Source organism: Chenopodium album, chromosome 20 (assembly GCF_948465745.1).
Source record: "Chenopodium album chromosome 20, dcCheAlbu1.1, whole genome shotgun sequence".
Lineage (NCBI taxonomy): Eukaryota > Viridiplantae > Streptophyta > Magnoliopsida > Caryophyllales > Amaranthaceae > Chenopodium > Chenopodium album.
Window position 1 is genome coordinate 9,199,214 of NC_137853.1, and position 144,179 is coordinate 9,343,392.

The 144,179-nt window shown below is 36.4% G+C and overlaps 8 protein-coding genes, 2 non-coding genes and 3 pseudogenes across 14 annotated transcripts in view; 7 read left to right on the top strand and 6 right to left on the bottom strand.

Annotated features, from left to right (window-relative positions):
- LOC145598310 (putative uncharacterized protein YOL114C) overlaps positions 1 to 1,462 on the top strand; it is a 4,588-nt gene extending 3,126 nt beyond the window's left edge. The window contains exons 4-7 of the mRNA XM_081654648.1: positions 141 to 205; positions 284 to 317; positions 700 to 770; positions 915 to 1,462. Coding sequence (XP_081510774.1) covers positions 141 to 205; positions 284 to 317; positions 700 to 770; positions 915 to 1,005 — 261 coding nt within the window. The 3' untranslated portion in view covers positions 1,006 to 1,462. The remainder of the gene's footprint in view (positions 1 to 140; positions 206 to 283; positions 318 to 699; positions 771 to 914) is intronic.
- A 7,337-nt stretch (positions 1,463 to 8,799) lies between these two features.
- LOC145598415 (uncharacterized) lies at positions 8,800 to 10,540 on the bottom strand. The gene is made up of 2 exons (XM_081654761.1): positions 10,276 to 10,540; positions 8,800 to 9,711 (listed from the first exon to the last, which is right to left on the bottom strand). Exons 1-2 carry the CDS (start codon positions 10,333 to 10,335, stop codon positions 9,106 to 9,108), a joined length of 666 nt encoding a protein of 221 aa, XP_081510887.1. The 5' UTR covers positions 10,336 to 10,540; the 3' UTR covers positions 8,800 to 9,105.
- A 17,082-nt stretch (positions 10,541 to 27,622) lies between these two features.
- Positions 27,623 to 31,151, top strand: LOC145598653 (putative transferase At4g12130, mitochondrial). The gene is made up of 5 exons (XM_081655036.1): positions 27,623 to 28,225; positions 29,644 to 29,897; positions 30,033 to 30,131; positions 30,418 to 30,576; positions 30,663 to 31,151. The coding sequence occupies exons 1-5, from the start codon at positions 27,795 to 27,797 to the stop codon at positions 30,905 to 30,907; spliced, it is 1,188 nt and encodes a 395-aa protein (XP_081511162.1). The 5' UTR covers positions 27,623 to 27,794; the 3' UTR covers positions 30,908 to 31,151.
- A 221-nt stretch (positions 31,152 to 31,372) lies between these two features.
- On the bottom strand, positions 31,373 to 35,407 carry LOC145598332 (proline-rich receptor-like protein kinase PERK8). Its single transcript, XM_081654675.1, has 4 exons — positions 34,765 to 35,407; positions 33,311 to 33,571; positions 32,334 to 33,218; positions 31,373 to 32,142 (listed from the first exon to the last, which is right to left on the bottom strand). The coding sequence occupies exons 1-4, from the start codon at positions 35,210 to 35,212 to the stop codon at positions 31,661 to 31,663; spliced, it is 2,076 nt and encodes a 691-aa protein (XP_081510801.1). The 5' UTR covers positions 35,213 to 35,407; the 3' UTR covers positions 31,373 to 31,660.
- A 23,087-nt stretch (positions 35,408 to 58,494) lies between these two features.
- Positions 58,495 to 58,944, top strand: LOC145596757 (putative calcium-binding protein CML13). The gene has a single exon (XM_081652960.1). The coding sequence runs from the start codon at positions 58,495 to 58,497 to the stop codon at positions 58,942 to 58,944; it is 450 nt and encodes a 149-aa protein (XP_081509086.1).
- Positions 58,945 to 59,587: 643 nt separating this feature from the next.
- Positions 59,588 to 66,353, bottom strand: LOC145598316 (uncharacterized). The gene is made up of 8 exons (XM_081654652.1): positions 65,966 to 66,353; positions 64,982 to 65,107; positions 63,042 to 63,140; positions 62,102 to 62,244; positions 61,396 to 61,504; positions 61,055 to 61,162; positions 60,552 to 60,692; positions 59,588 to 60,442 (listed from the first exon to the last, which is right to left on the bottom strand). Exons 1-8 carry the CDS (start codon positions 66,050 to 66,052, stop codon positions 59,786 to 59,788), a joined length of 1,470 nt encoding a protein of 489 aa, XP_081510778.1. The 5' UTR covers positions 66,053 to 66,353; the 3' UTR covers positions 59,588 to 59,785.
- A 4,748-nt stretch (positions 66,354 to 71,101) lies between these two features.
- Positions 71,102 to 73,640, top strand: LOC145596758 (methanol O-anthraniloyltransferase-like; annotated as a pseudogene).
- Positions 73,641 to 80,563: 6,923 nt separating this feature from the next.
- LOC145598812 (uncharacterized) lies at positions 80,564 to 85,472 on the top strand. Of its 2 annotated transcripts, XR_014103624.1 has the most exons (3): positions 80,564 to 80,706; positions 80,834 to 82,109; positions 84,923 to 85,472. XR_014103624.1 is itself a non-coding variant. In XM_081655200.1 (2 exons), the coding sequence occupies exon 2, from the start codon at positions 80,840 to 80,842 to the stop codon at positions 81,998 to 82,000; it is 1,161 nt and encodes a 386-aa protein (XP_081511326.1). In that variant the 5' UTR covers positions 80,564 to 80,706; positions 80,834 to 80,839; the 3' UTR covers positions 82,001 to 82,193. The 2 variants fall into 2 exon arrangements, 1 of the variants encoding a protein (XP_081511326.1); XM_081655200.1 differs by lacking the exon at positions 84,923 to 85,472 and having other exon boundaries at positions 80,834 to 82,193.
- A 1,007-nt stretch (positions 85,473 to 86,479) lies between these two features.
- On the bottom strand, positions 86,480 to 89,812 carry LOC145597829 (UDP-glucuronate 4-epimerase 3 pseudogene; annotated as a pseudogene). Of its 2 annotated transcripts, XR_014103431.1 has the most exons (2): positions 88,095 to 89,812; positions 86,480 to 86,804 (listed from the first exon to the last, which is right to left on the bottom strand). The product of XR_014103431.1 is annotated as a UDP-glucuronate 4-epimerase 3 pseudogene, transcript variant X2 (transcript). The 2 variants fall into 2 exon arrangements; XR_014103430.1 differs by lacking the exon at positions 86,480 to 86,804 and having other exon boundaries at positions 87,837 to 89,812.
- A 4,139-nt stretch (positions 89,813 to 93,951) lies between these two features.
- LOC145599150 (7-deoxyloganetic acid glucosyltransferase-like) lies at positions 93,952 to 96,282 on the bottom strand (annotated as a pseudogene). The gene is made up of 2 exons (XR_014103702.1): positions 95,737 to 96,282; positions 93,952 to 94,974 (listed from the first exon to the last, which is right to left on the bottom strand). The product of XR_014103702.1 is annotated as a 7-deoxyloganetic acid glucosyltransferase-like (transcript).
- Positions 96,283 to 97,803: 1,521 nt separating this feature from the next.
- Positions 97,804 to 106,566, bottom strand: LOC145598063 (uncharacterized). Its single transcript, XM_081654356.1, has 6 exons — positions 105,888 to 106,566; positions 102,860 to 103,849; positions 102,373 to 102,564; positions 102,090 to 102,244; positions 101,336 to 101,446; positions 97,804 to 98,349 (listed from the first exon to the last, which is right to left on the bottom strand). Exons 1-6 carry the CDS (start codon positions 106,092 to 106,094, stop codon positions 98,298 to 98,300), a joined length of 1,707 nt encoding a protein of 568 aa, XP_081510482.1. The 5' UTR covers positions 106,095 to 106,566; the 3' UTR covers positions 97,804 to 98,297.
- Positions 106,567 to 122,067: 15,501 nt separating this feature from the next.
- On the top strand, positions 122,068 to 122,174 carry LOC145599952 (small nucleolar RNA R71). The gene has a single exon (XR_014104193.1). It is a non-coding gene; the product is annotated as a small nucleolar RNA R71 (small nucleolar RNA).
- A 15,393-nt stretch (positions 122,175 to 137,567) lies between these two features.
- On the top strand, positions 137,568 to 137,674 carry LOC145599911 (small nucleolar RNA R71). Its single transcript, XR_014104158.1, has one exon. It is a non-coding gene; the product is annotated as a small nucleolar RNA R71 (small nucleolar RNA).
- The last annotated feature ends 6,505 nt before the right edge of the window (positions 137,675 to 144,179 follow it).

Here is a 144,179-nt window from a genome sequence, read left to right on the forward strand (position 1 = left end):
GAAATAAGAGAAAAAAGCCCCTGGGTTCCAACTTTTTGGTTTTAATTAGAGAATGGAGTTTCTTCTAATATAAGTATCTGGCAACACTTGACAACAATTGTTATTATTTTGTGTCTCATATTATGCTTCTGGATGAGCAGGAGAAGAACCGGATCAACAAAGACGGAGAGATTGTGATTTCTTCCACCAAGACTCGGACACAACAGTAAATTCCTTGCTGCGTATTTTAAAATTCAGCTTTTCCATTGCGTACATTTCTAAATATTGTTTATCTGTATGTCAGGGGTAACATTGAAGACGCCCTATCAAAACTACAGGTACTTAAATCTGCATTTCTCCTTTATTCTTGTTAAGTATATTAATTATTTTTTTTGTTTTTCCTCTTCTGTTCTTCTTTTATGTTCTTGTTTAAGGATTCATTGTGAAGTACTCGTATGTCCTAGTTGGGTTGAGAAAGCTACAATTAATTCAGCTGAAGTAAATTTCTTCCTTCATACACACAATTGTCATTTATTGGTGGCCACCAATTGGATTTTAATGGTGAAGTGTTGCCCATCGTGCTTTAACTTCATTTTCACAAAGATATTTCATCTGTCAAATTCTGCCTAGTAGCTCTTCACTCACTTTTTGATTTGCTCAGAAGATATCTATGTGTACTTAATCTTATCTTATATGCTTGTTTTAACTTACTGAACCCAGGCAATTATTGATGCTGCTGCGTATGTCCCTCCAGCACCTACAGAAGCACAAAAGAAGAAAATAGCTCAATTGTATGATTCCTTTCATACCCTCATTTTGAACTCTCAACCATCTATATATTCTCCAACTTGCGATTCTTTGTTCGCTTTTTGTAACTTCTATGATGTCTCTTTGTCATATGCATTGACATCAAGTTTGCTTGTCTATGGCTGAAGGTCTGCCAAGTCAGAGCAGAAACGATTGCAGAACAAAAAAGTCTTGTCACAGAAGAAGTCCCTCCGTCAAAGTAAAGGTAGCTGGGACTAAAACAGGTGAGCTGGGATCCCACTTTCTCTTTGTGAATTAAAGATGCCTTAGCTAGATCATTAAGATTACTTCCACATCTGTCGGTATCTGGTCGGAAAAAAAGGAGTTGCCTCTTAGGGTATGATTGGAGGAGCTCGGTAAACTTTCTCTTCGTTGTGAATAACTGAATATGTTAGGTAAGAGGTTGATATTTGGTTAACGGTTTTACGTAACATCCAACTGTCTATTTTCTTAATTAGATGCTGTGAAACATACATAAATACAACAGAATTCGACGATCTTTTGACTAATTTACCAGTTCCTTCTCATCTCATCTTTGATAACGGAATCTGTCGGTTCGTTATATATTGCTTTTGGTGAGTTGGTGATGTTGACAATTTGTATATCTGAAAGAATTTTTCAATGAATTTATAATTGTACTTTCATATATAGGTGCCGGCTTTCTTATGCACTCTAATTTTATAGCTGTGATTGTGCACCTACCACTCTTTTCAGTCGTTTGTACGAGTAGTATTCCAAAAGAACAAAAATTACTCAACCATTTTTTATCTATTTTGATTGATTTGATAAAAGGGTGATGTAAGATGTTACATAACATCAAAAGTCCCTTTCAATTTCGAAAAAGTAGTATTCTGTCATTTGATGCAACCCGCAAAGTTGCATTAATCCGTTAATTATGTAGAATGAGAACAATTTATATTATGAAAAGATAAAGAATAAGAACATTATATGTTGTGAAAGAAAAAGGATTAAGAACATTATCTATTTCGAATAAAAGAATAAGATCATCGGTTTGGATTATTTGTCTTACTCCGTTTTGATGAGGTGTTTTTCACTTTATTTTTCGGGTTGATCTTGATTTTTTTTTTTTTTTTTTTTGGGGATGGCTCGATTAAAGAAGGAAATTTTACAGAATCTAATCTAATCTAATATATATATATATATATATATATATATATATAAAGGGGAGTTTTTTCCCGCGTTTTTAGAGAGCCACGTAGGATTTTGTTATTTTAAAAAAATTATAGAGCGCCACATAAATGTGCAAGGTAGGATTGGAATTTAATGTGTGCCACATAGGTTAAAAAAATATTAAAATATTAAAATTATAAAAGTCAGGATGAAAAATAACAATCCAATTCATCAAATTGATCCTACGTGCATGTTAATGTTTATCATAAAAAAAATATTAAAATATTAAAATTATAAAAGTCAGGATGAAAAATAACAATCCAATTCATCAAATTGATCCTACGTGCATGTTAATGTTTATCATAAAAAAAATATTAAAATATTAAAATTATAAAAGTCAGGATGAAAAATAACAATCCAATTCATCAAATTGATCCTACGTGCATATTAATGTTTATCATAATTAAAAAAAAAAATAAACTTAAATTATCAAACATAACACACACATTGACACATACTATACCACTTTTTGCGTCGACACTTGGAAACTTCCTTATTGTGGAAAGTTGCTATTTACATAAATTACTCACTTCGTTGCATGTATTAGATTGCTTGAGCGCATGTAAGTGTAGTTGACTATGGTTCATTCATTATTATTTTCTTGTCAAAAAAAAAATTCATTATTATTTCGTATTTTTATAATTATCTCTTAAATAATTGCCATCTAATGCTGATTCCATGCGTTTAACAAGCAAATTACTCCATATTATTCTTTATGTAAATAAATAGTGTATTTTCTTAAATAAATAAAGAAATAAAAGTATTGATAATTATCATCTATCTTTATGTACTCAAAAAAAAAAAAAAAAAAAAACCTTTAAAAATTAATCCTTTTCACCTACATGCATATGATTATTATTTCTAAGAAAAAAAAATATAATAATGATTACAATTTTAATAAAGATAAAATTTAAGTTAGGAAAAAGATATGAGTTGTTTTAATTAGCATATGATTTGTTATTATTATGAATGGGCATTAATTTAATCCACGCACCACCAAAGAATCACACAATACTTCATACAAAGCAATTTACGACTTTATATTGTGCTTTAAGAAAATGTACGTCTAATTCCTTAAACTCTTTTTTTTTTTTTTTTTTTTTTTTTTTTTTTTTTTTTATGAATTAACAATGAATATGATGAGGTTGCATGGGGAAGTAAGGTCGTGGGATGAAAAAAGCATCACTACACTTTTTTAAGTCTTCTGTTTTTATCACCATTGTTATTGTCATCCAAGATTTACTATTTTTTTGTATGTTGTAATAGTTGCTATTTATCAATGTTTTTCAGCTTGCCTATATGCTAATTGATGGTTGATTAATGTTGTACCGCTGCCCGGCCCTTTTCAATTACTTCTAGATCAAAATAGAGATGCATTGTAAAGTGAAGTTTAAAAAGAGAAGCGTGCTTTCCTTATTCCTATCATCCTATGTATTTTTCTTTTGGGGTCAACTATGTTATTTGATTGAGAAATAAGAAGTTAAAATAATTGTAAAAATGTGTTTTCAAACCATTCTTATTACCAGTACAGTGCAAGATGGGTGTATTCACAAATAATATTATTTTTAACTACTCCGTATTTTTTTTCATTGCATTGTTTTCTTAGGTCTACTTCGTTGATTCGAGAACTTAATTCTTCCAAAAATGATTGGAAAATTAAAGTACGCGTATCAAGGCTTTTTGATATATAGAACTTTCGGAAACATAATAGTTTGATTAGTTTGGACATAGTTTTAATTGACGAAAAGGTATGCCTTTAATTTTATTTTTAATAATAATATATTATTCTTTTCTGAAAATTTATTGTGTAACTTACCATATCATTTTAACTTACAATATTTTTTGCATATGTAGGGTGATTATGTCCATGCTTCAATCAAAGGAAAATTTGTCCAACAATTTCGTTCTAAACTGGTTGAAGCATAAGTTTACACAATTCGATTTTTTTCTGTTGTACCTAACAAGAATGAATATCGTGTTGTGAGCGATAACAAGATAATGATACAATTTTTTCAAAATACAACTGTCAAGGGCGTTGCAGATAATAATAAAATTCCGTTGCATAGATTTGAATTTGTTCAATTGCAACATTTAGATAAGTTCCGTAGTAATGCTACACTCCTCGGTATATATTTTTACAGATTTTCTATTTTTATTTTAAAAAAAATTCTATAGTGTTATCTTTTGCTTAACTATTTTTTTTTAATTATTTTTTTTTGTTTCGTACATCACTTTGTCCTACAAGATGTGGTTGGCATGGTTGTTAACGAAATTGGAGATTCAATTGAAATTGAAGATAAATGGTAATTATTATTTTAATATATTTGTATATATTATTATTATTATCAATTACGATTTACTAAGATTTATATTTGATTAATTTTATATTTATTAGCAAATTATTTGTATTTTGATATCATGGTTAGTGGACAACGAATCCAATTAAAGATTTGGGATAATTTATTTCCTGATTATTCAAGACAAAAAGACCTACTTGCTGATTCTACTAAGCCTTTTGGTATAGTTGTTACTTCAACAATGGTATTTAATAGGAATAACCTAATTTGCCATTGTCATTTTGTTTACAGGAAAAATTAATCTAAATACTTCTGCATCAACCAAAATTTATATTGAGCTTCAAATTTTCGAGGTTGATGAATTGAAATCTTTATGGAGGTATGTTATTTCAATAATTTTATTTTTTATAATATTCTTTCTATATAAATATACCTCTTATATATGATCACTATAATGCAATAAGAAGTTAGATAATGCCACCATTGGTAAACTTGAAATTCAGAGTATTAAGATTGGACCCGAAGAAATCAACTCTAAAAAAGTTGATATTTTAACGCTTGTAAAACACATGTAAATTAAAGCATTCTTTTCTTTTTTAACAAATTTCATCTTTTGCAATCCAAATCCAAAATGAACACAAAACACAACTCTTACCAACTATTCTATTGTCTTCTAATCCTTTTTTTATTATTAGTATTTAATAAGACACAAATCTTAAATAATAAATAAACCCGTGCGTCGCACGGGCTTCACACCTAGTATTCATATATACTTGTATATATCTACAATATGTGAAGGATATATAAATATTTTAGAATTAGTTTATCATATTTCTTCGAAGACTGTTAAAATTATTTTATTATCAACACGCAGAAATAGGGCATAATGTGTTGATCAAAAAACTTTTTACCTCGTTAGCATTATCAGACAAATTAAAAACTTTTCTTTACACTTTTGAAGGCAATTGTTAAATGTTAACTACTACTGTATATCATAATTCAGGGTTTATTAAAAAGTAAAAAAGTCAATGAAATCTTAGCTTAGTGGTAAATATTAAGGGCATGTTCTCTTCAGTTCAGTTCCAATAAGTTTAGACCAGTTTCAATAAGTTCAGTTTAGTTCAGTTCAGTTTAGTTCTTAATTTCCTTCTCTCATAAAATATTCAGTTCAACTCCAATAAGTTTATTTCAGTTCAGCTCAACTCAGCTTAGTTCAGTCAATCAGAATACGTCCTAAGAGTTTGTGTAAAATTAGATTAGAAATTTGAATATTTCTCTTATTGAATTATAATTTTACTTGTATTTGTTATAGTGGTATACATTATGACAATATGACTTTTTCGGACAAAAAAGAAAAAAAAAAAAAACCATAGTTTAAAATGACGTATGAAGTAAAAAAAAAAAAAAACACTTTCCAAGGTAGAATATACGTGAGTAAAAGCAACATTTCTACTACTTTGACGCGTATTGAACCTTCCTTAACCGTGTTTAATGAGAATACTTCAAGTCTAAAGACATTTGTAACTTTATGAACTCATGACGTACTGGAAAAGGTAAGCCAAAATCCATTAACTAAATTCAGAATTTTTAATGATATAAGAATTCAGAAGGCTGAAAATTACTCTAATTTTCATTTTCCACAATCTTTTGACCCTGTGAAAAGGAGGTCAATATATTCCATTTAATTTGTGTGTCCAGTCTGTCCAAAATGTTGCAATATGTTTCCACAAGAACATTCAACTGTAATGTTTTTTCTTTGGAATGAGTTTTCTATAATTTTGTTGTAAGCTTGTACTCGTAATAAGTTAGTACTTAGTAGTATGCATTAACTAACACAAACACGACTTTTATAATCTAACCCACAATATGCTTTTACATGTTTTCGTAGTAATGACTCTAATGAGGCAACACATCATGATGGTCGTCTTTTGGCATATACATATGGATGGGGTCATTAGACTCATTTCTCGCTAGTATCAGTGGTATGCAGACACGGAGTAATATTCTCTCTATTACATATACGATCAATATATTTTTTTTTTTTTTGAGGAAATATATATACGATCAATATAATTTCACAAGAAGTAATACTTTTTTTCATATATTATTGATGTGAATTGAATTGAGTGATTTGTACAAATTCTACATAAATGGTGTAAAATTAATACGTAAACTTGAAATTTGGAACATAATTCATATATTATTGATATGAATTGAAATGAGTGATTTGTAATGGTGTAAAATTAATACGTGAACTTGAAATTTGGAACATAATTGTAAAGAGTCATGAACTTGTAATACACTCGGGATGACATCATTTTTTTTAGGAAGTATGACTCGGGATGACATCATGAGATAAGAAATGTTTACTCTTTGAAAATTAATTGGAATATATATATTGTGTATTGGATAAGACAAGTCATCAAGCAAATATCAATCAATAAAAAAAGATAAACCAGTGAGTCGAATTTACTCTTTGAAAAAAAAAAAAAACTCATAGTGAATTATAATTGAGAAAAACTTGCAATTGTTAAGATCATGGAATTGGAGATAAGTATCTATTTATGGCACTAATATGATATTATGATCTGAGTTATATTACTTATACATATGACCTTTTTTTTATAACTTGATTGTAAGAAATATTTTTATGTAATTAACCTGAAATCATGAAAACAATAATTTATATCATTAGTAACGCCGCGAGATCCTGGATCTCCGCAACCACCCTTGCGCAACATCACACCATCTAGGCCGACAATAATACCTAGCCATTTCCTCAGCCAACCTAAGCTACTCACTCATCACTCACTCCATTCTTTGCTCTCTAGCTTAGCTCGACAACAACTCAACAACATTTAGCCACTCATTTGCTCCATTGTTTTGCCCTATTCCTACCATTACCATTCTTATTAGGAAAAATACACTTTAATAATCTCAGCTATTATTTCTACGTATTCAGCCTTATTAAAATGAAAAGTTATAATACTACGTAAATTCTTTTTTGATCATTTAAAAGTATATTCGTTTGGAGCAATTTATATTCTACGGCATTGGTTTAGTGTTAAGAGTTTGGTCTTTCCACTAGGGTTTTTTAGGGGTGAGGATTCTCTTATCCTTTCTTTTCACTTTGATTATAAAATTTGATCAATAAAGTTAGACTGGATTGGAACTCGTCATAAATCCTAACACTACCACACTGCTCAATTTACTAGTTTGGGTGTTATAATCAATATATCAATTGGTTTTGACTAATTAAACTTTCTGTATGTTATTTGTCTAAATTCATCTAAATTTATTATTATATAATTAATTTTCTTACTACGAGTTAAAGATAGAAAAAAAAACAAATTTAAATTGAAATAATTTGTTCGTATCTAGCCAAAATTTTCCACAATCCTATTTTCCACTCCCTCTTGTCAATGCTTTAATCTTTATTTTTGAATTTTAAACCCAATTCTTTTTACTTTATTTTATCAAAACAAGCCATGATATAAAGAACTGGCATGCACCCAGTAATTTCAGTATTGTTGCATTTATACTGCGCACGTTTAATACATAATATCGTATATTCTCAGTAATATTCCTTCATTTTAATTTGGCCAAACCATATAGCATTACGTGCAACTGCTGCTCTCAGCTCTAATTGTGTCCTAATTGCAATTACCCAATCGGATTATAAAGTAAATTCTACAATTAAATTCACTTTTGAGAGCAAATAATTAAAGACAAAAAAATTCCAAAATTTGGTGTAAGACCATTAAGAAAACAGTTAGGCTGTTAGGCATAACTCGAATTCTGAGTGACCATAATGCCTCACTTGAAATAATATACTCCATCAAGGATGTAAGCCCTTTTTTTTTTTTTTAAAACGATAAAAAAAAAACCAACACGATATAACTAAATAATGAAGCTCATAATAATAGTTCTCACATTGATCAAAAGCCTAAAAAGTACTTCGTTACTTAGGGTGACATAACTCTTCGGAACATACAAAAGTACACTTCGTACATAAGTAGTAGTACCTTCATGACTACATCCTAAAACCGTGGAACAAATTGTAACATGCATGTCGAATAATAAGTAATACTCCCTCCGTCCCTAAATTACATTCCTCCTTTCTATTTTAGGTATTCCAAAATTACATTCCTCCTTTCTATTTTTGGTAAGTTTTTTTTAGTAAATCAACTCTCTTTTTCTGTTTTATATTTAATGCTATCTCACTCATCCTTACCTAATCTCACTCATAATCTTTGTGCCAAATCACAATGAATATGATTGGTTAAAATTTTTTAATTAGGAGCATGTGATTGGTCCTTGTTTTTTGCAAAGGATTGATGACTTGTCATGAGTAATAAATAATCTCTTTTTGTACTTCCATTGCATAATCTAATTATTGTTATTTCTCTTATTCTTCCCTCCTTAATTCCCGTGTAAATTTCCAAAGAGGAATGTAATTTAGGGACGGAGGGAGTAACATGTTTGAAACATAACCAATTGTCATCAACAAGTCTATGAACAAAACTTCATAATCACTCATTTTAAATTAGTCTGTACAAAGATATGGCCTAATCTCAATTTGACCATACATTATCATAAACTACATACTTCTGAAACATTTGCATGGATGTCTCAGAAGCAACAAAGTCATTTATATTTACATTTATTACTTAGTCAACAATATCCCCTTTTCCACTCCCAAAATTAAATAAATTTAAATAAAATAAAGACACATTCCTTTTTTTCCCCTAAATTACGAATACTAGTTTTTTCTTTTCTTTTTTTTTTTTTTTGTTTTGTCAGATATTTCAAAATAAAAAACATAAATATCTCAGGTAGTTCTGATGACGTGTTCCTCACCAGAAATCTGATCCACATGTCTAATCCAACGCTTCTTCTTCGTCGATGGAGCAGAGCCACCGTTAGATTCTGCCACGTGTGCGATATCTAACCCCGGTCCTACGGGTAAAAAAGCAGTGCGTACCACACGATATTTCCCTCCATCAAGAACTCCTCTCCACTTAAACCCAGACGACGCCGTTTTAACCTCAGCATTTTTACATACCAAAACTGCCCCTCGATTACTTAACCTTGCTAACCTTAAGAACCTCGAAAAGTCTCTTCTTCGACTATCCACCACAAAAAAGTCAACGCCTTCGAGTTCCGACATCACTTCTTCTGGTTCTCCGACAAGAATCTCCGGTGTTGGTACGCCATGTATGGCAGATGACATCGCTTGCATGTAATCGGAACGAGAGCGGTCGTCGGGTACTATGCATACGTGACGACCGCTCGTGTGACGGGCTGCGATTGCGAGCCCGATGCTTCGAGGGGTAAAATTGCCATTTGACCATGTTTCTACTATTAGCTTTGAATTCCATCCTGCTGCCATCGCTGATATTAGTTCTGCTACTCCTGATTCTTGGTACAATTCACACTGCCATTTCAAAACAATATTAACACGTTAAGACTTTTAAACAGGAACAATATTTAAAGACGGAGAGAATAACAGCCGATTCACAAGTGTTTTTTTTTTTTTTTTTTGTTTAATAAAGATATTTAAGAAGGTAAATGAATAATAATGTTGATATTTGTTTTGTTTAAAACTTTAATTATAAAAAGTTACTCGTAGTTTTCAATTGGAAGTAACAAAAAGTTAGTTAGCTGTTCACAGAAATTCATTTTTTCGGAAAATTATTCACAAAAATTCATAAGAAAATGAAATTTAAAGCAAAAGAAAAAAAAAAAAAAAAAACTTCTACACGTTTCTTGATAAAAGCAAAAAAAACCTTGAATTTCGAATCAGGTGCAGAAATACAATTAGATATTTAATTACTCGTAATTTTTTTGTTTTTATTCAATGAATTAACCCAAAACCTAATTTTATTCAATTTTTTTTTAAAGTAAAAAAAGTGAAGTAGAAAGAATTATCAAGGGGTTAAAGGATCAAATAATAAAACCAAAAATCAGACCAAAAGAATAAAAGAAAAGAGAAACTTACAGATTTAACGGTATCAATATAAGCTTTAGAAGCATTATCAGGAGACCAAACCACCTTCATTTTAACCAACTTTTATTTTAATTAATCTTCAAAAAAAAAACGAGATAAATGAATTCTCTTGAAAAAATTGAGTTGTTAATTATCTCCTTATAGGCTTATAATCAGAAGATGATAGCTGGTAAAAGATGATAAGAGCTTGAGAAGAGAGAGAAAACAGAAAAGAGGAGAGAGAAAGTGAAAATATTTTCTTGGAGAATAAGCAAAATGTAAATGAAAGGAAAGAAGCGACTTTTAAGGGAGTCACCTATTTCTCCTTTTAAAGGGAGAGGAGAGAGAAAATTAAGAGTTGACAAATTGTATTGGTGTGTTGTGGTGTGTGGGTGAGTGTGTGCCGCAAATCCTACGTGTTTTCAAGGATAAGCTCTTTTTACTATGGGCGGAGAGGAGACTAGACCAACGATGGATTCTTCTTCTATTCGCTGTTTTTTCTTTATAAATTAACAAATTACGTGAAATTACTATTATTTATATTAGTTTTAATAATAATCAATTTTAGGCTGACATTTATCACATTTGTTCAATGTTATTATATTGTTTTGGATCAATAATTTTTTTCTTCTTTACATTTTTTTTTCCACATTGATTAGTAATCTTCTCAAGGACCAAGTTACCTTATTAGATACTACTATTATAGCTAAGGGATGACGATTTCAACTTGCCTTTTGTGATTACTCCATGGATGGATTTTCGTCCTAGTTCAATATTGGTTATTTTGTGGTTGTTGCATATTAAAAAATAATTTTTGCAAAGTTTGTGCTTTAACACTCCTCTACACATATGTGAGCTCTTTTTAATTTAGTCACACACATTACCGTGTCACCCATATGTGATGTCTCGTATAGAGCCAAAGTGTAATTTCAACACTCACCCCACACATATATACAACACAACATGGTCCAATGCATATTAAAGATTGTGCATTGCGATGATATTTTAATAAATAACTTGTATGTTTAGATATATTTTATTATTGTATCAAGACAAGTCTAATAAGATCTTGTATGGTTGTATTTTTTTTTTCATATATATCAATTACTCCATTGAAGATATTAAGATAGTATTTGCAAGCGGGTAAGACATCCCTACCAATTTGTTGCACAACACGAGCAAGAACGAGCTAATTTATCAATGACCTTAAAGCCACATTTGTTAATTAAACATGATTATTAAAACACGAGACGAAAACCGAACATATCTTGTGTTTTTGTGTATCAACTTTGATTAATTAGTAAGAATAAGCTCTAATAATATATAGAAAGAAGTTATTTGAATCAATAATAAATTAGTTAACTCCCTCCGTCCCAAAATAACTGGGACATTGAACGTTTTTTACTATTCATGTATAAGCTTTGACTATAATTTTTTGTTAACATAATAAAACATGTTTTATCATAAAATATGTTATTAGATAGGTATTTATATAAAGTTTCATAATATAATTTTAAAAATAATATTCATTAATATTAAATTATATAAAAATAAAGTTAAACAAGTGTGCATTGACATGTGTTCAAAGTTGACTATGTTAATTATTTTGGGACATAAAGAGTATATCAATAAGAATCATCAGAATAAGTAAAATTTTTGTTAGATGTGTAGATTTCAATCGAAGAGATAAAACCAGCAGAAGAGTGGCGAAGTTTATTAATTTAATAATAACGATAAGACAATTCTTATATCATCTCACTTTAACGTTCATTGATAATTTGATATCCTTACAGCTCAAAAACGTGAATTTTGTGATTCACTGTCGACATAAAAAATGGTGTAAGATTTTCTGATGCATGATTATTATTATTATCTTACACTTGTATAGTTTTATTGTTGAAGATGATGAGGATTTTTTTACACTAGAAGAATGAACGATCCACGTTTATAGTAGGAGTAATGTCTTATATTGTCTTTCTCCAATTATTAATAGCACATGGTTTTTTCGCACTCAATTCAAAGTCTTATTGATATGCTAGTTCCTCAGGGTTTATTATCATAACATCATTCTACTTGGATTTAATTGGCACATGTCTTCCTTTTCATATACTCCGTCTATCTTCTTTCATACTTATTTCGAGTTAATACTATGAATTTCTTTTTGGCATTTTTTGTGCTATATAAAGTTAGGTTGTTCTAAATCTCTTTCTTCCTAAAAATGAACATGTTTAATAAGCAACGCATCGAAATGGAAAAAAGCATATAGAAAAGTTAGATTGATTGCACCTATTAATTTTGTAATTATATACACTTATACTAGGGTGGAATTTCATTTTGTCCAATTCGATATGTATTTGTTAGATTTTAATTTGACTCGCCTTGTATATATCGTAAAACTTAGATCATTCTGGTTTCAAATTGATTAATATTATACATACACCCTTCACTATATTCTAAGCTAGCTAGTATTTTTTTTTTTTTTGGTTATATTATTATTACTATTGTGGGCACATTCCTACATATACAAAGCTAGTGTACAAGGTATTGAGTTATTAGCACTAATATATGTTGAATGCTGCAGATTCATTATTGTTTCCCATAACCTTAACATGGTACATATGCATCTTTTCTAAGCATGAGGGAATATACTTCTACAGAAAAGCTGGAATTTGTAATCTCATTCATTCTGGTAAACTTAGTTCTCTTCAATTGCCTCTTAAATATAGAATGATATCTTAGTTGTTACATCACTTTGGTAATTGTTCTCTCTTTCACGCAAAGAAAGGTCTTAAATTGGGAAAGTGAACATGATATGCATGGTAAATGCATATAGGTGACCACCCTCCACCCCTTGGCCTGCCCGAAAAAAAGCACAAGAAAGCGCAAAACCTAATTTAATGTATCAATGTGTCCGCAATTATATGTCCACAAACTAATAAGAACATCTCTAATAAACAAGTTGTAATTCACGTAATTTTTCATTCTACAAATGCTTTCAACTCACAAAATTCCCCAATAGATAGTTACAACACCTCGTCGCTTGCATACAATATATGATGTTGAGTATCGTCAATAACAAGTTACATACAATCCATGTCAGTTTTCATGCAATGATTCTTTCAAATCATGTCACAAATTCTCCGATATAGTTACTGATAAACGCGGGCCCGGGCCACACCCACAAACTAAGAGAGAGAGTCCACTTCACAAGATCAAAAGAGGTTCCATCCCAAAACCATATGGCAATAGGAGGAGTAGCCCCTTAGCCTTATAAAGTAATTAACTCTCTCTTCTTCAACCAATGTGAGACACTTACATGTGGTGATACTTAGGAGGTCTATTTTTCAACACTCCCCCTCACATGTAAGGTCCCTTTTTAACTTTGTCTCATGTGATTTTTCGGGCTAGAATGCTTCTTCACTCCCCCTCACATGGACCAACTCTTGACCCAGTAAACTCTAGCCATTTAAGGTCCCATATCATGAGCCTGGCTCTGATACCATGTTAGAGGACCAACTCAACAAAAAGCTTAAGCTGATGGTTGAGGCCCAGGAATATGTTTTATACTCTATCACACCCCTTCACAAGAGAGCCCGTTGGGCTAGAAGTGTGGATGCAGGATGGGCCCTCCTCATACCCTGCGTTTAATATTCCACTTAAAAGTGGGGGGTGGATGAGATTCGAACCCGTGACCTTTGTGTCACGCTGGCTCCGATACCATGTTAGAGGACCAACTCAACCAAAAGGTTAAGCTGATGGTTGAGGCCCAGGAATATGTTTTATACTCTATTAGTTACAACACCTTATGGCCATGGCCTGGCTTGGACATCATCAATATAACAAGCTAAGTTACAATCTATGTCAATTTTCATGATATAATTCTTTCAAGTCACACAATTCTCCAATAGTTACTGTACGGGATGATACCGATAGTAACAGTTAAATAGCCGGTAATATCTTCTTCTGCCGCTAAACAACTGTTGATTAGCACGAAAGCTCAAATATCCATAACGGCCTTCCTACCGGCCACGTGGAGAGCTGCTTGAGGCCACGTAGGCACCTGCTGCCTACGAGGTCAGTTTGCCACCTATCGTTATAGGTGGCACCAGCTTGGTTTTTCCCTATATATATCCAAGCAAATGTTCACCTAAAGGTACAATCTTCTCTCTCTCTCTCTCTCTCTCTCTCTCTCTACATATCTAAACACTTTCTCTCTCTTCACTCTTTCTTCTTGTCGGATTGCTAACTTTAGCATCGGAGAGGTTATTCCCGAATAACCCCCGGGTTAGCTTATCTGTGTTGACTGTGCAGGTGCGTAATTGGATGGTAAACCTTTACCAACCCACGAAGATTATCTGTACCGGAATCCACCCGGACCAGTTGGCGCTAGAAGGAGGGGATAGTAATAACTTCTATCGTCCAAATAACCTTCGACAGTCATGGAAGGAAACAACGAAATCGTAAAGCCGATACCAGAAGCTGAAAACCGCCAATATGATAGTAGCATCCTTAATGTCAATGCAAACAAAACCGTCAATGTAATACCTAAGATTGAGGTGGAGGATGAAACTCATCTTCTCCAAAAGAATACCGTGAATACGCCGGTAACACCCGAACGAAGTCCGGCACCGATACCGGACCTCCTAGAAGAGTTTACCCCTGAGGAGCTGGAGGTGACAGCTAGGGTAATGAAAGCAATATCTCGGAAAAGGAAGTTAGCTGAAGCTGCAGCTAATGGGGGGCAAGTAAACATACCGGCTATTCCTCTAGTCGTGAATCTGGACAGTCAGTTTAATCAGGCGGATCAGCAACCACCGCCCCAGCCCCATAATCGGAGAATAACTGTCCCAAATGAACGCCAGCCCACCCACGAAACGCAAATAGAGGACTCAGAGTCCCGACAACCTGAAATTAGCAGCGGGCCAGTGAAACGTATAGCTAGAGCTATAGTCAGGCCGAGAGTATCGCCTTTCACCCAGGAGGTGTTGGATCAGCAAATGGAAAGAATAAAAATGCCGGCATGCACCTTTGATGGCAAAGGGGATCCCAAGCGATGCGTAACGGCGTTTGAAAGTCATATGCTGCTTTACACCGACACCGATGCGGTGTGGTGCAAAGTGTTCCCAACAACATTAACGGGACCAGCCTCAGATTGGTTTTCCAATTTGGAGAATGGTTCAATTGATTGCTTTGATACCATGGTCGAGCTTTTTACCGGCCAATATATCAGCAACAGTGCCCGGCAGAGAACTTTCGGAGAGCTTATGTCAGTCAGGCAAAGAAGAGATGAGTCCCTTAGGGATTTCATAAGAAGATTCAATAGTGAGGCTAATACAATACCGAAATTACAACAAGAAATAGCTGTAATGGCTTTGATGAATGGTTTGGGAGATAATGACTTCAAAAAATACATGGCGAGGAAGTCCTTCCCGAATTTGGGCGTGGCCTTTGGCAAGGCATATTAATATATAAAAAGCGAGGAGTTATTGAAAACCAGTAATCAGATAGCGGCATCCGAGCCCTCGCGAAGGCAGAATGACCATGTTGCGCCTGGTACTTATGCTGGCGGAGTGAACAAGCAACCACAACAACAAAACCAACAGAGATCCGGCAGGCCACCCAGAGGTCTTGGCCGATATAGCAGCTACACACAACTGAACACGCCTAGGGCCGCAATATACACGATAAATCAACACAGAGAGGACTGGACTCGACCGACACCAATGATAACCAAGGGGCGTTACCCAAGATATAATTACAGTTGGGTAGCCACACCCCCGGTACAGCTTTGTTCTTACTACCAGCCTTTACATATGTGCAATCAAAAAATTTACAAGCATACTTCTCTAATTGACCTAATCTCCTACTCCTAATGGTATCAAACATACTATGGGGGGGGGGATAGAAACATCTGCGAACTTTATAGTCGTCAGGAACACTTAGAAAATAGAAATTCTCCATCCAGCCTTTACAACTGGTCAATTTCGGCCAGACTGTACATTTACCACAGGCCATGAACAATGACCAAAACCCTGGTGATTGACTGTCTCTTTTTAGCCAGTTAAGGGTGCGGAACAGGTTCAGTGTGAGAGGGAAATCCATGAATATCATAACCCACACCAGTGAGATAAGGTTAAAAATGGCAATGGGCGTTAACTGTGCTACGCACACGTTCCAAGCCCTAAAAATTTTCTCGATAAAAGGATGTAAGGGAAACCGTAAACCATACTCAAGGTGCTTCGCATAGACGACTATATGACCGTCAGGACAATCGAGAGCAGTCTGATCCTCTTCAGGCAGTTTTAGATCATAGCCGTCAGGAAGGTTGAAGAAGTGGGCAACGATACGACAATACTCTTTCTCGGTAGCCTTCTGGAGCCATTCTGGGTCAACTTTCGTCGACACAACCTTGTACTCAGGCTTTAATGCAAGGGGTTCTCGGTATTTCGGGTTGTCATTCTCAGAGTCATACCCTTCGTCCAAACTCTCTTCTTTCAAAACGGCGTCGCTTCTTTCAGCGGCTTCACCCTCTCTCACCCTTACAACCAATTCACTAGTCTTTGTATCCTGACTACCATCTCCACTACCGGCATCCTAAGACTCCTCACCACCACTCCCACCTGCACCCTCATCTTGACTGTTACCTACACTAGGATCCTCATCCATCTCTTCCAAAGACCTCTCAACTGACTGAATGTGCTCTTCACCGACATCATAGGTTTCCTCAATCATGGGTTCTTTACTTGCACGACGCTCAGAGGTCTCACCTTCTTGAGGTTGATAACTAATTCTTTTGGTTCTTGGCATTGCCGTTGTTTTACGACCTATCTTGCCTAAATTTGATCCGTATTGAATAATCTCGAAAGTAGACTCTAACTGTGGACAAATGCTTATCGGGGAGACTGAGATGATCTCAACATTCTTCTAAAATACTAGACCAAGTAGGCTGACAAGACTTTTCAACTTCTTTCTCTGGAGCTGAGGACAAGGGTGCAAACGGGTCAGCCTCGCCGACCTTACCCGAAGTCGAGTTTTGAACAAATTCAGGCATAAACTTAACAGACACACAACCACAGACACAACGCTAAGGCGAAATAGGCAATTGACACTCTAAATACCAAAATAAACGGAAAAGTTAGGGTTTTTTAACTCGTTGAACCGATCGAATTTCGCAGAACAGCCCTGACAGAAACACAGAGGTAAGAAAAGTCGAGAAATTCTATCTTCAAACAGACGCTTGAAACCACTCTCTTTTTTTTTATCTTCAAATTGATCGACGAAACCCTAAGTATGTTCGCAGAAGTATTTTGCAGAAATTTTTTGGAAAGAAGAACAAATGAGGAAATTTGCTCATTTTCGAGGCTTAAATACCCCAATGAACAGTGGCAGTTGAAGTGACAGTTTGTGCATGCAATCCAACGGCTGGGGAAAAACGCCTTTTCGTAAACTAAGACACGGGATGAATGACGCGTGTCCCACTCATTTTTTAATTTTTCCCGCCCAAGCTAGTTTTGGATTTTTAAAAAAAAAATTTCTTCAAAAATAACACATACGTGCACTATCGGTCCTTTGCTCACTTGGGGGGCAAATCGGAGATTTTTAAATCTCAGCTCTATTTTTAATTGACCAAAGCACTATCGGTCCTTTGCTCACTTGGGGGGCAAATCGGAGATTTTTAAATCTCAACTCTATTTTTAATTGACCAAAGCACTATCGGTCCTTTGCTCACTTGGGGGGCAAATCGGAGATTTTTAAATCTCAGCTCTATTTTTAATTGACCAAAGCACTATCGGTCTTTTGCTCACTTGGGGGGATTTTCAGCCTCAATTTATGTTTTCCTTAACTAACTCCCTCTCAAGATAACAAGTGAGAACGCCGGTTTCACCACCGTCCTCACTTGGGGGGCTAGTTGTACGGGATGATACTGATAGTAACAGTTAAATAGCCGGTAATATCTTCTTCTGCTGCTAAACAACCGTTGATTAGCACGAAAGCTCAAATATCCATAACGGCCTTCCTACCGGCCACGTAGAGAGCTGCTTGAGGCCACGTAGGCACCTGCTGCCTACGAGGTCGGTTTGCCACCTATCGTTATAGGTGGCACCAGCTTGGTTGTTTCCCTATATATATCCAAGCAAATGTTCACCTAAAGGTACAATCTTCTCTCACTCTCTTTCTACATATCTAAACACTTTCTCTCTCTTCACTCTTTCTTCTTGTCGGATTGCTAACTTTAGCATCGGAGAGGTTATTCCCGGATAACCCCCAGGTTAGCTTATCTGTGTTGACTGTGCAGGTGCGTAATTGGACGGTAAACCATTACCAACCCACGAAGATTATCTGTACCGGAATCCACCCGGAACAGTTACATCACCTTGTGTCTTGCATGCAATGTATGATGTTGGTTTTATTAGTTCATTTAATTAATCAAGCAATTACTACAATGCAGCTTGTTAAATTTGAGAACAAGTAATTTAATTTACTCACGCTAGTGGTAGGCTACTTGGTTAGAATTTAAAATTTTTCGCGACAATTCCTTTATAAATTATACATACAGGAGCGTCTTCATGAATGACAAGTTACATGGTATTGTAGCTTGGCTTGCCATAATGCCATTTAAGATTTTCAAGGTACAATGTCTCAAGCCATAAACTCTACAATAGTTGGCTACCGCAAATTATTGTAGCTTTGTATGCATACAATATATTTGACAACCAAGTGATATCTGTTTATTTAATTATTTATCACTATAGAATTCAGCTACCATTGTAACTTGTTTTATTTGAGCAAATCACTGTATGATCAATTTTCCAACTTCAATGTTATACTACATGCTTCAAAATTTAAATAATCTATGAGAAAATCCTTTATTTTATGTTTATACTTCATTTTTTGTTTTTTTTGTTTTTTTGTTTTTTGTTTTTTTTTTTTTTTTTTTTTTTGATATATTTAATAGTCTATATTTATTAAACATTCATTAAAAATCAATTCATTGTATGTATATATATTAAGAAACGGATCGAAAAAGCATACCTATGGAGATGCTCTAGTAGCTATATATTAACATTCGTAGTATTTCGAAAAATTGCTATCGTATATGTACTTATGTAGTATAGTAATGGCTTGAAGTAAATATATAATAGTAAACCATTAATCAACATGAAATCATTGACGATGTGTAATCCATTTATTCATAAATTGAGAATTTGTCACTGATTATGTCACACTTAGCGTTCCAAAACAGTAATCTGCACCAAAGTTTAGGCATAGATTACGTAAAAAGTTAGGCATTATGTAAGATGAACAATAACGTCGGTAAAAGTTAGAGATCGAAAAGTAAACATAGCAATTACTAGTAAGAACATTCCAAACCAAGTGTAAGAACTAAGAACTATAGTCAAATTGAGGAAATATAAAAGGGGCCCACTAATGCATTAAAATGTGAGAAAATTAAATGAAATGAAAGTATAAAGTCAAGGGTCACATAGTCACATGATTGTGGCCAACTTGGGATTGTGGCTTGTGTGAATGTCTGAATGAAGATTGAAAATGTACGGTGTCTTCAACACAACGTACATTCTTTGTTGTTTGGCCGTTTGGGTGATAGATGCTTCTTTCATCATTATTATATCATGATCATCAATTCATCATCATTGTTTTTTCGTAGTATCGTGGTTGTTTAATCAACCGTACTCTTTTTATTTTGGGTGTAAAGACAGTGACGCAGATACATAAATCAAGCAAGTGGATTCAATTGAGTTTAACATTACTCGTATTGTTTAACACTTAGCACTATCACTCTGTAGATAGAGCCGCAAAGATTGTGTAGATGGATTTTTAATTTTACATTTTAAGAAAGTTGTTTTTTGGTAAATTGAAGTTATATTGTGGTTATACAAGATGCGCACAATTACATAAAATTGTGAGAAATTATCCAAATAACAGTATTTAATTGTCTGTTTGGTGTACACATCTTATTAGTTATTAATCTTATTATCATCATCGCTTTCAATTCGCTTGGTGATTGGTTACTTTAATTCTATATATGGCACTAATGGTAGAGCTAAATATATATATAGCTCATTGCTTGCGTAAGATGTTCACACTACTTCAAACTAATTTATCAAAGTCTCCAACAAATTATTGAGCATGTAGACCCCAGTCACCCCACTATTCAATTAGGGACAAATTAATTAGTTTGGCCTAATATAAACGGTTCAAAAACCGTTTTTGTATTAATTGGAGAAGCCAAATTTCATACTATTACTAGAAGCTAAAAGGTAAGCAATTCGTTTTCAAAAAAGGTAAGCAATTCAATTTATTATAACTTTAATTGTAAAAAGATGATTAGATAAGTTCATATTTCAATATGTATAACAAGTTTAATATCAAGTTAGTTCATAATTGGGCTGAATAAGTCACACCCAAAGTTCAAAACATATAAAATAAATAGACACCTGAATTGTATAAATTAGGTACCATATATATTATGCACTTGAGCGCACTCATTCTTTTTAATTTCAATACCTTTTATGTTATTTTAGTATATTCTTTTGTTTGCATGAGAACTTGAGTCGAGTGCTTGATCGAAGTGTTGCCTCAAACACTTGAAAAATTAAGCTTTAAACTCGTCGATGAGCGAAAAAGGAGAAAATTTAAAGTTTTAAAACCACCCATTCATAGGAAATACATGTATGATTTAACATTTTAAGTTTTTAACACAATCATGTTCTTTTGTTTCTTTTAAAGACTTGAACATTTGAACGGTGAAAAAAAAAAAAACCCTTTCATGATAAACTTTAGTTTGTCTCATGTGTTTTCTAAATTTCTTGTTTATAAAACAAAAGATGTCTTTAATAAATTAGTTTAGGAAATGGAAACTTTAATTCCCTTCCTTCTCTTCTAACACCAGCACCCTTTGAATACTTGGTTGAGTGACAAGTGCTAACCGAGATACCATGGATGGATCTAGTAAACTCAAGTAGGTCAGCTTGTTGTCTTGTTGCATAGCTTCATAACAGGTGTATTGTGTGTTCGACATGTACTGAAAATAAACACGCCTGAGACAGTACATGTAATCATGTATATATATACGTGTTCCACACTTCCACACTCGAGATCAAGTCTCCGGTTACTTTTGAGTGTATGTAGCACATACATGATTACAGATCAATTTAGATAATGTCATGAACATACTTGACACATAGAAATACTTAGGGCATGTTCACATTTATTGAACTAAGCTGAACTGAACTGAACTGAACTGATTGGAGCTGAACTAAATTGATTGGAGCTGAACAGAACTGAACTGAGCTGAAATGAATATTTTAAGAGAGAGGGAAATTAAGAGCTGAACTGAATTGAACTGATTGGAACTGAACTGAACTGAACTGATTAGAGCTGAACTGAACTGAAATTAAGTAAATGTGAACAGGCCCTTAGTCGTCAATTATATTTTTAAGCTCATTTTAGGGCCTGTTCTCATACGTTGAAATTCAGTTCAGTCCGTTCAGTTCAATTCAGTTCAGTTCAGTTCAGCTCCTAATTTCCTTCTCTTATAAAATATTCATTTCATTTCAGTTCAGTTCAGCTCCTAATTTCCTTCTCTTATAAAATATTCATTTCAATTCAGTTCAGTTCAGTCAATGAGAACAGACCCTTAGTTTTGGTCTTCTCATCAATACGTACTTCTCGGTCATCAATATATTTGACATCACTTTTGTAGTTTCAATAATTAATTATCTATTTTTATGTTATTTTACAAGGCTTGCAAATTTATTTCTTTTATACTTGTATAAAAGATACTCGTACTTCTAACCCTATAATAGTTTATTACGTAGTATTATATTGTGTGCGCTTAATTGCAACTTTGCAAGAACTACTTCAGCTCTATTTAGGCGTGTAATTTTTGTTCAATTAAGCTTTTTAATATTGTTATTGATATTATGCTCTTCATTTGTGTATATCATGTTGTAGATTTAGCAATATAATAATGCAGTAAATGACAAAGGTATAGCTTAAAACTCACGCATGGAGCATTCATACTATTTGATTGTAAACGTGAGCTTATGCACCTAATTAGATTAAAGGTGTATATCATTGACTCTTAAGTCAAGTAGGTTCCAGTATTATTAGTAAATTGTCAGTTAACTTTAGAGGAAAAGGGGAAGAACAAGCCTCTAAGTAAAATTTTAAAATTCATAACAAGGTAGTCTGTGCAATTCAACAACAATTCAGCAGCCAATAGTCAAAAGGAATAAAAATAAAAACATATAATATAATTAATAAAATAATGGAATTAAAAACTTGAATACTATCTATAAATAAGAAATACAAGGAATAAACATAATTAATCCGCAGACAAAATAGCACCTAATGAAATACAACAAGCCCTGTGTGTGGCCAGCCGCCACACGGTGTGACCATGTTGATTTAGAAGAATATTTTCATTCGTATGAGACTATGAGTAACTTCGTTTTCCATATGAATAACTTTTTTTGTAGAGACATACAAATAATCAAACTCATTATACGATTAATGTTAATTAATTAATATAATAATTAACCCGTACATAAATATTCTTTGTTTATTTACTAAGGGCCTGTTCATATTTACTTAAGTTCAGCTTCAATCAGTTCAGTTCAGCTCCAATCAGTTCAGCTCTTAATTTCCCTCTCACATAAAATATTCATTTCAGCTCAATTCAGTTCAGTTCAGTTCAGTTCAGCTCCAATCAGTTCAGTTCAGCTCAGTTCAGCTTAGTTCAGTAAATGTGAACAGACCCTAAATTACAAATTTTAAAGTATTTTTTAAAGTGAGCATAATTGGTTACCAGAAGTTGAGACAATGTGATATTTATTTTTCTCATTTCTCAAATTGAGAGTGGATCTCTAACAAGTAACAAGACTAACAACTGCCCAATCTCCCACCTCCTTACACACGCAAACACACAAAATATGTATGTCTCTAATATTTTGCAATTTAATCCTGTCGAATAGGATTTAAGGAGTATGACTGCAGCATTCTAAACATGCGTAAAACACTTGGGGCCTGTTCTCTTACATTGAAATTCAGTTCAGTTTAGTTTAGTTCAGCCCAATTCAGTTCAGTTCAGTTCAGCTCAATTCAGTTTAGTTCAGTTCAGTTCAGCTCCTAATTTCCTTCTCTTATAAAATATTCAGTTCAGTTCAATTCAGTTCAGCTGAGTTCAGTTCAGTTCAGTTCACTTCAGTTGAGTTCAGTCAATGAGAACAGGCCCTTAATTGACCTACTACTCGTATAATATAACTACCTTAACTAGTAAAAAATACTCTACGCCTCCATTTTTATAAATTGATATTTTTTCATAATGAAATTAATTTTTTTAGAATCATTGTTCAAGCAACCTTTTTATCTTGTGCTAAGAAAAAAAAAAAGAGAATATTTTTCAATATATCATTAATGCTTCATTTATATTAACATTCTTTAAAAGTAAGGTAATTATTTAATGGATCTAAACTTTATATAGGTTAACTAAGCGAAGTTACATATTTAAGTTAGGGTCTGTTCACATCTACTGAACTAAGCTGAACTGAACTGATTGGAGTTGAACTGAACTGAACTGAACTGATTGGAGCTGAACTGATTGGAGCTGAACTGGATATTTTATGTGAAAAAGAAATTAAGAGCTGAAATGAAGTGAATTGAACTGATTGGAGCTGAGCTAAACTGAAGTGAACTGAATTGATTGGAGCTGAACTGAAATTAGGCTGAAGTGAACAGGCCCTTAGTAGATTAGACGCTTTAAAGAGAAAAGAAAAAGACCAGAAACTGTCACCCTTAAATGTCTCTTATGGAGATTGAACCACTAACTTTAAAGTTAGAAGATATAGTCTTTATCTCTAGATCAGTCAAATTTGGTATACATACAATATCATTAGTTGTTAACTTGCTATGTACTTAATGAGTTAATGTGTATAATTAACTAGACTAATAACAATGATGCCGGCCAAATAATAAATTATTTCCCTAGTTATGTACTGAAAACTAACTTTAAAAATTATACATGAGCAGCTAGCGAGCGGATGTCGTAGCACGTTGCAATCTTAGAAAAATTTGACATAATCTAAGATTAAAAATCTAGATAACTCTATAATTAATTTAATCAAAAGAAATTTTTAATTATCAAGTGGTTAGATAGCTTATCATCATGTAGCCATATAAGCTATCATTGTGGAGAGCATCAAATTTTAACTTTTAAAATAGAAATATAAAAATTTGGACTTATTGTCCTTAGTGGTACGTCCTTTTTGCGTTGACTTATTAAGGCTAAAAATACTATTTCGTACACATCTAATATTGGACAAATTATAATATAAAATTATTATGTGATGTCAAAAGCGATAGACTCAATTTTTTGATGGATGTTATTTTTACGCATGACCTAAACGACAAGAAAATGTTGACATTAAATAGAATTTTAATTTATGATAAGAGTTATAAAAGAAATTTTTGTTTTATAATTAGTTAGAGTTAGGTAAATATGATCTAATGAAATGATAATATAAGATTGTTTTGGAAACATAGTTGCTATGGGAATCTTCCATGACATGAGAGCCTTTGCTTTAGTTGGAATGACTTGAGCTATTAATTTAAATCATTGTTGAGTAATGATTTTCAACATATATATGCCTGGAATTTATTTTTGATGAAAAGTCAAGAATTGAATGCATGTATGATTAAAATTATAATATTATATGAAAATATTGCTTAACATTAATTATAATAAACTTCGTATTTTAAAATAAATGTATAATATTGAAGATGTTTTGTTCAACATTGAGATACAACGAAGTTAGACGTGATAAAAATCTCACACATCACATTTGCGATTCTTATCCAATAATCCAATATATATACTACCATGTCAATGTGAATGAACAATTATAGGCAACTTTACCATATCAAGAATATCAATTTGAAATTGTCAAATATATATCTTTTTTGTCATACTATTTAGGACAAATTTTAGACTAAATCTTCATTTATTAGATTTTGGGGTTTGTTAAGGCCTGTTCTCTTTAGTTTAATTTCAGTTCAGTTTCTAGTTTCATTATCTCATAAACAATTTAGTTTAGTTTAGTTCTGTTTATCAACTCAGTTCAGTAAATCATGATAACAGATAGACCCTTGTTCATATAATCACAATTGTTAAAGAGTATAATTAACCAAGCTTAGGTATGTCAAATTTTAATAAAATATACTAGGAGTCCGCAATCACAAAAGTGATACATTTTTAAAAAATGGAGAAAATGCAACAAATAAATGATAAGATCAGATAAATGGATGTAGGAAGAGAATAGAGGTAAAGACTAAATCTGAAACTAGATTGAGTTGAGACGTTGGACCGCGTACGAAAATATGCATCCATATTATTTAAGGAAATTTTATTTATCCAGTTGGGAGAACTAAAAAGGCAAGAGTCTTATTGTTACAATGAATGATGATGACTTGTATTGTATCCAATGGGAGAATAATAGTTGAATTATCTTCATTGATTTAGTAAGCTGATAATATCTTCATTGTTTAAATATATTGACTAGCTCTAATTCACGATCATTCTCCTTGTTCTCTCCTACAAACATTTGTTAGGATTGTGTTTAATTATGTCATCGCATCATTGATGATGGAGCTCAAACTTTGTTGGACACAGTTACATTTGGCAAACTCAAAATGGTACTAAAATCATAGTGTTGTTGCTAAAATCAAAATAGCAATGTTAAATTTAGTATGGCGACCGAAAACTATGTTTTGCCTAAGTTTTTGAACTAAGGTTGTTAATGCCAATACTCAATTTGTAAATTGATTTAAACTTACTAAATGATTCTTTATTTCTTTCAAATTTTAAGATCTTCACATTATTGTATGATTTTACATAATGATAGTCAGTGTCCCTAGCGATGTTGATTGCATGATTTTACACAATGATAGACATGAAATAAAGAACAATACAATGGTTGTTGTAAATACGAAATAATCAAAAAGAATTAAGTAAACATGAATAAATCTTCTAATGAAATTTAGAATTTTCCTTCATAGTTAACTACTAAAAACTACCAATTGGATGTTGGTGTAGTGGTGATTGGGATTACACTTGGTAGGGAGGATCTGTGTTCAATCCCCCGCAACAACAATTGGGAGGGGACTGAAACCTAACCGCTCAAAACTGATCCCCGAATCAGGATTAGCCCAAAGGCTAAACCGGGTGAAAAAAAAAAAAAAAAAAAAAAAAAAAAAACCTACTAAAAACTACTAAAAACTACGAAATATGAAACTAGCAAATTTCTTTGTGCGAAATGAAATGGGTTTAGACCAAAAACAAGATAGGCCGAATCTTAAATCTGTCTAACGATCCAAACGGCAAGCCCGGCCCTTAATTTCGGTTGTGGCTGGTCCATCGTTGTTTATAGGCTAGCGAACCTAAAATACCCTTCCATTCTTAGATGATTCAAGTAAATTATGCATATATGAATAGCAAACTCTAGATAACATAAAAGGGCCCTTGGTTTTAAAATACTAACTAGTTTTTATGTTCAGGTGATGTCCCATTACATAATTAAAATCCTTAATTATAAATAATTTTGGTAGAATGACATGGTGATATCTTAATGGATGAGATAATATGAGTTACAAACTACTACAAGCTGGGTAAACTATAACATATCTTAAGGTTATGTCGAATTATAACCAATTTTAGATCCCAATTAGGTAAATAAAATTAGATGTAGGTTTAGCTTGAGGTCACCATAAAGTACCAGGACCAATCGATTGTCAACCGGTATCACGTTGGATTTGATTCAAGCTACAGTTCTCAAGCATATCATCCATTGCCTTGTTACAAGTCAAGTTTAAGTCATTCCTAATTAATATCAATTTTTTAAATGAGACTGCCCCTATTAGTCAGTTTAGGGACAAAATGGGTATAATTTGGATAAAAGAAGTTAGTTGTTTTACCTTTTTACTCCAAATTGTACCCCATTTATTCTCTGATTTACTCCATAAGTCCATATGACCGTATCAATTTATAATTTCTCTTTTCAGGTCAACTCGTCATGTTTAATTGAGAAACACTCAGTCAATTAGCTAAGTTTTAAAAATTGTAAACCCTTCTCAATTAGGTGTACAGCTGACAGCTACAACTACAGCTAACGGCTACCCATACAACTACTTTTGCCGAACACGCCCTTTAATCTATGTATTTGTACGGTTTTTATTTTATTTTTTTAGGTGATTTTTTTTACAAGTTATTTTAGGTAATGTAGTTAACACATTTCCCTCCAATTTCAATGTCCATGAGCAATTTATCAAACATCTAACTCATCTTCTTCTTCTCTCCTCATCAAACGTGTCCATCTCCATACCCCTAAACTCTCCCAAACCCCCACGTGTCATCACTTCCTCCCACCTCACCTCCTTCTTCCTCCTCCATCGCCACCTCCACCTCCATTTTCTCTCTCCTCCATCAAAAAACCAGAACAACCAAAATCCCCAAAATGCCCCGCCACAAACTCCCCCATTTCACCCATCAAACCCTCAGATTCTTCTCCACCCAACTCCAAGACGTGGGTCCCCTCTCTTCCCGGCTCAAATCCAGGTCCGTCATCCGGTTCACCGGTCCAGACTCCGTCAAATTCCTGCAAGGTTTGCTCACCAACGATGTTCGCCAATTCGATGATTCTGTTCATGACAAAGTGGCCAACTTGGCGTCCACCAATATGCCCACTGTCGGAACTCGACCGGTTTACGCTGCGTTGTTGAACCCACAAGGTCGGTTTTTGTATGATTTTTTCTTGTACAGACCGCCCCGGCTAGATGAGAAACTTGACCCGACGGGCTCTGGGCCCGGCCCGACGGGTGATAAGATGGGGTTGTTTGCGGATGTTGATGGGTCGATGGTGGATGAGTTAGTTCAGACTCTCAAGAGGTGAAGATTTTGGTTTTTGTTTTTATTCTGTTTATTGCATATATGGTGTTTGATTAAATGCTTTTGAGAACTGAGAAGTATTGTGTGTTTATTTTGTTGAGATGGTTTATCACGTAGATGTTTAAATCTGGCTAATTGTGCTATAATGCATAATGCTAAAGAGGTGAAGGTTTTGTTTTCTTTAAATTCTGTTTGTTGCATGTATGGTGTTTGATAAAATGCTTGTGAGAAGTTTTGTGTTTTATTTTGTTGAAATGTTTTATCACGTGGAAGTTTCAAGTTTAAATCTGACTGATGCTAAAAACTGTGTTTTGAAAACCGAAAGAAAGTTTGCATAAATAATACTACGTATGAGACGGAGAGAGTAACAACGGATGGAGTTTTGTTACTTTTGTTAATACTTGCACGTAGAATTGGTATTGAAAGATTAAATTTTTTGGTTAATTAAGGGTATGCTCTATTAGAAGGGCAGATTTTTTTTTAGTATTTAAATTAGATTTTTGGTTTATTTAGGGCTTGATCATTTATATGGACGTGTTAGGCTCTGTTTGTTTTGATGAAAACCATACATAAAATATCATTTTGTTTTAGTGTTAGGCTTTGTTTGCTTGATGATAAGGAAACTTGTGGAAGAAAAAAAAAAAATGGAGGTAAATGGGAGGGGAAGGATATGGAGAGGAAATAGAGAAGTGAGGAGTAAAGAGGAAACTGTAACATACCATCCTTACCAAAGGAAAATGATTTTTCTCATAAAAAAAAAAACTTTCCACCTATAGAAAAATTGTTCTCCACCCTCTAACATAACAAAGGAAAAGGGTGATTTCCCACTAAATCAAGCGGAGCCTTTGTTAGTTAGTTGTGCATTGCTTCAAGCATTTACTTAATTACGTAGCACAACGAGGTCAGAAGAGTAATGCTACCTGGATACTGGTTTTCTTAAGGATTGTTGTATTTCTTTGTGACTGAAAGTTTCTGTTATTCCCGGTGCTCTGGTGGTTTGGCAATTGCAATAGAATGAAGAGTAGCACATTTGAATGACTCCTGGCAAGTATGTTACAGCTATTGAACTTTAGTAATAAATGTGTAATAATTAGACTCAAAGTAGTTGCCTAATCATTGGCTGCTTAACCATCTTTTGGTTACGCTACCTGGAGCTTGTATCAGGGAGAGATATGACTAAGGCATTGATCAGTGAATGAGTATGGTCTAATAACTAGGTTTTGTGTCTTACACAAAGTAGTGCTTATAATCATCAGAAGCCAGCCATTGATTGTTGTCAAAATGCAGAATTTTGTAGTGTAAATTGAGTTGGGCTGGTGGGTAAGCTACTTTAGATTTTATAGCCTTTTGTTCAGAACAACTTTATGTCTAGCTCCAGTTTGCACCCTCTGAAATTTTGTGTTGCCATTATCTTGTAGATATCGGTTGAGGTCTAAGGTTGACATTGAGCACATGGGAGATGAATTCTGTTGTTGGCAAAGGTTTGGTGGAAATTTGTCTGATAAATCTTCATCTGCCGAAGAACCAGAGGTTGCTGGTGTAGGTTATGGTGGGAGTATTGATAGCTCTTCTATGTCATCTTCACAAGGGAGTGAAGGCGGGTGGCAGTGGTTCAAGGATCCTAGGTTGGATTGTCTTGGCTTTAGAGGGATATTTCCCTCCGGGACTCCACGTGAGTTTTTTTTTTTTTTTTTGGATTGTAGAAGCTGCTAATCTCTTATATGCTTTACCATCAGTATCTAACAATTTAGATTAAGATGTAAGGTAGGGAAGAAATGAGTTAATAGATGTTCATTGACTGTTGCAGCTCCGTTGGTTGAGGCTGACAAAGAAGTCGCTGAGGAAAATTATCTGCTATGGAGATTAGAGAAAGGGGTTGCTGAAGGTCCAAACGAGATCCCAAAAGGTCTGTTCTTCACCATAATATCTTCATCCTTCTTTGTCTTTCCCACTTTAATTTGGCTTTGTAGCATGTGTTTGTAAAATTTGTATCCCTTCACGTCAAGGATGCATTGACGACATTTAGATTTGAATCGAAATTGTTAAATTTTGGTACCCGCCACCCCCCCCCCCCCCCCCCTCTTCCACACACACAATCAATTGGTAGACTTGGAACCTTTACTTTCCCTTACGAAAGTGTGCTACAATTTTATTGGTTACCTTTACATGATTATTCTCTTTGTATATCGCAGATGAAGCCATTCCTCTAGAATACAATCTTGCAGGCCTTAATGCAATAAGTTTTGATAAGGGGTGCTATGTGGGACAAGAATTGGTTGCTCGGACTCATCATCGGGGTGTCATCCGAAAACGTGTTCTTCCTTTGAAGTTCCTTGATAATAACGGCAAAGGTAAGCTTTAGTTTCTATTTACAAAATTTTCTATTTGTTTTCCTTTTTGTTTGTTTTGAATATCCACATTATCTTTCTTCTAACAGAGGTAGAGCAGAAAGTCGCTCCCAAGTCGGTAGTGGTAAATGCATCATCAGGCAAGAAGGTCGGGGCTGTGACTACTGCCCTTGGGTCTCGTGGATTAGGTCTACTACGTTTGGAGGAAGCCTTCAAAGGATCTAGTGCACTTTCTATACAAGGAAATGAAGATGTGAAGGTTGTTGCTGTTAAACCCAAATGGTGGCCAGCTGAGTGGCTTCTTGATGATCAGGAGCGTGCTGATACTGGTTGAGTTTTCTGGTGCTCATTGACCTCTTTTTCTAAGGGTCGTGGATTGCTTCTGAGTAAGTTTTGCAGCTTCAATCTATAGGACTTATACCAGCTGTTGTAGTGGAAATAAAGAGGCTGTTTTTTTTTTTTTTTTTTACACATTACTACGTGCCTACGTCTTTGAAGATTACTGATACGATTAACGAGAATAGATAGCTCTTTAAATAACAAAATGTAGTCCTTTGAAGATATGTTGAACCCAGCAGGATGAATAAAAAAGCTATTTTTGACAAGTAGTCCTTGATCCTCTTTTTCTATATTGCCCTTTTCAACTCATTTGTTAGTGCTGCCAGTTTTTAGACATTCTGTCTGCATTGTAGTTGATGAACTACTTTCCTTTTCCCTTTGAAACTGTGGCATAAAATTTGCACCTTTGATGTCATTTCTTCTGCGTGATTAAGGCATGGTCCGTTGTTTGCTGCTATGTTATTTGTTAAGCTCTAGGATTGTCCTTTTTCTGGTTAGAGCAGACTCAGATTATCACTGTATAAATTACGGGGAAAGAAAATATATCATTTTGATGCTCTATATTTTAATAGCCTAATTTACAAATCTTTACACTCTCAACATTAGGTTATGACCTCCTGGAAAAAAGTGTTAAAAACTTAACTGAAATCACTCATTAGATTCTCATTGCATGGTTCAAAAAGGAGCCTCCAAGGCCAAAGGGAACCATCGATGCCTATCTTCAGCTGTTACCTGCACTTAAGCGCCTTTAAGAACCACTATTGCGTTTGTTTAGTTCTTGGACCACAGCCTCCATGTATGGTCTTTCATCTGGAAGCTCATGTGTGCAATTCAATGCGAGTCTTACTAACTTTGAGGCTTCTGTCACGGAGAATTTCCCGTTGAGGTTTTTGTCGACAAAATCCTCCAATTTGGAAGACTCAGCAGCTGATCTCATTGCATTTGTTAGCTGTTGCTTCCCGGATAGAATATGTAGGACTAACACTCCAAATGCATACACATCACTCTTCTCGGTGAATCGACCAGTGGTTATGTACTCCGGGGCTAGGTATCCCATGGCTGCACTTACTTTGAGTGCTGAGAAGATTGTGTCATCAGCTAGTATCTTACGTAACCCGGAATCCAAGATCAAAGGATTATATTGGTTGTCTATCACTATTTTTTCTGCTGACATATTTTGGTGAACCACTGAAGGTTTATTATCGTTCTTTTCATGCAAATAACATAGACCTGGACATGAAAAACAAGGAAATTAGTACTAATTCAAGATATACTAGCAAAGAATGAAATAATTGAAAGAAGTTTGTACTAGTATTTACTAATTTTAAGATGAAAATGTCCCATTTGGCAATTTGTTAGCTGTATGAACTAGATTATGAAGTGACTGTTATTTCAAGAACTTGGAAGAAAGTGATATATACCTTTGGCGATGCCATTGATGATGTTAACCCTAATTGACCATTCAAGAACAAGATCACTTCCCTCGCTCACATCAAGATACTTTAGAAGGTTTCCCTTGGGCGCGAAATCATAGATGAAAAAACACTCCCCCCGACCTCTAGAACAACAGAACCCTCTCAAGCTCACAAGATTTTCATGCCTGAGTGAAACTAGCAAGTTCAGCCCCTTCACAAACTCCGCCTCTTCGGACTGGCAGCTATTCACACTAATACTTTTAACAGCTACGACAGACCCATCTCTCAAAACTCCTTTGTAAACAGTTGAGAAGTTCCCTCTTCCCAACATATTTGCTTCTGAAAAGTACTGTGTTGCAGATTCCACCTCCTCCAAGTTGAACCTGAAGCTCTGAAGAGCCTCTTGGGAGAGGTCTCCGCTATTTAAACCATCCGCCAGTGGATCCCACCCTGTGGAGTATGCTAGACTGACCAGCGGTGAGGCGCTCTTGCTCTGTAGATCAATAGCATGGTCAGTGCTGATCCTACTCTCAGAGGCTTCTGCCATGGTGCCAACCTTCTGTTTCTGCCGCCTATATCTAAAATATGTCAAAAATCCTGCTGCTGCAATTGTCACTGAGGCTGTAATAACCCCAACAACAATGACTGTCTGAGGGAATTTTGTTGATTTTGTGCAATTAGTAGAGCTACATTTGGTTTGGAGACTCGCATTCTTGGGTTCATCATGCTTTGGTGTCGTGTGGTTTTTGAAAATTAAATCAAATGGCCGAGGTGAGTTGAAATCTACATTTGAATTGTCCATGGCAGTGCAAGCTCTCAAGGAAAGAAACCCCGCTCCACATAACTTCGTGTTGTTTCCATATAGAAACCCTGTATCCAATCTCTTCAATGCTGCATTTTTCATCCAAAAGAAGAGAAATTAAATCAACTCCACCTCGCAAAAAATCTAGTAGGCACTTTAAGATGATAGATTGGAGACTTACAGGCCGGAATAGATCCTGACAGAGAATTGTTCCGGACATCCAGAATTTGAAGCGGTTGGATGTTGGCTATGGTTACAGGAATTGGTCCAGAAAGGAAATTATAGCTTAAGTCGAGCCTTTTTAACATATGCAAGCTGCCCAAGCTTGGAGGAATTGAACCATCTAATTGGTTATACTGTAAAGACAGTGAACCAAGCTTGCTTAAGGAGTCTAGTTGTGCCGGAATGTTGCCTGTCAAGCGATTACAGCATAGGTCTAGCACTGCAGAACAGTAAGTGTTCAGTTAAGCTATTGCTCGAAAAATGAAAACAGAGATAGTTTTATTCGACTTGAACATCAAATCTCCTGAAGATATGTACTCAAAACCAACTTCATTTGACTAAAACTTGAACCTCTTGCAAAATACGAAGTATACAAGAAACCAGCCACATTTGAGGCAAATGTTTCAGAATATTATTCAGCCAAAAAGATCAGGAAGATCATACCGTTTTAGTGTGCCAATTGAGAAAAATCATATGTACCAAGTATATGCTACATGTTTGGATGAAACTTGATCAAATTTACATCACGGGGCAGTTTTGTTTTTTCAGGCACGTTTAGGACAGTCATAAATTGATATAATAATGATGAATTTGTGTACAATGTTATACAAAATCTCTCGCGTAACTGATAATTAATACAGCCCCCAACAAAATAACATGTACGCAACATTAATCTTACATCAATGTTACGTATGTACATGCAAAAAATATCAAGGAGCACAAAGAAGTACAGTTACATAGTGATGTAGCTAGCAACAACCAAGAGATGGACCTCATTTTACTCTTGACCACATGAGCAACACCCTCGGTGTCATAAGGGGGTGAAAGGGAACCTTCAATAAATCAAACCCTCCAACAACTAAAAATTAAACTTTCTAAATAAATCCAATTTTTAAAAACAATAGGAAAGACAAAGCACTCATTATCATGCAAATTTGCTAACAACACTCAAGATATTCATCAACTGTATTTTGCCATAAATTCACAAACAAAAAATCGAAAAATTCAAAAAAATTTAATTGAAAAGCCCCTCTCTAATTTAGAATATCCAAAAAAACAAAATTCAAATAATTAACATAATTGATTTATCCATCTTTTTCAGAAAAAAAGGGAATAAAACAAGAAATTCCACAATAAAGAAATACACATACACCTTAACATGAGTACATAAGCAACAAAAAAATTAATACGAGTACAGCATATCTCAGTATTCGGATAGGAAAATGATATATGCAGCTCTTAACAGTCTTACTTAAAATAGAAAATAATTAGTATTAAACTTAAGTAAACAATGATTAATACAAATAACTCAATGCATAATTTGTTCCACGCATTTCTAAATTAATACTTTTAAATTAGCAACTATAAAAAAACAATTAAAAAAATTAATTAACAATTATAAAAATCACTAACCTTGAAGATTAGTCATGTGACTGATCTCAGGAGGAATAAACCCAGTAAAATTATTAACATTTAGGTAAAGATCAGTGAGCTGAGTTAGTTCACCAACTTCCGGCGGAATCTCGCCGGAAATAGAGTTATAATGCAAATAAAGCCCAGACAAACTCTTCAAATCTCCGATCGCCGGCGACAATTTTCCGGTGAGTCCTCTTCCTTGTAATGAAATATTAGCAATTTTCCGATGATCATTACAAGCAACTCCGATGAAAGAACCACTACAAGGGTCACCATCATTTAACCATGTTTTTAAGATTTTATTATCTGGGTCTAATGATGATTTTATATCCATTAATGCTCTTAACTCTGTTTCTGCTAAAATTGATTGAAAAAATGATGAGTATAATAGTAAGATGAAGAAAGTTGGGAGGAAGAAAATGTTTGGTTTGAATGGTTTAACCATTTCTGGGTTTTCGAGAACAGTGGCGGATCTAGTATGGGTTCAGTGGGTTTAAGCTGTGTTTGTTTATTTTGGTTGAAAGGGTGGAATTTGGAGGAAGAAGATGTAGTGAGAACATAAGAAATGAATGGGAGAAAATTTGATGATGTGGGGGGTAGGGGTGTAACCGATTAAGTAACGTATTATCAAACGAGGGTCTAAAGGTGATAGCTGCTTTTTTTGAGAATTTTTTATTTGTAATCAATAAGTGATTTATGATTATACGAACTATAATCTACTTTGTTTGGTTTTAAAATATTGTTCCATTATTTATTTATGACGTGTGGATGATTAGTTATGGATGGTTAAGAGTCTAATCTCATACGATTCTTTTCAGTTTAGTTTAGTTCAGTTCAGCTTTAATAAGTTCAGTTCAGTTTAACTTCTAATTTATTTCTCTTATAAAATATTCAGTTCAGTTTAGTTCAGCTCTAATATGTTCAGTTCAGTTCAGCTCAGTTCAGTCAATGAGAACAGGCCCTAAGTTGGTTAATATCCATAAAAATGTAAAATCGACTACCATGCTTCGTTAATATTAGTATATTACTTGTCTTTGTAACTCATTTTATATCCCAAAAAAAAAAAAAAAAAAAAAAAAAAATCTTGTTTACCTATTACATATTTTGATAGTTGTGTTGAGTTTTTACGTAGATAATTTCTTTTAGAAGAAAATTGTGAAGATGGCTTTAGTCGAAAAAGAAGTAAAATATCCTTTCCTTCTCATCTTTATATATATATATATATATATATATTTTACTCCATTTGACTTTTTATGTATCAAATACGCGTCTTACAACTATATAACTATTTCCATATGCGTAACTTTATAAAAATTTGATATATCCATTTGACTTTTTAATATTAAAGACGCGTCTTACAACTATATAACTATTTTCATGTGCGTAATTTTATAAAAATTTGATATATTAATAAAATATATACTGAGATGAATTCAAAAAATCCACAAAATTATATAATCTTTCATAGATTATTAACGGGAATCAGTGGTTATAGTTAAATTTGACCCAAATTGGCAATGGGGTAAAAAAAAAAAGAGGTGGCGGAGTAGGTAACATTTTAGGGACAAATTAAATTAGAATGTAAAATGGGGGCATTATTTAATAAATGGAAAGATTACTAAAACTCTTAAATGATAGGCAAATAGCAAATTAGCTTTGAATCGCATCATACTTCGTATATCACACTATAGACTTGATATAAGTGAGATTTTGATGAAAATGATTTATGCTATTTAATTTGTGGGACGACTTGTAGTGGGCCATTAGTTAATATGATAATAGCCAAAAAAAAAGTGCAATTTAATGGAAGACTAAGCTTGATTAGTGGCAATTACCTCCAACTTTTCTTTAGTGAATGTCTTTTTACGTATACTGTATATATTTATTTTAATTAACCTTTTCTAGCAATCATTATTCACTACTGCTGCTTGACAAGATGAAAAATATAAGCATAAGATAGTGAATTGGATTTGAATTTTCAAATTAATAAACATACTAAGCTCTTTCTTTTGACCTTACAATCTACTTTAATTTAATCATGCATTATTATAGTCCAAGTCCTATATGATAATTGATTTAATTTCTTTAGTAGATCAAAATAAGAAACTCCATCATTCACTTATTCTATTGTACATCTATATAATTTTCAAAATTGATTGGCTACATCCGATGAAAGTTCTACATGGGAGTAACTGGTTGGATTTTGTTTCTACAATGAGTAACTTCAACTTCGAATATTTCTTTTGAATTGATTAATTAGGTCAAATAGAAAGAACAACATTTAGTATTTACAATTAATGAACCATGACAAAATCACATCTTAATAAAATGTACGATCAATATATACTCAAATGATTTACTTCGTATTACAATATTACAATATGGACAATTCGACCATTCACCTCAAATAAAACAAAACAACAAAAATTATACTCCCTCCGTCCCCGAAAAAACTACATATTTGGGTTGATTACGCGGGTATTAAGAAAGTTAAATAAAAAGAAATAAAAGTATATTGAAAATATAAATTTGCATGGGGTTTGTAAAAAAATAGAGAGAAAAAGTAATAAAATTACATGGAAAATCAAATTTTTATATGGGGAAGCTAATTTTGCACAAATATTGTTGCAAATTGGTGGGTGTTTTAATGCAAATGGATCATTCTTTTTGGGACTAAAATTACGCCAAATAGGTCGTTCTTTCGGGGATGAGGTAGTATTATTAATAATAAAAAAAATAAAATAAAAATTAAATTAAATTAAATTTTTTTTTTAAAAAAAAACAGATATTTCATGTAATAGTAAGATTAATACTTCCTATGTGGTATATTGGCCATAAGTTTGAGAAGTATGAAAAGTCATTTTCTGGAGCAAGTGTAGGGGTATAGCCGTATAGTCAAGTTTGGTAGGTAGTGATTGTAATAGCATATACTAGTAAAATGTAAAATAGTGTTAACCCAATTAAGATTAATGGTGGATCGTCCAATTTCTCTATCATGGTTTTATTGGGGGTTTGATTTTACGCTAAGAGAAGTCATTTTTCATTGTTTTTGGATCTTTTTATTTATTTTATGTTAGTGATGTTATAGTTAGATATATATTATAAGGTTGTTTTTTCTATTTATCCTCTTTGAACAATCGCACTACTCTATTACATGTGATTTCATGTTTGTCTTAAGTTAGCTATGTTTCCTTTTGTTTTTACCTCATAGATTGACAACTTTAACTGTCACATGAAAATACATCAACCTAGGATGGAGCATATACAAGTATATATATACTTGTATTATATTCCACAACCTAATACCATAAGATTCCTCGTATCATATAATTTAACTTATGTTTATCGATTGAAGTAACAAGTGCATTATTATACATCGGTGGAAGCTCTATTATTTCATTCAATTTTGTTCGTTATTATATCGAAAGTACATATTCATTAGACCACCACAAGTCCACAATATGAAGTTATGAAGTGAATAATACGACTCATTCAATATGGGAGCAATGATATGATACTCTATTTATATTTAAAATAAGGATTTACATAAGGTAGGGTTAGTTATTAGTGTTTGATCGAGAGAAAATTAGGTGACTCTAAAAACAACATGCATGAAGTAAATGATATAGCTCATTTAATATGAAATTCATGATGACACTTATTTATATCATAAATTAGGATTTACATCAAAATACAAGAATACCTTTGAATCTTTGATGCTAATTTGGAGGAAATATATCATAGACAATTTTCATTTCGAACCACTAATTACAAAATGTTTGGGAGTTGGGGGATTCCCTTACCTCCCCCCTTTACTCTCAAGCGCTGACCTGTAGAGGTGGACTGGATAAACATGATAGAGGTGTCGATTCAGTAGAGTTTTTCTTCTTTGAAAAAAAAAAAAATCAATTTCGAATGTACTATATAACCATGCGTCAATATTGTATAACGAAATACTCTGTAATATGTTTTTTTTTTTTTTTTTAAATAAAGCCGTAATAACATGTTGTTCATTTTTTTTGCCTACAATTTAATCATGAAATCGTTTTTTAGACTAGCATGTATAGAACATTAGTATTTTTCAACTTATGTACTTATTCTAGTAATATTGCAAATTTCAAATTATGTCCTTTATATCATTATATATGACGACCCCCGCAAGAAAAAAGAAAAAAAAAATCAATAATTTGCTTATTTTTGGACCCTTCCTTATCTATCGTTATCTACTATAGTTTGAAAATACTCCACACTAATTATTAGCATTAAAAGTGAAAGTGTTTAGAGAATTGTCCCATTCCTATTTGTAATTCAAATTATTTTAATTCCAGCAAAAAGAACGGTAATGTGCTAGATAGTGAATGTTGTTTCAAATTTAAACTTTTTCAAGAGACTTTTAGATGGAAATGCATACACTGTTATTGTTCGTTTAAATCTCTTTGGAAGATAATAGCAAACAATGGAATCTAAAAACTCCAGTACCCCCCTACTTATGCTCATGCTTTGGAAGACGTGTCTTTTCATTCTTTCTGTTTTGGAATTTTATAAGTATTACGGAGTAAGTTGGATCATGACAAAATCACCGATTGCCATGATGACTGGTTATAAATAACAATAACAACAAGAATAAAATAACAATAACAAAATCACCGATCGTTTGATGACTGGTTATAAATTTATTTTTATCACAACAATTTAGTATCGGTAATCAAACTGGCCTTAAGTGATTGTTTAATTGACCATAATAAGTAAAATTTCTAGGAAAATCTTTTTCCATATATGTATGGTTTTGCTCATAAGTGAAATATCTTGTTAGTTTGAGCAGAGGAAGTAGAATTTGCCACACGAAGTTCCATTTATCTAAGAGGCCTAGGTATTGATCTTCCATATTTTGTTAACTAAACAATATCAACTTTGTAGTTTGTATTCTTATTATTATCATCACCAATGGATTTAAGGATAGAACCTCATGTGAGCTTGAACTTGGAACCAAACTCTTCCTCTCCAAGGATTGCCCAAACCCACTATTTTCTATGGAGTAAAAAACTTAATTCAAAGACATGTGTCCATGAGTGTTGCAATAATAAAAATTTCGAGATTATTTAATACTAGTGATAAATACTCCCTTCGTATCTAATTAAGTCGATTATCAGTTTGACTTTTAATTTGCACTGTTCACTATGGACATACCAACTTTGAGCTGATTTTAGACTGTTATATAAAGGGCAAATATCATCATGTAAAAATTTAATAAATTAGTCACAATGTATGTTTACATAATATCAACTTTTTATTAATTTTGTTAGTAAACGATTAAAGATATTAATAATCAAAATTATGCATTGACACGTATACCAATCAAACTAATAATGTACTCATTCATAGTTAACTTTTTTCACTCAACGTATGCATGTATGAATTATAACTTTAATTATTAATATATTACATGATGATTAGACGAATCGACAATATCTCATATGATAACATTTACATAACACATAAATCACAAAAGAGGATCAATGTAAAATGTGTCATCGAATATCATAACATGTCGATTAATAAAAAAAATTATAATTCCAATATCGGAAGCTTGTTTTTATGCTTTTTTGTTTGCAAGTTGTAACGATAGTGCGTGCATTGCAGAGGTAATAACAAATAAAATAGTGGACCAAGTAGCTTAGTTTATAAAAAAAGGTGGATTTTTGTTGTCTTTGAAAACTTTGACATTGGTGTTACACCACTTTAATTAATGGAAATAATAACAAGTGGAGTACTTGAAGTTGGAACTTGGAAGTAGGAAGTCGTAGGTAATTTTGGAGACCTAACAAATTGTGAAAGTGGGAACATTTTAACATGGATTTATGCAATTTAGCATGTGCTTTGGGTTGACTACGATACTACGACTCATTTTTCTATGGAATTCAACAACCTACTAGCGTGTATCATTCTTATTAACAATCTATCTGGATTTGTATTTTTCATTCTTTGGTGTTACATTTGGATTGAATTAGTGGGACAAAATAGATATGTTTAAGAGTTGAACTTATAAGCACAACAATAACATTCAATTATTAAACTCATATTGGCCACAATGTTCATTTGTTCAATTCAACACCGACACATATAGGGCACACCTAATTACATATTTTAAAAAAGTAAAAATTATGTCCGTTTTTTTTTTTTTTTTTTTATATGGTGATCACTTGGACATAAATCATCACTTATCCTACTTTCTTTCTTCACTAGAGCTTCTCTCCCTCGCTCCCTTAACCACTGTCTCATTCTCCTCCCTTGCATTGCCGACTCTCTCTCTCTCTCTTTTTTTTTTTTTTTTTTTTGACGAAACTCTTTTTCTCATATCAACAATAATGTTGATTAAACAAATTATGTTCTTTTTCTCGGATCATATAATTTTCAACAAATGATCTTTTTATGTTGAGTATATCTTATGATTTGATTTGCTGATTAAATATGTATATGTCTCCTAATTTTGGATTGGTGTTTAATGGGTCTGTGTTGTGTTCGTCACCAAACTCGTGCAACAAACCTAGTGTATACCATGCTGAAAGTCATTTATAATCAAGAATCAACCTAGTGTGGGCTATTTTAATAAAAAGTGGGTATGAGACCCTCTGCAATAGTGAGACTCAAGTGAGTATTTTTAGGAGAGAGAGAGTATTTTTTGCAATGTATACCAATAAGTTGGTATCTAAACTTAACAACTCCAAAAGAAAGTTGCTAAGTTTAGATACTCAAGTACTCAACTTTGAGTCTCATTTGACAAAAAGTGTGGGCCCTTGTTAATATTCTAATATATTTTGTAATTTATTTAAGTTTTACCTTTTTTTTTTATTATTTTTTAATCTTATAATAATTGATGGGTCATAAATTGAAAGTGACATTTGTATATTTTAGAGAGTTTCAACATTGAGAATTTAGACTTCATATGAGTTGCTAAATTGAGAAGTGAGTATAGTATCACCATTGGAGGTAAAAAAACAACTCATTTTATATTTCAATACTCGAACTTGAGTCTCACCATTGAAGATGGTCTGATTTAGCAATTCACAATCCAAACGAATGTTGTAAATTCCAAACATTGGGGAGGGAGGAGGACAACGCTACTTTGCACTTGAAAATTAAAGGTCAAAATTGTAGAAATATACAATACATAACCTGAATTTGTCAAGGCAAAGATGAAGGGTAGTATTTTCTTATCAAGTGACCTGTGACCAGTAACAATGAAAAGTGACTAGGAAAAATCTTTAGTACTAATTACTATTTTGGTGATCAATTCAAATTTGTTGTCAAATGTCAATGTTACATACATGAGTGCTCTCTTCCTTTGCGGTGAACATGAAAGTATCCAATGTTAAACTTTATCAAGTTGGGGAGTTATATAATAATGTTTGCCAGCTATTGAGTTTGTAAGGTAGATTGTGTGCATGATCTAGCATGTAATAATCACTTTAAACCTAGATTGCATGATGACGAGTATGTAAATGGGTACGTATTACAAAATAATGTATGATAATATGACAATTTTCTTAGTCTGTACTATTTACTTAAAAGGGAATATTTAGTAATGAAAAATTTCACAAATTTTTATATGTGAATATCCACACCACACCGTGTGACCAACCATCATTATAAGGGTTACTTTGTTAGTGTGGTAGGGGTTACTTGGTCAGTGTTAAAGCTTTAAAGGAGTTACTTCAGTGTTATAAGTAGGGGTGTTCAAATCCGGGTACCCAGGTTTCCGGGTACCCAGGTTTTCGGGTACTTGTTTATTTGTCCCATGTCCCGACCCGAATAACCTGGGTACCCGAGATATTCGGGTCGGGACATAGGGTACCCGGATTTTTGAACGATTGTAATTAATTTGCTCCCAAAAGGTAAAAAATTGAAAAACAATTTAGATCTACTACCCAAACTCCACACAATCGAACAACCAAGATACAAAATACCCAATTACACAAAGCTTTGTTTCAATAAAATTTGAAATATACAAAGAATTAGAAGAAAAGAAATATATAATTAGAAATTGCATTAGCATCAAGCCATCAAGAAACTAGATCTTACATATGCGAATAAATAAATAAATAAATTTATAAACAAAAAAAAACATATTTGGTACAGTTGGGCGAAGTAGCAGCGACCACCAACATTGTTATTAAGAGAGAGAGGAACGGCGGAGAGAGAGAGGAAGAGAGAGAGAGAATGATAACCCTAATTTTGAAAATGGGCTGGGCTTAGTTTATTAAGTTAGTAGCGATTTTTGTAAAAAAAAATTTTAATTTGGTATTTCGGGTATTCGGGTACCCATTTCTGAAAAAATGCGCCCCATGTCCCGACCCGGATAGAAGGTTTTAGCCTCGTGCCTAATCCACGTGCTTTGCAGTTTTTTTTTTTTTGTTCCAAATGAGGATACAACGTTCCAAAGAAAAGAAAAAACAACGAAAATAAAACACACTCACACAAAGCAAAAAAAATAAAATAAAAGAAACTACCTACGGAGGGATAAGACGGGGCATGGCTACACCCCTTATATCCTCCTCTAAAATACGACTAAGTTCTACCGGCACTTCGTTACTAAATACTTCCAATTGAGAGTCTTGAATTACTCCGCGGTTGGCCAACCAATCCGCCGCTCTATTCCCTTCTCTAAAAACATGGGCTACTATCACTTGCCATCAATCTTCATTGATTAGCTTAGCTTCAAGCACTGCTGCACATCATGGATACATTCACCTCTTCTAGATTTTTTTTCTGTAAATCTTGTACTACTGCCAAGTTGTCTAGTTGTATCTCAAGCTTCTCAATCTGCAAATTCTGAGCCAATTCTATACCCCTTACCACGTGTGTTTAGGGTAATTTTACCCCGCCATGTGGACCAACCAGAGGGTGACACGTGTCAGCCCCAGGGTGGTCCAAAGTGGACCTATCCCTGCTTGACACGTGTCATCCCAGATATTTGGAGGATGACGGCCTTCAGGCCCAAATCCCGAGAAAGCCGTAAAACGGCGCAGCCCACCACTGATTAGGGTTCTGTGACCTAATCAGGGGCACAATTCCCAAGGACCCTATAAATAGGGAGATTCCCCTCTTTTGGAGGGCACGTTCTACCATTTATTACAAACTGTCCCTTTGATAGAGACAACTGAGCTTGGAACCCGAGCAGATCCCCACCTAAATTTCCGCACCTTTTTCTCTCCTTTCAAGTTACTAACTTGATCGTCGGAGGCGGAGCACCTACCAACTGGTGTCTCCGTTTGTCTTGCAGGTACAGGCCGCACCGGACCAGTCTTCGAGCTGTACCTCTCCCGAGGGACAAAAACACCCAAAACATTTGGCGCCGTCTGTGGGGAGAGTACCTCAAAGATGGTTGGAGAGTCTGTACCCATTCCTGATCTTACAAACTTACAACCGGTTATACAACCGGAGAACCAAGAAAACCCTCAACCGGCATCTCAGCCGGGACGTTATGGAATTCCTCAGTCGTTCCCTCGGCCTCCGCCTGAGGTCGTCACTGAGGATGAAGCTGATGATGAAGATGATGATGACGTGGAGACCTATACCACAAAGGATGGGTCCTTCGTGTCTAAGTACAAGCGTTCCAAAGATAAATTGGAGCGCAATCTTGATCAGGCGGGCCCAAGCAGGCGCCCCTCTGGAAGGCCAGAAGGGGAAACCCAGAAGGCTAAAGGTCAAGCCCCAGTCACCCGGGATGAGCTCATGAAATTCATGACCTCTTTCAAAGGTGAAATCAAGGCCATGATCAACAAAAACAAGGCAGGCTCTAGCAAGAGTCCGCCGGCTAAGAAGTCTCCCACTCCTGGGAAGAAAAAGCCCGTCAAGGACAGGCGTCCAACTCCCCATCCCAAAGACAAAGAAAGGGAGAAGGAGAGGATGGCCTCCAGACTTGACTGGTCGAAAATTCTACTGCCTACTGGTCCTCAGAGGCAGCCTCGGCATGAACAGCCGAGGACCAGCAAGAAAACAGCCTTCGACGCTCGACACATCATCGAGCGGAGGAGAAACCAGCAGCTGTCTGAGTCAGCCTCTATTTCGAGCTTTCCAGACAGCTTCAAAGAAACTTCTGTAAGGAACTCACAGTCCTTACTTGAGAGTCGGACAGGCGGAAAAACCGTCAATACCGAACCTCAGCTGATGATTGGGTCTGTCCCATATGCGCCTCAGGCGCAGTATGGGCAATATGGCCTATAGTTCATGCAACCTCCTCCTTTTGGAGGAAAGGCGGCATACACCCCCGTCCAGCCTTTGGACTGGCAGCTCCGGCTGCTCAAGCTTGGTGAACAACCCTCTGCGTTTGCCAAGAATATAACCGAGGCGGCTCAGCCGTCCAAGGTTAAGAATGTGTTGGTGGGCACCTATGATGGTACCACCAACCCAGAAGACCACCTGATGGCATACACCAACCTCATGTGCTTACAGGGTTGGGACGATGCCACCTGGTGTCGATGTTTCCCGGCTACACTGAAGGGCATTGCCCAACAGTGGTTTGGCAACTTGCCAGCCGGCTCAATTGATTGCTTCAAGAAGCTAGCCTTCTAGTTTGCCACCAACTTCTCAATGAACATCCCTGCTAAGAAAACGAGCCTTGATTTGAGCACCGTTAAGCAGGGTGAGAAGGAAGGGCTACGCTCATATGTCAGGCGGTTCAACCTGGTCAGAATTCAGATCCAGGGACTGTTTAACGAAGTAGCTTTTACAGACTTTTTCAAGGGTCTGAGAGACGGGTCGGCTTTTAAGTTCGACCTTGTCAGAAAGGGGGCATTTACGCTACAGGCGGCCCTGAGGGAGGCGGAGAGCTATATTCAAGCTACCGACCTCTGCACGCCTAGTAGTCAGCCAGACTCAAAGAAGTCTGACAAACAAAAAGAAAGCCGGTCTGCTCAGCCGGCCAACAAAAAAGAAGAGAGCAAAAAGAGAAAAGAAGTCTGGGCGGTTAGTGATTCTGACCAGCCATCCCAGAAAAAAAAAAAAGAGAGAGTTTAAACCGTACGTCCCCAAGTACGAGTTTAACAAAGACTGCAACTCCATCCTCATGGAGGTAAAGGACCGGCTGTCCATTGAGAAGCTGAATCCAACGAAGAGTTCCGTCCAGTCGCGGAACAAAAATAAATTTTGCCAGTTCCATGAGGAGGTTGGCCATGACACCAACGACTGCTTCAGTCTACAACGAACGTTGGACCGTCTGGCTGACAAAGGACTTCTAAAGTCCTACATTTCTAAGTCCCCAGCTGGGGCAAAGAAGAAAAACAAGGGTCAGTCCCCCAAGACTACCCATCAGCCTACTAGTAGCTCGGATACCGACAAGGATCCAGTGTACACTATAGCAGGCAGATTTTCATGTGGTGGCCCTACCATCCGGGGCACCAAGAGCCATCTTCGAAAGATGGACAAGGATGATGATGATGAGCAGGCGTCTGCCAGTTCCACCTTCCCAAACGTCCTCATGACTGAGAAGGACAGGGGCAGCGTCCGCATGATGACCCGGTCGTCATTGAATGTAAGGTTGCCAACCAGCTGGTTGGACGGATCCTTATTGACACCGGCAGCTCGTCGAACATTATCAGCCTCCGGTGCCTGCAGAAGCTGAAATACAATGTCAGCTGCATGCATCCGGTCACCCACCCCTTGGTTGGTTTTGGGGGTAGGATGGTCTACCTAGCTGGAAGAATTGACTTGCCCATCCGGCTGGGAGAGAAAGGCCAGGGACGACATATTTTCGTCAGATTCTTGGTCGTTGAGAAGTTGACTGCCTACAACATTATCCTTAGGAGGCCAACCCTCAACGAAGCCAAGGCGGTAATCATCCCGTCTCTCATGCTCATTAAGTATGAGCGGGATGATGGCTCTGTTGGTTCCCTGAACGGGGATTAGAAGACGGCCCGGGAGTGCTACCTCTCAGCCGTAAAAGACACTGTGGCCTCAGACGGCCAAGATCAGGAACCAATAGATCTTGACAATGTCAAGGATGCCAATCCCGCCCCACCAGCCGTTGGAAAGAAAAGAAAAGCACCTCTACTGGTGGAGGTGAAGAAAGAGAAAAAATAGCAATCACTGACCGGGGAACGGTCAGACGAGCTCCGTCCCCAACCGGCTGGTGAAAACATTGATCTCGCTTTGGATGACAGCCGTCCAGAGCTTACTGTAAAGGTTGGGACGGTCGCTTATGCTACTCTGGGTGCAAGCTTGCACCTTCTGCTGAAAGAATTCAAAGACATTTTTGCCTTTGAAGTGGAAGAGATGCCAGGCGTCAGCCCGGATCTCGATGTCCACAAACTCGCTGTGGATCCCAAAAAGAAGCCCATCCGGCAAAAGAAAAGAAACCATGGCGAGGAAAGAAGTCAGGCGGCAGCTGCCGAAGTCAAAAAGCTGCTAGACGCCAGGTTCATTCGGCCTTGTAATTTCCCCGACTGGGTGGCCAATGTGGTCCTTGTTAAGAAATCGAATGGGACCTGGCGCATGTGTGTTGATTACACAGACCTCAACAAGGCGTGTCCAAAGGACAGTTACCCGCTTCCAAAGATCGACAGTCTGGTCGATTCTACAGCCGGTCACGCCTTGATGAGCTTTATGGATGCTTACTCCGGCTTCCATCAGATACCCCTCTGGAAAAAAGATCAAGAGAAGATGGCCTTCGTCACTGATTTGGGGTTATTCTGCTATACTGTGATGCCGTTTGGCTTGAAGAATGCGCCTGCCACCTTCCAACGGATGATCAATACGGTCTTCATTAATCAAATTGGGAGGAATGTGGAGGCGTACATCGATGACATGATTGTCAAATCCAAGCAACAGACGGATCATCTTGCTGATCTCCGAGAAACATTCACCACCCTCAGGCGGCATAAGGTCATGTTAAACCCCAAGAAATGCGTCTTTGGTGTTGAGTCTGGGTAGTTTCTCGGATTCCTGATTGAACAAAGGGGGATAGAGGCTAACCCCGAAAAGATACAGGCGGTAATTGACATGAAGTCACCCCGTTCTGTCAAGGAAGTTCAGAGACTAACTGGTTGCCTAGCCGCCTTGGGAAGGTTCCTCAGCCGGTCAGGCGACAAATGCCTTTACTTCTTCCAAGAAATCAGGAAGAAGACCAGGTTTGAATGGGGAGACGATGCTGAGACGGCATTTCAGAAGCTAAAATAGCACTTGCATTCTCTGCCTAGGCTGGTCAGTCCTCTGCCTAGGGAGACGTTGTACATGTATTTGGCCGTCTCAGATCATTCTCTCAATGCCGTTCTCCTTGCAGAGCGAGACGGCGTTCAGCTCCCGGTTTACTTCATTAGCCATGTTCTAAAAAATGCTGAACTCCGGTACCCCATGGTTGAAAAATTTGGCCTTGCTTTGTACATGGCATTCAAAAAATTGAAGCCTTACTTTCTGGCTCATCCGGTGGTGATTTACACCGACCAGCCACTCAAGCGGCCAATGTCTACTTTGGAGTCAGCCGGCAGAATGTTGAAATGGGCTATTGAAATGCAAAGTTTTGAAATCACTTACGAACCAAGGAAGGCAGTGAAAGGTCAGACGTTTGCTGACTTCATTGTTGAAATGACCCGTCCGGTGGCTCCGGATAATCTTGATCAGGTTTGGAAAGTGTATGTAGACGGGAGCTCTACAAAGAACGGCTGTGGTGCAGGCGTAATCTACGAGTCCCCTGAGGAGGACAGATATGAATATGCACTACGGTTCAAGTTTCAGGCCTCAAACAATGAGGCGGAATATGAAGCCCTGCTAGCCGGAATCCGCATGTGTAAGGCGGCAGGGGCAACAAAAATTGACGCCTACTCTAATTCACAGTTGGTCGTTAGCCAGTATAAGGGAAAATTTGAGGCAACTCACCCGGCTATGATAAAATATCTTCAGGCGGTCAAAGAGGAGGCTGGGTCTCTTGAGGAGTTTCATTTGAATCAAGTACCCAGGTCTGATAACAACTAGGCGGATGCACTGTCAAAACTTGCATCTTCCGCCTGCCATGATACGCCTCGGTCAGTCTTTTGGGAAGTTCTTGAAAAAAGAAGCATCTATGAAGATCCCATTGGAGTCCTGGACCGAAGCTCTACCTGGATGGATGGCATCCGGGCATACCTCTCAGACGGTACACTTCCTGATTCGCCACAGGAGGCAGCCGTTCTGAAAAAGCGAGCCGCAAGCTTCGAGTTGAGAAATGGAGAACTCTTCAAGGCGGGGTTTCTTAAGCCTTTTTGAAGTGTGTAACCCCAGAAAAGGGGAAATAAGTTCTTGAAGACTTGCACTCGGGGTTCTGCGCCTCCCACATAGGCGGCAGATCCCTAGCCGTCAGAGCCAGACGACATTACTTTTGGCCCACTCTGGAGGCAGACGCCAAGGAGTTGGTGAAGAAATGTGACAAGTGCCAGAAATTTGGCAAACTTATTCACCGTCCGGCTACTGATCTGACAGCCATCCATAGCCCAATCCCGTTTGCAAAATGGGGCATGGACATCTTAGGTCCTTACACGCCTGCCCCAGGCGGAAAGCGTTACATCTTGGTGGCTGTGGATTACTTTACCAAGTGGGTAGAGGCTGAGGCGGTAAAGAATATCAAGACATCAGACGTCATCTCTTTCATCTGGAAGAATGTCATCACCCGGTACGGGGTTCCTATGACCATGGTGTTTGATAATGGTCCTCAGTTTGAGACGCCTTAACTAAAAACTTGGTTGGGAGATCAAGGGATCTCAAGTTGTTTTGCATCAGTCGGCCGTCCCCAAGCAAACGGCCAAGTTGAAGCCTTCAACAAACTGATCTCAGACGGCATTAAGAAGAAAATTGAAAGAGCCGGTGGCTTATGGGCTGAGGAATTAATCCATGTCCTATGGGCCATCCGGACAACAGCAAAGGGGGCAACCGGTGAAACCCCATTTCTCATGGTTTACGGTGCTGAAGCCGTCTTGCCCATTGAACACTATGAGCCGACTCTCAGAGTCATGCTTTATGATGAAGAGGCAAACTGGGAGGCAATGCGCCTGGCATTGGACTCACTCCCAGAACGCAGGGGCAATGCCGCCTTGCGTCATGAGATTTACCGTCTGAGAATGACAAGAGCCTACAACAAGAAAGTACACAGGCGTCCTTTGAAAGTGGATGACCTAGTGTTACGGAAAATGGAGGCAACCGGTAGGGCCAATGAGCTTGGAAAGCTAACTCCAAATTGGGAAGGCCCCTACCGGATTTATGAAGAAGTAAGAGACGACACCTACCGCCTGGAAACTCCAGACGGCAGGCGCCTGCCTAGAACTTGGAATGTAGACAATTTGAAAAAGTACTACTTCTGAGATTTGTAATGTTTGTGAACAAGAAGTAAATTAATGAGAAATTGCTTTTGGTTTTCACCTGTTCATTTCTCTGAGTTTGTCACTTGAAAATTGAATTAACGTCTAATTGACGAGAGGCCAATGACCAGATAATTAAGCTAAGCACAAAACCGCTTAGTGGCTATACAGCCGGTCTCAAACAAGACCAGAAGGCCAATGGCCGGATGGCTGCTTTTCCCATAAATTCGCCTATCCCAACATGGACAAAGGCGTCCGGCGACACCCCTCCGGGTGCAATCGTCGCAGAGAGAAGCCAACCTGCTTACTCTACGTACCAATGCAGGCGGCCACGATTGGACGGCTGAATCAGCCATCCATAGTCGTCTGACCTGAACAGTCTAAGAAACGACCAAGTTTCGGAACCCGGATGTCCAATGACATCAGTCGGCGACCGACTGAAGTTCTTACTTAGCATTTTTTCGTTTTAAACTGCATACATCCTCGTTTGGGGCAAAAGAGTTGTGCAATGGCTATACAATCTCTACCTAGACGGTCAACACCGTCTAGATAGTGAGTGGAACGCTTGTTAATGTACGACTGTGCACTTGGTTTGGGGCAATCACTACTGTGATTGATTGACTTACAAACGTATCATGCTCTATGCAGCATCAGACGTTCCCAAGTCAATAAACCAACTCCACTTGAAACCAACCACACAGCCGTCCAGGGGCAAGGACAGCCGTATACTTTTGATAAGTTAGGCAGAGATCGCCGCATGCTTTTGATAAGTTAGGCAAATATTGAAAATGAAAAAAACTGAAATGAAATTGAAGTGCAAACACAAGCGCAAAGTAATAAAAACCGACTCAGTCGGTGCATTCATTGAATTTCCACCCAGCCAAACGGCTGTGATGGATTAAATGTTAACCGGACCCCGTCCGGGTAAAGGAAATTGTTTGACAACACGGCCCTACAGCCGGTAAAGATACAAATATACTCGGCACGCAGGCCGGAAAAGCAAGTTTGGTGGCATACTGCCGCAGATAAAAAAAAAAGAAAGAAATTGGCACACAGCCGCTGAATTCATTGCCCCGCAGACGGTCCCTCCTGGCCCTTCTCCCCTTCTTCTTCAGTCTCGGGGGCTTCAGGCTCGGGGTGCTCAGTGTTGGCCCAGGCGAGGAAAGACTCAGGCTCTGGCTCACCCTTCTCTCTCAGGTATATCACCTCTTCAGCATATTTGTAAGCCAGAGCCCAGACGCCATAATCCTTGTTTAGATACAAGGCAGCCCAGGCGATCTTCATCATGGCCTCGCTGTCGGCGACCATCTCAGCTACCAGGCGGTTTTGATCCGCCTGCAGAGTCGCTCGGAAGTTATCCTGAGCTTTGGCCACCTCCTTCTTCAGCTTGGCAACCTTGCCCTTCAGATCAGTGTTCTCTTTCGAGACACCCTGAAGCTTCTCAAGGTCCTCCTGAGCCTTCTGGAGGTCCTCCCTGAGCTTGGGGAGGTCCTCCTCCGCCTGTTTCTGGGCTATCTCTACATCCGCTGCCTTCTGCTTGGCCGCTCGCAAGTCCGCCTCCAGATCTTGGATCTTGGCCGCCTGTGTCATTTGGGTTGCTTTAGTTTCAAGATCGTCAATGATACACGAGTATAAAGCAACATTATTGGCGTCTGAGGCGGACTGCTTGGCCCGTCTTACCTCATCCCGCTTGCGGGTGTAAGGACGCTTGAGCCCGTCTACCCACAGAAGAGCCTGCAAAAGCAAACAGGGTTAGCACTACAGGCGGAGAAAAACTTGGAGAAAAAATGATTCAAAATTATTCAAGTGTCTTACCTCAGCCAGGAGGGACAAGATACGTTCAAGATTGAACGTCTCAATCCCCGGGATAGCATCCTTATCCCGCTTGCTCACAGCCTCCAGCATGGCCTTGGCGTGCTTCTGGACGTCTGGCCAGCGAGGTGATTGATCTGCACCACAATCAGCGTCAGAGTGTGAAACTAAAGCAGCACCAATCTAGTTGCGACCGTCTGAGGATGACGTCTGCTGGGAGTGTGATTTCACTCGCAACGGTCACCCCAGCTTAGGCGGGGATTCAAAAGGGTTCTTACCTGCAGATAGGGGGTTGGCCAGGTCGAGGCCTAGGGAGCCACTCACCTTCTCCGTTCTTCCCCCTATCCGCATCTGAGTCTTCCCGCCTGGGGCGTTGGGAGTTGCAGTGGAGGCTGCCTTTTTCGAGGACTTGCTGGGGTTAGAGGCGGTGGTCTCCTCCCTTGCCCGTTTGAGTTTTTTCTCAAACGTCTTATCCACCTCTCCCCCCTAAGAAAATAAACAAGTTAATGTTAGCAGTCGAAGAAAGCAAACTTTGAAAGCAAACTCAAGAAAAGAGTCAGACGTTTACCTTGGCCCTGAGTTCCCTCGCCTGAGCCTCGGCCAGGTCTCTGCGGATTTGAGCAGAGGACCACCTGGGAGTCTTCTCGTCTGGCAACATGTTCAACGCTTCTTCTGCAAAAAAACAAAAAGGAATTGGTTAGTACATCATTAAAAACGATTCCGATACAAAAGTACTACAAACGGATATTGATTCAGGCGCATACGTCTGGTGAACATGTGCCCTAACCCGCAGGCGGCTAGGAAGCATTCGTCCCTGAGCCAGGCGCTCTTAGGGATCCAGTTTCTGGGGACTTTTATTGTCTCCCCGGTTGACAGTGTGGCGTCTGTGAGGCCGAAGAAGTCAGCCTCAATTATTTTATCGAAGTCCTCATCCGGGATCCGGGGCAGACAGCATTTCCGACCCAGAAGGTCGGGCTTTTTATTGTATTGGCGGAGCTCGCAATTCTCCCGCCTGGTTGGGGCCGTCAGCAGGTAGAACCTGTGCTTCCAGCCATCAAATTTGGAGACCTTATCCAAGGTCATCATATATTGAGGAAACGTGGTCAAAGTATACCACGCTCTGTACCCGCCTGGGCTGCGGCTAAGATAGTGCATCTTAGCAAAAGCTTCCCAACCGGGGTGAATTCCTTGGAACTCACAGGCGGCAACATATCCCAGAATGTTTGCCCAAGAATTGGGGTTAAGTTGCCAGACTCCGAGGCCGTAGCCTCTCAAGATTGCCTTCACCGCCTGGTGAAGGGGGAAGCGCAGACCAGCCTTGAACGCCGCCTCATAACAACCGAAGTAGCCATTGGCGTTTCGTTCAGTGTCTTCCCAAGAAATGGTGCCGTCTGCAAGAGGCACCCTTATTTTGTACCCGTCTCCTAGCGGGTGCACTTTCAAAAAAAATTCAAGGCCTCTTTCCATGAGGTCCCTGTCTTTGTTGGAGACGTGGATCTTGTAGGGATCGTCCTTCTCATTCCACTTCTTCCTCTCTTCTTCCTCGCTATCCTCAAGCGGGGGAAGATCATCACTGCTCTCAGAAGAGGAGACGGTAAATCCGCTCCCCGTCTCCTCCCCAGATTGGGAGACAGAAGCTGAGGCGGCCTCCTCACCGCCTTGGTCGCACTCGTCCAAAAACGAGTCTGGAGGAGTTGGGGGGCCACGCGGAGGGGATCTCTCCGGAGCCGTCTGGTGTTCTGAGCCAGACGTCTCTCCCTTAGGTGTTTGGCCGCCTGAGCCTTTGCTCTTATAATTCGGATCATGTGCCGTCTGCATAGTCCGAGCCATTGTGTCCTACACAGACGCGCAAATGGTCGGAATCCAAGCATGAGGGTGGTCCCAACACCCTGAGACGGCACTACCAGTCCTAGACTCAGCCGTTCCTAGTGAACCGCTGGATTCTAACCTAGGTTGTGCCGTGTGTGTTGGTGATGAATCCATTTATTGCAAGAAATATGTACAAGCGGTAAAATGAAAAAGAGCTGAGAGTGTCAGAGATGGTACCTTTAGATTTGAGATCTGAAGGTAGACGGGTCCGCCTGTGTTGAGAAGAATGAGTTTTCTTAAAACTTGCGCTTGACTCAGACGGATGACTTCTGCTCTCTATTTCAAGATTCTCTCAAAGTTCTCTCTGAAAATTTTTGTGAAACGTACAAAAATAATGAGGGTAAACGGCTATATAAGGAGGCTAAATTAAGGGGTATTCCTGTAATTTACTCAGATGGTGAACAGTAAAATTTTGGCGGTAAAATTGCCACCAATCAGAGAGTGACGCGTGTCACAGATGCCACGTGGCGTGCCACGTCACATCTGTGAGGGGCAAATGTTTAGGGTAATTTTACCCCGCCATGTGGACCAACCAGAGGGTGACACGTGTCAGCCCCAGGGTGGTCCAAAGTGGACCTATCCTTGCTTGACACGTGTCATCCCAGATATTTGGAGGATAACGGCCTTCAGGCCCAAATCCCGAGAAAGCCGTAAAACGGCGCAGCCCACCACTGATTAGGGTTCTGTGACCTAATCAGGGGCACAATTCCCAAGGACCCTATAAATAGGGAGATTCCCCTCTTTTGGAGGGCACGTTCTACCATTTATTACAAACTGTCCCTTTGATAGAGACAACTGAGCTTGGAACCCGAGCAGATCCCCACCTAAATTTCCGCACCTTTTTCTCTCCTTTCAAGTTACTAACTTGATCGTCGGAGGCGAAGCACCTACCAACTGGTGTCTCCGTTTGTCTTGCAGGTACAGGCCGCACCGGACCAGTCTTCGAGCTGTACCTCTCCCGAGGGACAAAAACACCCAAAACAACGTGCTTTGCAGTTAGTTAGGCCTCCTAACAGTCCTAAGTCTTAACCCACATCCCATCCCACAAGCTACAATAACCTACCAAAATATTCATACTGTTGATCCATGTATGACACAAGCCCACGTCTCATTATATTGTACCCAAAAAGAGTCTTAAAGCTAGCAAGTACAACATAAATTGGCTCGAATCAATCAATCATCAATCAATTACATACTACTAAAAGCGAATCTAAAGACACACTTGTCAATGTATTATTAAAAAAATTTCCCGCCAAAAGTACCTTCTAAAAAAATTATTGTTACTTAAAGGAAAATAAAAATTATATCTAAATTATGACATAATTTGTTTTATATAAAATATAAATCTTTTCCTAAAAGATTAAACTATCCATTATAAGTTTATAACTATTACATGTTTTTTAAATATTTTCTCTTGCATGCTTTTATATTTAATATACTCTATATTTTTTAATACTCAAGTCATTATATTAAAAAATTTATAATAAAATTGTCAAAAATATTTAACAAACGTGCATTGCACGGGATTTAACCTAATAATATTCTAATTGGGTAAACCGATAATTATGATATATGACATTAATAACCTGAAATCTTACTCACAAAGTTGCATATAAATTCATTACCATCATTCATCATAAACAATCAAACGGATAGTTAGTTTATTATGAGAATAATTCTGATTTTTTTTATTTACATTTGGGTGCATCGTACAACCAACTAATCTAAAGTTAGTATTTTCTTTTCATCTGATGATTAAATGAAAAAAAATGATTAAAACAAAAATGCTCATAGATATACTTGTACACACTACACCCGCATGTATACAGTTTTCTCTCAAATAAGGTATTGTTCAGTTCACCTTAAAAGAATAATATTCAATAAAAATAATTTCAGTTCTATAAAAATAAGTTCAGCTCAGTAAATATAATTTCAGTTCAGTAAAAGTCAGTAATTCTACAAGAAATATAATAGAGAATCAGTAAAAATAATTTCAGTTTAGCAAAAATAATTTCAGATCGGTAAATATAATTTCTGTTCAGCAAAAATAAGGTGAAGTGACGGAACCTAACTCTTTCCGCAAAAAAAAAAAAAAAAAAAAAAAAAAAAAAAAAAAAAAAAAAAAAAAAAATCCTTCTTTATGGAGTCATTTGAAAGTGGCAAGCGGCAAGATGGAACTTTAATAATCTTAAAAAGGCCAACCTTTTGGGCCGTACTCTAAGTAAACGTGTGGGGTGCAAACTCTGAAACTGCATTAAAAGTGCCCTTATTTTGTGGGTAACGGATTTGCATTTGTATTTATTTTGACCTTGCTTGCTCTTTTTTGTTTCTTAACTGGCCGTTTAAAATATGGCAGACCCAAACTGCATGCAGTGGGCTCACCCATTTATCAACCATCTCATCTTATTTGCTTAGTTATGTAATATGGAATTGAACCTGCCTTCTTACTTGACTCTTATTCATACTTAAACTGTTCGACTTTACTTGACCTGTTTCATTAATTATAATTATCAAAGTAGTTAATAGTTTTAATATCTCCGTAAGTAAATATTATGAAAATCTAATATTATGATGGTAATTTATTTTAATATTGAAACGATTCAAACTGATTTACATACGATTTAGTTTTTCCTTCGATCAAGGTTAAAATAGAGTGTATACATACTGCAAAAGTCATATCTAAGTAAAAAAAAAAAAAAAAATGAAGTATCTAATTGTGGGCAAATTTTTGCAACATTTGTTATATACTTTATGTGTGATTTTTTAGTTGTATTTTGTAAACTTTTTCCCTACTTACTCTGACTATATAGTATTAGACTATAAGGTTATTACTATACGGAAGAGGAGCTGAGGATGGCTACATTCAATAATCAATCCAAGTTTTAGTTACTTAGAATGATAAATGATTGATTAGTTGTGATTTTATAATTGGTGATTTATTTGTAAGACAAGGTTGTTAGAGAACTAAGACAGTAAATTAAGTTAATTGATATACACATAGCTGGCTATAATCATACTAAAACAAAAATCTAACATCAGCTATAACAAAAACTCACATGATCTGACATCATCACCTTACAAAGTATCAAGAACACAACTTTTGATCTTTATTACTTACTCCGTTAATTATTGTATGTAATGCTGAATATTATTTGTGAGATATTAAAAATCCCAGAGTTGCACATAGTAATTAAGGGGTTAGTAAATGATTTAACTTTATATATATATATATATATATATTAAAAGGGTCGGGAACTAAAATCATGTGCTTTTTAAGGTTTTGAAAATTGAACTTATAAACTTTCGGTTTAAGGAAAGTTTAATCAGATGCGTCAAAAACCATAATCTTGACCTTAATTAGATACATCCATTGTTCACTTGTCAATCACATTGCTAATTAGTCAAAAAGTATGTTAAAAAGTTGAAAAACATACTAATAATGAGAATTAATTCCCATAGATCCATTTGTTTCTATCTAGTACGTACTCGTAGTGAGTGATGAGCAAATGAGATTGGATCAGCTAAATATTAAATTAGGGATTTGTTTTGAATTTAATAGAAGATTATCTGTCTTATTAATGTAATATGGAGGACAAGATCTCATTATCTTTGATTTGGTCTAAAGATCCAAGATCTCGTCACCATCAAACCATCATTTCATTTCGTATAAGTAGAGTAGACAGTTTGCCAAAGTAGTCAATTTTAAATAGAAATAATATAGAATTTTATAAAAGTAGCATACAATCTACCCTAAGAATCTCCCTATATGGGATAATTGATCAAATTATTTTAGTTTAGACGATCACAAATTCTCAAATCACATACATGGAGATAAATTTCTTTCAATTCCAAGCATTTTGACTGCATGTCTTTATGTCAACTAGCTAAGGTGATTAAAATTTTAAGGGGTAATACTTAAGAGTTAAGGCTTGGTATCGATTCTCGTCTATATTATTGTTTTTGCAACTCTATGTTCACTCAAAATGATATTAAGTCACTTCAATAATCTTAAATCTCTCAATGCTTTGTCAGTCTAGAGTTTTGTCCTTAGTTGAACTAACCTCTTTACAAGTTTCAAAGTCTTTTTTCCATTGAGCTTCTCTCTAGATTTGTTGTATAATCTATCACTTGTAATATTCATCGTTGGACATTCTTTAATCTTTATGCATAATTAACTAGTTGAGATCTAATTAAGCACGAGGCTACTAGATCTTAAGTGATTTTAATCTAACTTTCTAGTCTTCTAATTAACATTCATCGTTGAACATTATTTATCCATAAGTACGAGGCTAGATCTTGAGTAATTTGAATCTTACTTTCTACTCATTAATTAAATATAGGCTATGTTCTTTTTACCATATAGTTAAGGTAAATGGTCTTAATATTAAAAGTGTAAAGAACTTTCAGAAATATGGCTGACATAAATTCCAATTAAGTTATCGCCTACTTTTTACCTTCAATCACTTAATAAAAAAGACAAATTTTAAATAAAAAAAAAAAAAATTAAATTATGAATAAAATATCCCGCCCAATATGAAATTTAACATGATCCTCCATAATTCTTCCACGTCTTTATAATTTAATGCACCCTCATCATTCATCACTCTCATAAGTAGTAAACATCCAAGTTCCAAACCCCATTTAAACTCCACATACATTTTCATTTTCATTTTTCTAGTGAGATTTAGATCAAACTTGATCAAAATATACATACCCAAAAATTCAAATGGGAAAAGAATATGAAGATGAAGATCAAATAGCATCAATGAGAGAAGCATTCTCTCTTTTCGACACCGACGGAGACGGTAAGATCGCTCCGTCGGATCTCGGTATCGTGATGCGCTCATTAGGCTCGAACCCAACTCAATCCCAACTCCGCCACATCTTAGAGAGAGAGAAACTCACCTCCCCTTTTGACTTCCACAGGTTTCTTGAACTAATGGTTAAGTACATGAAACCTGATGATCCGTTCGAGACAGAGCTCCGAGATGCTTTTCGGGTACTTGATAAGGATTGTTCCGGTTTCGTGTCGGTTTCGGACCTTCGACATATATTGACCAACATTGGGGAGAAGTTGGATCCGGCTGAGTTTGATGAGTGGATTCAAGAAATTGATGTTGGAGATGATGGAAGGTTTCAGTATGAAGACTTTATTTCTCAACTTCTTGTCAAGTGATCATGTTGCTATTTACTTGTATTATTTTGTTTTTAAGCCTAGAATTTATGTATTGTAAATCTTATGCTACTCCTGTATTAATATTAGAACTCCTATGGTTCAGTTTCGTAATCAATCCTATAATAAGTGTTTGTTTGGTTGATATAAAATTATACATGAAAATTTACTCACAATTCGATTCATTTTCAATTAGGACTTACTCTAGCCTCTTTAGGGGTTTCTCAAGGTTGTTTATAAGCCTCCCATGACTAAAAGCGGGTCTCTTCACATAATCATTAATTAACCAAATTTATGTGTTTTGGTCATTAGTGAGATTAGTCCCAGAAGACCACTCAACAATTAATTTGATTTCCTATTAAGAAATTTGGCAATAATGTCATAATCATACCTTATTAACTACTCCTATTAAGACCATGTATAATATCCAATAATGTTTAATAAAGTTCAGTAGTACAAGATAGGATAATATAAAGGTTGATAAGTTCAAATAAGGTTAGTAAAATGAACAATACCGTAGTAAGTACATTAGTAGCTAGAGCACAATATCTTCTCGATCTTTCAAAACACAATCAATTACCAAAAGAAAGGAATTGATTCTGAAAATTAGTTATTCATTGCAATAGTGAGATGATCAAACTGCATATCAAGGCAACAACAGGTGCAAATCAATCAAATTTGGAGGAAAAGAATGAGACCCAATACAGGGAAGACCATAGCATCCAACAAACCACAAGGAGTTCATGCCTATGGCAAACAGCCAAATAGCTTGGTATTCAAAATTTCAAATTATGAAGAAACAACACTGTGCAAACTTTCAATCATATCAAACCAAGGTCACCAACTATCTACATCTACAAGAATGCACACAACAGGTAATATACAATGCCCCGAAGTAAGCGGGAAGCACATAAGAGAGCAAAACCAGCTGATATTCAGAAAACATTCTAGCAGCAGAGAGGTTTTGTAGGTCTTGGTTAAACAAGTGAACCAGATGATTACCTGGCCATTGCTCATTTGACCAACTAGGTATAATATCATCTGGAAGAGATGAGAAAAGCCTCGTCTCTGAATCTTTAGGAGTGTCATCGGAATTTGTACTTCCACTATTCTTGGCTCCAGAGCTTTCAGCATCATCTTGAGTTGGTTCCTTGGCAATCTCGGCTTCATTGTTATTTGAGGGACCCCCAGGGAATCCTCCATCGTCTCCGGGTGGATCATCTTTATCTTCTCTCTCATCACCTCCCAATGGACCTTTACAACTGTCTTCATTGCCCTTAGGCAGATTTTTTACTTCATGCTCATCATTATCAGGTGAGTTATTAGCATTATCATCTCTCTGTTCACTATTTGATGGATCTCTGGAGCTTCCAACATCATTGCATCCATGATCATCATATCCTCTCTGTTTTACTACAGAAGGGTTGCCAACATCAGTGGGTTTAGGTGCACCTTGAATCAAGTCCGGCCGAGGCTCCACTCCAACACGTCTAAGATGCAACTGTTTGACCAAGCATAAGTGTCACATAATTGATCACCAACAATTGGGAACACTAAGGTGATCCAACAGGCTAAGTAAATTCGATGAAAGAGAGAGACTTGAAAATTACCTGAAGATACAAATTAACTTCATCAGGTCGTGACAAAAATGGAAAATCACCCCCGGTTTTTATAAATGCGCGTCTAGCTCCAGGATACCTTTCACCCACTTCATCTTTAAGCTCTTGTGGAATCGCACAATAGTCATTTGTCTGAGGACATGGGAAAGGGGTGACAGACATGAATACATTTATACATGTACACAAATTATATGCCACGTGAAAAACCACCCTCTAGGATATGGATCAGAAAAACCTAGCATCTCTTCCTCTTTTTTTTTCGGAGCTCTGCATGCAGTTTGTTTTAAAAAACTATATTCCCTATGTTCCCATCCTAGTATCCAATAAAAGTTTCTCCCAAATCCTAACATCAGCAATATTAAATTAATAAAACCTCTTACTTTGGTAAAATATATAAAACAATCAGGTAACAAGCAAAACAAAACTCTTGTGAAAAAAAGAAAACATCATGCACAACAAATGACAGGATTATTAAATAAAGAGGAGAAACATACATCCATTATTGTTATAGATGCATCTGGTAGCGGATTCGGTCCGACTGAAGCAGATTCAACTGTTAAAGTCAATCTGGATGCTAAATCGTCCTTAGAAAGTCTTTCAACCTATAAAAAAAGGTTTAGTTCTCTCATGTTAAAATATATATACATAGACTTTTTTCCTCGAATAAAGCGACATGCTTTGATCTTAAATAAACAAAATGGAAGTTGCTAAGAAATAATAAAAAGATCGCATTAGCTGCACAGAAAACTGGATTATGACCTTATCTAATAGCTAGAATCAGAATGAAAATAGAAACTAATGGTTGATCAATTGAGAGAGTCATCCTGAACCTCACCTGAGATACAACAAAATCAACGGAATCGGCAATAAATGGCTCATGGGGGCCATCTCGAATACCCGTCAAGACATATCGTTTCAAAAGGAATGAAGGTGCCCAGCTCACACTGCATAATTTGCACAAAAATCAGAGCATCTCCTAAGTGATGTGCAAAAAGAAAGGGAAATTGAGTGAACAGTACATGGTAATATACATTACTTTAGTTCCAATATTTTGGGCAAAAGTTTCAAATTTCTAGTTATGTTTATCAGCAAATTTATAGACACCAACTTTGCAATCCTGCAGCAAACCTTGTGGATCATGTAGCAATTTCATAGGGACCATGGGGAATCAATTCATAACTTCAACATACATGGGAAAATTTTTAGAAATTTGAAGAATAAAATTCTCAAAAATTAACAATCTGTGAGGCCTGTGTCTTTTCAATGTTGATACTTGATAATGATCTTAAATTTCTCGTTAAGGGTTTTGAGAATAATACTCAACTAGGTTCGGCTATTGTTATTATTAAAAAATGAACAGAAAGTAGAATAACTATATATGTAAAACAGTGCAGCACTTACAGCAAATCAAAATCTTTAGTCTCAAAATGAGAGACAATATTGAAACGGGGGACAACAAAGGGAATTCACAAGAAAATATTGCATAGAGTTACAATACCAGTTGGCTGAAAGCTGATACAGCAATGAGAATCTTGACTTACACAGGAGCCCAAGGCATAGAGGCTGCAAAAGTACGTGTATCCAAGAATGTATTCGAAAGTACTAATGACTTGACTCGTCTTGGACGATGTTGAGCAAACAGTTGTGCTAAGAAGCCTCCAAGTGATGTTCCATATAGGTGAATCTAACGGGTGAAAAACCGTTAGGATCCAATAATTGGAGCTTTCAGAATCAAAGGACAAAACAAGCAAAACGATGCGATGAATATAGAGGTCATGTCCAGCTAAACTATAGCAATCTTGACAATTGGAAAATATCAGGCTCACTTTTCAGAATTTCAGTTAGAGAATTTTCAATGATGTTGCAACAGGATTTTTATAAATAAAATAGATAAATCAAGAAATTGATAGCTTTAGTCGTAGGATCATCATTAAAGGAAGTGTCCTTTTTCATCGCACATACGGAGTAATTACCCAAAAAAAAGTTAATAATTTATTTTATTATTCTGTCTAACACCACAATCACAATAGAGCATGAACCAATACAGGAAAATACACCTGCTATGCGTGTTTACCCAAATGTAACAACCAAGCCAAAACCAGAATGATATTCAAAGCTGGTTTCAATATTCACTACACCTACTACCGCCTCATTTCCCATTATTGCTCTCAAATTCTATACGAGAATCTATTCTCACCATGCATCTCAATAACAAAGACCCATTTGACCTCCCATATAGGGCATACACTAGATACTCCATAAAGCCTCCCAGTTTAGAGTGGGCACATTTAAAAACTGTTAGTGCCGTACTCTCGTGTTCAGAGGAGAGCTATACAAACACAAGCCACCAAAAAAAAAAAAAAAAGAATTACAAGTTAAGGTTCCCTTCCCTATAGTGCAATACCATTTTTAAATCAGTCGAAGAAAGCAGAAAATGTCATGCACAATATGTTGTACATAAAATGACCAAGACATGCTTACATGATGAACATCAATTGCGTCCAAGAATTTTTCAAATCCATGAACCCATTCATGATGATTCCATACGCGAGGAATATCAACAGAAATGACCCGATAACCCTGAGGAAGAAAATTTGAAAAGTAACTCAGTTAAGTTCAATTGTTCAAATATACAAGGAACTGGAGAGAGTAAGAAGGGGTAGCAGAGAAACTAAGAGTATATAACATATATTCAAAATCTAACCATAGAGGAAATTTTCTATCTATACCAACTCAACATAACTTAAAATAGGAAAAAAAAAATAGAAAAAAAAAAAAAAGATTTCTAGAATGTATGATCACTACAATCACAGGCACTCATATTCTTAATATAGAAGAAAAAAAAAAAAAAAAAAGGCTAAATGTATGTAGAAACATATAGCTTGTCAGTGTTTGAATCTACCCAACTAGGATAATGCAATAAAAGGCATAACTTTTGGACGATGCTAATCATGTCTAACATTTACATTAGCAACATTTGGACAATCATCGGATGATGTGTGCAATAGATAAAATTCTTGGAGATCCTATCCTTTCCATGATTCTAAGAAAAAGACAAGGAAGGGAAACTTGAGATTTGAGAAGATTGTGAAACAACACACGTGTCAATCACTCAATCAGCACACAAGAGAAACATGAGAAGTTCTTAAAATCGCTTTACTGAACTCACAAACTGTATTCCTTAACTGCCTCGATATTAGAACAAAAATATCAGTCTAAATGCTGATTTGGTATCCACACATCAAATGGGAGGCAGCAGCTGTCATATGAATTACCAACGATAAAAAATGGAAGATAAAGTAGCTTTATCTTAGGCATGGAAAGGTTCACTTAACAATTATAGTGTTGGTAAACAATATTAGAGTCATAGAGTGGATCCTCTCAACCTCCATCCTCTCGCCTCTCGGAGCCACTCATATGGCATCAAGTGCAGTTTTAGTGGATGGTCATATATTAGTTTCACGTGATCACATCTAAATAATTGAAATCCTTAACATAAGGAGTTAGTGAAAAGTGTGTTCACCACTAAATTAGCGAGGGTACACTGAATTTAATTATTTAAATACTGCTTCAAAGGTAGACAAGTTCCAAATTTAGGAGTGTTGTAAATAATAGATACTACTCGAGGATAATTTTCAAATTTTTCAACTGCAGTGTTACCATGATCTTGTAATTATATTACTTAAAACCATACAGTGCATAGATCCTATCAAGTATCATGAGTCATATGGACTCATACCAAGGTGGGAGTTGCGAACTTGCCATACTAAGCATGCATATCAAACTATCAAAGCCCCATATTCTTCATTTGGGATGTCCCATTGAGTTTGCCCCAAACCACAAAGATCACAAAAATTCTCTCACATACACTGCCTTTGGTCCCACCAATTTCTGTCTCATCGAATTCACCCAACCAAAACTTTAAGAAAGTAACTGTTCTTCACATTCTACTGGGACGGAGGAAGTATGTAGATAAAGAGCATGAGATATAGGAGCTTCGCAAATTATGAGGTTTAAATCTTCTGAAGCAGTACAAAAGACTAATTAGAGTCTTTCATTAAGTTATAGAGCTAAACATATCGCAAGGAGAAAAACATTGATCAATTTAATAAAGTAATGTGGAATAAAAATACTCATTTGCATCCCTATAGCAACTAGTGCAGTGCTACCTAGTTTTCCCTCACACCCCGCGTACTAAAAAAGGCAATTATATTAGCAAATTGGCAATATTTGGCTCAATTAAGCAAATTAGGTAGTAAATTGTGAACCCAAACCGAATCTCACAGTAGCAAATTAATTAACACTGAGCTGGTTAATCAGGAAGTACAGAAAACCTAGAATTCTGAATTTCTGATACATAAATTCGCAAATGCAGCTGTGAAGAAGCAAGTAAAGAAGGGTCAAATCATTCAAAACACTACCTTCATTGACAATGCCATAATTTGTTTATAGTACACATCAGCTGATCCTGCTGTCCCTGGGATACAGATGAGTGGAGGAACCACCTTTGGACCAAAGTCATAATATTTCCATTGTTTTAGGCCAACCTACAGCAAAAAAAGGTTAGAACTAAAATTATGATTAAACAACAATATGCTGAAATATTCCAGGTTGGGACAAATTGTAACACAGAGTAGACAATCAATCAGATACCAATGAAAATCATTATAAGATCAATGAAACTATGAACCACGACACCACGTGACCTCACACACGACCGTAAAATAGAGTTCTACAATTCTCATCAAGCAATGCAACTTGCCAAAGTTTCCATGTAAGGTATGAAAACATCTGACAATGGCAATTCTCTAAAAAAGAATTTAAATACAACTAGCTCACTGCACCACTGCAATAGAGGTTTCAAGATACAATCCACTCGAAATTTCGAGCTCTGTCAGTCCCTGGGACAAACTAAGATCAATAAGAGACTTGATCATCGAAAATCCGATTCGGACTACTAGGAAGTCTTCAGACCTTAATAGAGACTCAACTCAAATTAGTCTGACAGTTTTCATAGTATCACACATTTGGAAAGGAGGGAATATGAGGAACTCACTGCTCAGCCATGATTTTGAAACTTATTTTTTTTTACCAGATAATGGTAATGGTAATAATGTATCAAAATTACAGAAAACAACAGCTAAAAGTGCAAAAGTCATTCCCAAAAACTAAATTTCATTCTCCCATCTACCATTCAACCACCCTTCTCCCAAAATAAAACCCAATTTACTAATTAAACCCAAGAATTGAAATTTCTAACAGCCAATTCATAATAATTAATGGGATAGTTTCATTACTACCATTACAACAGCATAATCATCAAAAGGAAGACAAAAATCTGAGCTTAAACTAACAAAAACCCATCAAATATGACAGAAAATAAAGTTAAAATTGAGAAAAATTACAGGAATTTGGTGAAGAGGAACTTGGGATTTGAAGTAGACATAATCACCAGGAGCCGAAAAAACACCTTTGCCTTTGACATTTTTCATTATAAATTCCTCAAAATTGTGCAACTATTTGAAGTTGGGGGTTCTGGGGTTTGAAACGGATCAAAGCTGTTTCTTGTAATTGTTCTCTCTCGACCCGGCGATGGGTGTCCAAAATCGCGATGATTTGGGAAGGAGAGAGAGAGAAAGAGAGGGAGTTGAGAGTAGAGAAGAAGCACGTGATGGGACCCTCAGTTGTACTGGCCTGGTCTTTCTGATTGCACGTCAGCTTGAGTGTGTGCTGTACTGCGAGGATGCAAGGGCCCGCAATGGAAATATGGGATGGCGGAACACCGCTACTCCCTCCGTGTAGGGATGATAATTTTATATGGTAATCCATTAACCCGATTCACCCGCTATAAATAAATGGACGAAAATTCGATTTAAATTGATGACAGACGGATGATGGATGAAACGAATGACAAATCAGATCGGATTTGGATGGAGCTTCAAGCCATCCATCCCCCGATCCATCATCCACCCGATATATATATTAAAAAAATAAAAAGGAATACTAATTAGTTGACCCTTTATGAAGTACACTGAGTATAGTGTATACATTGCTCATGCAAATCATTTTAATAAAAGATCCTAATACTCTTAGGAGCCTTTTCGTTCGCACAGGGTAACCGAAATAAAATGAACAAAGGGAATGAAAGAGAATCGAATGAAACCCTTTCCATATGGTATGTTTGGTTTACAAAAACAAAGGGAATCACCAACACCACCCAACAAACCATCTTTCCCACTTCTTTAGCCACTCCATGCCCAGCCACGACCACCCCACCCTTCGCCGCCCGTTGTCGAACCTCACCCACCCCTCTCCGCCTGTCGTCGAACCTCCCCCACCCCTCGCCGCCACGCAAAACTTTCCCCCGCCCACGCAAAACCCTAGAAAACGATCTCCTCCCTTTAAAATCGCCAGTCGTCCCTTCTCCTAAGCCGCCAAGGTTTCGAGAAAACTCAATCTTGCTTTGTCTTGACGTTCAGTTTCTAGGTTTAGTCGAAGAAATAGAATGCAGACCTTGAGAATCGGGGGGAGGACAGAGAAAGGGAGGAGAGAGATTGACCCGATGGAGAAAAGTGTTTTGGTGAGGAGAGATGGAGATGTGGCAAGTTCCGGCGAGGAGTGGGGAAGCTGCGGCGAATGCAGACGAGGGGTAGGGAGCTGCTACGAGTTCCTGCCAGGTGGCTAGGCGGTGAGGGTAACTAGTTGATGGTGTAGGTATGGTGGTGTAGTGGTGGCTTAGGAAAGGGAATGGAAAAGTCTAGGGGGTAGGGAATCAATGTGGACTGATTTTGGGTAAACTCAAAAATAAAAAAGGGTAATGAGAATGAAAAAATTGACAAACAAACAGCAATAAAGGGAATGAGACATGTTCATTCCCTTTCCCTTAGATTATTAACCCCAACCAAACGGCCTCTTAGTGGTGTAGATAATGAACATGGATCTTCTGCTCTTCTATACCCCTTTTAATTGTAGTGACTGTTAAGTTTTTAATTGCACAAGGTCAAGAAAGTCCAAGTTGAAGAAGGAGCCAAAGATAATGACGATTAGTTAATTAATGTTGTATGTCACTTTTAAATTACTGTTTTTTATTATTATTTTTAATTTAAAGAGAAGTTAATTTATTATCGTTATCACCCGCTAAGCACCAGATCCATCCGTTTCACCAGCGGGTGATGGATGGATCGGATATGAATGATGGGTTAGGCGGATGACGGGTGGATTGGATGGAGCGGATAGAGTAGCGGGTGACTGCGGGTGAAGCTCCATCCGACCTGAATCCGATCCATTGCCATTCCTACCTCCGTGTTTTAATAAGTGTAACAATTTGACTTTTTTCACTATTCACATAATGGTTTTGATTTGATTGATTTACTATGGAGTATTATATATAAAAAGACAAATATTATTAATAAGAGAAAATCCACGTTAATATCTGTGAGACTGTGATAAACTTGGATTGTGAACGTGGCAATTTCGTAATAAAATAGCATTGCAGTTCGTGCCCAGGCAATAAATATTTGTTTTACATACAAAAGTTTTGACATTTTGCCAACTTACATAATAAAGTACATTAACGGAGCATAGTAACGTTATTCTTTGATCCGTGAGTGCTTAACCCACGGTAACTATGGAACAACAGAGAAGTCAACCTCGCGAAACAACCAAGACAACCTAGCAGAAACTCGACCTCAAAGTTCCAGATCAACGAACCGCTGACAACAAGGCGGTCAAGGCCACACTAAATCCACGAGATTCGCAACTCAACCAATACACAAGCAAACTGCACACCACACCAACCACCACAGGTGGTTTAAATTGTTGTTGCGAAGGAGATGCTTCCCCAAAGAGTTGATAGGGCCCTACTTGACACTATTTGCTACTAGAGTGTCTTTTTGTTTCGCCTCAAAGTGGCGTTGTGACCACAAAGTTGGTGATGGTGGCTGAGATGAAAACGGGAAGACGAAGGCGGTTGTTGAGGAATGCGGATGCGAAGACGAAGACGGAGATGGTGGTGGTGGCAAGGACTTTGTATTGATCGAAGGGAAGAATGATGGTTGTCATGGTGGTGGTCTGGTGGAAACCATTTTAGATCTGAGTTTAAATTTTTACTCGATAGAAGAACAAAAAAATGGCGTCAATGAAGAATTAAAGCACCAGTCAAATTGAAGAAGAAGAAACCACGTGTCGCAGAATTCAATGATGTTGTGTTTGGATAGGTGAGCGACTAACCATGGTTAAACATTAGAACTTTACGACAACACAACAACAAATTAAATATCCGTCCATTTGCTTTTGACATTATCACCCTTTCTTTTATACGCGAAATGACGAATTTTCCCTGGTATAAACAACCAAGGTTTCTCTCTGATATTAACCTGGGGGGGCTCTATTAATAATACATTGTTGGATTCGTAATAATGTATACTTTCATAATATCAATTTTCTTATAATTTTACATATAATTAAAATAAATAATGGTCAAAGTTGTGTGTCAGCATGCGTGTTTGGTCAAACTTTAACACTTAATAAAACATGGAGGGAGTATGACTAATTGACACAATCAAACTTGACACACGTGTCAATGAACTATTTTGAGTTTAAATATATGTAATTAAATATTAATAAAAATATTGCAAAAAATTGATAATATGATAACTTTATATTAACACCTATTTAACGATATATTTCTTGATAAAATTAGTTTTTATATATGCTACTAAAAAAAGATGGTATATGAATAGTGAAAAAAAGTTAAATGTGTCAATTATCTAGGCACTAATGGGGTAATACTTTGATTTTTACTATTCCCCCGTTTTATAATAATTGCAACACTTTGATTGACACATATATCAATGCACAACTTTGACCATTAATGTTTGTAATTATATATGATTAAGAAATATAAAAAGTTAATATATAAAAGAAATATTGGCGTAATATAGAGTACTCCCTCCGTCCCTAAATTACATTCCTCCTTTCTATTTTTGGTATTTCAAAATTACATTCCTCCTTTCTTTTTTTGGTAAGTTTTTTTTAGTAATCTGTTTTATATTTAATGCTTTCTCACTCATCCTTACCTAATCTCACTCATAATCCTTGTGCCAAATTACAATGAATATGATTGGTTAAAATTTTTTAATTAGAAGCATGTGATTGGTCCTTTTTTTTTTTGCAAAGGATTGATGACTTGTCATGAGTAATAACTAATCTAGTTTTGTACTTCCCATTGCATTATCTAATTATTGTTTTTTGTCTTATTCTTCCATCCTTAATTCTCGTGTAAATTTCCAAAGTGGAATGTAATTTAGGGATGGAGGGAGTAGTACTTATTATGGAATACTCCCTTTGTTCCATTTGACTTTTCACAGTCTCCAAGACGTGTCTTAAAACAGTTTTATCTGATCTCCATTTTCATACATGTAAAAATTATAAAAACTAGTTTTCAATATAATACAGAATGAGACGAATCCAACAAGATCCCACATGACAATATAATCTCTTATGGGTTAAGTGTAGAGAAGGTTTTGTGTGAGTCCGTTTCACGTGAGTCCGGTTTATAATGCATACTCACATCTCCTACCCATTGTCACCACCCAGGCCTGTCGCCGGGCGACGACCTTCTCCCTCCCAACCCCCGATGCGGGCAACCCTCCCCCACCACCGACCGAAAAGAGCCCCAACAAACACGATTCTATAATCGTCAATTGATCAAGCATAGCCACAACTCCACCACCATCGACCCAAAAGAGCCCAAACCCAAACCGGCCCTCCTCCACCCTCATCAACCTAGAAACACAGCAATTAACAACCCACCTGTAGACACCTACTTTTGGCCTCTTGTCCCGAAAGGAAGTGAGATGATGTTACAAAAACTCGTTCTTCATGCTAGATCAAAATTGAAGTGCTTATGGACTACGAAATGCATTATGAAGTAAGTTAAAACTCATATTTGAGACCAAGTTATCTTAGATCCTTGTTTGATTACTAATTAGGCCTAAAACGTGCTCATACATGTTTAAACTTGATTAACAACGGACCCAAATGCGGCAAATGCAATGATTGGATCCATCGGATCTTACATTGTTGAAAGCCGAGCCAAACAGATAAACCAACCATCAAATTTCCGTGAATGGACTATACAAATGGATAGCTCTTTCAAAGAGATTTCCAACGGTATTTTATAAGCCCAATTCTGAGCTAAAACGAAGAAGTTATGATCAAAATACTAAACCGGGCCCTAAAACCTATACCCTTTCACTCCAACGCCCATATCTTTTGATCCATAACAGATTATAACCTAATTCAAACAGAATTGGAAAGTAGACATTTAGAAATTTCCAATGATATCTCACACGCCTCAATCCAATTTTGCAATAAAAAGTTATGGAAGTTTTAAAAACGTGTTTTTGTATAAGGCAAAACGCACCCAGCGCAACTTTGTGAGTTGCGCGCGCTTAGTTACTTCTTAGTTGTTCATCCTATTTCTTGTTGTGGACCTTAGTTACTACATACTTCGTATATACTACAATTAATTTGATCAAATGGCAGGGATCAAAGTAATTAGGCAAGAACCAATGTTTGTGGTACCAAAAAAACCCATGAAACATGAATTATTAGAATGGCCTGTTCTCATTGACTGAATTCAGCTAAACTAAACTAAACTGAACTGAACTGAGCTGAGCTGAATTGAACTGAACTAAACTAACTGAATTGAACTGAAATGAATATTTTATAAGAGAAGGAAATTAGGAGCTGAACTGAACTGAGCTGAACTGAACTGAACTGAATTTCAACGTAAGAGAGCAGGCCCGAACTATATGGCTTAGATGATCAACCAGGTATTCGAGTACATGTAAATTTGATCATGTCTTTCGAAGGGAGGCGATATTCGCTTGAAGGGCAAAACGATCCAGCAAAAGTTATGAAAGAGGCTCTAGCCAAGACACTTGACTACTACTACCGTACCCTTTCGCCGGTAGATTAAGGGAAGCAAGCCAAAACCGAAAGTTGGTTGTTGAATGCAACGGTGAAGGAGTCTTATTTATTGAAGCAGATGCAGAAGTTACTCTTAAGGATATTGAGACTCAAATTCTTCCACCATGTCCTTTGTTGGAAGAGCTTCTTTTTGACATTCCTGGCTTAACTAGGATCATAGGTTGCCCTTTATTACTAATGCAGGTACGTACGTAAAAGTTGTATTCCGACCCCTCAGTTCCTTTTTGTTTGCACCATGGGCCTATTTTTTGTGAGAGCTTTTTGGGTCAAATGGTGCAAACAATAAGGAGCAGAGGAAATACTAAAATTAAACTATTTATGTTCAATTAGGAAATTGGACCATGCAAAATTAAGGCTAGCTGTTGTTCATTTAGTAAAAATAAAATATATATATTAAAAAAAAACCCCTATCAAGAGTTATTAAATACAGAGTTGATGTGTATGTGATATATGAATATGTTGTGAATTTGTGATCATTAAAAAAATAAATAAATAAATAAATGTGAGTTAATATATGCTATGGTTGCTTGCATTCCCTTTTCCTCTAGCGCATAGCATGATAAATAAGATAATAAATTGACCATTAAGATGTCAACGATAAAAAAATTGAAAGGTACTTAAACTACTTTATACTATTATGTTTTTGTCAACTTCCAATAACTTTGACTGTAAATTTTCAATAATCCATAAGTGATAATATAGTCATGTGATCTTGTTGAATTCGTCTAATTATATACTTCGTATTATATTAATATCACTTTTTTTTTAATTTCTACGCTTATACAAATGGAGACACATACGTTTTAACACACATCTCGAAGCCTGTAAAAGGTCAAATTAGTTAAAAAAAAATAGGCACAGTTGAAGTACTTGTCAATGATAAAAAAATAAAAAAAATAAAAAATAAAAAAGAAAATTATTACTTTCATATTTAGCGTATCGCAAGAAAAGTAGCTTGATAAATATATTTTAATTTAAAAGTATTTGTCTCCAAATCTCCATAGTTAAGGAGTAATAAACATTGATAGATCGATGTTAGAAATTTAGGTAACTCGGTTGATGTGTGGCGGTCATATATTAGCAATACGATTCAACCATATGATGTGTGATATGCAAGGATTCATGCAATTTCTTCAAGCAATGGTTGAACTCTCAAGAGGTGTACATGAACCTTCCATCATGCCAACATGGCAAAGGGAGCTTATATGTGCTAGGTATTCTTCAAAAGATACGCCTACACCTTATGAATATGAAAAGGTAAACGAACAATTTAATAATCATTTTGAGGTTATTACAAATGCCTTATGTACTTTTGTTAGTCACACAATCATGAATGCTCATCTCTTGAATCTTGATTAATACTTAAATAGGTGGGAGAAAAAAGTAACTGCATGCTAGTAAAAGAGGATGGAAACAACATAGTTAAAGAAGGCTTCTTCTTTGGCCCGAAAGAAATTGAAGCAATTTGCAATCATCTCCCTTCTCATCTTAGACGATCTTGCTCTACATTCGAGCTAATATGTGCTTGTGCATGTATGGAGTTGTCGCGTGTTAGCTCTAGTACCTGATCCTGAGGAGACAGTTCAATTTTCAATGGTTGTTAGCATACGAGGAAATAAAAACATTGTTTTTCCTTCCGGATACTATGGCAACTCAATAGTTACCCCTTCCACGACCACAAAAGCTAAGAACTTGATGCCCGAGAATTCATTGGCATATGCCTTACAAAAAGTGAAGGTAGCAAGAGAAGGTGCGAATGATGAAGAGTACGTGGGATCAATGACTAAGCCAGTTGTCATCCACGATAGGCCAAAAATCAAGGAGCAATTGTGTTGGATGGCGACGAATGTAACCTGCGTAGGGCTTGGATTTGTGGATTTCGGGTGGGGAAGTCCATCATATTCAGGAGTTTTGGGAAGTTCATCATCAGTTAGCAGTGTTACAAGGTTTAAGAACAATAAAGGAGAAGATGTTATAAATGTTGTTATGTGATTACCAAAGGAGGTTTTGTTAAGGTTTCGTAATGAGCTGAGTAACATTGTTGAAGATGTTTCGCAGCCAATTTCTACAAAATCCAAGCTTTGAGTATGAAAAAGAGTTACTTAATTAGATGGACTACAACTAATAAGGCTTATCTATCTATAAGCTCATTTCCTGCTTTGAACTCGATTGATCAATATCTATAGTATTGCACTTGTTATGTTGGTAAAAATTAAATAAACTAGTACTTCATTTTTATTTTGTTGATTGGTATGTAATGTAACGGAAGTCAATTGTTGAAATTGTAATAAAATTGACAAAAACAGGTTTACAATTCATCCAATACATGAGCAAAGAATATAACTTCACGAGAAATAAAAAAAACAACCACCAATATAATCTGGGAAAAAAATCATAGTACAACTGTACAAAGGGCACAATGAAGCTAGGATAAACTCTTGACTTGAGCTCTTGAGTCTTAACCATATTTTTGGGTCTTACTTGCAAAAAACTTTGTACGAGTATTTTAAAGGAGAAGTGAACCCTCACATAATCACATGTCTTCTTTAATGGTCGTAACGTGCTAAAATTGTAATATAATTGACAAAAGTAGGTTTACAATTCAAACACCTGAGCAAAGAAGTAAATCTTAATCAAGTTCATTCAATTATATAATTATATGTACTAGACAGCTTTGGGAAGCAAGCTTAGGGTAACAAAGTTCCCATTAGTGATCATCACCTTAGTCTTATAATATTTTTAATTTTTATTTCGAAAGATATATAATAAGAATCAAGTTAAATTTTAGTGCAGTTGCTGATCAACTTTTAGCCTTTTACAAATTAACGAATAACTTATTTCCAAAATGCTCTTCATGTCTTTTTTTTTTGAATAAAAGACGAGGATCAATTAATTAATTAAGTTAGGGAATGTTACAACACCATCATTCAAAGCTGGGACATCACCAGCAAAATTAAAGTCTTGGTTTACAAGTTCAGAGCTATGCTCTCTGTCAAAAGCTACCCTACAAGCTGGAGGTGGATTATACAAAAAGCAGGTTTGGTTCATTGTCTCCAGGTTGATCCTCGCATCCTTCGCCAAGCTATCAGCTACTGAGTTTGCTTCCCGTCCTTCAAAGTGCAATTCCAGAGGGTGGAGCTCCCTTACAAGGGCCCTGCAATTTGTAATCAAAACAGATGAGTTTTCAAGAGTCTGGTTACTATTAATCTCCTCAACTGCTCTTTTTGAATCTGATCAAATGTTCACTCTTTCCCATCCTCTATCTCTAACCCAAATTAAGCTCTAGTATATGGCATTTAGCTCAACATTATAGCTGTTGGGACAGTAACTTTTCCAAGTGATTCCTTCAATCCAGTCACCCAAATGGTTTCTGCAGATTGCACCAATACCTGCCAGTTTAGTTGACTCAACGAACGAGGCATCACAATTGATTTTCAGGGAGGGAAAAGGGGGAGGATACCAGGCAAGGGGGGAGGGCTTAAGACTTTCCGAGCTGGCAATTGAGAAATAGCACTCAGAAGCAGCCCATATGCACTGGTGGACTGTTTGTGTGTTGGATGTGTTTTTTTTGTTAAAAACCCAAGCATTCCTTCGTAGCCAAATATGCCATAGGATAAAAGGGAAAAGGAAACTCCAAGGGATATCATTGTGTGAGGGGGTGGAGATGTTGAGGTTTTGATCAAGCCAATCTTGCCACTGAGCAGCAGACTGTAGAGGTGCAGGTGAGGGGATCAAATCCCAAATTTCTTTAGCTCGTATACAAGAGTGAAAGAGGTGGAAGTTTGATTCTTCATGGGTGGGGCAGAAGGAGCAGAAAGGTTGATGGTTGGGAATTCTCTTGTGTAGATTGAGGTTGTTTGGTGTTCTATCCCAAGCAAGCTGCCATAGAAACATTTTTATTTTTGGGTGAATTTGGAGATGCCATAATTTCCCCCAAGTGAACAAGGGCAGCCTTTTCGATGTGTTTGTTGTGAGCTCAGTTCTAGCTTTAGAAGCCAGAAACTTACCCTTGTAGCTCCAGCAAGAATAAGCATTATCAGAATTGTTGTTAAGAATCACAGAGCTGAATTGCTCATACATAGAATCAGTAATTTGGAAAGAGATAAGTAACTCCAGATTTGATTTTGACAGAGAGTGACAGTCAGCAAGGCTTAAGTTCAAGCAAGTTGAGTGTATTGGCCTTGTAAGTATCTGTCTTAAGGACTGATGCAATAGCCACCTATCATTCCAGATGTTAATGTCTCTCCCATTGCCCACGTCCCAAACTAAGCTTTTTTCAAACAAGTTCCAAAGCCTGCCAATACCTTTCCAAACAAGTGAACCTTTATTGAAAGGTGTTGGGTATCTCTTATTATCAATATATTTTTCTCTAAGTAACAAGGCTGCCCAACCCTTTTTATTGTAAAGGTTCCAGCATTGTTTAGTTAGTGAAATAGTATTGATATGCTCATGCTTAGTGAAGCCTAACCCTCCCTCATCTTTTGAATGACAGACATTATCCCAAGAGATCCAAGTGATTTTTTTCTTTTCATTTGATCCCCCCAGAAGAAATTGGAGCAAATTGAATCCAACTTTTTGCAAATGGATTGGGGAAAAGAGAGTACTTGCATGTAGTATCTGGGAATGGATTGAAGGGTGGCTTGGATTAGGATTGCTCTTCCTGCTTTTGACAGCATATTGGATTTCCAGGTGGCTAATTTATCTCCCACCTTGTCTATGATGAATTGCAAGTTCTTTTTTGAGTGTTTCTTAATAGACAGGGGAAAACCCAAGTATTTTCCAAGATCGGGGGAGGAAGTTACATTGAGCTCTTGTTCAAAGTCATCAATCATGCTTTGAGGAGTGTTGGGAGAGAAAAAGATGGAGCTTTTGAGATCATTCATCTTTTGACCCGACAAAGAAAAGAATTTATTGAGGGTGTTTAGGAGAGAGTGGAGAGTTTTTTTTTATGTTTGCCCAAAAAGGAGTACATCATCGGCAAAGAGAAGGTGGGAAATATGAGTTTTTCCTCCCCTAAATCGAAAAGGGGACCATTCTTTCAACTCACACTGTTTATGGATCATATGGGAGAGGTATTCCATACAAATTATAAACAAGTAAGGAGATAGAGGGTCCCCTTGTCTCAATCCTCTAGAAGGAGTGAAAGGGGAAGAAAGCTTTCCATTGATAAGAATGGAGGTTGAGGTTGAAGAAACACAACTCATGATAAGATCAATCGAATCCAAGTCTAAATTAACATAGAGAAGGCAATGACGAATGAATGGCCACTCCATTCTATCATAAGCCTTTTCCAAGTCGATTTTCAAAGCAAACATACCCTTCCTTCCCTTTTTTTTCTTTTCCATTGAATGGATTATTTCCGAAGCTACAATGTAATTGATGTCTGTCCCCCTCCCTGGCAAAAAACTGTTCTGGTTAGGGGAGATAAAGGAGTGGAGCTTGGTCCTTATCCTATTCACTAGGATTTTTGAGAGGAATTTATAGCAGCAATTGACAAGGCTTATTGGACGAAAACTAGTGATTTTTGTGGGATTTTGAATTTTGGGAATTAGGCAGATAACTGTTTTATTTATGGATGAGGGGACAACTTTGTTAGCAAAGATAGAGGAGAGGAAATGATGACAGTCATCCTTTACAAACTCCCAGAAATGCTGAAAGAAAAGGCCATGAAAGCCATCTTCCCCTGGTGCTTTAAGGGCACCAACCGAGAAAACAGCTTCCTTGACCTCAGCTAGACAAAGAATGGCAGAACAAGAAATAGAATGAGAGGAGGTTGGGGGGTCAGGGAGAACAGGAGGGGAAGAGGAGAAAAGGGAGGAAAAATGGTGCACAATATGATCATGGATAGCAGAGGGATCGTAAATCCACTCCCCTACCTCATTTTTTAAGCAGAAAATCCTATTATTTTTTTTCCGGAATGTAGCACATAGGTGAAAGAAATTGGTGTTTCTATCCCCACTTAGAAGCCAATCCGATCTAGAACGAGCCAGCCAATACATTTCTTCCTGCTCATGTAATGAGTATAAATCATTTTGTAAAGAAAATTCCAAATTGTGGAGAAAAGTATTGGTTGGGTCATTCTCAAGCGCCCTTTGAGTCCCACTGATTCTGGCTGTTAATGATTTTATTTTCATTGCAACTGAGCCAAAATTAGTACGGGCCCAATGGGCTGTTTTTACAGATAAGTTGGAGAGCTTATCCGGTAAAACCAGGTTATTCATAGTCCAGTTTTGCTTTACAAACGGATCAAAATTCGGGTCACCCAACCACATGGGTTCAAATCTGAACAGAGTCGAACCCGCAATGCTGACCCGTTTTTCCAGGCCCAACAAAACTGGATTATGATTCGAGGAGAGTCTTGGGAGGTTCTGGACTACGGCATCTTGAAAGGATTGGATCCACGAATTTGTAGCCCAGAATCTGTCCAAGCGCTCAAAAATTGGATTTTTTTTTCTTTTATTAAACCACATGAATTTATGACCCGTGAAGCCAAGATCTATAAGATGACATTTATCCACGGTTTCTTTATAAGCATTCATTTGATTAATGGGGTGAGGGTTACCTCCCCATTTCTCATGGCTAAAACAGATTTCGTTAAAGTCCCCACATACAACCCATGGCATATTTATGTTATCCTTTAAATTTATTAAGTCACTCCACATTTCTAGTCTTGCTTTAAAGTGGCTACTAGCATAAACAGATGAAAGAAAGAAGGGTGTTTTGTGATTTACCTGAACCACGGCATGAATCACACGCGGTTCCTTAGAGACCACAGTGATGTTGTTCACTCCAGAGTTCCAGAGAATAAGGATCCCCCCAGATAGACCCACCGGGTCGACCACCTCGAACGAATTGAAGGGTAGGTTATCAATGATCTCCTCAACACCTGATTTGTGCACCTTAGTTTCAGTGAGCACCACAATTTCTGGGTTATGGTCTTGTAGCAGCTGGCGGATGTTGCGCTTGAAGCCCCTGCGCGCAATACCTCTAGCATTCCACAGGAGGATCGACATTCCGCGCTTCATGAATGGTAATTTTGCTAGCTCCTCCTTGGACTCGTAGGACGCGTCGTTGTCGACTGTAATGTAGCGCCCCAGATAGTGGCTGTATTTCTGCAGGGTGTTGACCTTGACTTTCACTCCAGACATCTGAGTGGTTGTCCCTTTCTCCGTCCCCCAAGCACATTGGAGCTGGAGCTGAGTGGCCTCGCGAACCAGGTGAAGCCACTTGACGTTGTTTGTTCCTGCCACGGACTGGGCCAATAGCCAGTCGCTTGTAATCGACATTGCCTTTCTTTCTTGCGGAAGAACGGGTTCCGGGTCGGATAGTTGTTGCAATTCCCAGGGCATCACCAACCCCGAGTAGCTCGACTGGAATTCTCTGATCCACCACCTCAACAGAATTCCCAGAGGTTCGTTCATGAGTTTCACATCCTCCAGGGAAGGGATGTGCGCCGGAATCAGAACTCTGGGATCTACGTGATCCTCCATCTGGAGATTTTGGAACATTAGAGCTACCTTTTCCGGCTCTAAAAGCATCTGGCGGACTAGACCTGGGGTTAGAGCATTCCAACTGCCCAAAAGTCCCTGAGCAAAGAAAGTTTGAGGGTTTATCATAGTGGCTAGGGTGGTAAATTTTGGTTTGGTTCTTGTGATGATGTTCCTTTCTTGGACTGGTTTGACAATTACCGGGTTCGGCCGGAGTCGGGTTTGGATTCTCATCGGAGCTGGTTTTGGCGATTTTCTGGTTCGATTTTCCATTTTTTTGGTTTTGAGTGAGAGGTTTTTTGTTTTTTTGGGAGGAGGTGTGGTTGTTTGGCTGGTTTAGTGAAGTTAAAAGGAAAGGTAAGGGGTTTAAGATTTGAAAAACGCCGGTTATGGGGGTAAGAGAGGGAGGTAAGGTGAGAAGACATTTGAGATGACTATTCGAATTTTGACGACTTGGTTCAGAAAAGAGGTTGGGAAAAGAGAAAGAAAGATTTCTGGAAGATTTCTGAGCGGGGATATGGGTAGTGAAGTTACAAGGGGTAGTTTCCTCTTGTGGGTACACCTCTCTGTGTAACAATTGGCATCTAGCTATCATTTCAAAGCTCTTCATGTCTTTTATTAAAAACCAACACCACCAAAAAGTTGATTGACTGATCAATTTATGAGCATCTCCCGATAATCCTCTCTTTACTAAATAACTCCTAAAGTAAGAAAAATTGTTTCTATTACATGAGTACAAAGACTACATACACAAGTACTTGTATACGAGGGCACTTAGGATCACATATCATCCACGCTTCAATGATTGCTTTGACGACCGAATACAATTGCAGTAGTACCAAATTAGGCAAATAATAATAATAATAATAATAATAATAATAATAATAATAATAATAATAATTGGGAGCAATAATTGTGAGGGGGGGGTTGTGGCTCAGTTTTGAGCATTGATGATGTTGCGACATAAGGTCTGTTCACTTTAGCTTAATTTCAGTTCAGTTCAACTCCAATCAGTTCAATTCAGCTCCTAATTTCCTTCTCTCATAAAATATTCATTTTAACTCTATTCAGTTCAGTTCAGCTCCAATCAGTTTAGTTCAGTTCAGTTCAGCTCCAATCAGTTTAGTTCAGCTCAGTTCAGTAAATGTGAACAGGCGCATAGTTGGTTGAATGGAACTATGCACTTCAATTGATTTGGTAATGTAACAAACCAGCAAAAGGTCAACATAGCTAATGTTGTCTTAATTATCCGGTTGCCAGTCAAATTGGTTAAATATGGGAGAAAAATTAGAAAATTAGGTTTATTTTGAAAAGATTTAAAAATTGGTGTATTTTAGGAGAAAAATTAGAAACTTAGGTTTATTTTGGTTGATTCGTTGTTAGATTTTCCATAAAAAATTCCTAAACTACCCTAAATGACAAAATACCAAAATTAACCCGGAATAAATGTTTCGCGTTCAAATTTATCCTAGAGATTAGCAATGTATTTTCTCCATGTGTACTACGAGTAGCGTACTAGGAAGAGTAGGAGCATGTAGCTCGTTCCATAAAAAATTAACGACAGAACAATCCTACTTCACCGCATCCTCGCAGCTCCCAGGGCTGCTCATTGCCCAACACCACAAAGATCGTGCTTCTGGTTTTTGGGTTTCAATTCATGCAAGGTACTTAACAATTTATATTTATTCTACTTTTAATTTCAAATTTTTCAATGAGTTCAATTTGAGGGATTGAAATATTGAATTTCTGTTCACTGGGTTTGTGAATTTAAATCGAGTGATTAATTTGCAGGCAATTATGATAATGGGCATTCATAAATTCCTTAAAATTTGTGGAATTTTAGACGAATTGCATGCAGGAAGAACAAAATTACTAGACCCATGTCTTAAATTTGCTAGATTTTGTCATTTTGAACAATACCCATCTGTTAATTCATCTAATTCAGCGTTAGTGAAACTTCCACAAAGTAAGATAGGGATTTTCTGGGATTTGGAAAACAAACCCCCGAATTCAGTTTCTCCGTTTGATGCTGCGATTAAGTTGAAAAGGGCTGTTTCATCTTTTGGGATTGTTCGATATATGGTTGCTTATGCCAACCAACATGCATTTAGCTATGTTCCTCCTGCAGTTAGGGAGTTGAGGAATGAGAGGAAGGTGTTAAATCGTTTAGAAAACAAGGGAGTTATCAGGTCCGTTGAACCGTATGTATGTCGGGTTTGTGGGAGGAAGTTTAGGATGAATGAGAAGCTAATTGAGCATTTTAAGGTTCATGAGAGGGAGCATCAGAAAAGGCTGAAGCAGATAGAGTCAGCTAAAGGGAAGAAGAGGGTTAATTTGGTTGGGAAATACGCGATGAAGATGGAGAAATATAAGAATGCTGCTCGGGATATTTTGACTCCCAAGGTTGGGTACGGTTTAGGGGATGATTTGAAACGTGCTGGTTTTTGGGTGAAGATGGTGTCGGATGAACCACAAGCAGCTGATGTTGCTTTAAGGAGTCACATAGTGGATATGATGGATCATAGGCGAATACAATGCTTGGTCATTGTCTCTGATGATTCAGATTTTTTGGGTGTCTTGAAGGAGGCTAAGGAGAGATGTCTCAAGACTGTTGTTGTTGGTGACAATCATGATGGGGTGCTGAAGAGAAATGCGGATGCCTCTTTTTCTTGGCGGGATATTTTGGTTGGTAAGGCTAAAACGCAGGCAGTTTCAGTTGTAGGCCAGTGGAAAGATCGCGATGTTTTGAAGAGTTTGGAATGGTCATATAATCCAGATGTGGAAAGAGATGCTTGTAATGGGAGTAATGCCTGTGATATTGAGGATGTTCAGCTTGAGGAGGAAGATATTGATGATTCAATTGGAGAAGATCATGACCCTTTGCTCCACAATGATGATAGACCTTGGTGGGAATTGGATCCGGTTGATGATGGTGCATCTCATAATCCATTGACTTGATTGTAGACACCTTTGACTTACATGAAAGGAGATCCTTCGTGAATTATTTGAATGACAGGATGATATGATTGCAAAGAAAGCAGCAAAGAGTTCCTTCCACTGAATCAATGTGAGTTATTTATTTACTGTACCCTTTTCAATGCATCACAATGAACTTTTAGCTATGTTACCGCTGTTGATGGACATGACTGAAATTTAATACTGCGTCTAAGTGGGTCGTGGCCTTGTGGGAGGGTTCTGAAAGGTTATAGGTATACATGTAAGCATTTGCTTTATACTTAGTTGCTTATCAATTTGTTTTCCTTCCATTTTCTTATCTAGCTCAATTATTGTTTCATATGGACTTACATACGTACTACTTGTATGTTTGATAATTCTTGCTACCTGTAATTGAGTCTAGTTTCCCTTTCATTGATGGTATCAATTTTGCGTCAAATATTTTAACTTGAGAATCATTGAGCAATATGTTGAAGTCTAAAATCCATAAAAATGTCTTGAGGTCTAGAATCCAAGAAACTGAAAACTTCTCTATGATTAGTGGGACCAAACAGAGATGATAGAGGACACTATCATGAACACAGTAGTGATGAATTTTTAAATCGAGACAATCAGATCAGCTTATTGGTGATATCTGTCCAGTGACCATCAGTTAACACTTGAATACTTGATTAGAACTCAAGGATCAGGACATCTAGTACATATAGACAGTAAATTGTTAATCAGGATGCTGATAAGCTTTCGTATTAACAGTAGCCTTTATTTGAAAAAAGAAAGCAAATGATGAAAACTACAAACATGTTGAGGATCTTACTGCCAATACTGTTGCGACAGAGAGGTCATGAATTATATCCTTGCCCCTTCAACAAGCCAGGAAGCCATTTAGCCATTTTCTGAAACAGTCTTTGGTAACACATCTGTTGTTTTAGTGGGGGTGTGGAAAAGGTGAGTAAATTGGAATCTGGGTTTGGGTGTATTTTAGGCCTAGTCAGTTTATATACCAATTGGAGTAGTGTATAAAACCCCTTGCAGGGGTAAAACACTAAAACTTAGCTACTCTGTCTTTAGTATTATGGACATAGCAAACATTGTTAATTTTATTAGTGAACCATGTAAAAATCAGTGTTTATTTTTTCCACATTTGTTAATATGATATATGTGGAATAAGAAGTGGTAAGCCATTGCCAGAGTGCTATTAATAGCATTTGCAAGAGTAAGAAATATTCAGCCTACCCCTCTCCCCACCAATTGTGGGGGATCGGGGTAGGCATGTCAAGACTTGGATCCTTGCTGTCATGCAGTGTGTATTCAGAATGATTAAGGTACCCAAAGAATTCTGTATTCAATATTTGCATGCCATATGTGGTGTTCTTGTATGTCCATTGGGTTGCTCAAGCAAAAGGAAAACTATTAGATCTGCTTGAATAATGTGTCCGTTGAATTTGAAAGCAGTACTCATTGAATTTGAAAGCTGTACTCATTGAATTTCTATCTTCCACCTCCTTTCTATAGGGGCCATTGCCCACGGCTACATGATATTATGTAATTTTTTTTTTTTTTCCTGCTTCTGGCTTCTTATTCTCTTCTTATGTCCTGAAGTATAAGAAAGGGGCTTGGTAATTCCTAATCAAGTATTCTACATTGTGCATTTGAAAACCCACCCTATCAAAAAATGTTACCTTAAAACTTAGGCTGGACTGCTGGAGCTATTGACATGTGATGATTTGAATAATGATCAATCTAGAACCCAATGTACTCGCCTAAAGTTGACGGATTTAATTAGGTTTCTGGAGATTTGAGAATTGAGTTATGCTCTACTTATTTTCTTCACTTTTTTCCTTATGGGTCAAGATGAGAGCCAATAAATCCATGTGTCCTATCTCTTGATTTTTTTTGCTAAATATGGTCCATTGTATTTACAAAATCAGCTACATAGCTTTTCTTCTTTCTAGATTTCCTTATATTGCTGAAATTTGGGTTTACCCTCCTTATCAATGAAAAACGGCAAAAGGATCTTTGCCTTTACATTCCTATATCAAGTTTACTGTCAGCAACATAGTGACAACCACAGTAGTTACAATCCAAAACTGGCTCACCAGCAAACTTCTCATCTTACGTTTTGGAGAAACAAAGACTAATGATATTGCAACATCAATTATCACTGTGGTTTGGTAGTTTGATCATTGATGTGGCTAGAAAAGAATGATAGGTACTAGCAGTTTTTGATGGAGATGCGCATTTTCAGCATATACTCATAATCTCATATATGGAGTTAGATATATGCCCAAGGGGCTCATATTTAATATACTCTGAAGGGGGGTTTTGTAAGAGTGCGACAATGTACTGGAAAACTCAAGTATTGAAGAGCTATAAAAAATGAGAAGGCATATCTTGTGTACTTAAAGAGTGTATACTTCTTATATGTAGTTAGGTCCTCATCACATATGATGTTTAGATTTTGAAATCTGAATGTTCGTGCTGGGATTAGCATCTTTTCAGGCTCCTTTTATGCTGCGAAATCTGAATATGCTGTACTGCTGAAGAGTCAGAGTATTATGTATGCCATTTTGGCTAATGTAGTGCTAGGAAATCATTATGGTTTTATGGGAATGGGATTGAGAAATCATGCACAAATTTTTTTGGAGCCTTACCCTCTTTGTTCTGTTCTGAAAAATGTATCTGACAGTGAAACTGCTCCCACTCCCATGTTTTTAATTTTCCCATGGTAATGGGGGTATAAGTAACAAAATAGAATGATATGATACAGTGATTACATAATCTAAATAAGCTTACTTGAGTTAATTTTCCTTGGTGTGTGCAAAGCCTTTATTGTTTATTTATTTATTTATTTTTTTTTTTTTTTTGTTTGCTTAATTTTACTGTAAGTAATATAAACTGTAATGCAAATGCTCTTTTTCGCTGAAGTGTGGGTGTTGTCTCAAAAAAGAAGGCCTGGTTCTGTTCTCATGCATGACACAAGTTTCCCCTAGATAGGAAAGGGAGTCGCAAATTAGCATTAACATCCAACGCATGACAGTTGAATGCCACAAACTTATAGAGGTATTTATAAAAATTTCACCTGACATGATCTAAGTGATTAAAAAGAAGTGAGCTTCCAAGGTGGAGTCGTGGAGATGATCGTTGTTCAGACATTTTGATGTCATGTTTCTGCTTAAAATTGCTGTTTCTTCTTTCCACTCCTTTGAGCATTGTTAGGAAAACAGAAACCTTCATTCGATAGCTCCAAAAACTCAAATTGGAGACAAACTAAAGAAAGATTGGGAGCTGTTATGTATAAACTTAGTCGTTTCAGTATTGAAGAGTATGAATAGTATTGGTTCAATTCTTCAATGGAATGTAGGGTTAGGTTATGCTGCTGATCTCTTAAAGTTAGTATACCTTGAATAATTGGAATTGTATGGTCAGTTGTCAAACTGTAACGAGTTATGTATCGCTTTCTTTAATGATTCCAAATGGAGCGTACTGTCAAGGCCTCGAAAGGATTTGGTTGGCTGCTTCAAACTTACTGAGGTAATTCAAGTATGAACACAACATTTGAATCAACTTTTTCTTTATTGATAAAAATTTGTTTGAATTGTTTTTGCACTAGATGTGACAATTCTGTTATTATTTTTGTAAGAATACTGTGATTAATAATTTGTAAACACTGACTTTTAAACCAGAATATGTTAACGTAGGTAGTTAAGATTTTCAAGAAGGAATAGTCTAGTGTTGGTAGCACAATTGACAAATTCTCCAATGATGGAAATCTATCACTATCATTTACTACTTCCCTCTGCTCCCAAATACTACTAAAAAGATTAGGTTAAATTACTTTATAATTTATATTAGTATGGTAAAGTGGAATAAAGTGACTCAATATCAAAGGACCTATCATATACGTAGAAATGGACTCTAACAACTTAATTTGGGTAGGCAAAATTACTTTTATGTGTGTGAATTTGAGTTCAGAGCACCATAGCTGAATGGCTGTATGACTGACCAAAGATGGCCATCAGACGACACTTTCCCGGTTCTTTTTTCGAATTGAGAAGCGGTAATTTAGGAGTATTAGCCTATCAAGATTCAAGACAACAAAACAACACAGCCGTCCACAAAGAAATTCTTGAGCAAAATAATTTAAATAGCAGCCATCACTAACCAAATGCAGAAAAGGCCATATGTGCTACGGAGTAAAAAAACTACACGTAATTATATGCTAAGCTTAATCAAGAGTTCATGACCAAATCCAAGAAGCCGCCGTCAGAAAAGCCATCCATCAGGAGAGGAACTTTCTCATTCGAGAAAAGAAACAAGTCGGCCAAAGAATCAAAGATCCAATCAATTAACCATCAATAACATATTGATTTTTCCAATCGATTTGGTAGAATGATTCCTGAATCTTATAGAAAACCACTAATGTCATAAACATGTTATACTTGAAATGTAAATCATTCAATCAACATGCAGTCTGGTAGAACCTGCTAATGTATTTTCGACTTTCAGATTTTTTCTTTTTTTAAAAAACAACATTATGGTCGCACCTGCAACATTTGCAATACAACTACTGAATTGGACCTGGTAAAACTGTAAAACAATTCAAATGGTAAAGCAAATGTACGAATTTCAGGGCAGCCCTTATTACATAACGTGAGCACATTGCAACTTGACATCAAATTATAGTTTTATCAACTAATCATGTCACAGGCAGCAAATAAAACCCATTCACCGGTCCTGCAATAGTTGAAGTCCTTGTACCCCAAGGAAATAGCAGCAGCAGGCAAAGAGTCGGTGAATTACCTCAAAACTGCATAAGTGAAAAATTATATTTCAGCACTTCAAAAAAGTGAAATGGCTGTTTAAACTGTGAGATATCAGTACATAAATCTCATGTGAATGTCATAATGTTTCACCTCTTACTCAAAACACTAGATCTTATACATCTCAGAGGGTTTACAAGTCCACCGTTGTCCAAACAAAAAAAGAATGCACAAGCCATTCAGCATCAAAGACAACCAGACTAAATAAAGCAACAGGGGTCCGTCAACACCATAACAAATGCCAGCTCGCCTGCTGACAAATATCCTATAAGGGAGCAGGTTGTGGTGATCTCTAGCATTACCAGAGGCCCAGAGGTTTCAAGTCTGCTCTGGCTACACAGTATCAGTAGAATCCATGCATCGTTGTCTATATTGCTAAGTAGACTCGGAAGATTAAAAGAACCATGGAACAATCAGTCAAATCTTCACACCAAATGCTGTTAAGTATTGAATTTTAATCTTCTGATCATAAGAATTAGTAATATGTGACAAGGCCAGACCCATAATATGGTAATTGGAACATGGAGCATCTAGCAACTAGCAAGCATCTCACAGTAGTAATGCTCTTTACAGAGCACAATTTAACCTCTCAAGACATTTTTATAAAGACTATACACCAAAATCCCTATATTATGCACTAAAGCCTTCATGAAACAGCAAAGGCAAAATCATATGCTTTACATTCTTCAAAGCATGCCATTGGTTAAGTGTTTAGTTTATTTTGACTAGTTCAATTAGGCTCCCAATCGCCAAATAATTTCTTGCTTCTGGAATAAACGATAATAACTGAAAGCTCTAACATACTAAATGATGTAATTATCATCCTGATTTCATAGCATTATCCTCACCATGAAGGGAGGGAAAATGAAGGAGACAATACTAACAAATTATACACTGCACGGTCTTGAAGCAATTATAATCTTATACATACCCTTATTTCTTAATATTCCACCTGCAAATCAAGAATACTAACAGAGAGGAAAGGGGTATCATTCCATATACTGAATATAGACAGAGAAAAATAAATAAATCAAAGTGCAATATATCAATAAAATCTAGTAAAATACAGAGCAAGTTTGGACAAAACCTCATCTACCAATCTAAAAGTATTGCAACTGGTATTTAAAATCATAACAAAACATAAATGAACCAGCGTAGTGTTATTGAAACTGTAAAGTTGTAGGCTGAATTCAGAAGCTGTACATTTGCTAACTATTAGTGATACCTTAACCTAAAAGAACAAAGCAATATGTGAACAGAAAAAACAATGAAGATACCTCCACAAATACTCCAATCGAGGTACGCTTCTGCAGACAGAAAACATGGAACAAAAACCCTCCAATTTCAGCAGATTGCCAGAAAGCACACTTCTAGTGCCACATCTCCTCAACATCAAATCAAAACCTCCAATTTCACCAAACAGAGCCACTCTTCTTTTTCGAGTCCGAGTAGTAACTCGAATACCACCTAACAAACTTCTTCAACCCCGTCTGTAAATCAGTCGAAGGCTTATAATTGAGCTCCTTCTGAGCCAAAGTGATATTCGCGTGTGTGTATGGAACATCCCCATTCCTAGGCAGCGGCAAAATCTTCTTATTAGCCTTAACCTTAAGCAGCTTCTCCAATATACTGACCAACTCAGTAACACTAACAGGCGAAGTATTCCCCAAATTAAAGATCCTAAACTGCGCCGGCCCCTTCTTCTTCCCACCAGTCCCGGTACTCTTCTTGGCCGTATCCAACGCCCCTAAACACCCCTTCACAATATCATCAATGTAGGTAAAATCCCTAGCAACAGTCGAATGATTCGGTCCCTCAAACACCTTAATCTGCTTCCCTTTCAACATATCCTTAGCAAAGAAGAAATACGCCATATCCGGCCTACCCCAAGGTCCATAAACCGTAAAGAACCGCAACCCGGTAATCGACAACCCGTATATATGATTATAAGTATGAGTAATTTCCTCCCCAGCTTTCTTAGTAGCAGCATACAAACTAGCAGGTTGATCAGTTCGATCTTTCTCAGAAAATGGAACTTTGGAATTCAATCCATAAACAGAACTACTAGAAGCCCAAACAATCGAAGGTTGTGGATTGGCAGATTTACAAACTTCCAACAAATTAACAAGTCCAGCAATATTACTATTAACATAAGATTTAGGGTTCTCCATTGCATACCTCACCCCAGCTTGAGCAGCAAGATGCATCACATGAGTAAACGCAACAACATCAAACAATTTCGTCAAAAGATCTCGATCATTGATATCCCCTTCAACCACGAAGATTCCAGCACGTTCTAGAAGCTTCTGACGAGATCTTTTCAAAGAAGGGTCATAGTAATTATTGAAATTATCAAGACCCAGAACACCATCTCCTCTCCTTCGCAACGCCATTGATACATGAGTCCCAACAAACCCAGATGCACCAGTAACAAGCACGGTCAACCCGTGTGTACCCTGTTTCACCCGTGCAGATTGCCGAACACGGCGCTCCCAATCGTGACCACCCCAAGTGGCGGCGGTTTTCGACACGGCCTGGAAAGTATCCCCGTGTCGGTGGGAAGAATCGAATCGAGGGGAAGCGAAGAAGAGGAAGAGAAGAAGAGAGAGAAAGAGGAAAGACCAAAGGGTAAGCTTAGAGAGAGAAGAGTACCATCGGATTCTATTGAAGTAAATCGATGATTTTTCAGGCTTGAATTTTCCTGGGGTTGATGGGATATCATCCGCCATGTGACCAATTGCTTTGAGCTGCGACATTGATTGAAATGTGAAAGATTAAGATTGAAGAAGATGAAAACCCTAATTTCCGAAATCGAAAATTGCAGAAATCTGGGAAAATTAGGGGTTTGGGAAAAAATTGGGAAAAGGGAACATTTGAAGAAGAAAAGGCAACATATTATTCTTGAGGTGTGCGATAATGGTGGGTGGGTGGTGGTGGGGAATGAAGGAAGAGAGAGAGAAAGAGGGGAAAAGAGGAGAGGAGATTAGTTGGCAAATTTTAATCTGTTAACAACTGAGTACAAACTTGCAAAGTAGTGATATTAATAATATTATTATTCATTTTATTATTGATTTTTTCCTTTGAGAGAAGATTTCATTTATTTAATGTGTTGATTTTATAAATATTATTACTACTCTATGATTGATGATTGAGTAAAACTTATTATTGAAGTTATTGTTATTGTTATTGTTTTGGTTCTTTAATGTTATTGATTAAAATGATCGGCTATTTCACCAAATGCCCCTGAGTTATTTTTTTATTCACCATATACCCATCAAAACTTTCAAATTCACCAAATACACTTGAGTTTAAAAAAATTTCACCAAATGCCCTTAATGACTAACGGCGGTTAACATCGTTAGTCATTAATGACTAATATGCCACGTGGCAGAATATAATTGGTCGTTGTAATATAAATAAATTAATTATTAAAAAAAACTTTTAAAATATAATAAAAAAACAAAAAAAAATTAAAAAAAACCCCACCAGCCCCTGCCAGACGGCGCCGGCGCCGGCGCCGGCCGCTAGCTCCTAGCCGGAACCAGCTCCGGTCGCCGGCGAGGGCAGCCCCCCCACCCTCGACACCCCCTCCCCTACCCCCAGCCCCCTCTCCCTCCGTTTCCCCTCCCCTTAAACCCCTCCCCATCTCGCAAAAAACCCCCCTCTTCGCGGCCGGCGTCCAAACCCCCTCCCCGGCGCCGGCGAACATTTTCCACCCCACCGCGCGCCATCCCCACCCCCTTTCCCCCTAAACCACCACCCAAAAAACCCTTTAATCGAAAAAACCCCAAATCGAAAATTAGGGTTTCGATTTGGGGGTTTTTCGGTTTTTAGGGTGGTGGTTTAGGGGGGAAAGGGGGTCGGGATGGCGGGGGGTGGGGCGGAAAATGTTCGCCGGCGCCGGGGAGGGGGTTTGGACGCCGGCCGCGAAGAGGGGGGTTTTTCGAGGGATGGGGAGGGGTTTAAGGGGAGGGGAAACGGAGGGAGAGAGGGCTGGGGGTAGGGGAGGCGGTGTCGGACGAGTGGGGGGGCTGCCCTCGCCGGCGAAAATGGACCACCGGCGCAAGGGGAGGGGTGAGATCTGGCAGTGGTGGCTGGTGGTCGACCGTTGGGGGTAGGGTGGGTCTTGGGTGGTTGGGGTATTTTTTTTAAAATTTTTTTTTATATTTTTAAAAGTTTTTTTTTTTAATAAATAATTTTTTTTTGACAAAAATAATTAATTAACTAATATTACAACAACCAATCAGATGCTGCCACGTGGCATATTAGTCATTAATGGCTAACGATGTTAACCGCCGTTAGTCATTAAGGGCATTTGGTGACATTTTTCTTAAATTCAAGTGTATTTGGTGAATTTGAAAGTTTTGATGGGTATTTGGTGAATAAAAAAATTACTCAGGGGCATTTCATGAAATTTCCGTAAAATGATTGTTACCGGTACTAAATAAATCTAGATAATGTGAATAATATTTACAAATTGACCTTTTTTAAAAAAATTATTATACGAAGTACTACATAGTAATTCCAACATTTTCAAATAGATTAACTATTTTTTTTTTACGTCATGGTTTATAATAATTCAAACATAAAGTTTGGTTAGATGAAAAATTATATTTAAACGGACCTAATAAGATTTCATGTGACTAAACTTTTCTCTGCATAAAGAAGTAAAGATGGTTGAATATGTGTCAATCTGTATGAAGAGAATTATATATTAAGCTCACTAAAATCTACTGGGATTAGTTACATATTTATGAAAAGATAGGGTTAAAATTGAAAGCCCTCCAATGGTTCTCTAGTGAGATTCAATCGCATCCTAAAGGCTACAATGATAGAATCGCAGGGAACAATGTGTGTTGAGTAATCAACCCAACCTCTCCATCGCTGAAGCTTTCAAATCACATATGGGTAAAGAACAAAGAAGAAACAAAGAACGGAATTTCTTGCTCTAATAGTAAAGGTGAAATGAAAGTAGATGGTCCTAGGGACCTTAGAAGAAAGCAAATTAGAAAGCATTCAAATTGACAACATGCAATGTGAGTGGCCCATAAATTCACTCTCCTATAGCAAAAGACATGATGCGTATGCTGCATGCTTGTTACGTTATTTTATCCAGTGACGACACCCTCCAACAGACCCCCCTAGATATCTATATATAAAGTGGCACACGACGTCATCAAACTTTCGAACGTTTTGTTGGATTTCGGCTCTTGTGTTCTCGTGCCCAAAGAAATCCTCGCAAATGATTAGGAGAAGCGAGAGAGATAGATTGTCGTCCATCGAAAATCGGTAGGAATACCCTTGCAAATCTGAAATTGAACCTCAATCCTTAGATCACCCATCTTTCTATAAAAGGAGGCCAATACCAAATTGTGAAATGAACAACCTCGAAACTAGGGAAAAGGTCTTCCCTCCAATTCGAAAGCGAAAGACTCCTTCGTTGTGTTATTCCACATTCTTTTTTGCCTTTAATTCTTTGCACGTGTCAGAAGTAAATAATGAAGCGAATGTTTGATAATTTATATAAAGAAAGCATTGACTCAATAATTAGATATAAACCATATAGTATATTTTCTTTAAAGGTAAGGAGAAGGACCCTAATCATCAAACATTTTGAGAGTGAGGTGAGAAGGGTAAGGAATCCCCTCCCTCAAAGTGCCTCTAGTGGGGATTGAACCCCTAACCTCAAGGTTGGAAGGTGCAATTTTTACCACTAGACCGAGGTTAGCTAGGTAATAATTAGATGCAGTATGTTCATAGTAAAAATACACTTTTCAAGAAATTTTTTTTTGGTATGTAATAAGGAGTTGGGCCCCATCAAGCAAGAACTTGTCAATTCCTCATAGGTCATGCTTACCTATATTGCAGGCTAAGCTCTTTGGATGTGGGGGTAAAGGTAAGGGATCCTCACCCCCAAAGTGTCTTTAATAGAGTTTGATCTCACAGTATCATGATTTTGATAAGATTTTTCTAAAATAATTAGGAGTAATATTTTATAGCATGATTTAGTTAAGCATATCACGTGTTCTCCTTTCTTTATATTTTCCTCTCGTCCTACCATTATGTTTTCTCCGGTCCAGTATTTGTAGGCTATTAGGTTAGGTACATGAGAGTAGAGGGGAGGGTAAGGGAATCATATCCCAAATACCCTCACTTGGCCAGATTCAAACTTCATACCTCTAGAATTTGAGGGTAAGAAACTTACTAATAAATGAGCCAACACATTGTTATATTCATTCAAATTCGAAACTCATCCCTTTCAATTTCAATAATCCAAATTGAATTCTTGTTCGATTCTATTACTTAGTTATGCAAGGCATCTTTTCAAAACTAATAATAACTTATTAGCAACGCATCACACAAGGTAAGCACTAGTTAGTTTTAGGGAAGGAAATGATGTCATACTAATTATTGAATCAATGATTTATATACTTTGCAATTTGTCTTTATCTAGGAACTGATACTTTGATTTGATAGTGTAGTATATAGTTTTTGTACAAAAAAAAAAAACCCTTTACATGTACTCTATATGTTTGCAATGCATCTTCATTCGCTTTCAGCCTTAGATAAGGTTATCTAATATGACTTCGTTATGGCTTGGCCATGGTGTATGCTGTGGTTCTGTTTGATTATCGAAGTCTATATATTATGTAATGGCAACACTGGCGGATTAGAACAAACATGAGTTCGGCGACACATCTTAGGTTAACTAGTTGTGAATTCTGAGGTTTTAGAGCGCTATAATTGAAACTTTCGAGTCATCAGGAAATTATGGAATGTGTTTAAAGGATATCTGTATGCAATGAGCAAGCAATCGATCATTTGCTCTAATTGTATTCAGTTGGTTGCTTCATTAGAAACTCTGAACCTATGTGCTGCAGTGGAATGTCTAAGATAATTCTACCGTAATTAACTTAGTATAAAAGCTTACAATAGTATCCCATTTATCATATCGACCATTATAAAGCTGAACTATAAATCATGATGTTATTCGCCACAACTAGTGTTTGATTTTAGCTAGTAGCTCTGTAGCTGATGGCATGTATCAATCGGATTGTAAACTTATCTTATCTTATTTGAACTTTCCAATTTTACAACTTACAAGCTCAAAATGGTTACAAGGTAAAAAAAATCATTTTATTGCAGCATGCATATTGCATCTGATATAAATATCAACTGTCCAATTCTATACAATTTCATTATGCATCATTTGTGACTTCAAATCTCATGAATTTTATGTCCTCAATAAGACGATGTAATGCTAGCCATGACGACCCACCTTCCCTCACAGCTTGAGCTGCCGACTTGGACAATCGATTTGCCCTTTGTGAAAACTCATCTCTTCTCCCCTCCATAAGATCCCTCACCATAACCTCGATCACAGCTCTGTCACACATATCTTTCATGTCGATCCCAATCTTCCACACGTCTCCCACAAACCTACTAATCACCAGTTGATCGATACCATTAGGCCAACAAAGCATAGGTACTCCTTCCACTATGCTCTCTAGTGTAGAGTTCCACCCACTATGAGTCAAAAACCCACCAACGGCTCCATGAGCCAAGACCTCTTCCTGTGGCGCCCACTTTACAATGAAGCCCCTGTCTCGTGTACCTTCCAGAAGTTCTGTTGGGACTAGTAAGGATATATTATCACTGTCTTCGATTCCAACTAGTGAGTCAGGCCGTCTAACCCACAGGAATCGCGTTCCACTATTCACTAGGCCATACCAAAACTCAATTAGCTGGTCCATTGTCAAAGGAACCACACTCCCAAAGCTAACAAAAATCACTGATTCTGAGGGCTGAGCATCAAGCCATGTTATGCAGCTTCTGTCTTCTTGCCATAAACTGTTGGATGTCACTCGTTGTTCAGTTTCTGGTTGCAGTCGAGTCCTGGAGTGCAGGTGGACTGGTCCAATTGTATAAAGGTTAGGACAAAGAGAACGGAGCTCATCAAGTAGAGGTCCTTCTAGGTCATCAAAAGTGTTAAGTATATGTCCTTGAGCCTTAGGCAATTTTCGGCACTCTTCAAGTACTAGTTGGATGTAAGGGTTTGTAATGTCTTGAGTTCGGCATATACCTGGAAGGTCACACCACCTTAAGGCGGTCCCTTCTACTCCTGGAATGCACTTATTGGCTCATTTAGGTCCATTCCTACATATTGAAGCAAAAGTCAGTCATAATGAGCGCGATCAACTTATGGACTCATTTAATCAAAATACAAATTGAATAAGTTGATGCTTGAGCTAGCCTGTGCGCTACAATCTACAAACCTGTTTTTCCCTAATCTACAGTTTTCTTTGAAACAGCTGTCATAATTTCATATCTTACTCAGAATGAAATCTGATCAAAATAATTAATAACCATTTGAAACTAGAAGTGGCTAGTCAGTCAACCTGGTTGTTAACCTACCTTAATCAGTCCAAGGCAAACCCTTCTCTCAAGCTTGGAATTACCAACATTATTCCATTACTCTTAATTTCAAAATTACTATACAATATACTTCTTCCGTTTTTATTTATTTGCAAATGCACCATTTTGATAAAAAAAGATAAGCTCTCTAAGGAATATATTAGACTAATAGACTACATATATTGACAAATTATTAAAAATAATTTTACACCACCAATAATTTTACACCAATAAGTGTTGTAACTTAATTCATTTGTTTCCCTATTTTTATCATTTCCTTATGTAGTAAATAAAATGCCGAAAAATTGGGTTATAATTATAAAAACAGAGTAAGTATATATAAGTTGATGGCCAATATACCATGGCATAGATTTTATGGTTAATGAAATGACCACTAATATGATACTTCCTCCTTCCAATAGTATATGAACAATTGTACTAGTATAACTAAAAATCTAAGATGATAAAAATACTGTAAATGAATCAAAGTTTGTATAAATATACCTTTTTTGAAAGGAACTTCCCCAGAATCAAAAAGCTTAGGAACAAAAAAGCAACTAGCCCAAATACAACAAGGACTCAACGTCGAGAAATATACCACTGGAATCCCCAACTCCATCGCTTTTTCACCCACCGCAGTAAACACCCCGTCGGCGATCAAGCACGTCGCCGGCGCCGGAGATTCCAGAAACTCCGGCAAACTTCGGATGACCTCGGCTTCGTAGAACCTCACCATGGAGGCAAACTTCGCCGGAGGCCGGGGGTCGTCGCCGGAGATTCCATCGGAAAAGAGGGAGAACTTGACACAAGGAAAGCGAGACGGGAGGTCGGGGAGACGTTGGTGGACGAAGGCGGCGTTGAGGAAGGTGATGTTGAGGTGGTCAGAGGAGAGAGAAAGGAGGTGAGCTAGCTTTAAGAAGCAGTTTATAGGGCCTTGTAGTGGTAAAGGAAGTAGTAGCACTGTTGGTTGCTGGTGTTGCTGAGGTTCTCGTTGACTTTTCATGGTTTTGAGAGTTCGGAATTCCACTCGTGAGAAAGGCTGTGTACTTGTTTTCTTACGAAATTTGACAATATGGAGTCTATGAAGTTTGTATGGAAGTGATGGAACTAATCCTAATATCCCCTTTTTCTTTCTTTAAAAAGAGATATGAGTTATATGACAATATGGAGGTAGTTGCCTACTTGTCTCAAACACTGACCCGATTAAATTTGAAATTAATTTTAAAAAAATTAATTCGGATTTCAACTTGTATAAATACAATAATCTAGCGTTTTTCAAATTTGAAATAGGCACGACACGATCCAACCTCACCAAACACGACCTAGTTACCTTAATTGATACCTCTAAAAATATATGAAGTTTGTATGGAAATGATGGAACTAATCCTACTATCATGCCAACTCACATGGAAGTTAACGTAAATTACAAACTAAATTAATTAAAAATATTTGGGATGATATTCAAAATTTTGTTTTTTTAAGAAAATATTCAAAGCTTAAGATTGAATCTCATTCTTATCACTTACACTCTATAGTCTATATTGTGTAGAACTAAAATTACTCTGGACTCTAGTATAAGAAAGTCTTATATATAGTTATATTATGCATTTAAAATGACTTAAACTATTGTATTGAAAGTAAAAGTTTGGAAACAATGCACCTAACGTCCTAACATTATTAATTATTGGCTTGTTTACTTATAATAATCCTCATGTAGCTAGCCAGAACTAAAATATTCCACCGAAAACACAAAATTAGATTAAACAAATATTAATAGTGGGGAATAGATGTAGATTTTATTATATTTTCCCGTTAAAAGCTCACATCATACTATTGCTTTCACTCAATACAATCCACTCTTATCTAAAGCTCCCTTTGTCACCATCTGTTTGCTCCATATGAATAAGGTTCATTATATTAAGTTTTGGTTGTATAGAATTAATCGGAGATAACATTAGTGGAATTAACAATATTATATGTGAGAAAAGGAGTAAACTTTTATAAATATTTATGACATGAAGCAAACCTAAAAGAACAACCCAAAAAAGAAAGTTGAGCAAATAGAAGTGGACTGATTACTTGGTCCCCTAATTTAATGATACACGTCTCGCATTGATATTAAGGTAATTTGGAGGTCCATAATTCGACCTCCATGAATAAGTTAGATACTACAGTAATTCTAACTTCTCATGAATTATAACACTTCTTTATTTGGTAAAAGCCTACTATTATTCATTATTTCTCTCCACTCTCACTTTCACTACTACAAAGTACTCGTTTTTCTTATACTATTTCTCTTTCCCATTATCAAATAATACTCCTACAGTCATACCAACCATACTTTATATTATAAAATCCTCACTACAGTTCTCGTTTTCACACTATGTTTGCCTTAGAATATAGACCAAGCTAAGTGTTGTGATTAATCTAAAATGGAGGGGGCACGAGATAAAAAAAAAAAAAAAAAAAAACAAGGGCGATTTCTGGTTCGAAGGTCCCAAACATGAACTTAATAAAGTGTCTGTTACCATTGAAATTAGTCTGATTAGCTCTATACTACTTGAAAAATAATTACTCAATGAAAAGAATGACTTAAATAACTGGAATGGGATATTACATTTAACAGATAATGGATACAGGTTGAATCAGCTCCTGATTGCACAATATTCACAAGGCTGTCCAACCGAAACAAAACAAATAGACTCAAGCTATACGTAACATACAACACCCACGTACACTCATGAAAGTTGAGAAAATTCAGGATATGGTGTGCCGTCGATCTCCTGTCGCAATGTCATGCCAAACTATCTTTGCCCCCGTTGTATTCTCTTGCTGATCTTTATGGGCACTGGGCAGGAACTAGATATCAGCCACTTCATAATGTTACAACAACTTGACAATCGAATCTTCATTCGAGTGACCAGCATCAGAAGGTCAAGGGAACAAAAGCCTAAGCAGGAAAATCACAAATCTCCTGAGAGCATCACAGGCTTCACCAAACAATATATAATTTTGTACACTCTCCTAGTAAACACAATGCTAACAGCCGCCTCCACTCCCAACAGCTACTGTGTCGAATCGGATTTGCAAATGTCTCCACGACAAAGCGGACATACTCTGAGCAACAAGGAATATGAAGGGGTAAAGATGAGAGCATCCAAAAAAACATATTTTAAAAATGAAACAATCCAACAAACAAAAAGAGCAGCAACCAATTTGTGATGATAGTGTTAGAGCGAGCAACTTGGGACTTGTAAGAGGTAGTACATGGAACAAATTAACCACATCAACAGGGTTGGCAGCTGACTAACGAGATTATAAGAAAAATTATTTTTCTAAACATAGCCACTTCTCTCCATTAATTTGTCTATAATTCACCCATCATCTACCACACCACGTCAGTGAAATCCATATTATTATGAAGTGATTAGTAACTATTGAATCCACTACGCCAATACATTTTTACGGAATTACAGGAACAATCAGCTCCAGTCTGATGTCTTCATAAATTTATGCAAGCCGCTATGACCAACACTCCAACCAGAAACATCAATCTATTACAATCTTTGACAGGACAGGACCACTTAATTACATCAGTAGGCCAATTATTGGACTATTTTATGAGAGTTAGTAGAAAAATTCAAATATGGAACAAAAATATTTAGATACAAGCTTCCAAGACAAGCAATCCTCACATGGGACAAGAAACTAATAAAACAGCATTTTCAAATCTTATGAGAATCATGACTGAATGTATTATAAAATTAAAGGTTTCACATTCACTTTTTTTTTTTTATTACAATTTCTAATGTGCATAATGCAGCCACATTTGTGTCATTAACTGGTTTTTCTACAGTCAACTAAATTATTTTGAAGTATCTTTGGGATAAAATCCCATCGTTCCCCATTTAGTTCATAATTGATTGTCCTAGATTGCAGATATTTTGGACGTTCACCAGATACAAGCCAAATAGAGGAATTTTGGATGTTAAGATTGTTAACAGATGCAAGCCAAATTGATTCACAGCATCAAAACACAACTTTTATAGATGGCACAGATATAGAGCATCCCCTTGACTTGCATCCACTCCCCCTTGTTCTAGACATTTTTAGAAACCAAGCACTACCCTTCCATTCCAAAACCCAAGTGGTCAGCTCAAGAAGAGGGGGGGGGGGGTACAGCAATGTGATTTTGCACAGTTTATACCGGTAACTGGTTCACTCCGGGCCAAGTCAACGAAGCTAGCTTTACCTTCCTCTTTTTTCTCTATTGCACCTATTTTACTTCTTCCTTATTCTCTTTGTCTTACCCAAAAACTATGACATACATATTTTAAGCTTTTCACTACCTACAGAAGTCCACCATTTACAGTACTCCTTGAGCTACATTTCTAACTGAAATACTTCCTTCAATTTTTCATTCATAAACAGAATAGGGACTCTTAATCTTTTCTAAATTAAGCAGCCCTGGAGGAGAATAGTGATGGAGATGCATTATGGTCTTCTCTTAATATTTGAGGGGGTTATCTTAGAACACAGTGGATACCAACAATAAGTAGCCTAGTTATTGAAGTCATAAGGAGGTGGTAGCCAAGACTTGAGCTCAGATTTGTGTAAATAAACCATACAAACACACATATGGTCTGTACAATATCAGTTCATCATACTTGTATAAATATCCCCAACCACAGTAAGGGATGCAATACATGGCATGATGCTTGATAAAGATTAGAGATTATGAAATAAATCAATGCATAGTATAAATTAAATAATTACTACAACAGTCCCTTACAAGTTAACATCTTTTAGAAAATCTTCCATTTCTCTAAGATTGGGCCCATACACCCACTTTTTACCCTGAATATTTTCACTCCCATTAATCTCTGTTTAAAAAAGTAGACGGACATCTGCTTTGGAGATGGGTGGGAATAGCAATTTGCACATAACTATTATTTCAGACCTTAGATCAAAATCCAACAGTTCCTTACAAGTTAACATCTTGTAATAACAAGTTCAGCATTTGCTCATTACTGTTATTCCAAATTATTAAAGTAACATATATAAGGTCCAGATTTTATTCCTCCCCTTGCACCTTCCAAAATCTTAAGATTCTTAATTAGCCCCCTCCCTCACCAAACCCCAAAGGCTAAATTAACCCCCCTCTCCCTTGACACACATCATCATCATCAAGATGGCCTGTCGAATTCATTGACGATACCACAAACCATATAGAGCAATCGATCTACTCCAAATAGCCACTTCTAAAAGGACCAGCCATTAATACTATTCTCTTTACTTTAAATCACCGACACAATCTTTCCTTTTGTGCGCTTTGCTCAACACCCAAATGTTTTACCGGCAACTGCAAGTGCCCAATGGTGAATAGGGAACTCCCTTTCCCAGTTCCTCACCCGTAATGAATCAAAGCCATGATCACGCTCAACTACACTCAAAGGATATTAGATAATTTACATCGCATTTGAAATGTGCAATCAAGGATTCACAAGAAATCCAAAACTCAGCAATAATGAATATATGATTTATAAGTCTAAATTAGAATTTCCTTGGAACACAAACCTAACACTGATAGATGAGAATAAAAAATCATTGCCGGCAATTTATAAAAGAACAGAAAACCTACATTATCTTCCTTTTGAACCCCTCAAAAATATGTCTTCTTGTGTAACACATGAAATTAGTTAAAAAGGAGAATAGGACCCACATCACATTGCCTTTATACTCAGAAAATCAGAAGCACCAGATGGTAGTTTCTTGTATGCATAACAATGTTCATCCTATTGTCTACACATGCAGCAAAATTACTCTTGTATGGTGCAGCTTTTGCAGGTTAAAAAATCCTGGACTGAACAAGCTCATATTCATGAATTCATCAATGTATCAAATTCAATTGTAATCTACTGTTTGAATCTTATGGTTTGATCTTTATTTTACCTAAAGCCCCCATCTAGAACAAGATAACCAAAAATTCAGCAATCTCAGATGCGGCAGGCTTGGACACTTAACAAATCAAACACCACTAACCCTGTTTTAGAATTTTATGAATATGAACAAGGGGCAAAGATAAGAATAAACATAGATTTACCTATGAATTTCCTTCAGCCACTTGTCAACACACTTCTTATGAAACTCATGATGACAGGGCAATATACGCATGTCATCACCTTCCTCGTACTCCAAAAGGCATATGTAACATCTGTTGAGGCAGTCAAAACTTTAAAATTAGATTGTTCTATTGCCACAGAATCTAACATGTTGAACTAGTTGAGAGAGAACACATAAAGCATAGTAGCATACTGAAGGCAAGGCTATATAATTTTTCAAAAAGAAATAAAAAAAAAAAGAACAAAAAAAATAAAAAAAACAAAACAAAAACAAAAACAGTAATATAATGGAAAGTTGGAAACAATTTAAGAAAAGCATTTGCAAACTTACCTCACAGCTGAAAGAAAGAACCATAAATGAGAGAAAAACAAAAAAGCCTACCAAACCTCAAAACCAAATCCTATAAGTAAATAAGAATAGACTTCTACCGTAGCAATATTATGGTAGATGTAAAACATTGGCACTTTGCCTAACATAGATTTAAAAAATAAATAATAAGTATGTTGCACACAACTGTTTCCCCACATTGCCTAGAAGGGCTACAAGTACTTTAAAACAAGCATTTGAAATGGCCCTCTCATCTATTATAAGTTTAAATTTACCCAAAAAAGTTCGTAATTGTGAGCCAAAGTAAAGAAATGGTAAATGGAGTAATAAATGCAGCAGTGCGACATTTTCTACACCATACAAGGTGGGTTATCAATCATTCTCCTTCAAATAGGATTCAGACTTACTGTGCAACCTCCTCGCTCTGAGTTTTTGTTGACTTAGTGTATGCTTTTACAGGTAAGGATTCTACAACTTCGTTTGGAGCTGGAACTGATCCAATCGAAGATACAGAAGGTCGGGAGGATAACACCACTGATTGCTGGTGAATTTCATCCAGAACCTAGTTAATTAAGTACAAAGTATTAAACAATCAACTGATTTTAAAGTGGCAATTGAGAAAAAATAATAAATGGGCTCCATTGCTCCACAGAGGCACAAAAGAATGGAAGTGAAACATCTTAACAATACCTCAAACAGAGCCTCGGCTAGCATAACGATTCTCGATATACTAGCTCGAGCACCATCATTATTTGAATTAGAATCTCTGGTACTGATGCGACAAGAACAGCGGCCAGTACGATGCTGCCCTGACAGAATACAATACCTTTCATGGCCTGATAGATTCTCAAAACGACTACCCAAACGCTGAAGAGCCCGTACCTGAAAATGTTTACATCATAAGGTGGATTAAAAAAGGAACGTGTTGGTTGACTTGACATTTTTGAATGATAATTTATACTATCCCTAAACCATGTTCCAGTTGGATCATACACAACATACAAAAAACTAGAATCTAACAATAGGCATGAAATACTTAGAAGCTAAGTTACATAACAGCACAACATAAAGTTTATTTTGCCAAGATATTTTATAAGTGGAAAAGCTAGGTAGTTGTATTCCAAAGGTAAGCAAGCAGTTTTATTAATCATTATCTAGCAATAAAATATAAACAGACCTGAGACCTAATTCTTCTTCTCCGCTCCAAGAAATTAGATCTATGCTCCAGTGAATCATGATGCCTGCCTTCACTAAGGTTTGATGTCTCAACATCATTATTTTGACTCACAAAATAGGAATTAGGCATGTTGGGCAATGGATATGGAGAAGACACCAGAGAGTTAACAGGATTTCCATCAGAAGCAGTTCCTCTCTCCTGTGGCAAAGGAGAAAGAGTCAAGTCTGAAAATGATGATCTTCGTAGAACTCTATCACGAAGCCTTCCCACACTTAAAGTTCTACTAAATCGAACATTGCGATCTGCTGGTTCTCGTGCACCGTTTCGACGGTCCCCTACTCTCCTATTCAAACTCTCCACATCCATATGACTTTCAAGAGAAGATAAATGGACATCTGGCCTAGTTCTCTCAATATCATCATCCACAAGATCTTGCGCAGAAATGACCTCATTATCTTGCAAAGAGCCGGACAAAATAGAATTTTCAGGGTGCCGAACTAGATTTATAGAAGAATCACCATGAGATCCGACCGAGGTACTGGTGAATAGAGGATTCAGATTGCTATTATGTTGACTCACATTACTATTAATTAAGCGGCGGGGAAAACCTCCTTGCAGATGAAGGTCTTCTTCACCACTTGAAATGGCGAAGCTTGTGGGAGAAGAAGGATAAGCTCTTGATGAGCCTACACTGGCAGCTCTGCTAAGTCGAAAACTAACACTACCAGGAACAAAACTGAAGCGAGATAAAAATCGGCTCGAATGATTCAAAGATTGGCCAGAAAAAGCTTGAGATGAACTTCCATCAGCCCTGCTGCCTGCTCCAATCGCATGATCCCATTCACCAAGCTCAATATTAGAAGATACACAGGGCATGTTATCAGGCCCATCAACTTTAGATGTTTGGTAGCACTGAACTTTCACTTCATTAGAACCTGGTTCAAGTCGCGGCAATCTTGTCTGATTAGCTTCACCGTTATGATCTATAACCTGTAGGTACAATCATTCCATAAGCTGAATGCATCTAAAAAAGTGACATGAGAACATATATTCAGACTTGGCATTAACCATAAACATTTGGGAGGCAGGACAATCAACTGAACCAATATGGCAATACCACATTATTAGAACAGATAACCTTATCATTCCAAATAGAATGACACAAATTTTCCAACAGCAGCTCAAAGCCTCAAAGAGTAACTTCTTATCTAGCACTACATGTTAGGATGGTTTCAGTTAATCAGACTAGACCACATACAAATTACTGTTGAGTATCTTGCAACACTCCAAAGGAAATGTAAGGCCCTAGTATATGTATTGGTATGTTGTCATTTCCTAATCCTTAAAGGAAATAATTTGAGACATTCAGGCACATTTAAAATTAAAGGATTAAAAGGCTGAAAGCTGAACTGTGAAGTCCTACAAGGAGTTGCACATTCCCTCAATAAATGTCAGTATACCTATCAGTTACATGTTAAACCTGGTGTTTTCAGTCTAGTAATCCCTGCATTCACATCAATAACACCATCAAGAACCAGTGAATCATCTCACACACTCTGAAAGTCTGAACATCCATGGATGCGAGAAAACCTTACAAGTGAGTTTGATCAGTGAACATCCATATTAACATTTGTGAGACCTTTAATAATAGGGGATAGTTGGATACTCAAAGAGTACTATGCATCTCCAATACCTTCACTGCCATTTCACACCTAACTTGAAGTCCCAACAATCACATTGCTCAACCTCATTGCAACCCTTCCCACAAACTGGTGACTTGAAAAGGATAAAAAAAATTTAATAAAATTCCTATAAAATGCTTTCCTAAATAATTTAAACATGCTTTGTACAAGATTTGATCTTCTGACCTCTAGTTTATACAGTAATGAGTTCAACACTAAACCAAGCAATATATTGACCAGGCATCACCCAGACCTACAAACTAGTTCTTTTATAAAAAGATGAATTGCAATATTACAATTTCTCGCTGTAATTCAGACTTTCAGTTCATTGATATAACTCAGCCCTGTCCACAAAGGTGATAAGGATTTCTATCACATTCAGAACAAACTTGAATATGCAGGATGTGATCACCACAATGTACACACTTTGCAAAAAAATGCACAAAGGGTTGCCGTGGCAAAGGAATAATTAGTCAGAGTTCACTTCATATTCATACTAACAGATATGAAGAACTGTTTGACAGCATATATAACAAGAACATACAAAGACAATTAGTCATTATGGAAACCAGAAACTCCAAATTATAAATGGTAATATTGCAGCTGTGATACTGCATTTATCAACATAGCCCTCGTGTGAAGACGGATTAAAGCAACAGGCCCCTTAGGACAGGGAGGAATTAACATATACTAACACCATAGAGGATACTAAGAACCAACACTATAATTCAGCTAATTCTTAGTATTAAACTCCATTCTTCCAATAGAAAACTTTTATTATAAAGCAACTCTATTCTGAAACATTTTGGGGAGAGGGGGAGGGGTGGGGGGGACCTCATATAGTGGTCAATAATAACCATAGTCTATAATTGGATTCACCTTTAAACTTTTATATCTTGTGGGGCGCAACACTATCCTTTCAAGATTACATCCATGATAGAGGTCATATATACTAACTCCTTCCTCCCAAACATAACAATGCCTTCCACCTTAATGAGTTGCAACTATTAACATCGAACCGATAAGCATTAATACTGTCTATCAAACCCGAAACAATACCTCCTTAAACATCATTGCTCATTCCACCTCTGGCACATAAATCCAATAAAAACAAGAAATCATCACCCTTTACAAATTTACAATCAATACAAACATCCACTACATTTTCAGCAATAATGTGTCAAAGACAGCACAATGCACATCAAATTCCAAAAATACCATAACTTTAATAATCAATTACATCCACATAACCAATACTCATATTCAAAAATATAAAATAAAGAACCACAAAATTCAAAACCCTAAATTATAAATGCGATTAAAGATTACCAATGAAAACTAATCACCTGATCATCATCATTATCATTATCAACATCATCATCATCACTTTCATAAGCTCTCGACGACGATCCAAGACAAGGAGAACTAAAAACTCCTCGACTTTTACCCCTTCTCCTACCACCAACAACCGCCAATGAAAACGACGACGTAGAAGAAGCAGAAGACGCAACACTACCCTCACTACGACGCGTTTTACTACTCCCGGATCCCATCTTCCTCTTCCTCTTCCTCCCTCCCACCCACCACCCCCAAATTCACCAATCACAACAACATTATCATACCCAAAAAAACCCTAATCGCAGAAAACAACACCCCACATTTTGAAATCAAAATCAAATTAAAACCCACTTCAGATCTATCAAGAATAATCAATTATTGAACATAATTCCAATTAAAATAAAGGATTGCTTGAATTCTGGGTCAGTTCAAAAGAATAGTAATAATGTAGTAGGAGAGAGAAAGTGAAAGAGGAGAGAGAGAGTGAAAGTAAGTGAAAGCGTGAAAAGGAGAGAAATGAAGCTTTTAAGAAAAGAACATGGCGTATTTGGTTGATGATGCCCTATTTTTAGGGCGGATATTTCGATTAAACTGTATTTTGTGTGTTGGGTTTTGATGGGGTTGGTTTTATGTCTGCACAAATATTATCATGGGGTCCATGTCCTTTTCTTGCTCCCTTTCAACTTCCGAGTGTCTTTGCTCTTGTCCTAATGTTATTTCTTTTTTTTTTTTTAAAGTGTAATGGAATTGAAGAGTTTTTCAATTTTTAAATGGATAAATTGCTAAAAATAATACAGCCTTTGTCCCGTTCTTTTTTAACAATACAACATTTTGATTATTTTGTAATAATACAACCTTAAGGGAGTGTTCATTCTAAACAATACAAAATCGAGTTTTCGGTGGGTTTTGAGGTAGGAATAGGGGAGGGGATATTCCCCCTTTCCCCATCCCCACCACAAAAAACTCATATCCTCCTCTTTCCTAACCTCAAAATCCACTAAAAATTCGATTTTGTCTTGTTTAAAATGAACACCCCTAAAAGTTATATTATTAAAAATTAATCCAAAGGTTGTGTTATTAAAAAAGATTCGGCCAAAAGTTGTATTATTTTTGGCAATTTTTCCTTTTTAAATTTGAAATGTTCAATAATGGTGTCTTGATATGATAATTTTTGAGAGAATTAGTATAAGTTTGTTTTGCGCTAATAATAGGAACTAGTCTGGAAATAAAGTGAGTCAAACAATTCTTATTTCTTTATTTTGCGTAATTACGTGGAATTAATTTAAAATTATTGTTGTTAATATGACTGATATCAATCATCAATCAATCAATCAATAATAATAATAATCTTCTATATATATACTAAAACAGAGGACGCTCAACCTACAACTTGACACATGTCACTCTGTGATTAAAAATTTTTCCGCTTATTTTTCTTACCTTACAAATATCAACTAAATCTTATTATGATATTATAAATCGCTATAAATATGTATATTCATATAATTTAAAATATATTCTTATACTGATAAGATCAATTAGTATAACAAAATATATTAACACTATTTATTGATTGCACTAAGGGTCCGTTCACATTTACTGAAGTGAGCTGAACTGAACTGAACTGAAGTGAACTGATTGGAGCTGAACTGAACTGATTGGAGCTGAACTGAACTGAATTGAGCTGAACTGAATATTTTATGTGAGAGGGAAATTAAGAGCTGAACTGAATTGAACTGAACTGATTGAAGCTGAACTGAACTGAACTGATTGGAGCTGAACTGAACTGAACTAAACTGAAATTAAGTAAATGTGAACAGGCCCTAAATATATTACAATTTCAATCATTGATTGCACAAAATCTTTTATAAATTAAATTATGATATAATATTCTTATAATAGTGATGCAATAATAGTATAACTCTAAGATACAATAACTAAAATTGGCATTTATATCATTTATATAAATGACATATGACATGATTAACAATTTCACATCTCTCAAAGAAAATTGGAAGATAAAAGTTAGAATAGTTAGAATTTATTACCCTCGAATCCCGCCCATTTACGCTATTCTAAATAAATTAAAGAGTTTAATTTTCTATGCCAAAATATTATTTAAACCTTTATATATCTTCTATAAATCTTACATATGGATACTTAGTAAATATCTTTGGCATCATATAATTTAAGATTTTTAGTAAGTTACAATTATTGACGGAAATTTTTGATCAAATAGTATTAATTTACACATACTTAACAAAGTATCAACTAAATGTGGTATTGATTTTATCTTTCACAAAAAAAAAAAAAAAAAAAAAAAAAAAAAAAAAAAAAAAATCGCCTTATTTAAAAATTCTCTCTCCTCCTTTCTCTCTCCAAAACCCTAGCCTCCATTGTTGAATTTTGAAGGGGCTTCCATCGATAAAATCGGTGGAAAGCCCCAATCCTTGTTTTTTATTGTTTTTTTTAGGTTTTTAATAATGCTTCCTCCTTTTGGGAGGAACTTTTCTCCCTCGAAAGAAAGGGTTTTCGATCTCCTTCGAAAGACAAGGTTTATCTCTTCTTTTCGAGGGAGAAATTTCTTAGGTTTGAATCCATGGTAGCAGATCTAATAGATTGTCGTGAAATTATTTCGTTGGTGAAAAAGTTATCAAGTTTTCGAATACGGACAGATGAATCAGAAGGAAAACATCCTCACGGCTACAAAGGATCGTTAGATTGTCTCTCCAACAAGGCTGTAATTTTCAGCGATATAAGCGGGAGATGTTCCGCAATGCAAGATCTACTCGTCGGTCGTAGTTTTTATGAAGGAAAATTCTATTTGATTCAATATCTTATGTGTTTGTTAACATCGAATCTCTATTGTAGATGTCGTATGACTTTTAAGTAATGAAATATTTTTGCTATTCAAAAAAAAAAAAAAAACAAAGTATCAACTAAATAAGTTTAAAAAGTACTATTATTAACAACTCATACATATTGAAAAAATTCCTAAAGTTTATAATGTTTTACAAAATTGCATCACATCATGCCAATATACAAATATACCTTGTAATATATTCTATAAATTGTCAAAATATTGATTTCAAGTCAAATTTTTGCCAAAAAAAATGTAACTTATACTGTTTATTTTAAAGTTGTCAAATTTCACGCAAAATTATAAATAAGAAATCTACATATACTTGAAATAACATCCTAAATTAGTTTGATTAAAAGATGGACATGGACCTGTCAATCGGGTCGGGTGTGGGTCGGGTCATTTCAGGTTGGGTCACTTTATTTTATGAATTGAGAAATGTTCAATTGTAACTCAAAGTTTTGGGTTAACCCAACGGTTTAGAATAATATTGTTATTTAATTTATTTTTCTATTTTTTTTTTTCAATTTTTTTTACTCGAATATCCTTAATAATAACATTTTTAGTCATTATATGCCTACAACATAAATCATTACGAAACAAATCATCGATTCCTAACTAATAAAAATGATAATAAAAAATATACTTTTAAACATTAAATATTAAAGGAAGATGCCAAGCTAGGTCAACATACGTGGCATGACGATAATGTGGGTTATGCAAATGCAATTGGCATGGATTGATAGTTGGTGTAGGAGGTTGTTATGGATTTGTGTAAGAGTTATATGAGATGGATAATTGAGATAAGGAAATGAATGTCGAATGGTAGCTTAGACAAATGATCAAACTCAATCAATAAACTCAAATAACCATTAAAACGGGTCGACGGGTTGGGTTTGACCCGTATGATTAAGACAAAAATACACATGAATATAAATGGGTACATGTTATTGTGATAGTGATTGTTACGAAATAATGAATAATATGAGGTTTCGCTATTGTGGATTAAATTAACTAATACAGTTTAAATTTATAAGATTTACTCGTGTAGTATTTAAAATTTTAAAACCGTGCAATTGCACGGGATCTATACTAGTAATATACTAAGAAACACATCAGCAATGACACGTGTCATCTCCTGGTGCGTTATTATTAGTTTTTTGTTTGTTTTTTTTTTTTGAAAAAAATTCAATTATAGTATAAAATTAGGTTTTTTTTTTTGAAATAAATTCAATTATAGTGTAAAGTTTCATACAAAAATAATTTTTTGTATATGTTATAATAAAGATTATTACTTTAAATAACAAATATTTGATATACCTTTCCACGCAAATATTTATGACTATAATAGAAAATCTAATCATATCATCATACAACTAATATATATAACTAAACTTTTAGCCAGTTAGTCAGGCCACGAGACAGCGACACTTGTCGTTCCAACTTTTCGCCAAGTGTCGCGCTATGTTGGATAGAATTAAAAAGACTTCGTAGGATGAAAAAGTGACTTTAGAATTTTATTTTTTATCAAATTTGGATAAGATTTAAGGATAAATTGTTAGTTTAGAGTTTTATTTTCGATAAAATACCATTATTACATAAATACAAATTAGTTTATAATTTTATTAAAAAACATTTAGATTATAGCTCTCAATAATCATCATATAAATTTATTTTATCATTATTTTTTGATCGAACGAAGTAGTTCAAAACGTAAAAAATCTATTTATAATGTATTCTAATTGATTACAATAAAAACATATCAATCGGGTCGGGTCATGAGTCATTTCGGATAAGGCCACTTCAGGTTATGGGTTCAAAAATGTTCAATCGTAGCCCAAAGTTTGGGGTTTGGGTCAACCCAACGGCCTTTAAACAATTTTTTATTTAATTTATTTTTTGATAATTTTTAGAAATTTCTAATATTTCATATTACTTTGTTTTTTTTAATGTATTTAATCAGACAATTTCGACAATATTATTATTAGTCACTGCCTACTACATAGATTAAATCGTCACAAAAGCACATCAATTCCTAACTAATTTTATATCAATGATATATTTTAAAAATTGACATATAGATTAAAAATTTATCTTAAAATTCAATAAACTACCCGAGCATTGCACGGGGCACAAAACTAGTATATATATATATATATAAAGGGGAGTTTATTTTGGGGTTTAGAGAGCCACATAAGATTTTATTTTTTTAGAGCGCCATGTATAAGATTATAAATTTTAGTTGTAGCCAATTAAATAAGTGATTATTAATTTCTTTTATAATTAATTAATTCAAATGCCACGCAAGAAAAATTGGCGAATGAAATTTTTAAGTTTAAATTAATTAAATATAAAATATTATCTTTTGATTTTAGGAATTTTATCTAAATATGTAACAAATTCTAGCACATAAATACAAAAAAAAATAAAATAAATAAAAAATAAAAAATTCAAACAAATCATGCACCGCACGAGCTTCATCTGGTAGTGTCATCAAGGACAAATGTTAGTTGGGCCCTTTTTTTCAAAATAAAGCCCAAAACATATCCATTCTTTAAAGCTCAATGTGATCAATTTATAAGTGGATCTCAGCCCAAGGGAATTTAGGGCCTGTTCTCATATATTTTCAGTTCAATTCAGCTCTAATAATTAAATTCAGTTCAATTTAGTTTAGTTTATGTCTATTGATATTGCTAATGATTAAAAGGCAAATTTCATGCTTTTAAGCTTATATTACAACAACGATAATAATAATAATAACAACAACAACAACAACAACAACAACAACAACAACAACAACAACAACAACAACAACAACAACAACAATAATAATAATAATAATAATAATAATAATTTTGATAAAAATTCATTGTTCAAATGGTTATATTTTTTGACACACATTTTTACTTTTAAACTCATTGACAAAATGAAAGTACTCCACAACTTAAACTAGTTTTCATAATCGGTTAGTTCTTCGTCTTCTTCTTGTCCAACAAGCTGCTTCATTACCTCGGCATTCCTCTGAAATGACTCCCATATTTGATCAGTTAATTTCTTGTCGTACACTATCCATAGCCGCTTTTCTGTTAAGATCGTACATAGCATGATCTTCTGTTGGCTCCATGTCTTCAACTTGCATTGGTGCGTGAATGGAATCCCTAGTTCATGTAAACGGACAAAATTCTGTAGAGTACAACAAGCAACGTTTGCAACTGATAACGTAATTCCATTTGCGGCATCGGTTTAGATTGTAGAACCTTCCACCTATTTTTAAGAACCGCAAACATCCGCTCAATAACATTTCGACAAGAAGAGTGTAGGTAATTGAAATGCTCAAACATTCCTTGTGGAGGACCTGTTCTCTTGAAATTAGGTAAATGATACCTCAACTGACGTCTTGTATGTGGACTTAAGTACCCGAGTGTATTAGGATATGCTGAATCGACTACATAGTATTTTCCTGTACAATAATCATAATGTTAGTTTACGAAACTAATGGATTTTCCCATTTTATTCATGAAAATGTCATTTAGTTTTGTGTTCTTTTGTCATTTTAATATTTTATTTTTTAATTATATAGTATATGTTTTTAAAATGTTTTGGGGTTCCATGTTTTTAATATATTTTTCATAAATATTTTAGTATATACTATATTTTTCTTAAATATTTTAATATGTATATTTGTATATAAACATATATATAATAATAAATAATCAAAGATCATTAATCCGTAGTTAAAAATCACTAATTAATAAGTTCAGTTCAGTTCATCTCAGTTCAGTCAATGAGAACATACCCTTAGTCTTTTTTTTTTCTTAAAGAATTTACTTGATTAGAACCTGATTAATCAAGTTCTTACAAGTTCAACAGGAGATTAATCTTTAAAAATTTGTAAAGTAATATTGTATTCTTATTATGAGTACTATGAAAATAATTTTTTAATCTTGAGATCTTAGTACAACATGTTTTGTATGGACCCAATCTACAATAATAAGTATTGTAGACCCAATATTGGACACTCTCAAATAATATAGTTATATTCTAGATCATATAAGCAATTTTTTAGATGATATAATTATCTTAATGTGAGTCATACTTTGAATGATATAGACATATTTTAAACTATTTAGTTATATAATATAATTATCTTTTGGATGATATAATTATTGTTTGATACTTTTTTGGAAAAATTTACATGAATAATACAAACTTCCTATAAACTTTGTGTGACCTTCTTTATATATACATGACAAAATTTGAATTAATACTGAATAAGATAAATTTTTATATGTATTTTCTTTAAACAACACACAACTTGTATGTGACCTGTTATAATGGGTTACAAACAAGTTAGGATTAATACTCAATAATCCTAATTCCTTAACTTATTAATAGACTTAATTAAAATATTTAAATTATAACTAACCCAATTAACTTTTAATTAATCCTTAACCAACCTAAACCTTATCATTTAACCCTCAAAGTAATATGGAGTACTAAATAAATACTAGCTAATCTAATTTATTTTTGACAAAAACTAAACTAATTAATTTCTAATAAATCCATAACTAATACGTAGTATAATTAACACAAACTAATTTAAAAAATTCTTTTTTTCCACCACCGGACAGGCAGACACCAACCCCAACCCCCGCCATCATTAACGCCTACCAACCCATTCGAATAAACTCAACCGCAAAATCCCAGCAAACCACCTTCCTACACACCCTAAACCACCGACAAGCCCACAACAATACTTCGACGAGGTCTTTAGTGATGCCAATTACAATGGTCGGCGATGAATTTGTGGTGGTTTGGTAGTGGATGAGTTTGTGGGTTTCTGTGTGGGATTTTACGGGTGAGGTTGTAGGTTGGGTTTTCGGGTGGGTTACTAGTGGACTTAGTGGGTCATAGGTGGGGTTTTCGGTGGGATTCATGGCCCTCGTGGGTGGGGGATGGTGGGTTTAGTGGTATGATGAGTTTCATCAATGCTGGGTGTTTGGGGGTGTGTTCTTTTAAGCTAAAGATGATTAATTATGGAGTAATTATTTACATAAAATTACATACAATTATACAAGTTGTATAAAATTACATATATAATGTACAGGTTTCAAAAAAAAAAAATACATAATGTACAAAGATACCAAATAAAAGGAGAAAAAAACAAACAAATAGTGACATGTTTAACAAGTCACTAGTAAAGTTTCTTGTTTAGAGAAAACGTTTATTAAAGTTAGTATTAATCAAGAATAATTCTAAGTTTTTCTTGTTCAAAGAAGGTTAAGCAAAGTTTATATTATTCTTGTAAATTTTTCCTACTTTTTTTAATGAGAAATTCACTTTTAAAATGATACATTTACCTAATTAGTTTTTGGATGATAAAATCATTTTTAAAATGATATAATCACATTTCATATGATATTATCACATTTCGTATGATATATTAGATAGTTGGATGTCAAAAAATTATTGTGCAACGAGTCTATTCTAGGCTTTATCATGTTAGTATGCCAACAAAGTGGTTGATTTTGTTAACGTATTTGTAAGATGCTCTTCAAAATATAGAAACTAATTGTGATTTAAGTTAAAATCACGACACATAGTCGTCCTTAATTCCGATTATCAATTAGCATATCTTTTTTTCGGAATACTATTTTCCTTTCTAGTGTGATATAACTTAGGTATCATATTCAAATTTTAATCCCACTAATCCTTTAGAAATTGGGATTAAATTTTTATTTTTATTTTTATTTGATTGTTGGAAGTTTGCACACATTTTTTGATTGACATAATTGAATTTAATGCTACAAAGAATTTAGTTTAGGTTTCATATTAGCATTTTTTTTTGGCGAACGAGAGGGGACAAGCCCCAAAGAACAAACACAAAAGCGAATTAAAGGAAAGAAAAAAAAAAAAGAACAGAAAGCAAAAAATAAAAGCTACTAAATTACAACATAACGACTAAGGCTTGTCCGAAACTTGCCGAGCCCAAGCCACTGATATGTGTAATTTATATAGTATTTTACCCCCGTCCCTTGGTCATAATTAGTAGTGTTTTTGGCTCATTCGAGCCACTTTTATTACTAGTTGGTGTTTTCTAGTATTTTCGTAGTTTTGGTTGAGTTTTGTAGGGAATTGCACTTTTGGAGCATTTTCCCGGTATTTTATGGAGCGACTACGAGCATTGGAGGAGTACGACCATCCTTCGTAACCCAAGACCAGTTAGAGTCATCGAATCGGTGATTAAGGGCTCAATTTATGTGGAGACAAGGCATTGGACCAAGTGATTCCAAGCCCCAAGGAGGATATTTGGTTTGGACCGGAGTTACGAGCCCAAACGGGGAGTCCAAGGTGCCTAAATGGCCTTGCCCGGCCGAGAGAGCCTCCGCTCGAAGGCGTGCCCGACCGGGCGGGGCGGAGTACTTGAAGCATGAGTAGCGCCCGATCTCGCGTCCGGCCGGGCGCGAGAAGAGAGGAGCCGAAGAAAAAGGCGGGCCCGATGCCTGGCCGGGCGCGTGTCTTTGTTATGAGTTTAAGCTCCTAATTAGTTTGTTTTAGCTTAGGAATTCTTCCTTAATATAAATGCGATTTTGTTAAGCAAGTTTAGTACTTCTTTTTTACACACTCTTTACTTTTTATTATCTCTCTACTTAGATTATTTCTCTCTCTAGATTCCTCTCAACTTTTACTTTTGTTCTTGACTCCACTTTATAATTCCGTCGATTCGGTGACGATTTCTTCTTTATTAATTTCAGTAATTTTATTCCTTTAATCCTTTATGACTTGTTTAATTGCTTTGTTTAGTTTATGTTTAATTATGTCTGAGTAGTTTACTTTCTAGGGTTTATGGGGATCTAATAAATAATATGAAGGGGTAATTTATGGTTGTTGATTGTCAATGCTTAATTAATTTCCTATTGATTGTTTTAATGCTATGCAATTAGATTTGGCCAGATTTAATTGTATGAGTTTAGCAATATTGATTCGAGATTCGAGAGATGAGAATTGATGTTTAGGCTTAGTTTCAATAGGCGGACTAATTTATAAATGGTTAAGTCGAGATTCGAGAGATGAGATTTAATACCGGTAGATTAATTCTGTGATTGTAATACGTAGCGAAAGCCCATTATGATCTGATTAATTGATGCATTGATGATTGATTGTTATGTTTTACCCTGGAACATTGTTTATTAGTGAACCTATGCCCTAGGCCTTTTAATATTTGATTTATCCCTACTTTATTTTCCCTGATCATATTCTTTGTAGTATAGTCTTTAATCACAATAAACATTATATACATCCTCCATTTTATACTCAGCATGCCAATGGTGAGGCAAATTAGGTTCCAGATCAAATAATTTACAAAATTCAACAAAAGTTAAAGTAATATTTCTATTATTTAACCTAAATATCAATTTTGGCCCATTTTTATGATTATGAACATGCAAAGTGGACAGAAATTCACAAGTTAATTCACGATAAGTGGCATAATGCATATCAACGAATTTCCTCATACCAATATCGTTCAAAAATCTCCTAACATAATCATATAATCCTAAGGCTTCTAAAGTAGAGCGGTGTAACCACTGTGAAGGAATTACCTCACGCCCGTAGAGCTGCTCAAGTTTCTCCTTTTGTTCAGGAGTGGCTATCTTGATCGTCGGCCATTGTGGAAGTTGCAAGGCCGGGTCAAACTATTGGCTTGAGCTTGAGCTTCCCCTTAGGATCGTTCTTGCCCTCTTTGCCGCCATTTTTGAATATGGGTTAAAAAATTATTTGAGTGGAACTTGATAATTTTTATGTAGGATTGTAGAGGATGAAGAGAGGAGAAAGAATATGTGAAAATATTTGGATTTGGATGAGAGATGGAGAAGAGATCTTAGAGAGAAGGTAGAGGTTTTAAGGTTTTTAGATAGAGAAAGTTATGGAGGAAAAGAGAAATGATGAAGGAAAGAAGGAGAAAGAAAAAGAAAGAAAGAAGAAGGGAATTTCGTCCGGGTTGTGTTCGCGCCCGGTCGGGCGGTCCCTCGCCCGGTCGGGCGATATGCTTTTCCGAAATTTCCCCTTCTCGCGCCCGGTCGAGCGCCACACTGCCCGGTCGGGCGGTATAAGTCTTCCAAATTTTCTTCGTTCTCTCGCCCGGTTGGGCACCACTCCGCCCGGTCAGGCGCTAAAAATGTCCGTACACGTCAACTCTCGCGCCCGGTCGGGCGCACCTTCGCCCGGTCGGGCGAAAATTAAGCTTTTTTGAACCTTTGCTCTCGCGCCCGGTCGGGCGGTCCTTCGCCCGATAGGGCCCGAGGCTAGCTTGGACGATTTTTTCTATTTTTCTTTTCTTCAATTTTTGACTAACTCTTTTACTTCAAACCTGTACCAAAAACTAAACTCATTAAATTCTCTCTTCTCTCCTCTCATAAGAAAAAGAAGAAAGAAAAGGACTAAAAAGCAAGAAAAATACGGGTTGTCTCCCGCAAAGCGCTGGTTTATCTAGGTCCCGCACGACCCTCTTACCATAATGTGTCTCAGGATGAACCCGAACTAATTAGGTGTAATTCAATCGCACCAATCGTAGCCCCCTCATGGTATAGCTTAAGTCTTTGGCCATTAACCTTGAACTCATTACCATGCTCATCAAATAACTCTACAGAACCAAATTTGTTAGCCCTTTTTACAATGCAAGGACCCGACCACCTTAACTTTAACTTTCCTGGGAATAGTTTAAGTCTAGAGTTGAACAACAACACCTTGACGCCCTCTTTGAATTCTCTCGGGAGGATCATCTTGTCGTGCCATCTCTTGGTATTCTCCTTCTAGACACGTGCACTATCATAGGGCGTCAACTTAAACTCATTAAGTTGGTTAAGTTGAAGTAACCTCTTTTCTCCCGCTAGCTTAGCATCCAAATTGAGCTCCTTAATAGCCCAATATGCCTTGTACTCTAATTCCATCGGAAGATGACATGCTTTACCGTACACAAGTCTATATTGAGTAGTACCTATTGGGGTCTTGAATGCAGTTCTGTATGCCCAAAGGGTGTAATCCAACTTATCACTCCAATCTTTCCTCGATTTTGCTACCACCTTCTCTAGAATGGCCTTAATCTCACGGTTAGAAACTTCAACTTGGCCACTAGTTTGGGGATGGTAAGCTAAACCTGTCCTATGGTAAACACCATACTTTTAGAGGAGGGTATCTAACTTCCGCTCATGAAAGTGGGATCCTCCATCACTTATTATAGCTCTAGGTACTCCAAATCTTGGAAAAATGGTCTTCTTAAAAAGCCTATGGACCACCTTGGCATCATTAGTAGGAGTGGCAATGGCCTCAATCCACTTGGATACATAGTCAATGGCGACAAAGTATATAGCGATTCCCATTTGAAGAAGGGACCGGTCCCATGTAATTAACACCCCAAACATCAAAAATTTCAACTTCTAAAATCCTAGTTTGAGGCATCTCATGCCGCTGCGAGATGTTGCCAATCCTCTGGCAAGAGTCACAATCTTGCACAAAAGTGCTAGCATCTTTAAACATGGTGGGCTAGTAAAATCCTGACTCATTTATCTTGGCCACTGTTTTGGTTGGACCATGATGTCCTCCATAAGGTGAAGTGTGACAACTATTAAGTACGCCATGGACTTCCCATTCGGGAACAAACCTGCGAAATAATCCGTCTGCACACTCACGAAACAAAAAAGGATCATCCCAAAACTAATGTTTAACATCAGAAAGGAATTTCTTTTACAGTTGGTAAGACAAGTCAGGAGGTAGAGTACCACCCACTAAATAATTGGCAAAATCAGCATACCAAGGGTGTTGCTCTACAACTGCATACAGGTTGTCATCAGGGAAAGAATCATCAATAGGAAGAGAATCCTTACCCTCATCATACCTGATCCGTGACAAGTGGTCTGCCACTACGTTCTCTGCACCCTTTTTGTCCTTTATTTCAATGTTGAAATCTTAGAGCAAAAGAACTCAACGGAGTAGCCTAGGCTTTTATTCCACCTTGGCTGTCAAGTACTTCAGAGCTCCATGGTCAGTAAAAACAATAACTTTAGAACCAACTATATATGATCTAAATTTTTCTAAAGCAAAAATCATAGTAAGAAACTCCTTCTCCGTGGTGGCATAATTGACTTGGGCCTCATCTAAAGTTTTACTTGCATAATAAATAGCATGCAAAACTTTGTTCTTGCTCTGTCCGAGCACGGCTCCTAATGCAAAGTCACTTGCATCACACATAATCTCGAAAGGAAGATTCCAATCGGGTGCACATATGATGGGTGTCGATATCAAAGCCTGCTTAATCCTGTTGAAAGCCTCAAGACACTCGTCAGTAAAAACAAAAGGGGCATCCTTGAGTAAAAGCTGAGTCAGTGGTTTAGCAATTCTAGAAAAATCCTTGATAAAGCGACGATAAACCCCCGCATGACCTAATAAACTTCTAACTCCCTTAACATTGACTGGGGGAGGTAATTGCTCAATCACATAAATGTTAGCCTTATCTACTTGTATACCCTTATCAGACACAATGTGACCCAGAACTACTCCCTCTGTCACCATAAAGTGACATTTCTCCCAATTTAAAACCAAATTGCATTCTTTACATCGTTTCAAAATTTTAGCGAGATTTAGTAAGCATGCATCAAATGAAGAACCGTATACGCTAAAATCATCCATAAAGACTTCCATAATAGACTTTATGAAATCAGAAAAAATGCTCATCATGCAGCGGGGGCATTACATAAACTAAAGGGCATTCTACGATATGCAAAAGTACCATAAGGGCATGTAAATGTTGTCTTTTCCTGATCTTCAAGGTGAGTTGGAATTTAGAAAAATCCCGAATACCCATCCAAATAACAAAAGAACTTATGATTGGCTAACCTTTCAAGCATTTGATCAATAAAGGGAAGGGGAAATGGTCTTTTTTAGTGGCGATATTTAATTTGCGATAATCAATGCACATACGCCACCCTGTAATAATTCTAGTGGGAATTAATTCATTTTTATCATTTTTAATCACAGTCATCCCACCCTTTTTAGGAGCCACCTGTATGGGACTTACCCATTTAGAGTCAGAAATAGGATAGATAATACCTGCATCAAGTAATTTCATAACCTTTTTCTTGACTACTTCTTGCATATTAGGATTCAACCTCCTCTGGGGTTGAATATAGGGCTTGTAATTATCCTCTAGATGTATACTGTGCATACAAAAATCGGGGCTAATTTAATACCCTTGAGATCATCAATACTATACCCTATTGCCCTTTTGTGAGTTCTAAGAACCTCTAGAAGTTGGGAAGTTTGTGGGTCATCAAGTGCAGTACTAATGATCACAGGGTACATTTCCTACTCATCAAGAAAAACATATTTTAAATGAGAAGGGAGAGGTTTTAGTTCGGGTTTCTTCAACTCTGCAGGTTTTGATTCCTGAACCAATTTTACTACCTTCTTACTCTCTTTGGGATCGAGTTCTTCTATGGCAAGAGCTTTTTCGATGGCATCCACCTCTTTACTCCAAATACTCGCATCACCTGCAGATAAATCTCCACAAAATATTTCTTCCAAGCTAAGGGATCCCTTGCAAAAACCTGTGGTAAGCTTTCTTCACAAATATCATCCATTATATCTATAACATCAATCAAACAACAATTTTCCTCTAGCATAGGACCTTTCAAAACTTTCCCTAAATTAAATGTGATATTATCATCGCTAACAAAAAGGGTTAGTTTACCATTTTTAACATCTATAATGGCTCCTGCAGTATGGAGAAAAGGCCTACCTAATATAATGGGGATTTGTGTATCCTCAGCCATGTCTAAAAAACCAAAATCAACAGGGATAAAAAATTTACCAACTCTAACAGCTACATCCTCTAAAATACCTAAGGGGTATTTAACAGAACGATATGTCATTTGCAAAGTAATATTAGTAATTCTTAAATCACCCGTATTTAATTTAGAACATATAGACGATGGCATGACGCTAACAAAAGCACCCAAATCACACAATGCTTTATCAATGAAGACATTACCAATATGACAAGGATAGAAAAACTACCGGGATCCTTTAACTTAAGAGGGGATTTATTCTGCAATAGAGCACTACATTCTTCTGTAAAAGCTACAATTTTTACCTCATTAAAGGCTCTTTTCCTAGTCAAAATATCTTTCATGAATTTAGCATATGCAGGAACCTGTGTAATAAAACCTATGAAAGAAACTGTTACCTGCAAATTTTTCACAACCTCCAAAAACTTACCAAACTGCTTATCAAATTTAGTTTTCAAATGACGATTTGGGAATGGTAGTTTGATTATAGGTTGTTGTGCTTCCCTACTCTTCTCCTGAGTAACATCCTTCCCTAAAGTTGTACCCTGCAATGTATTATCAGAAATGTTAGTTTTACCCTAGAGCCCTGCAGGAACATCAGGTATAACGAAATCAGGATTAGCAATTTTAATTAAAACAGATTCATCCTCTTTTGGCATAGGGGGCCCATTGTAGTGTGAACCACTCCTCAGAGTAATTACGTTTGCATGATCCGTAGGTTGAATTCCCTGCGATGGTAGAGCTCCCTGCTGGTGAGTCTGTAGAGTAGAAGATAACTGGGCAATTTGGGTGTCCATGACTTTATTATGGGCTACAATTGAGTCAATCTATTGGTCTCTACTCTCCATATACTTTTGCTTATTAGTTAGCATCGCTCTAATTTCTGACAAAGCAGGGTCAGAAGATGTAGTAGGGGTTTGTGCTGGGGCTTTTTGGTTAGAGTGAGGGTGGTAATATTTCTACTGTGGAGGGGGTGCTTGTTGTGGTTGTTGTGGAGGATTTTGAACATTGGTGCTCCAATAGGATAGGTATGGATGATTCTGGAGCCTAGGATTGTTGGTGTTGGAGTATGGGTTATTATGCCTATAGGTTTGAAAGGCATTAACTTGCTCCATAGAACTCCTGCAATTTTGCTCCCAATGTCCTATAATTCCACAATTTTCACAAAAAGCTTCATTAGAATTATTAGCAACAACAGAAACATTGGCAACAGAATTAGGAACAGTAGTATTAAGTTTATCTAGTTTCTGGCAAATAGAAGTAAGTTAGGCCTGCAAAAAGGATACTGAATTGACGTGGTGTTTGCCTTTATTCGCATAGCCCCTGGTATTCCCATATTGGGAATTATGTACCGCCATATCTTCGATAACTTGACCTACATCATCAACATTAAGATTGATAAATCTACCACTAGCCGCGGAGTCTAGAATCGTTCTAGATGCATTTCCTAATCCGTTGTAGAAAGCCTGAATTAACTACCACTTTGCTAAATTGTGGTGGGGACACTCCCTGTGCAGATCCTTGAATCTCTCCCAAGCCTCATATAGCGCTTCATCTGGCCCCTGGGCGAAATTTTGAATTGCACTTCTCAATAAAGCTGTTTTCTCTGCATGGTAATATTTGTTATAAAGATTCAAAGCAAGAGTTTCCCAGTTAGTAATACCAAGTGCAGTTCTATTCAAACCATTAAACCATAATTTAGCTTTTCCACATAATGAAAAGGGAAAAAGAATCTCCCTGATCTGGTCTTGCGTAACCCTATTCTGCCTAATAGTATTACAGTACTGACAGAAGTCTGCAATGTGAAGATTAGGGTCTTCACCCTTAGCTCTACAAAACTGCTTCCTTTCTATCATCGTTATGAATTGGGGCTTGATCTCGAACTAGACTCCCTCGAGATCTGGTCTAGGCGAAAGGTGTGGAAAATCCGTCAGGGATGGTTGCGAGTAATCGCTGAGCTTCTTCGGTGTTGTCATCTCTGATTCTAAATCTAAAGGAACTTCTGCATCACTAGATATAGTTGGCGGATCTCTAGGAATATCGTTACTCCCAGAACCTGCCAGGAGTTGTCTATAAAGATTCTTTTGTCTATGGAAAGAGCGCTCGATCTCAGGATCGAATTGAATGTAACCTGATCTGGAACACCTGGGCATAAACAGAGAACTAAAAGACAAATATGAGAATTTCCTCAAAGAACTAACGTTCTCTGAGACAAAAGAAAATAATCTAGACTACAAAAACAATCAAAAGTAAAAATAAAATCGTTTCCCCGGCAATGGCGCCAAATTTTGACAGGGTAAAGTCGTATCCCCTAGTCAAAAGTATTACCTAAGTCCTCTAACTAATGCAGATAGGGAAGTAGGGTCGAATCCATAGGGAAACAAGTCTTTCTACTTCTAAGTAATTATTATAATCTAAATTATTAATGTAATGTTATGAAATATTTGTGGATATCCATTATCCTCCTTTTTATCATTCCGGAACAATCTAGATCTAGGGTTTATATTCTTATCCAATCAAACCCTAATATATTGTATGTATATATACACCTTATCATATGGAATAATATACACAGATTTATTCTCTTTCAATCTCTCATCTTTCCCCTTATTTTTCACAACACGTTATCAGCACCAATTCTAACCGAATGAGTAGACAAAATCAGCCCTAATTGAATAAGGAGAAGAACAAAGAAGGCAACTAGTAATTTCACGAGTATACCTAAATATACTCCTCCCCTCCATTAGATTATCCTTATCATACATTCCTTCAGGTATCCCTATAATTTTTTCACCTTATTTTTATTGATATATTAAGATTGTTATCGTCCTACTTGAGGTAAATTAATTATAAGGTGTTAGATTTGTTTTATTTGATCAATTAATATGTTTAGTGATATATTGGTATTAAGTATGAAGTCTAACGAATATGGGATATGGGCTATTCGATTTGTTTCACCTAATTTGTCTCATTTGAATATTTATTTTTTGGGAATGAAATCAGTTTAGTGGTTTCGTTATCAATCTCCGTTACAGTATGAAGGTAATCATAGTATATTTATTTTGAACCAAATATTCAATAATGTTAATTATAATTGTAAACGTGACCTGGCCCTTTTGTAATTTTTAAATTGTTGGTCATGATGATCAAATTATATACATATTGCTTTTAATTGTCTATAATTTACCGTCATAATTGGGTGTTCAACTATATGTATTGTGTGAGATTTGTTAACCGTAGATTTCTACAATATACATAAAAAGTTAATCTATTTGTTAGGAATATAGGAAAATATCCTCCTTAAATTAAGCGCTAGAGCATGATTGTTATATATGTGTAATAGGATTTAATATGACGCAAATACTTTGATATAATCATAAAGCTGAGTTTTTTTTCTTCCGTGTCACTGATTTCGTGCCTACAAGTTCATATTGAATTAAAGATATATGACTTGTTCCCTTTGATGTTGAGTGGGTGTAGGAAAGTTCCTTCTCAAATTTGTTGTTGTTAATAATTTCTAAAGTGCCCTTTGTTATGCACTTATATTATGAAGTGTTGCCTAGCAATGTTGGTGACTTGATTTAAATTTAAGACTAACTAGTAAACTAGCTTAACTCACCTTGGTAAGTATATTGGGAAAAGAAAACATGATAAGAGTTTATATATATATATCTATGACAAGCTTAGCAAATTACAGCAGGTACTTTACTTTCTGCTTATATGTTTGTATTCATTGTTAAATCATGTTTGTTTATGAATTTTATTATTTTGCGTTTTGATTAGGGAAGGTTTGTTTGGTTTGAATGTTACAATGTGCTATATGTTTTCCTTGATCTAGAGGCCTAAGCAACTGTTTGGTCAAGCATTGAGAATGTGCTAAGTTTAGTTTGTGAGTATTCTTATAAGTTTAAATCTAAAAGGAAATTTCCCTTCAAAAAAAAAAAAAAAAAAATCTAAAAGGAAATTTAGTATTATTATTAATATTAAGTTAGTATTCTTGTTGTCTGGTCATGTTTATTTCCAAGTGACACATACATGTCTCTAATGTGGAGTTTTCAACTATCAATATTTAATTTCATTTAAGTGTTTCACATAAGGCATGCTAGATTATGTGCTACAAAATTTTATGAATGACCTTATATCTCAAGTATGGCTTTTCCCCTAACATATGATACACTAATCTTGTGTGTTCATCATGTGGTTGCTTTTGTTTCCTAAGCTTTGTTTTGGCTTGTATAGTTGAGTATATCAACATATAAGGTATGTTTTGATTAAAACTTGAACTAATTAAGTCTCATTTTGTGATTACCTTCTCATTCTAAAATGTGTAGATTGTCTAATTAAATTATTTGAATTAAGTTATTAATTTATTTAAACTGAAGGTTTCATATTTGTAAATATTTGTTTAGTAAGAGATAATTGTTTAGTAGACACGATAATACATGAAGTTGGATTATGGGAATGATGTGTAAATTGAACATAGAATTCTCGAACATATGAACCTGAAGTTCCTTAAATTTTATATGGGTTAGAAACCTTCTAGAACAATCTAGAAGTGTCTTATAGTTTTGAAATTATGTTGACTGGATTATTCTCCGTTCACAAAACTAATATGTTCCTATACATGTCATTCGAGATTTATTACCTCATTTTTGGAAATGAATGAGAAATCTCATGATTATTGAATAGTTAACAAGTATATTTGCATGTTGTTTTCTTGATCATATATAACTTATGAAAAAGTTCATAAGTATTTGAGCAAAGAATCGTGTTATGAGTTCAAGAAATATATTAAACATGCTATTTTGAGTAAATTACTTGAAGAATGTATTATGCCCATAGTTTACAGAATTTTCAACATAAAGATTAATATAATTGGGCAAGAGGAACAAGTAAGAGTTTTATAAGAATATTTTTCTTTGCTTGATACATGACATTACCAAAAGAATTTATGGTTTAAGTGCAAGGGATTTCAAGGTTATTGGATAACTTAATTTATTTTATATCCCCACATGCAAGGATTAGGGGAAGATATTATTCATTTCGTTATCATATGTAATCCTTGCACATGAATTGTATGATATATTGATGGTCAATAGTGTATACATTAGCATTAATATCAATGTCAAGCGACCACATAATATTACATATTTACAAATGACACCATCCTGAAGATGGATGTAAATAAATGAATGTCATTAATCATTACGTAAATGCTCCAATTAAAATTATTGTCCCAGATCGGTTGCTAATGAAACCTAAAGCACGGCTGAAGCGTTGTAGTCTAATAATAATAATAATAATAATAATAATAATAATAATAATAATAATAATAATAATAATAATAATAATAATAACCTTCGGAAAAAGGAATGGAGCAACTATTGACAATGACAAATTTGAGGAAATGATAAATCCCATTACATTTCTAGAATAAAATCATTTTTAGTAAAATCAATATGTCTCATGATTATATAAAAGACTCTAAAAGAGTATGAAATATCCAACAAGATTAACATGTATCAAGATTATAGTCAAAACTCCAGCAGAGTATATATAAGTAATTATTGGATAAAAGTCTAGCCGATTGTATAAAGAAACACATGTTGGTGTTCTAATATCACATCACATTCTTGGCCATGCATGAAGTAAGTTTAATAAAGTGATCACTAGTGTTGGAAAACTGACCAAAGTTCAAATTTAGAGAAGTGATTGGATGTGATAATTAAATTAGGCCATCCGGGTTTAATAATTACCCGTTATAGAAACCTGAAGTTTCATTTGATAATGTGCTGACGCTCTCTTAATGTTAAATATATGAAATGAATTGAATGGCAAGACATAACATTGAGATTGAGCCATATTTGGATTATGATTCATAATAATTTGTATATATGAAAAATTTCAAGGATTAATAAGTTTTGATTTCTTATATAAAAGAGTAATGAGTGACTAGAAGTTCACCAAAATAACTTATATATTATTGTCAACTATCAAGTGACTAGAAGCTCACCAAATACACTATTTAAGTCTTTAAAGATCTAGAAGATCACCAACTAGTAAAATTACAAGCAAGTGATTTATGCTTGTATAACAATTCTTTTGATTGGGGCTATAATATGTCAGCACATAAGAAAAGGAAAAGAAGGAAATTCAACTGCACAACATATGTCTCCCCATTGATGTTGAATTATTGATCTCCTGAAGAGAACAAATTATGAAAGATTTAATAATAAATACATATGTGTTATGCAATGTATAGTTTAATGACGAAATAATTTAAAATTGCTCTCTAGAAGAGATAAAAGCTTGTTTTAATATAATTATTCTGAGAGATAAATTTTGTTGATTATGATCCTCTCATGAAATGAATTTTATTGGAAATTTGTATACTAAGTTGGTGAAGAATTGTGATGCCCTTATATATGAGATATTTTACCAACTTAGGGGGAGAATTGGTGTAAGTTGGCAAAAATTAATTAAACTGATGATCCTTATATAAATAATGGTAATTTGAAATGTTTTCTAGCCAACTTTCGTTCATATGCTATCAAGATATGTTGCACATTGATATAAAGCTTGCCAATTGTATATACCTGAATCACTACACATGAAGTGTAGGTAGATTTTATAATCGGTTCCAAAATGAAGATGTGATCTATGGCAAGATAGTGCAGTTGACACTTTTAATAGTGTAATATTATATTAATACCAGGTGTATGAAATACCTTTGAAGTTGTGTAGATATCTGGATTATTACAATAGATGGCCTATGATGTAAGAAAAATTATGTTGGTACTAATGAAAAATGTTTTCAGATATCATTGTCAAAATAGCATGCAAATTAAAATTGTACCTTTAGGAATTATATGATGAAACCGGTATATGATGGAACCGATAAATAATGCATATGCAAGATATAATGGACTGGTGAATAAGGGATCTGGAATATATGTCCATTTTAATGTCGACATAATGATAGTATTAAAGTTTATCATGGACCAGAAGTCCAATCTGTACAGTGACTTGCATTATTTAGAGTCTTATGTATGTTCATATATATGTGTGAGTCATAGGTTAATGGATTATTCATTGCATATATTGAAAGTTGTTAGATGCATTACTCATTATATATTTTGTTTTCTATATCTCATATTGATGCATTAGTTCTATACAATAATTGTGGTATATGTGAATGTCTGTTCAAAATATATATAGTATGGCGTATTTGTAACTTTGAAGGAAAATTACAAAGAAATATTTATATTCCAATGGGCTTATAGTTGTGATGAAATTATTGAAAACGTCGATTTAATAACATGTTATGAATCATGTAAGAAGAGTTCCTGAAAAACTTATATACGACGTATTTAAATAACCGGCGCTACAAATTTTTGAATATTACAATTATCAAACTCTTGAAAATTTTATGTGACTACATCATTGACATCTCAACCTGAAGTTTGAGTACATAAAAGTTGGTGAGATTTACTATTTGTATTCGTAGAAAATTATCGTGTAGTTAATTATGAAACTTCTAAAGAAGCGGGATACTTATGCGTGAGACTGTTTCTTATGGTCCAGAAGAACCATAATTAATGTATATAATTGCATATGTTATATTATAATTCATATGAGATTGATGAACAACATTAATAATGTCAAGTTGGGAGGCACCAGGAGATACGAAAGGCGATGTTCTCTATTGACAATCTAAAGGCACCAGGGTCGGATGGGTATATTGCAGAATTCTTTCACAAAAATTGGGATGAGGTGGGCTCCTCGGTGGTTGAGTCAGTGCAATCTTTCTTTTCCACAGGTTATCTTTTAAAGGAGTTCAATGCATCGCTTCTTGTTATGATTCCAAAGGGGGAGTGCCCGGAATTGCCAACACAGTTTCGGCCTATTAGCTTATGCAACACTGTCTACAAATGCATAGCTAAATGTTTGGTGAATAGGATGAAATCTTTATTACTATTTACTAGGTCTCATTTCGGAGTATTATGTTGAGGATAATGTGATGCTTAGCCATGAGTTGCTGCATATGGTTAATACAAGCAATGGGATTTCTACTAAGGCAGCTATTAAGCTTGATATGTCCAAGGCATATGATCGAGTGAATTGGACCTTTCTTTTGAGGGTTCTGAAGGCTAATGGATTTCCGGAAAAGTGGATTCAGTGGATTTCTCAATGTATCTCGACGGTTTCTTATAAGACCCTCATCAACGGGCAGGTTTTGGAGATGTTTAAGCCGGAGTGTGGGCTACGACAGGGTGACCCTCTTTCCCCCATACTTGTTTCTATTCTGTATGGATATTTTATCTAGAATGCTGTCTGTGGCGGAGAATATTAGACTGATTAAAGGACTACAAGTAACGCGACGATCGCCTTCGATTTCCCATCTTTTTTTCGCAGATGATGTAATGATGTTCTTTCATGCAACTCCTACCTCGTGCCAAAATGTGGTGGATATACTATCTAGATTTGGGGAGATCTCAGGGCAACAGTTGAACTTGAACAAATATTTTGTAAAGTTTAGTAGGCTTGCTAAGGTGGATGAAATCGATAATCTAAAAACCATTTTAAGAATTGGTCAGGTCATTGTAATGGAAAGACATTTGGGTGCTCCTATTGATTTCACGGTTAGGAAATTGGATGTTTTCAAGTACTTGATCGATAAGGTGGCTACTAGAATCCTTTCCTAGGCAGCACTAAACTTGTCACAGTCGGTAAAACTTATTCTGATAAACACTGTTATAATAAGCATCTCTTCACATGTGATGAAGTGTTTCAAGTTGCCAACTTCGATCACCAATAGGATTGATTCCCTAATTGCAAGGTTTTGGTGGGGACATAAGGGGGAAAAGGGTATTCACTGGATTAAAAGGAAGGTTATTCAGAGACCGAAGGGTATGGGAGGGTTAGGGATTAGGTCTATGGCTTGTTTAAATGACACTCTTTTGTTCAAACAGGTAACGCAGATGCATTGTAACCCTCAGCTGTTGGTGGCTAGAGCCTTGGAGCCAGTTCATACTTGTTCTCTGTGTACGGGAAGTGTTAGAACTAGTATGCATGGGAATGCTTCATGGGGTAGGCGTGGTTTGTTTAATGTGGGGAATAGTATGGTTAGAGGGTATGAATGGAAGATAGAGAATGGTGAAAGGGTGAAGGTTGCGAACATGAGATGGGTGCAAGGAACAACTCCGGTGTTTAAGTCTAACCAACTCCTGAGAGGGGTTGGGTCAGGAAGAGTGAAAGGCAATGTGGCAATTATTAGGGAAAGGTTTGAATGGAATACAACACAAAAGATTTTGGAGATGGAGCTGCCTTCTTCTAAGGAGAAGGATATGTTGTACTGGGGGCACCATGCCTCTGGGTTGTACACGGTGAAGACGGGCAACGCTTTCCTAATGAACGACTTAATCTTGCAGCATGAGGATTGTTCAAACTTTACCTTTTACAGGCTCATCTAGAAGCTTAATATACCGCTAAAATGGAGCTTATTCCTTTGGAACCTAGTGATGAATGGCTTCGCGGTTAAGTCAAACCTAGTACGGAGAGGTATAGATATAGAGGATTCTTGTGACTCTTGTGGGCTGGAACAAGAGGACGTTCAACATCTTTTCAGGATGTGCTCTTTTGCGAAGTATGCTTGGCTTAATTGCCCTTTGCATATTTCCTCTGAAATTGATGAATCTACTCCTTTGGGACACTAGATTCAGAAATATATCCTGCTTTTTCATAGCGAGGATGGTAAGATAAGTGAACGCATAACCGTGTTCATTGGGGTTCTTTGGAGCCTCTGGTTAACTAGAAATGGAAGAGTATTTAGTAATAAAGGAGGGTATCTTGCGGATCCATTTAGAAATTACAATATGTCAATGCCTGACTTATCTATTTGGCGCCAGACGGATGGTAGTGACGAGTATAGAGTGAAGGGTACCATGTTAAATGGGATGCCACCTGGGTTTGAGAGAGTAAACATAGGATGTGATAGGGAGGATATTACTGATCCAACTGATGACAGGTTAGAAATGATTATTATGGTGGATGGCTCTTGGAAAAAGAGTAATGGAAATGCAGGTATGGGATGGGCCTACTCAGTGGATAACAATAATTTTATGGACGGAGGTGGTAATTTTGGTAAGGCGCTATATGCCCTTCATGCGGAGCTACTGGCTTGTGTAGCTGCTCTTAAATGGGCCAGAGCGAGTGACAGGCTAAAGTCGTATCACCTAATCAAAAGTAATTACCTAAGTCCTCTAACTAAAGTAGATAGGGAAGTAGGGTCGAATCCACAGGGAAACTAGTCTTTCTATTTCTAACTAATTAATAGCAATCTAAATCATTAGTAACAATTTGTTGTGATTTAAAGATTATACTACGAAGAATATAAGTAGGGAAAATAAAATAAGAGGAATCAATGAATTAAGGACCTAGGGCATAGGTTCACCAATAAATAATATTCCAGGGTAAAACATAATAACCAATCATTAATGCATCAATTAACCAGATAATAAAGGGCTTTCGCTACGTATTACAATCACAGAATTAATCTACCGGTATTAAATCTCATCTCTCGAATCTCGACTTAACCATTTATAGATTAACCTGCCTATTGAAACTAGACCTAAACATCAATTCTCATCTCTCGAATCTCGAATCAATATTGTCAAACTCATGCATAAAAGATCAGGCCTAATCTAGTCACAGAGCATTAAATCAATCAATAGGAAATTAATATAGCATTGATAATTAACAACAATAAATTACCCCTTCATATTATTTATGGATCCCCATAAACCCTAGAAAAAGAACTACTCACACATAATTAAATCTAAACTAATCAAAGCAACAAAATAAAACATGATAGAAGGAATAAAATAAATAACTGAGATTAAGAGAAAAGAAATCGTTACCAAAGTAATCCGAATAAAGAGTTGAGTAAAGAACAAAGTATATAGTGTAGAGATAGAAAATAAGCTTAAGTAGAGAGAGAAAATCTAAGAGAAAGAATTACAAAAGTAAAGGAAGAATAACGAAGTGTAAAAAGAATCCTAAACTTGCTTAACAAAAACATATTTATAATAAGCAAGAATCCTAAACTAAAACAAACTAAACGATGCTTAAAAGATCTATCAGAGACACGCGCCCGACCGGGCGCCACACCGCCCGACCGGGCGCGCCTTTTTGATCGGGCGAAGGGCTGTTGCGATATAAGTCTTCTTTGCCCGATCGAGCGCGCCATCGGGCGGACCACCGGGCGGACCACCGGGCGGACCATCGGGCAGACCACCGGGCGGACACCCTTGGGCCGCTTGGACTCCTCGTTTAGGCTCGTAACTTGGCCCAAACCAAATATCCTCTTTGGGGCTTTAATCATTCGGTCCAAATGCCTCGTCTTCACACAAGTCGAGCCCTTATTCACCGGTTTGATTACTCTAACCGATCTTGGGCTACGAAAGATGGCCGTGCTCCTCCAATGCTCGTAGTTGCTCCATAAAATCCTGGGAAAGTACTCCAAAGGTGCAATTCCCTACAAAACTCAACCAAAACTACGAAAACACTAGAAAACACATATTAGTAATAAAAATGGCTCTAAAGAGCCAAAAAGAACTACTCACACATAATTAAATCTAAACTAATCAAAGCAACAAAATAAAACATGATATAAGGAATAAAATAAATAACTGAGATTAAGAGAAAAGAAATCGTTACCAAAGTAATCCGAATAAAGAGTTGAGTAAAGAACAAAGTATATAGTGTAGAGAGAGAAAATAAGCTTAAGTAGAGAGAGAAAATCTAAGAGAAAGAATTACAAAAGTAAAGGAAGAATAACGAAGTGTAAAAAGAATCCTAAACTTGCTTAACAAAAACATATTTATAATAAGCAAGAATCCTAAACTAAAACAAACTAAACGATGCTTAAAAGATCTATCAGAGACACGCGCCCGACCGGGCGCCACACCGCCCGACCGGGCGCCACACCGCCCGACCGGGCGCCACACCGCCCGACCGGGCGCGCCTTTTTGATCGGGCGAAGGGCTGTTGCGATATAAGTCTTCTTTGCCCGATCGAGCGCGCCATCGGGCGGACCACCGGGCGGACCACCGGGCGGACCATCGGGCGGACCATCGGGCAGACCATCGGGCAGACCACCGGGCGGACACCCTTGGGCCGCTTGGACTCCTCGTTTAGGCTCGTAACTTGGCCCAAACCAAATATCCTCTTTGGGGCTTTAATCATTCGGTCCAAATGCCTCGTCTTCACACAAGTCGAGCCCTTATTCACCGGTTTGATTACTCTAACCGATCTTGGGCTACGAAAGATGGCCGTGCTCCTCCAATGCTCGTAGTTGCTCCATAAAATCCCGGGAAAGTACTCCAAAGGTGCAATTCCCTACAAAACTCAACCAAAACTACGAAAACACTAGAAAACACATATTAGTAATAAAAATGGCTCTAAAGAGCCAAAAACACTACTAATAATGACTAAGGGACGGGGGTAAAATACTACATAAACTAGACATATCAAACTCCCCCAAGCCAAACCTTTGCTTGTCCCTAAGCAAAGAGCTCATCAATGAACATATAAAACATTTCTCACCCCAATAATCAAATCAAGCACAGACGATTCAAGGAAGATCTAATGAGCATGCTTCAATATCAATAAATCTCATTCATCCAATCACTCTTCCTCCCCAACAATTGTCAAATAGAGCAAACCACACGAGCATATAGAATTCAAGACTAGTGCTCACACACTCAACTCTCATTTATGTGGCGAGTAAAAGATGTACTCGATCGCTCTCCAACTACCCTTTTATGTGAACAATGCCCTCCCAAACTCACACACTCGCGTGTTTAAAAAGATAAGCACTCAACCTAATAGTCGACTCGGAATATGTCAATTCATAATTTGCATTGATAAACAACACTTTCACATCTACACAACTCTATGCACAAGGTCGGAAGGTCTTTAAAGCTTGTAATGTAAGGCTAGGATAAAGGGTAAGAAATATTTGGGAACATGTGAGAGAAAAGCCATGCTTAAAGGGAGCCAAATCCTAATAAAACCAATGATCAACATCTCCAACATAACTAACTCCAACAAGAATCCACCAAATACTACTCCAAACAACATAAACAATCCCAACACTTACAATTTCACTCATAAAAATATGACAATGTAGAACTTGAGTGAATAAACAAACTTTGAACTCATTCTTTTTTCAAACTTGATACTTTTTTTTCCTTTGAATTTTTCTTGGGCAACTTTCATATAGATAATTTGAACATATAACAATTTTTTTCTTTTGCTTTTTTTTCTTTTTATTCCACATTGGAAATTTCAACTTTGAAACACAAATTCTTATTTTTTCCAATCACAAAAATCAAAGAACAAATTACTCTTCTTATACCTCCACATTGTGCAAATAATGTGCACACTACAAATCCCTCACCTCACTAACTATAGCTCCCCCAAGCCAAGCTTGGGACTAGTAACCAATGGGGCTAAAAAGGCTTGTAATGTGGCTAAATAAACAATTAAAGGGCACAAGCAACAACATGGGTAGCAAGAAGGGAACAAATGTATCTAATATCGTCTGAAGGCTACCTAAAAGAATGAACGCCTTCGTCCTCCTCATGTGCATAATAGGTGAGTCATGAAATACTACTCATAGTTGCAAACCAATACTCAAATTCATTGACATACCAGGAACTAAACACACATTCCTAACCAAATCAACTAGTCAAGCACTATATTCACAAGTAGTTGGATAAAATTGACGCATGTTTAGGCATCCAAGCAATTAAACTTCAAATCATGACCAACAAGTCCACAATGCTTATCATCAATAACCAAGAATCAAAACAAATTTTCTCAAGTATGGGGGCATAGAGAAGCATGATTTACAATTCATTGGAACGTATTTTTGGATTTTTTAATTTTTCAATTTTTTTGTATTTTTCTTATAAGAAAGCAATAAAACTACACTAGGAAAGCAGTAAAACTACACTAAGCATACCAAGAGAGAGAGTGAAAGATATACCATATGAACACGAGAACCTCCCCCCAAGCTAAATCAGACAATGTCCTCATTGTCTTAAGGGGAAGCAAGTATTCAAGGTGACTACTCGTCATCATCACCACATCAATGTCACCAAAGCCTCAAGATTGCAATGCATCTCTTTGGAACAAAATTGGGCAAGAAAGAAACAAAGTGTTAGTGGAAAAAAAGATAAAAATTGAGTCAAGTGCACTATTCTGATCATAACTTTTGATGTATAATTGATAATTCAATGATTCTAATTGCATTGGAAAGTAGACTTGAAGAGCTTTCCAACTATAGGTCACACGCCAAAAACGGATAAGAAACGCAAAAGTTATGGCCTGTCAAAGTGGAGCAGTTTTGCTGATCCGCTCTCGCGCCAGGTCGGGCGCCACACCACCCGGTAGGGCGGTATAAACCCTCTAAATTCTCTTTGTTCTCGCGCCCGGTCGGGCGGTCGAAATGTCCGTACTCGTCAACTCTCGCGCCCGGTCGGGCAAAAATTGTCAATTTTTCACCCTTGCTCTCGCGCCCGGTCGGGCGGTCCTTCGCCCGGTCGGGCCCGAGGCAATGTTTGGTACGAGAGACTCCTTCTCTTTTTTTCCAAATTTGACTAACTCTTTTCCTTCTAACCTGTACAACTCAATAAACTCATTAAACTCTCTCCTCTCTCCTCTCACAAGAAACAGAAAGAAGACTAAAAAAAAAAACAAGAAAAATACGGGTTGCCTCCCGCAAAGCGCTGGTTTATTTAGGTCCCGCACGACCTTCTTACTACATGTCGGGAAGTTAAGCCCCTTGGCCTATCGCCTGGTCGGGTGGTTCTTCACCCGGTTGAGCGATTTTTAAACCACGACTCGGCTTCCTAACACGCCCTGTAAGGCGCCAATTCACCCTATTGGGTGGATCCTCGTTGGCTTGAACTGGTGGGTCTTTACTTTTGTTCGATTGAGAACCCTTTTTGACCGTTGGTTGCCTCGATTTATCACTTTGTTGAGCTATTACAACACGATCTGGTGGAACTCTCACTATAGGCTCAGTTTCCGCAACTTGTGTACTCATTTTCACCTTCTCATCTTCAAAACCAAGACCTTCACAGTATAAGGCTTTCTCTATTGCGTCCACTTCCTCTTTCCATTGGTTAGTTGTACCTGTAGAAGATGCAACACACGATACCGCCTCCAAGGGATCTTTAACAAAAGCTTGGGGCTTATTAGAACAATTACCAACCACATTAATTTTATAACACTTCTCCTCTAGCATGGGGCTTTTAGGGGTATTATTCAAATTAAAAACAATTTTATCATCCCCTACTGATAGTGTCAATTTACCACATTTCACATCTATAATTGCTCCAGCAGTATTAAGGAAGGGTCTACCCAAGATAATTGGGGTATGCAAATCCTCAGCCATATCAAGAACAACAAAATCCACAGGTATATAAAATTTACCCACTCTAACAGGGACGTCTTCTAGAATGCCTATGGGGTATTTAGAAGAACGATCAGCCATTTGCAGAGTAATATTAGTAGACTTTAATTTACCCATTTTTAGCTTTAAACACACAGATAATGGCATGACACTAACACTAGCGCCCAAATCACACAATGCATTATCAATCATTAAATTGCCAATATGACAAGGGATAGAAAAACTATCGGGATCTTTTAGTTTGGGTGGAGATTTATTTTGTAGTACGGCACTGCATTCAGCAGTAAAAGCGACAGTCTCTACCTCACTAATAGACCTTTTCCTAGTCAATATTTCTTTCATGAATTTTGCATATGCAGGTATTTGCGTGATTAATTCTGTAAAGGGAACTGTTACCTGCAAATCCTTCACCATGTCAAGGAACTTACTAAACTGCTTATCCATGGTGCTTTTCAAATGTCGATTTGGGAATGGTAGTTTGATAATTGGTTGTTGCACATCATTATTCCTGTCTTGAGTTACAACCTTCCCTGAAGTTTTACCCTGCAATATAACATCAGAAATATTAGTACTACCCTTTAGCCCTGCAGGGCTAGGATTAATATCCCTTGGTATAAAGGAATCAGGATTAGCAATTTCTATTGAAACAGGTTCATCTTCTTTGGGCATAGGAGGCCCATCATAGTGTGAACCACTCCTGAGGGTAATTGCAAACGCCTGATCTGTGGGTTGTATTGGTTGCAATGGTAGGGCTCCTTGTGGGCGAACCTGAAGAGCAGCGGCTAACTGTGCAATTTGAGTATCTATGACTTTATTGTGGGCTACAATCGAGTCAATTTGTGAGTCTCTACTCTCCATATGCTTTTGCATACTAGTTAACATCGCTCTAATTTTTGATAAAGCTGGGTCAGAAGGTGGTGGAGGAGTTTGCGGTTGGTTTTTCTGGCCAGCATTGGGATGGTAATATTTCTGCTGAGGTGGTGGTGCTGGTTGTTGTGGAGGTGGAGGTGTGGGATTTTGCACATTACTGCTCCTATAGGAAAGGTAAGGATGGTTCCGATACCCGGGATTATTATAGGTGTTGGAGTATGGGTTATTTTGCTTGACGGACTGAAAAGCGTTGACCTGCTCCATAGAACTCCTACACTCATGTTCCCAATGACCTACAATTCCACAATTTTCAAAGAAAGCATCATTAGCATTATTATCAATTGCAGAAACATTAGTTATTTTAGAATTAGCAGTAGTAAGGTTATCCAATTTCTGACAAATAGAGGTTAATTGAGATTGCAAAAAGGATACAGAATCGACGTGGTGTTTTCCCTTGTTTGCAAAACCTCTAGGATTCCCATATTGGGAATTATGGATCGCCATATCTTCAATAACCTGACCTGCATCATCAACATTGAGGTTCATAAACCTCCCATTAGCTGCAGAATCCAAAATTGCTCTAGAAGAATTTCCGATCCCATTGTAGAAAGCTTGTATCAACTGCCACTGTGCTAAGTTATGATGAGGGCACTCTCTCTGCAGGTCTTTGAATCTCTCCCAAGCTTCATATAGTGACTCATCTGGCTCTTGGGCGAAATTTTGAATTGCGCTTCTCAATAGAGCTGTTTTCTCTGCAGGGTAATACTTGTTATAAAAATTCAAAACAAGAGTCTCCCAATTAGTAATGCCAAGTGCAGTTCTATTTAAACCATTAAACCACAGTTTAGCTTTTCCACATAAAGAGAAAGGAAAGAGAATCTCCCTTATTTGGTCTTGCGTGACCCCAGCTTGCCTTATAGTGTTACAATATTGGCAGTAGTCAGCAATGTGTAGATTTGGGTCTTCACCCTTAGCTCCACTAAATTGCTTCCTTTCTATCATCGTGATGAACTGGGGCTTGATCTCGAATTGAACTCCCTCAAGATCTGGCGTAGGAGAAAGGTGGGGAAAATGCGCCAAAGATGGCTGAGAATAGTCGCTGAGCTTTTTAGGTGGATTTTCTCCCATCTCTAATTCTGATTCTGAAGAAGTGTCTGGATCACTAGAATCAGATGAAGGGTCTCTAGGAATTTCACCACCAGAACTCGCCAGTATTTGCTTGTATAAATTCTTTTGCCTATGGAAAGAGCGCTCGATCTCAGGATCGAAAGGAATGTAGCCTGATCTGGAACACCTGGGCATAAACAAAGAACTAGACAACAGATATGAGAACTGTCCCAAAAAACTTATGTTCTCCGGGACGAAGGAAAATAATCTAGACTACAAAAACAATTAGAAATAAAAAATATAACCGTTTCCCCGGCAACGACGCCAAATTTTGACAGGCTAAAGTCGTATCACCAAATCAAAAGTAATTACCTAAGTCCTCTAACTAAAGTAGATAGGGAAGTAGGGTCGAATCCACAGGGAAACTAGTCTTTCTATTTCTAACTAATTAATATCAATCTAAATCATTAGTAACAATTTGTTGTGATTTAAAGATTATACTACGAAGAATATAAGTAGGGAAAATAAAATAAGAGGAATCAATGAATTAAGGACCTAGGGCATAGGTTCACCAATAAATAATATTCCAGGGTAAAACATAATAACCAATCATTAATGCATCAATTAACCAGATAATAAAGGGCTTTCGCTACGTATTACAATCACGGAATTAATCTACCGGTATTAAATCTCATCTCTCGAATCTCGACTTAACCATTTATAGATTAACCTGCCTATTGAAACTAGACCTAAACATCAATTCTCATCTCTCGAATCTCGAATCAATATTGTCAAACTCATGCATAAAAGATCAGGCCTAATCTAGTCACAGAGCATTAAATCAATCAATAGGAAATTAATATAGCATTGATAATTAACAACAATAAATTACCCCTTCATATTATTTATGGATCCCCATAAACCCTAGAAAAAGAACTACTCACACATAATTAAATCTAAACTAATCAAAGCAACAAAATAAAACATGATAGAAGGAATAAAATAAATAACTGAGATTAAGAGAAAAGAAATCGTTACCAAAGTAATCCGAATAAAGAGTTGAGTAAAGAACAAAGTATATAGTGTAGAGAGAGAAAATAAGCTTAAGTAGAGAGAGAAAATCTAAGAGAAAGAATTACAAAAGTAAAGGAAGAATAACGAAGTGTAAAAAGAATCCTAAACTTGCTTAACAAAAACATATTTATAATAAGCAAGAATCCTAAACTAAAACAAACTAAACGATGCTTAAAAGATCTATCAGAGACACGCGCCCGACCGGGCGCCACACCGCCCGACCGGGCGCGCCTTTTTGATCGGGCGAAGGGCTGTTGCGATATAAGTCTTCTTTGCCCGATCGAGCGCGCCATCGGGCGGACCACCGGGCGGACCACCGGGCGGACCATCGGGCGGACCATCGGGCAGACCACCGGGCGGACACCCTTGGGCCGCTTGGACTCCTCGTTTAGGCTCGTAACTTGGCCCAAACCAAATATCCTCTTTGGGGCTTTAATCATTCGGTCCAAATGCCTCGTCTTCACACAAGTCGAGCCCTTATTCACCGGTTTGATTACTCTAACCGATCTTGGGCTACGAAAGATGGCCGTGCTCCTCCAATGCTCGTAGTTGCTCCATAAAATCCCGGGAAAGTACTCCAAAGGTGCAATTCCCTACAAAACTCAACCAAAACTACGAAAACACTAGAAAACACATATTAGTAATAAAAATGGCTCTAAAGAGCCAAAAACACTACTAATAATGAGCAAGGGACGGGGGTAAAATACTACATAAACTAGACATATCAGCGAGAGGTCACCGACGAATTGTTTTGTACACTGACTCACTATCTATTATTCAGTTAATACAACATCCAAAAAGAAGGGAGATACGAATGCTATGGACAATTCAGGAATTACTGTAGGAAGGAAATCTATTTTGCACTAGCCTAATTGCCTTATCTGGAAGGTTGCCCGGGAACAAGTTGCAAAAGCACATGTTATTGCTAATAGTTGTAGAGTAGACTTAATTAGCTTCACCTACTAGTTTTTCCTTTATTTTGTTGTTGTCAAAAAAAAATAATAATAATGTCAAGTTTTGTCATCAAATGATTATTAATAAATGTATGTTTGATCAAATAAAAATTATCAATTTCTATTATTAACGACTTCCAGAAGAAGTCATAACCGCATAAGTTTAATTTTTAAATCAACTATAAACAGAGATTTGAAATAATGATATTAGAGATAGACACATGTATGGTGAAATGAAGATACATGTTCACGTGAAGACTTGAAGAATTGAAGATGCAACTTCAGCTTAGGAGAGTCGAAGATCAACAAATGATACTTTACTTACTACATATGAGAAGATATCCAAACATATTGGATTCATCGTTGCAGCACTAGAAGATCTCAAGTTATGTATTCATCAGGGGGAGAAAATACGCGCTGCACTCTTTTTCCCTTGACCATGGTTTTGTCCCAAATTGGGTTTTCATGGTAAGGTTTCTAATGAGGCAGCATCTCGAGCGTGTTACGAAGAATGATGTACTCTTTTTCCTTCACTATGTTTTTATCCCACATGGTTTTTTGTAGTAAGGTTATAATGAGGCACAGTCTTCGATAATGGACATCCAAGGGGGAGTGTTATGAAATATTTGTGGATATTCATTATCCTCCTTTGTATCATTTCAGAACAATCTAGATCTAGGGCTTATATTCTTATCCAATCAAACCCTAATATATTGTATGTATATATACACCTTATCATATGGAATAATATACACAGATTTATTCTCTTTCAATCTCTCATCTTTCCCCTTATTTTTCACAACATGTAACCTATATTATTGTGATTAAAGACTATACTACAAGCCACCCCACTCAATTCTTCCAATAAAACAGCACGAAGATTCGAAAGGACCGCCTCAAAAACCACCAACTTATCCGACGAAGAAACACCATATTTGGCTAACCAATCCGCCACACGATGAGCTTCTGTAGGGAATATTTCAAGCATTATGATCCCAAACTTGAACCCCACTGTGATCATACACTAAAGTATGGTGGCGTTTCAAAGGGAAAGAAAAGAGAGCAAAAGAGTCGCCAACAAGTTTTAGGAACTTGTAAACCCAAAAGACAATCCAAAAGGACCATCAACTCCATAAGGTCTTGAACCAAACAGGGTCCGGGGATGAGGGTACGAATCCAATCTACAAAAGAAAGGACCCTCCCTATAAAATAGGCCTCTACTTTGTTCTGCTCGTATTCATATGCGCTCTTCGAATAACATACAAACATTATATTAAACCTAACCTGTTTATCTATGTTGGTTGAATATTAATGCACAAATAAAACTATTTTTGGCGATCACTTGAGTTAAAATCATATTAGCCTAAACCAAATTATTAATTATCTTATTAAGCATGATTTCAAGTACAAATTCCCTTTAGCAATCATAAAAGGTGTGATCAAGCAACAACAATAATATAATATCAAGCAACATAATAATAGGCAATAAATAATAATAACGATAATAATAACATGATAAGGCATAATAAATCTTAATAACAATAGCAAGATCCTAGGCATGATGCTAACAAGATTAATAACAAATCCTAACATGTCACTAAGCAATAAAGATCAAAGCTTTAAACCTAACATGGTACTAACATGCTATCATGATATTAGAAAAGAGTAAAGGCGCCCTAAACATGATACTAGAAAACAATAAACAACATCCTAACATGATACTAGGAATTAAACATCCTAACATGATACTAGGAATATTAAACAATAATAACCATGCTTTCTACGTTGTTAATAAAATAGGGAGTAAGCTAATCTACTTACTTTGAAGCCTCGTACCTCTTTCTAATAACAAAACACAAGTTAGTAAACTTCAATGAAAATAATAAATAAAAGAATTAAATAACTAAATTGAAATAAAGTTTTGACTAGTTTTGGACCAAACCCTCAGAAATTATCAAACCTTGCACGTCTAGGGCGAAGACAACTTCGAACTTGGCTAAGAGATTCTAAGTCTTGTGAATGCGGAATATTGTATTTGTAAAAAGGGTTGGCTTAGAAAGAGAGAGAGAGTAAGAAAGAAAGAATTAAGTAATTCTTGAGAGAGAATAGAGAAAATTGATAGTAATTGATGAAAGTTGATGAGAAGAATTGATTGGGAGAATTGATGAATAAAAACAGAGGTCGAGGACCATATTTATAAGAAAATAGTTCGGAAAATCATAGAATTTGATAAGGAATAAAACTCCACTCTGTCGCCAGAAAACTAGACCTGTCGCCAGAAATTTATTTTGTCGCCAGGCGACATAGTTTGTCGCGAGGCGACAAACCTGTCGTTTGGCGACAGAGACAGTTTTTGCGGATTTTGTTTTTATCATATCTTTTGATCTAGAAGTCCAAATAAGTCATATAATAAAAAGATATGACCGAAATAGTGAAAGGGTGTCAGTTTTGGATAGAGTTTCGTATTCCTTTCATATCTTTTTCGTTATAGCTCGGAATTAATATTATAATATATCATTGGAAAGATAATTTCAAGATCTATCCAACTATATAAAATTTGGATAAAAATTATAAGGCACGAAAATAATATATAACTATCTTTGAACATGTTTAAATCCGAATAGAATTAGGAAAGTTTTAAAAAAGGAAAGTTTATATTCAAATCAAATTCTATGATCTTATCTTTTCAAAAAAGGATAATTAAGATATTTTAGAAACTTATAGAAGATTCTAATAAATCCTAATTAGTTTAGGAATAGGATTAAACCTTTGGACCCTCCACATGATCATTGGGTCGTAGGTAAAATCCGGTTTGGGCCCAGTTTAGTATTTTGGCCATAACTTCCTCATTATTCATCGGAATTGGGCTTATAATATATCGTTGGAAAGGTATTTTAAAGCCCCATCCAACTACACCATTATTGGACCCTTATCATGGACCAAAATAAACTGGATTGGACGTTTTCATAAAATAGAGTGGGTTTTCGAAAACAGAAAGAAGGATTTTAATAAAAAACTAACCGCAACACTTGACTTTTCCACACTTTTACCTCATTCGATTATGGTTCGACGCAAAAGGTATTCATCACTGGGTTTGGTTTTGGGGAGACACAAATGGGTGTCTACAGAAGCCCCCACTTTGACTGAGTTTGGAGAAACGAATGTTTCGAAAACAAAAGTCAAAGTATCGATAGGGACGGAGAATGATCCAGAACGTTATGCGATTCCAAATCATTCTTATAACGCCGATACCTGCAAACTAATCATTAGTTAAAACAGATAAAAGAGTTAAGAAACGCGTATCTTGCACCGTCGAGCACACGTCTCTGGAAATAACCATTTTGTTGTTGCATTTTATCTTAACGACGTTCTTCAAGCTAGAGAACGCCATCTTTGAAGGTAACATTGCGTCGTCATTTTCAATAATTCTTGGTGACAATCCTCCACAGTATTTCGAGAACATCGTCGAAAATAACTGTACGTCGTCATCTTTAGGGTTTGTGACAACTCTCCACATCCTAGGGAACGCTGTCTATCATTGCTGCTACATCTCGAGCTTTTCCTTAAATCATGGTGACAACTTTCACAATCTTAGCGAATGTCGTCGAAGACCGCCTCATCACGAACCGCTCTTCTGAAATCTAGGTGACAACTTCCACAATCTTAGCGAATGTCGTCGAAGACCGCCTCATCACGAACCGCTCTTCTCAAATATAGGTGACAACTTCCACAATCTTAGTGAATGTCGTCGAAGAACACCTCATCACGGACCTCTCTTCTCAAATATAAGTGACAACTTCCACAATCTTATCGGACATTGTCGAAGATCGCCTATCTCGTGCTATCTTCTCAAATCTTGGTGACAACTTCCACAATCTTAGCGGGCGTTGTCGAAGATTGCTCATCTCGTGCTATCTTCTCAAATCAAGTGATAACCTTCACAATCTTAGCAAAAGCTATCAAAGACCGCTTCATCTTGAATCGTTCTTCTCAAATAATAACCTCCCCAATCATAGTGAAAGCTATTGAAGATCGCTTCATCTCAAACCGTCCTTCTTAAATCCAAGTAATAGACTCTTTTTAATCTTAAAGCCCCCTGTTGAAGGCTTCGT

Coding starts and splice junctions, on each gene's coding strand:
- LOC145598415 (XM_081654761.1), bottom strand. CDS start 10,335: ATGAAGGTGGTTTGGTCTCCTGATAATGCTTCTAAAGCTTATATTGAT. Junction 9,712..10,275: donor ATATTGATACCGTTAAATCT/GTAAGTTTCTCT, acceptor TTGAAATGGCAG/TGTGAATTGTACCAAGAATC.
- LOC145598653 (XM_081655036.1), top strand. CDS start 27,795: ATGCCCCGCCACAAACTCCCCCATTTCACCCATCAAACCCTCAGATTC. Junction 29,898..30,032: donor ATTTCCCTCCGGGACTCCAC/GTGAGTTTTTTT, acceptor TGACTGTTGCAG/CTCCGTTGGTTGAGGCTGAC. Junction 30,577..30,662: donor CCTTGATAATAACGGCAAAG/GTAAGCTTTAGT, acceptor TTCTTCTAACAG/AGGTAGAGCAGAAAGTCGCT.
- LOC145598332 (XM_081654675.1), bottom strand. CDS start 35,212: ATGGTTAAACCATTCAAACCAAACATTTTCTTCCTCCCAACTTTCTTC. Junction 33,572..34,764: donor TCACATGACTAATCTTCAAG/GTTAGTGATTTT, acceptor ACTGTTCTGCAG/TGCTAGACCTATGCTGTAAT. Junction 32,143..32,333: donor CATCAATGGCATCGCCAAAG/GTATATATCACT, acceptor TTTCATGTCCAG/GTCTATGTTATTTGCATGAA.
- LOC145596757 (XM_081652960.1), top strand. CDS start 58,495: ATGGGAAAAGAATATGAAGATGAAGATCAAATAGCATCAATGAGAGAA.
- LOC145598316 (XM_081654652.1), bottom strand. CDS start 66,052: ATGAAAAATGTCAAAGGCAAAGGTGTTTTTTCGGCTCCTGGTGATTAT. Junction 61,163..61,395: donor TTGATTTTGTTGTATCTCAG/GTGAGGTTCAGG, acceptor CTTTTTTTATAG/GTTGAAAGACTTTCTAAGGA. Junction 60,443..60,551: donor AAGTTAATTTGTATCTTCAG/GTAATTTTCAAG, acceptor TTGGTCAAACAG/TTGCATCTTAGACGTGTTGG.
- LOC145598812 (XM_081655200.1), top strand. CDS start 80,840: ATGATAATGGGCATTCATAAATTCCTTAAAATTTGTGGAATTTTAGAC.
- LOC145598063 (XM_081654356.1), bottom strand. CDS start 106,094: ATGGGATCCGGGAGTAGTAAAACGCGTCGTAGTGAGGGTAGTGTTGCG. Junction 102,565..102,859: donor GAAGAAGAATTAGGTCTCAG/GTCTGTTTATAT, acceptor AAACATTTTCAG/GTACGGGCTCTTCAGCGTTT. Junction 101,447..102,089: donor CAGAGCGAGGAGGTTGCACA/GTAAGTCTGAAT, acceptor CTGCCTCAACAG/ATGTTACATATGCCTTTTGG.